The sequence below is a fragment of the Rhipicephalus microplus genome, chromosome 7 (assembly GCF_043290135.1).
Source record: "Rhipicephalus microplus isolate Deutch F79 chromosome 7, USDA_Rmic, whole genome shotgun sequence".
Taxonomy (NCBI): Eukaryota; Metazoa; Arthropoda; class Arachnida; order Ixodida; family Ixodidae; genus Rhipicephalus; species Rhipicephalus microplus.
In genome coordinates, this window is record NC_134706.1 from 6,280,235 (window position 1) to 6,402,130 (window position 121,896).

General features: G+C 45.0%; 1 protein-coding gene across 4 annotated transcripts; it reads right to left on the minus strand.

Moving 5' to 3' along the window:
* Window positions 1-48,267: 48,267 nt before the first annotated feature.
* LOC119184697 (4-pyridoxate dehydrogenase) lies at window positions 48,268-121,505 on the minus strand. 4 transcript variants are annotated; one of them, XM_037434011.2, is made up of 11 exons: window positions 121,102-121,504; window positions 118,243-118,445; window positions 117,179-117,374; window positions 100,735-100,872; window positions 97,266-97,393; window positions 93,825-93,995; window positions 90,200-90,344; window positions 88,217-88,380; window positions 76,320-76,497; window positions 48,609-48,688; window positions 48,268-48,541 (listed from the first exon to the last, which is right to left on the minus strand). In XM_037434011.2, the coding sequence occupies exons 1-11, from the start codon at window positions 121,280-121,282 to the stop codon at window positions 48,509-48,511; spliced, it is 1,617 nt and encodes a 538-aa protein (XP_037289908.1). In that variant the 5' UTR covers window positions 121,283-121,504; the 3' UTR covers window positions 48,268-48,508. The 4 variants fall into 4 exon arrangements, with proteins under 4 accessions (XP_037289908.1, XP_037289906.1, XP_037289907.1 ...); XM_037434009.2 differs by having other exon boundaries at window positions 48,609-48,825; XM_037434010.2 differs by lacking the exon at window positions 93,825-93,995 and having other exon boundaries at window positions 48,609-48,825; window positions 121,102-121,505.
* Window positions 121,506-121,896: the final 391 nt, after the last annotated feature.

Consider the following 121,896-nt stretch of genomic DNA (forward strand, 5'->3'; position numbering starts at 1 on the left):
CAAACTCCGTCACTATTCCGCCCCGCCGCGGTGGTCTAGTGGCTAAGGTACTCGGCTCCTGACCCGCAGGTCGCAGCATCAAATCCCCACGGTGGCGCCTGCATTGCCGATGGAGGCGGAAATATTGTAGGCCCATGTACTCAGATTTGGGTGCACGTTAAATAATCTTAGGTGTTCGAAATTTCTGGAGCCCTCCACTACGGCGTCTCTCATAATTATAAGGTGGTTTAGGGACGTTAAACCCCACAATTTACTCAATCAAATCAATCAATCCGTCACAATCTGGCTTTCACAAAAGTAAATTTCGGGAACGTAAGCCGGTTGCTTAGTTGAACGTGGGGCACCTGGCGTAGATGAATGAACACTATAGTCTGGGCACCGATTCATTACATACCTTGCATTCACGTCACTGTGGTTGCTATCTTGGCTACCAGCTCGTTCAGTTACTGATTAAAAGTTTGCTCAAACGCATGCAGCTAGCAATAGTGACCTATCTTTTTTTTTTTCAGGCAAAACTCGCTCATTTTGTCCTAAGGGGCAAAACGTGTTACATTGACATGTGTTTGAAATGGTTCAAAGTCAGAACTCTTCTAGACTTTTTTTTCTCTCGACGCTTTGTTTTTGTTTTAAGTCATTCCTGTTGTTTTCTTGCATTGTAAAATGTGATATCTGAGCTTGTGCGAATATTCGAATGTTCAAACGAATAGTTGAGTTTTCGAGTTTGCTTCGATTTTAATTGAAAATTTGGAATATTTTTGAAGTATTCTCAATGAACGAATCGATAAATATTAATCCACATGTTACAGCTTGTAAAGGTGTTTTCACGGCAACATGCAGTGCTCAATCGTGAAGACAACTTTACAGGGTAAACACACTTTGCCGTGAAGCCTCGCTTCAAATATAAACGGGCCCTCAACATTTATTGAACACGGTCAGAAAACGCTGTCGTTCCATGGTCGACGCTACCGAGAACACGCGAGGCAAATATCATAGCGCAGCACATAGCCTGTAATTCGGAATTATTTTCAAAGCTAAAATTGCTTTATTCTCTCGGAAAACGACACTACAAGCTCAAAAATCACTTGTCACAGCCAAGAATGAATATATGGCTCTGGTCACAGCCAATGGCTGATTTGAGCATGGCACGCTCGTGGTTACCGAGGTCATCGCGGAATGCCGCCATTTGTCCATGAGTACGTGGGCGATCGCACTAAGAAGCCGCGTAATTAAAAAAAAAATAAAACTTCACCGTGCCATTACTCTCTGCTTAACATGCAGCTATTTCGTCGGGACGAGAAAAAAAATGCAATTGCAGTGTGCGACAAATGTTTGGAACACCGCTCGTACTGGACTGATTCTGGAAACTTTGCGGCGGTAAATTTTTCAGACAACAAGCATGTTTAGTGGCTCCATGGCTACTTGAAGAAGTGTTTCAAGGCCCCTTTAAAAGAATGTGTAACCCTAAAATCAATTCTGCATTTTATTAAGCTTGTTATAACGGCTTATATACTCCAAGTATAATAAGTTTTAAAGTGTTTAGTATATTGTTACGGTGCATCATCGACAGGAGCAAGCGCGGCAGTTTGTGAAGATGAAGAAGACGCCTGTGCGTTAGGCGCTTGCGCGAGAGGCAACTCGGTGGACGCTATCCTATAAGCCTAGAGCTCGCCCCGTCACCTCCACCAAATGTGACGGGGCAAGGTCTAGGCTTATAGGATAGCGTCAAACTGGCCACGGTTCACGGTGGGCCACGAAAATCACTACACGATTTTGCGGGTGAATTGAAATATCTGCAACATTGTACCGCGACCTGGTAATCCCATGATGAAACTATAAAACGGTGCTTAGAGACAGCAAGAAAGTGATACACAGAACTTGGTCAATCTGCCTGTCTTGTTGGTACTTCCGCACCATTTTTGCGTATCGCGAGATACTGTGCACGCTAAAAACCTGTCTTATGATTGAGCCAATGCGGTTACTAACCGTTATATATCTAGTTGCGATGCAATTGCCACATGTAAAGGTGCACGTTTAGGTGTGGCGAGTGGTAGCCTTGCAAGAACATTTGTCCCCGTAGCACGGTCAACACACTACGTTACTCCAGTAACACATTAATGTTAAAATGGAAGCGTAAAACCTAAGAGCCCATTTTCGTAGATGCAGGTGAAAATAATTCTTGATAGAAATTTCAATCATGATATGTGTTGTCAATAAAGTTGATCACACATGGTTGATAATCAGTTGTGCTGACGTGTTAAACACGAGAATCACAACCTCTTTATAAACTGTCTTAGATCTCTTTGTTACCAGTTGTGTTACTTAACGTGTTAAAACCACTGTTTTAGGTTTCCCAGTATCTGATAACAATTTAACGTACATTTTTTATCAACCGCCGTACAATAACAGTGCTGCAAATGCAGATACTGCAAATAAGTTGGGAAGCCATGTTTGAAGAAAAGACCGCTGAGAAAGCTTCCAAGATTGTTTAGTAAAATATTTATTGATGCGTACATAAAACACCACTCCCTAAAACTAAACAAACCAGAAGCAGGCCGGAAGCTACAATTTCCGAGAAAAGCTAGAACAAAAAATCAATAAATATCACAAAGTATACATGCAAGGTTCACAAAAGTTCGTCAGAATTCTCTCAAAGAATAAGAAGTTTAGATGAATACCTTAAACAAGTAAACATGATAATCCACAATTCAACTACTATCTGTAGTCATGCTTGCCGTCTCAAAGAAGCTTTGTAAAACTGTAAAAGAACATTGATAATATGATGAGGCGAAGGAATGTTTCAGATCTTATTGATAATAGTTGAGCTAGGAAATCGTAATTATCCAAAATGACTATGGTACATGCGTTGAACGAATACTGTTTGCACCGGAAAACGTGATCACAAAGTAGCCCGGAAATGTCTCTGCCTTTGCCTTGGAACCCAAACAAATTTTCATGGACGAAACACCTCAGAGAACGCACTTGTGCATCTCTTTCGTGTCCATGCGCGCGTCACGCTACAGTGTAAAGTGTAAGCAAATTGCTAATACACAGTGAAAACACCAACATTTATGCACCCATCAATTGAAACATATGTCAAAAAACTAGGAATACACTATGCAGATTCCAGCAACTGTATAAAATTGACATTTTTAGGGAAGAAGAACATACTGGCCAAAATATTAATTGAGTAGGCCCGAACACATTGTATCGGTTAAAGTGCATACAGTTTTTTTTAATGCCATGTATAGTCTCTGTTCCAGAGGTCGGCGTTTTGATGAGCAGCGGAACGGGTGATGCAGGTCTTGCATTCCGGCAGAGGGCGATTCAGAAGCGGGATGACCACTGGGAACTCAAGTGCGTTGACGTAGACGAACACATCCAGGTGGCGTCGTGGCAAAGTCATTGGCATCATCAGAAGCACCCGTTGCAATCACACTATCAATGCATTCGTATCAGCCGTTGACGGCGGTAGGACTTGAAGGGGACGCGAGCACCGTTTTCGCCCGCCGCCGGCTCCCGCTGGGTTCCCAGCTTTCTCTCTTTCGTTGCGGATTGGACAGCTCGATGACAGTAGCGCATGTTGCGTCGAAGCACTTCACTTATTTCAAAGGTAATCTCCTCAACAACCGGCTTCTCGAAGAAGTGGTAAAGGGCGGAAATGTTCAGAGTTCTGAGGACTGGGTTGGACCGCAGCTGGTAAGCTAGGAATTGAAGTTCACACGGCCGTACTGTGAAGTTGCCGAAATGGAGGAGCGTTGAATTTCTTTTCAACATGTCCACAATCGCTCGTGTGCCGGAAAAGCTCTGGACTCCAAGCCCAAGATTCATGTCCAACACTGACTCGTTCTCAGCTAACGCATTCATGACTATTTGCAGAGCGACGAGGTTCATATAGCAATGGCTAATCTGGACATGCTCCAATTCTCTTGTCTGAAACAGCAGCTCGGCGAAGTTTTCTGCGGCGCACCTGTTGAAGCTGGTCTCGCATTCCAGATTCAAGCTCTTCAGGAACGGGATGGCGGCCAGTGACAGGAACAGTGTCTTGGTGCAAGAGGTGTTGACATGGACGGAAGCGTCCAAGTGTAGCGTCCTGATAAGGTGGGTGTTCGCAAGGACGCCCTTCGCGAGCTGAAAGACACTTTCGATGCTATCGTGGCTGACTAGCACCCGGCCGTGGGCGCGGTTGCGACTTAAAGCGGACGCTAGAGGCCTCTCCTTCTCGTCGTCTGAAACGCCCCACAGAGCGAGCTCCTTTAGGACACCGTTGCTCGCGAGCGCCTCGACCAGAGGCACAGCTCCACGATAGGTGACCGAGTTCTTTGAGAGGTCAAGCTTCTGTAGGCTCCTGTTGAACTTCAACATTCGGGCAATGTCGTTAGCTCCAATGTCGTCGATATTGTTGCCACTCAGGTCTAGTGCCAGGAGCCTGGTGTTGAACTTTAAAAAGACCGCAAAGTACTTGGTATCTACTTCCGCAAGGGAACAACCGGTTACCGTCAAATACTTCAGAGATGAGTGTCTTGTGAGCGTTTCTGCGAAGCTCCCTATTGAACCTGGATCAACGTGTAGTCCTTCAATCTTCAGTATCTGTAGTCCATGGTTATTCTTGAGCCCTTCCGCTATGGACACCACTTGCTCTTGGCCAAACTTCTTCAAGGACGCCAACGATAGCTCTCGCAGCTTAGAAGGTGTGGCAAGGTAGTCTCCCAATGCACGTGCTCCACTTCTTCCCATGGCTACATGAGACAGCGAAATGGTTTCAAGGTTGTTGTTTTTGCACATTCCCCTCATCAGCTCCTTCCCTGCCCCGGGTGGCATGTCGTTCTTCACGAACTTGACACTGCGCAAACTCTTCATTTTTTCCATCATGGCGCCAAGCCGTTCGACAGTGACTGATCCGAGATAAAGGCCCGTGATGCACAGGCTCTCCAGGGAAGAAGGCATCTCGCAAATGGAGTCCATCAGCGGGTGCCCCGGTGCGTACAACCGGCTGCACAGACCTTCCGTTGTCACATGCTTGATGCTTGTGTTCGAAGCCAGCGAGACGGAGAGTATCTGCGCCGACCACGTGTCCACGATTTGGGGGCGCAGGCGCAATTCGTGTATGCATCTGTGACCCTTGAAGAGCGAGTCAAGTAGTATGCAGGCCTTGAGAGTCGTGCTTCCGTTGAATTCTGAGTGGCGTGCGTCAAGATCGGTGTTTCGGACCAAGAGTCTGCGTGGCTCCATTTCCAATATCTCTATGTTGGCTCGCACCAGGCTCTGGTTGAGCATGCGTAAATTATTTACCACCCAACAGGGCTCAGTGTCCGTCATCGTGCATGGCATTTGCATATCGACGTGCGCATTTTCTAATTCTGCCAGTAATTCATCGATGTGCTCCATGATTAGCGTCGCTGGTGGCAGGATTGGACAGATCTGGTGCAAAGTGTGCGCATAAGAATAGCATTCGGTGGCAGTCATCCTTCTGGGTCTTGGGGTAGCATCCCTTCTAGGTTGCGCTGTTATGCCTTGCTCCTCGGTGGTCCCATTTCGGTTGCTATTGATAGCCACGGTGCTATCTGACTTCTGGGTTAAACCAATTGACCTGGACAAACAAAAAAAAGACAAATTTTAGACATGACTCGCATTACCACAGCAACACTAATAAATCTTGAGGATGACATTCATGCTCCCAACAAGAGAGACACAATATGCGAGATTCTACCCCCAAAAATTCCAATGGGGGACGTTATGACATGATCGGTTACCCAACGTGGATGTTGCGGAAGTTCATCCTCAAAACATTATGTATAGAAAAGAAAATGGCTCTGAGTGGGAGCAAGGTACCTGGTATTATTGTCAGCCAGGAATTTATTTCGAATTTATTTGTGCACCCTCTCCCACCGTGAACATCATATTGCCGCCAGCACGTAGTGGGTTGACAGCAAGAGCGGCTCAAAATCTAGAGGAAAAAAGAAGATCGCGTTCTTCTTTGCTCGAGAGCCAGCCACGACTGACGCATCGTCCTAGTGCTAGCTACCTGGTGGTTTAATAAATCCCCCAGTACTTGTGACTCATCGTGACAACTGGTGGAAGTGCTGGGTAGTCTCACGGATGCTGCAGACCCCCCCAGGAAGCCGCGATACGAGTCCAGTGCCAGTCAATACTCCCGTGCATCGGACCAGCCGCCGAATCAGGGGATTGCCTCCGGAAGCCGACGATACTGCTCCCACCACGTCGACAAACATGACCAGCGCTTCGGTGCAAACCTCGGCGACCGGCACGGGAAGCACGACGTCGAACCGCTACACGTTGGAAAGCCCACGCGCACCGGCGACGTTCCATGGCTCGGAGCACGAAGACGTTGAGGACTGGTTGGCGGATTTCGAGCGCGTAGCCGCCTTGAATCAGTGGGACGACGCGGCGAAACTGGGTCGTGTCTACTTCTATCTCGAAGACGGGGCACGTACGTGGTATCAAAACCGAGAGGAACAGCTGACGACGTGGCCCGAATTCTCTCGTAGACTTCTGCAGACGTATGCCAGTGCTGATCGCCAAGAACGAGCTGAACGAGCTATTCTGGCCCGCGTCCAGCTGCCAAACGAAACTGTGACCACGTTCGTCGAAGACATGACGCGCCTCTTCCGACGGGCCGATTCAAGAATGACGGAGGACAAGAAGTTGCGTCACTTGATGCGCGGTGTCAAGGACCAGCTTTTTGCCGGCCTCGTGCGCAGCCCTCCGAAGACGGTCGCGGAGTTCTTGTCCGAGGCCGTGACAATGGAAAAAATGCTGCAGCAGCGATCCAACCAATACAACAGTCAAGTCAATGGCATGTCTACTGCCGACATTTTCACCGCCACTAGAACCAACAACGACTATCTACGTGAACTCATCCGTGGTATAATACGTGAAGAGTTACAAAAGGCTGGTGTAACACCTCATCCTACAGTAAACTCTATTACAACTGTGATCAAGGATGAGCTGCACCAGGCTCTCCGGGACACCTTGCCTCATGATACAGCTGTGCCAGCTCCTGCTGAATACCGCCGTGAGACAACCTACGCAGAAGCTTTGAAACACCCTGCTGCATCGCCGCCATTATTCGTCCATCCTGTTCCTGCTGTTTCACTACAGTCAGCGCAGCACATGCCATACTACGAAGGCACGTACACGCCACCACCGTTGGTCTTTGTCCCTGGTGCTTCTGTCGCCCATCGTTCAGTGCAACCAATTCAGTACATCGACGATCGGCGCACGTCTCCTCGAAAGTCTGATGTTTGGCGCACACCTGATCGCCGGCCTCTGTGCTGTCACTGTGGAGAAGCTGATCACTTGTACCGCCAGTGCCCATATCGCCGTCTTGGACTTCGTGGCTTCTCTGCGTACTCACCGCCACCCCGTTACGGCCAGAGACCGCGCGACATCGAAAACTACCTCTCCCAGCAGCATGCACCACCATCTGCCGGGCGCCAGTCGCGCTCGCCATCACCGAGGCGATTTTCATCAACGCCCCAGCGGTATTCTACCACACGGTCTCCCAGCCCCCGTCGGGAAAACTAGACCAAGCGACCTCTGGGGGCGGGGTCGCTGAACGTCGAAGCGCTGAAGACCTCCCATTGACGCAGAACTGTACAGAAACCGGTCCGACATCACATACTGCTGCAAAGGATGGCCGACTTTCATTGGACATAGCAGTGACAATTGATGGTTGTGCAGTTAATGCCTTAGTGGACACCGGCGCAGACTATTCCATACTGAGCGGGAAACTGACAACGCAGCTGAAGAAAGTCATCACGCCGTGGCATAACTCGCAGATTCGGACAGCTGGTGGCCACGTCGTTACCCCACTGGTGCCTGCACAACTAGAGTACAGATTCAAGGGTACACATTCGTAGCAAGCTGCCTTGTTCTACGCGAATGTTCCCGTGACGTCATTCTGGGAATTGACTTTCTACAAGAAAATGGAGCTATCATTGATCTGAAAGAGCGCCGCGTCACGTTCTCAGCCCAGCGAGCAATCAACGTGCAAGATGGTGGAAGGCGTGTCGACGTACTCCGTATTTCTGAACAGAGTGTGACGCTTCCTCCACGAACAAGTATTCTAGTCGACGTAACATGCTGTGGTTTGGGCGATGGCGATGTGGTGGCTGAGACAAATTTAGAACACCTCCTGCAGCAAGGCATTTGTGTAGCTAGAAGTGTAATACACCTTCGTGATGGTCGATCTGAATTGCTCGTAACCAACTTTAGCAACGAGCATCGACATCTTTTCCGTGGCACTTCGATAGCGTTTGCCCACGAAGTAGCAAACGTCACCAACTGTTTCACGTCCGAAATAGTGGATACCGCCGACACGTCAATGAGTAATATTGACATCAATCCTGATCTGCCCACCGTTAACCAGACTGCACTACGAGCGCTTTTGTTCGAGTTCAGGTCTTGCTTCGCAACTTGCTCAAAGATCCGCCAGACGTCCATCACTCAACACAGGATCATCACGTACGAAGACGCACGTCCGATACACCAGAACCCCTACCGCGTGTCGGCCAAAGAACGTGAAGCAATACGTACGCAAGTCACCGAGATGCTTGACGATGGCGTTATTGAACCATCGAACAGCCCGTGGTCATCTCCAGTCGTACTTGTCAAAAAGAAGGACGGGTCGCTACGCTTCTGCGTCGACTACCGGAAGCTTAACAACGTGACGAAAAAGGATGTGTATCCGCTGCCACGTATCGACGATTCGCTGGATAGACTTCGTCGTGCCCATTATTTCACTTCTCTCGATCTCAAAAGCGCATATTGGCAAATCGAAGTAGATCAGCGAGACCGTGAGAAAACAGCCTTTGTGACTCCAGACGGCCTATACCAATTTCGAGTGCTCCCTTTTGGCTTGTGTTCAGCGCCGGCGACTTTCCAGCGAATGATGGACACTGTCCTCACAGGGCTCAAGTGGCAGACTTGTCTTGTCTACCTTGATGATGTGGTGGTCTTCTCTACCACGTTTGAGCAGCACCTTCACCGCCTGCGCAGCGTGCTGGAGGCTATCCGATCGGCGGACCTCACACTAAAGCCACAGAAGTGCCACTTCGGCTATAAAGAACTAAAATTTCTTGGACATGTAGTTAGCGCCGAAGGAATCCGTCCCGATCCGGACAAGCTTGCCGCTGTTGCCGAATTACCAACTCCTGTCGATAAGAAAGCCGTCCGGCGCTTCCTTGGTTTGTGCGCCTACTATCGCCGATTCATTCATGGCTTTTCACAGATAGCAGAACCTCTGACTCGTCTCACAAGGGACGACACGCCGTTTGTCTGGGAAAACGAGCAACAAGCAGCTTTTGATGAGCTGCGACAGCGCATGCAATCAGCGCCCGTTCTCGCTCATTTCGACGATGATGCTGACACGGAGGTCCATACTGACGCTAGTAACATTGGGCTCGGTGCAGTGCTCGTTCAGCGTCAAGAGGACATCGAAAGAGTGATAGCCTACGCCAGCCGCTCTCTATCCCGTGCCGAGGCGAATTATTCCACTACGGAGAAAGAGTGCCTCGCAGTCGTGTGGGCAATCACCAAGTTCCGCCCGTACCTTTATGGTCGTCCCTTCAAGATAGTGACGGACCATCACGCGCTCTGTTGGTTGGCAAGCCTGCGTGACCCTTCAGGTCGGCTAGCACGGTGGAGTCTGCGGCTGCAGGAATTTGATGTCACCATCGTCCATAAGTCCGGCCGTAAGCATGAGGACGCTGACACACTGTCACGCGCACCCCTTCATGTCGTCAGTCAGGAAGCAGAGGAAGACGAAGGCTTTCTGGGCGCTGTTAGTACATCAGACTTGAGCAAACGACAGCGAGATGATGCAGAGATTCGTCCAATCATTGATCATTTAGAGGGCCAGGGCGCAATTATACCACGTCATTTATCCCGCTCGTTGACGTCGTTCTGCCTACGAGACGGTGTGCTGTACAAGAGGAACGCTCGTTCGAACAATCGTGCTTACCTCCTGGTGGTTCCTCGAGACATGCGAGACGACGTCCTCTTCGCTTGCCATGACGAACCCACATCCGGTCATCTGGGCTACTCAAGGACACTTGCCAGAGTGAGCGAGAGGTACTATTGGCCAGGACTTTCAGCAAGCGTAAAGAAGTACGCAAAGAGCTGTCGGGAATGTCAGCGCCGAAAGCAACCATCTGTTAAGCCAGCTGGTTTGCTTCAGCCCATTGAAGCACCCTGCACGCCATTCGACCAAGTCGGCATGGACATTCTCGGGCCTTTTCCTATGTCTGCGGACAGCAACAAATGGGTGATCGTCGCGACCGACTATTTGACACGCTACGCTGAAACCCAGGCGATCCCACGAGCCACGGCTTCTGAGGTAGCACAATTTTTCATGCGCCACATCGTGTTACGACACGGTGCTCCTTCCAGTGTAATAACGGACAGAGGGACGGCATTCACGGCGCAGCTTACGGACGAAGTTTTCAAACTGAGCAAGACCAGACACCGAAGGACAACTGCGTACCACCCGCAAACCAACGGACTTACTGAACGACTGAATAAGACCCTCGCAGACATGATCTCAATGTACATCGACGTACAGCACAAAACATGGGACCGGATCTTGCCTTACGTGACCTTCGCGTATAATACCGCCGTGCAAGAGACCACGCGATTCACGCCATTTCGGCTTCTCTACGGCCGCGAAGTGCAGACCATGCTAGATTCAATGCTACCGTGTCAGGACGAAAACGAGTTGGCAACAGACGCCGAAGAATTCGCAGAGCGTGCCGAGGAAGCCCGGCAGCTCGCGCGACTGCACATCGGCCAGCAACAGCAGGCAGACGCACGACGCTATAATACCCGCCACAGAGAAGTGTTTTACAGCCCCGGAGATCAAGTTTGGGTGTGGACGCCCGTCCGCCGCCGTGGCCTTAGTGAAAAGTTGCTGAGCCGGTACTTTGGCCCATATAAAGTGTTACGCCGCGTCAGTGACGTGAACTACGAAGTGGTTCCGGACTCAACACCCCATGCACGGATCAGGACACGGCTGAGGCCGGACGTCGTTCATGTGTTGCGCATGAAGCCATTTATTGCGCGTTGTTCGTAACTTTTCCTTTACCGTACAGCGTTCTTTGTGTTTTTTGTTCATTTTGTGAACTTACTTTCTCGTTCATTGACGTTTCCTATGTTGACACGCTCTTTAATTTTTACTTTCACTTCATCCGAATTTCCATTTTTTTTTCACGTGCCTATGTAGTAGCATCGTGGTACTGCTATGTACTTTCCTTTCCTCTTTTTGGTACTTGTTTTTTTTCTTTTCGGAAGGGGGGATAATGCCGCCAGCACGTAGTGGGTTGACAGCAAGAGCGGCTCAAAATCTAGAGGAAAAAAGAAGATCGCGTTCTTCTTTGCTCGAGAGCCAGCCACGACTGACGCATCGTCCTAGTGCTAGCTACCTGGTGGTTTAATAAATCCCCCAGTACTTGTGACTCATCGTGACAATATTCAGACAACAAAACCGTATCCACCATAGGTGTGCTTACGGGGGAAAAGGGGGTGTGGCTAATCCTCCATGTGACCAAAGCGCTAATTCAGCCTACACAATGATATAATAGAGATATAATAGAAAGAAGCTCCAACCAGGGGGCGGGGGATGCTGAGTCAGCAGCAAATTTCAACATGATAGCGAGGGTGGGTTATTTCGAGGACATTTCGCCCTCTCCCCTCCTCTAGTATTGGGCAACATCACTCTATTAACCCCCTTTCTCAAGGCGGCAATTGTGACTAAGAACGTGCGTCATGCAAAAGCACACCAGGTTGCATGTGGGATGAAAAAACAAAATACATATTAGAACGCACGTATCTTAAACTCCTGAACAGTATAATGCATTCAGCCCTAGCATGTCTTTGGCAGCGCAGTAAGTTCTTTTTTGAAGTGTGTAGCTTCACTGGAATGACGGGAAACGCACATATAGCGAGTTTCTCTCCAATATAAAAATATTACTACGCAGAATGTACATGAATTCGCATTGTCTTCCTAATACATTAAAGTTTAGTGACATCAGTGCTGTGTGACACGGGCAATCCAAATATTATTAGCTTTATAAGAAAAAAACATTTTATTTGGCACTGTAGCAAAATTCACGCTGAAATACCTATTGTTTGGACAGGCCAAGCGCCTCACCGAGTTCAGGGCTTAGAATTCATTATGCTATAGCCAAAGTTGCTGTGACGAGTTTCATTTGTGTTAAATACAGGGAATCTCTCAAGTTCATGCCGCTGTAGGGTACGCTGAATTCTACATCTCGCTAGTCTTAAAAGCAGAATAAAGGTGTTAAATGTGTTCATTCTTTATTATTACCCTTGAATTCTTCGTTTAAAAGGTAGTTATTGACATCTAGTCATGTACCTTTAAATTGTAATTGCAATTTTACAAAAAATGTAATTCACATACTGAGTATCTTAACTTGCAGGTATCACACATTTTCTCAGATCGTCACTTATGACCACTAGCTCCCGTTTATGGCTTAACGTGATTGCAGTTGCGGCTATGCTCGATTGCGAAAGTGATTTTTAACGAAAGCCTACGAATAAGTTTGATCAAGAATACAATGCAGGCAGAGGTGGGTGACTAAAACTTGAAAAAAAAATAAAAATGTATAAAAAAACAGTATTCCTTGCAGTAGTAAATTACGGTTTCCAAATTCAGAGGTAACCCGAATTTCCGTGAGGCAACAAGCGCTAAGACAGGAAAAACCAAATCAGGGTGGGACGCCACCATTAAGTTGACAAACCAAACTTCACGACGCCATACATTTTGACGCTTCCTACTATGTCCTGCGTAGTTGTTACGCAGTTAAGATGAAGTGTCGATTGAGAGGGCCGATAAGTGAGCATGGAAGCTTTCATGAAAGCCATTTTTGCCAAAATACAAAACGACACTCTTAAACTTGTGACGTCACGTGGAGAGATATTGGCGAAAGCTTTCAAAGATGAAGCTTCCACCTTGAACATTATTTAATTAGAATGATGAAGTAGAAGAGGTTGGTGCCGTAATTGTGGCACCGGGTACTTATTTTCTCTTAGTAGATGAGATGTGCCGTAAGATAAGCAATAAGGGCACAAAATGCAAGACAATACAACATGCGATGTGAAAGTACACACTGGCCAAACGTCACAGGTCAGTTCAGATACGGCAGTAGACTCATATGTAAACAAGTTCCACCGACAAGGTCACATCACGCTGAGACAAATGATTACACATATGAAACACACTTTCTAAATATTACACATTTCATTTAGCATGAACTGTGCGCACGGCCTCATCAAGTGTGTGGCCCATGGGACGGCTTTATGCTCTCCTATTATAGGGTACGTATTGTACTAAAAAATTGTTAGTTATTTTTTTTTTCTAAACACAGGCGAAATCGCATACGATAGGTAAATATTTAGATAAAGAGTTTGATTCTTCAGAAAGCTTTTGAAGGCGAGAAGCACTCTTTTTCTGAACACCTCCAGTTGGCCATGGACATAGTATTTACGTCACTGTTAAAAACCTCCTAACTAGAAGTTGCAAACTTGCTCGATGTAATCTTGTTTGTGTCTCATATTTCGGGCACTCGAAGAGCCGAGGACGTACATTTTCGTCAGGGTGGTCGCAGGAACACTCCGTACCAGGCGCACGTTTTCTCCTATGTAGGAAGTCTCGCGTAAATGCTGTATACAGAGCCGTAAGTGGTGGAACAATGTTTTCTCTCTACTTTCTCTTAACTCTAATGAAATGCTTAGTTTTATACAATTAAGGGTTCATTATATATAAGTCTGAACTTCTAGACATTTCGTTGAACCATTTGCCTTTCGTGACGCTGCAGGTTATCTGTCTGAGAAGTAGACGTATTTTAGTGCGTGCAATTTGCAGAATTATTCCCCCTTTGTCATTATGGGCACTATTTGCCGCGGGGACCGCTGCAGTGATTCTTGGAATACTGCCGTGACATGGTATTCATTGATATGCAATCACGTGGTTTATTTTCTTCCCTTTGCCTGTTCTTTAAAGGTCTCATGTAACAAGTAAGCGTTTAGAAAGTTTTCTATGGCTTTGCAGGGATGCTAGAGACGCCTGCCAATTTCTAAAATGACCCATATCTGTGCTTCTTTTCTAGATGTTATAAAGCATAGTGCAGATAGAAGTGCAAACAGTTCCGAAAAATAGAAGACGTCACTCGATATAACTTAAGTGTCTGCTTTATGGCCAAGTATGAAATCAGGAAAGCTGAAGAGGACAAATTTGTATACCGAGAACCGCCTGAATTAGTATCTGAAATAGTATCAAATCTGAAATAGTGCTAGTTGCTGCACAACTGTCGTGAACATGACCCTATTAGATATTGTTCCCTCGAACGACAACTGTATTTTTAGTCTCGACAGCATCCAAGGAGGGAAATAATTATCAATGCTGTTTATCTCATACGTCGTCATTATTTCCTTAAGTTCCTGAACAATGTTGTGTAGCTTCCATTTATTTATTTCTGTAACTTCGAGATTCAATGAATGTATCTCGTGCTGATAAGAAATACGGAAAACATGACGACAGGCCCCGACCGTTCGTGTTAAGGAGAATGTCGGCGATTACGTGAGAAATTGATGTAGCCTATGGTAGTCCCATGCACACCCCTATCCCTTTTGCCAGTAATCTCTGAAAACGCTTTGAGTTTGCATTAAATCCTAGAAAATCGGTGCCGAATAAGTAGTCTTTTGCTTTATTAGGGCGTCTTTGTTATTATAATGCTATATGACTGTGAAATAATGACATTAGAGTTCTTGGAGCACAATCAATCGATTACCCTAGATTGGTCTATAGTTTCACTGTAGTTAAAATTCAAGGCCCTGCGCCCTTGTTTGAAAAAAAAAAGTTCATTTCATCGTGGTGCGACAGCTCGATTAGAAAAACCTTTTTTTTTTTTTTTTGTCGGGGAAGGTAGCTCGAAGGTTGCATCGCACGTTTTTCTTCCAAACTTAGCTCCACAAAATGGTTGGTCTCATTCATCATGTTTCCGAGTTATATGCCAGTTCGTCTGGCATATAACTTGTTTTTTATGAGGGACGCAATATTATGGATTATATTCAAACCACAGAGCACATCACAACCAAAGACAAGGAATAAGGAATACATGCGTCACGCAAGTAAAAAAACGGTCCCCATGTGCAAAAAAAAAAACAATTTCTTACAGAACAGTAAAATGAAATTAATCAGCTAGGTAGCAAGCAATAGTGATGGAGGCTGTAAAAGTTTCAGGTGAACTCAAGGAGCATATTCGCAAAAATAATAGATGATTATGATATGGCACATATTGTCAACCAGCCTGTTTTTGCAAAACGGCCTTTATTGTTCCTGGTTTAGTTATGAAAAACCGACTGACACAGCTTTGCTCCAGGATTCACTGCATGGTATATTTCAGCCAGAGAGAGTTGCAGGGAAAGACGCCAGGTTCAGTGAAAGCGCTTGATCCTGCGCGCTGACAAGCCTCCGTAGATGAACTGGGTCGTTTGCAAAGCGCATTGTGATGAACGACTTAACTTTTGGTTGTAAGAACATACGGTGAACGGCTGGCACGTAGCCAGAAATATATTTTTAGGGGCAGGGAGAAGGGGGGGGGGCACCACCTTGATTTCGGGAGGGGTGCCCCCTTAAAATGGTCATGTTCTGCTTTCTATGCCAAGGCGAAAACAATTTCGGGGGGGGGGGGGGGGCGAACTTGCCCTGTTTGCCACTCTGCGGCTACGTCCCTGGCCAACGGTGAAATGGTGGCGCCCACAAAAGCGCAGAAATTACGACTCCGTATTCGCTGTTACTGCAGTCAGCCAAGTATCCTTTGCGACCGTTCAAGCAAACTTATGACTGTTCGTGCGTGTTGAAAAATTGAAAATTACCGTGGGGGTTGAACTACCCTTGTTACGCCTTTGTCTAGCACACGAAAAAGAAGGTGGATGTACGGTTTTTACCTCTGAGATAGTGAAATTTTTGTTTAGTAGAAGTGTAACTGCGTGATACGCTCTCTCAGTAACATTTGAAATGTCAGGCAGATAGCTTGATAACACAGCGATAGGGTCCAGTATTTTGCAGCTGAGGCAATCAGTCGTGCGCGTTTTGCATCTCCAACGCATTTCCATGAAGAGAGCTATGCCCCAGCCGTATCCTGATGGTTTCTCATAACTCCCTCTCACAAGCGCTGTTTCTCAAAACAGCGACAGTTGGAAAGGGTTGAGAAGAGGGTTCCTAGTTGTACTTCAACAGGCCCTGATGGCATCCCAATTATGCTGATAAAGGCATTGGGTTCCACGTCTAAACAGACTTTCAGAGAGGCAGTGAGCTAAACAATAATCGATGATGAAATCCCGATGGAGGGAAACTTAGTGGGATAAGCATAATCTATAAGGGAAACGGGGACAAAGCCGACTTAAACAACTACCATCCTACAACAGTGACATTATAAAGGAAAGACTGCAGGCATTGATAGAGGATGAGTGGATGCTGGGGGAACTGCAGAATGGGTTTTGAAAACAAAGGAAGTTGAAAGACAATCTGTTTTCACTGACGCAGTGCATCAAAATAGCAAGAAAGGAACACAGGCCCCCGTGACTAACATTTCTGGTTATCAAGGGAGCAGCGTGGTTAAATAGGGCTTGTGCGGAATACGGGACAGACTAGGTCTGCAAGATGGAATCACTAATTTTTTAAAGGATATCTATAAAAATAGCAAGGTAGTTATAGGATCACAGAAACAGGTATCCAAGCCCACAAAGATAAAACAAGGGCTGAGGCATGGGGTCACCCTGTCACCCGTGTTATTCATAATGTACCTACAAGGATTAGAGGATAAATTAGAGCGGAGTGGACTTGGCTTCAGCCTTTCTGTGAAACAAGGAAAGTTCATTGAAGAGGCACTACCAGCATATGTACGCAAATGACATTGTGCTAATGGCCGACAACAAGGAAGATTTGAAGAGATTGATAGACATCTGCGCTCATGAGGGAGATAGGTTAGATTTGAGATTCATTAAGGAAAAATCAGCAGTGATCATTTTCAATGATAATGAAGGTAGTGAGCTTAGAATGCAGGAGGTCACTGTAAAGATAACGGACCAATTCATATATCTAGGCGTAGGGATAAGCAATGGGTCCGAGTACCTAAGGGAACACGAAAGATACGTAGCGACTAAAGATAACAGGAATGAGCGGTGATGAAAAACAGGGCAGTGCGAAATTACCATAGGTAACATATTGTGAGAGGAGTTTCAAAAGAAGTCATGGTTCCTTGTCTGACGTTAAGCAATGTGGTCTTCTCCATGAGAACAGATGTTCAAGCAAAATTACAAATTAAGCAACGTGGAATAGGTAGGCTTGCTTTAGGAGCTCACAGGAATACATCAAATCAGGGAAAACAAGGTGATATGGGATGAACATCATTCGAGAACTGGGAAGCCAGCAGCAGGATAAAATTTGAGAAGCTATCAAGAGAAATGGGGAAGAGCGTTGTGCTAGGAAGGGTTTCAACTAAACTTGTAAATGAAGAATTGTCGATACAAAATGGAGGAAGGGAACCAGAACACTGACGGGTAAAATACAGCAGGCAGCCAAACCAAAAGGAACTATCGGTTAAGAAGAAGGTGAAGGAAACGGAGACAGACATATGGAAAATTGACATGATTAAGAAGTCCACACTAGAGGTTTATCGAACTTTTGAACAGGAAAGTGCCAAGGAAAGGATATATAATATTACTAGGGGTAGTGCTCTACTGTTTGAGGCCAGGACGGGAGTATTGCGAACCAATACTTATTAGCCCAAATACGAAGAGGTAGACACGGTATGCAGTGCATGTGGCGAGAAGAGGAAACAGCCGAACACTTGATAATGTTCTGTAAAGGGCTTCAGTCGGCAGTTCAGAATGATGGCGCAGAGTTTTTTAAAGCACTGGAATTTAGGGACAGGGAGGACAAAAAAAGACTTTAAGCGGGTAGAAATAACTAGGAGGTTAGCTGATTGGTGGCTGTAATCAAGGTACGAGTGAAAGCTCAATCCTTTACCGCCAGGTACCAGTCCCTAACTTAATATTTAAAGGAAAAAAATAAATCTATTCTTTGGTTCCTGAGCATTATGAGTATGTGGCGTTATCCGCCGCCCGATCTAAAGGGTACAGCCATATCAATTCATCCACCCATCCCAATCAAGCAAAAAAAAATAATAAAACGCAAGCTCACTAATCGAAGCGAAGACGTAGATTGATTGTGAATGAGTAAGTTTGAAAACTTTAACTAGAGTATTATTTTGCATAATGGAAAAATATCCGTGGAAGCATGCAGTGTAAAAACACATATGCGAGGTCTGCCTTCCCAACAGGATAATGTGTGGTGCTGGATTTTTTTTTTCGATTCACAGACTTTCTTAGCATCAACAAAAAGGTAAAGAAATTCGTGACCGAAGCGAACAGGTGATGCAAAATGAAATTAGCACCGATGTACACCCCAACCAGCCGTCCAGACAATAGAGAAGTAGAACAGCTATACGACATACGAATACGAAACAGGATAAGAGCCTGATTAAAAAAAAAAGGCTACTCATAAATTTTCTCGTGACATTTTTTTTTACGTTCGCAACTAATGTACTGAATTTGTGTATATTGTCCAGACTTGTGTTAATGGTCCTTTAGGTGTCAGCTTGGATAAAAATTAGCATAAACATATAGACAAAGACGTTGTCTTCTATTCTCCCTGCTTTGTGTATAATTTTCCGCTGTTGTTTTATCCAAGCATAAACCACGAGCTAGCCCAAATTTGGCTTCTTGTGCTTTAGGAATTAGTACAATTTCTATTTTTTTTATTTAACAAAGCATGCATGTTCATAGGCAAATAACTTCGGTTACGCAGCGGCATTACGAACACTAACAGTGTCATCAGTATACAATATAAAGCGAAGGGCCTAACGAACTGCCTCATGGTACACGAGTTGGGTCCGGAACGTTACCCCTTCTGTTGAACAATACATTGCATTTGTTAATTTTAAAGCACAATATATTTCTTGAATAAAGTTGGTCGAAGATGGGAAGCGAGTTTCCTTGGAATGACTTTATCAACACCTTTGCAGAGATTGGAGAATATTATACCTATCTTACAGTGTGTGTGAGAGTAATGCAAAACAATGAAACATAACTACGGTTATGCAAAAAGCTTACTCTCATCAATGCTGTCATTGCCACTGAAATAAATAACTAAAGGTGGAACAAAAATAAACGATACATACTGTTGACGCGACGACACTGAATATTACTTTTAGTTAACGCGGCGTCCTAAACAGCTGAAATCCGAAATTGAAAGCAACGGTGGCTGCAGTGCACTTATTTATATGGCCACTTTAAAAAAACTGTGTTTAATGAAAAGTTGCGATACTACCCACCTGAAAGTATTTCGAAGCATTGAAGTGTGATAACCTGAAAAAGCGAAGACCACCGGCTTGGCTATTTCATCAGTATCCATGAAGTTGAGCTTGATCAGTTCGATTAAATATCTCTAGTAGCGTAATGAAAGGCCAAACTTACCTAGCATGCTCAAGGACATCGTCGCGTCCGCCAAGCTCAGCCGATCTCGTTGACGGTGAATCCATGTCGACGACGCACGGATATTAGATGTCCACGGCGTCAAGGGTTGCAGAGGAGTGAAAGACGAGCCGCTGCTTCGTTCACTCGATAGACAAGAATGCTTAGATACGACACCGAGACGTTTTTTTATCCCTCACCCTCTGGAGCAAGTCGGGGCTCATGCACCTCCTCATTGGTCAGTCAAGGGGCAAAATAACCTCCTCCAAAGAACGAGGCCCCAGGTTCGCTTTCTTGAAAACAACGTCCATCGACTTGTTTTTATTACTTTTTTTTTCAAGCACAAACTTGTACACTGACTTCCTCTAGACACCACCTGGGCTCAGTCATTGTCCTCACTGGGCTGCCCAAAACATGAAGGACCCCCCTCTCCCCCCCCCCCCCAAAAAAATGCTGTTCTGAGTCAGTATTCTTTGTACTCGGGCACACAGCCTAGTCTGGCGTCTTTTTTCTTTCCTGTTTTTCTCGCCACGACAGAACAAACCGAGTGAAATATGCACGTGCAGATATGCCTAACACCTTCATCTACAGAAATACGGAACTAGAGGAATATGCGTCCCTCTTCTGTTGTTTTCTTTATTTTTTTCCCTCCCCATGCACATTCCAGAACGCCCTGAACACGGCTTCTTGATCTCCTCGGTTTAGTGCGTTGAAGATGCCAAGTTCCCTTCTCAGAAATCATCAGGCAGTGGACCGGTTCTTCTTAAATAGAAGAACCGGTGATGGGGAAAGCTATTGGTAGCATGCCGAACCTAATTATGCATACTCGAACCTAATCCTAAAATACCCTCAGAGGTGTCGCTTGACTGAATCGCATTCGCTCGCTTTGTGGGGTTTCGGAGAACTAGTTTCGAGACATGTGGTCGCACTAAAGCAAGAGAATCAAGTTATCGGTGGTCGTTTAGAAGCTATCGGAACACTAAGACCAAACAATAAATCGTTTTCATTGACAAACTGTTCTCTAAAAGCTCGAAGGTCGTAGTTTTCACCATTGTAGGAATATTACAGAGGAGAAAATCAAGGTGAAAGTTTTATGTTTAAATACTACGCTGGAATCAGCGCCCGGGACTACACAGGTCTTAGACAGAATTTTTCATATTTTCATGACATTGGCTTTGCGAATATAATTGAAATTTAGAAATATAACTCACTTTATTCGTCAGGAGACAACGAATTACATTTTCGCTGATTAGGATCTACGTATACCTAATTGAATTACAGATTTTTGATGCTGTGAAAGTCGATAGGGTTGGTGCGATTTGGGCGGAATGTCATTATGACGTCATTGCACACACTTTGTTCTCGTACGTTTTTTTTTTCGCTTAAATAAGCGTACTGTTGTGTGGAGAAAATTCGCTATGGTTTCTTTGATGGTGACTTAATTCAAAACAGCTAGTTCAGACAAAGCATTTTTTTCAATATTCAGATATACTGACCAACAATAAGCGCAATAAACGCAGGTGAGTATCATATGTGGCTTGGTCGTTTTCATACCACAGTTACAACAATAAGCTATTATTGCCGATTAACAACTTTCTGGTTTGTTTTTTAAACAAGGTTATACTTATATATACAAATGTGCTATCTAGAAGGTAGTGCGTATGTATGGCTGTGGCTTGTTCGGTTCTCTTGCATCATTTGCGAAATATTGTTCTTCATAACACTATTGAATTGTGAAATAGACAAGAACAATTATTTATTGCTCCTAAACTAATCTCACTCATCAACAACAAGAATTTTTTTGAGTACGTATTCAACATGTAGCCATTAAAGACAGAGCAGGATACGCTTATGCAGCGCTGTGGAGGATATCTTAAATTCAATTATTCAATTCTCTGAAGGATGGCAAGACGCTTTCGTAAATGTTCTGGCGTACATCGCGCACTTTGGTCATTTCAGAGTCTCGTTGAACGACTTTTTGAGCTCTCACATATAGAAAACGTGCCGGCGATATTTTTATTTGGAACACAACACAAAAATCATCCCCTTTGCTGACCTGCCGAGATTAAAACTGCAGCACACAATCGTGCAGATATAGTGCTATGCGAAAATTTACCACAGAAAAACTGACCAGTGGGCACAATGGATTCTTCATGGCGACTCGACATGCCGAAAATTAGCATTTGGGTTCCAGCATTTATTTGAAGATTTCATGGCTCATCACTGCAAGAAAGTTTTCGCAGCCCACTTGAGCTTGCTGATCTCATTAACGACAATACTGATGGGTCGTATAGGAAACAATGTTCGACACCAGCTTTCTATAAACCCGTATACTAAGAAAGGAAATATTTTCGGCTCTGCCACATTACATTATACACAACTCCTCAGCTATTCGCCGTATGCCTCATTTGTAGACAGTCGGGAGGGAATTCTTTTCCAGGCAAACTTACGTGATTCACCAGCTTCATTAGTATGTATAAAAGACATCAATCGACTTTGCTACAAACAAAAGATTGCTTGCGCAAATGCTCCCACTAAAAAGAGGAAAGCAAGGGAAGTTCCTGGGGGTGAAACGCAGTCATCTCTGGGTGCAAAAAAAAAAACTGAAAACAGTCGAGTTCACGTCATCGCCAGCATGTAGGAATTCTCAGTAATAGTAGAATAGTCACCATTGTACCAAAGTGATACTAACTAAAAAAAAGAAAAATGGCAGACAAAGATTATGTGGTGATCAAAAAACTAGGTGCATTGCTTTCCACGAAAAAGAACTGCGTTTCATTTCTTAGTTTTAACACAGAATCACGAAATAAGAAAGACCAAATAACCGCGCTTAATTCAAGTGCTGAACCTCATGTTCTTATACATGATAACGGAAACATGCTACGAGAACGAATATAGGGTAATGAGATCACCTGGCTTTGCAACCTTCTTTCTGAAAGTGTTTCAATGATGGCTGAAAATTCAGCAGAATTCCGGCTGGTTGAAGAGTTTTCGCTTGTCCCTTATAAATATGAAATATTCAGTTTCAAAAGAAATGGTTTGTTTCTGTTGTGTTACCGCCCTCCTAGTGGTATCAATTCAAACTTTTTAGCAATCTTTGATACATACTTATGTTGGACCGGAAACACTGGTAGTATGCTACCTCTTGCAGGTGACTTCAGTATAGATGGTGTGAAACCATTAGAAAGTCCGTTTGAACTCTGTCAAGGTATTCAATCAAATCGGTTTTCTAATGCTATCATTATCCCAACCGAGGTTGACAAAAACTGTGCGACATTAGCAAGCATGTTCATCACTAACATAACTGCTACAACATGTTATTTCAGCGTACTAAGCGCGCCCATGAGTGGCCTTCTTTCTATTTTTATTTTGATTAAGGAAGCCGTAAATTGTTAACCCTCTTAGCTCAGAGAGCCAGTAGTTACGCGACGTATTCATTTATATGCATTGGCTATATTTCGCAGAGAGATATTGTTAACCGATCGTTCAAGCGTGTATCAATCAGAAGTCACCTATATTATTTTCCATGGCTATAGCTGATTAGGATTCACAGGAAATGCTTTCTATACCAACAGCTGAAGCATGCGCGCAAACCCCCAAAAAACCGTGGCTTACTAAAGCTTTTTTAGGGAAATAAACGTAAAAGTAAATTGTTCTAAAACTTTCTGAAAAACACGAACGACGAAATGCTTATACGTTTCGAAACCTAGCGAAATAAAATAAGCAGTCTATTGGCTTACGAATAGAGAAATATACTTGAACAACTTCATTAAAAGAGATGTAAGGAGTAACAAAATTTAGCTCGGTTAAGGCTGAACAAATTTCTTGGCCGTAACGGTAATACTTCAGGCCTACTGAGCTTGTGATCGGCGGTGACGCTATTTGTAACAATTCTTTAGCGAATTTATTCAATATTATTTTCTATCTCAAGGAAAGGAACAGCACAATTCTGCTTAATTGTACCACCTATTGAATCATACCTAATATATCGGCAGCAGGAGGTAGTCAACAGCAAATGTACCTCCAACATGCTAAATATTTCAGGGGGCTTACAACAAACTAGCATAGAACCTTCGCTTTTTTTATACCTAAATACTATTTTATGATTGAGACGTTTGAAAAATGTATTACATTCTGTAATGTATTTTTTTCTCGCCCCCCTGCAATAATGCCCATTTGGGCGATGTAGGTTGCACTAATGACTAAATAAATCAATAAATAAATAAATAAATGAATAAAACAATAAATAAATAAATAAATAAATAAATAAATAAATAAATAAATAAATAAATAAATAAATATACGCAGACGGCCCCGCCGCCGTGGTCTAGTGGCTAAGGTACTCGGCTGCTGACCCGCAGGTCGCGGGATCGAATCCCGGCTGAGGCGGCTGCATTTCCGATTGAGGCGGAAATGTTGTAGGCCCGTGGGCTCAGATTTGGTGCACGTTAAGGAACCCCAGGTAGACAAAATTTCTGAAGCCCTCCACAATAGCGTCTCTCATAATCATATGGTGGTTTTGGGACGTTAAACCCTACAAATCTAAATGTGCGCTGGTGATACAACCTTGCTTCTTTCAGCTGCAAATTATAGAAAGTAAATGACGCAAATGAGGTACAGGCAAGGTTGGCCACGTATGCAAGCATAAAATATATAAATATAATGCATCAGAAACAACAGATGAATATTTCATGCCAAAAAATAAACAAACATTTTATCAAGACCCGTTAAAACTTGGCAGTTCAGAACTTTGAATAATACAGCATATTAGGTGTCCGATAATAATTTGCAATGAATACACTTCTTGGAACACACATACTGATAAGCTATCTGGCGCTATATTAAGAGGTTCGGGCATATTATTGCGGGTGCGTTTCTCACAACCTAAAGTAGTGCAAACATCAGATTTCGGTGCTCGTTAAAGAACCCCAGGTGGCCGAAATTTCCGGAGCCCTTCGCTTCAGCGTCTCTCATATTCATATGGTAGTTTTGGGATGTTAAGTAACAATTATCAATGTCAAGGTAGTGAAACTGTTCACCTATTTATCTAGTGATAACTACTGTCATCTGTTTTGGGGTACGACAACGTTCACAAATATTCGCAAATTACACGTCAAATAGAAAAGGGCCAGTCGTGTCTTCGTAAATGTTCTTTTTTTTTTATCGCAGTCACACCAGTCCCATATTCTGCGGCGTAAACATACTAACTACCAAAATACTACTGCCCAATGCTTGTGAAATCCTACCACACAGGATAAAAAGGCGACATACTTTTAGGAACCATTGCCGTCCTGAACCACCGCAAGGTATTTCACAACAGCCTTTTTAATCACACGTGGTTTATCCCCCGCACAAGCACTAAATACGGCAACCAGATGCCTTGCTTTCTCTATGAGTTTCACTGAAGTGCCATATCTTCCATCTGAGTAAAATTACACATACGTATTTTTTCCCTCCAAGTTTCTTTTTTTCTTATCTCTTGGGTATACGTGCACAACCTGACTTTAGTGCCAATCTCGTATTTCTAGTATCGTTACACTCTATTATTCCATTCGTATGTATAAGATTGGTTAAGATATTACTCGTACTTTTCTTTCAATTCCACCGTTTCAGTTAATTGTTTTCAGTTTTTATGCTTTATTCTGCTTGCATAAACTGTCACTAAAAACTCCTTGCCCAATTTGTACATTTTCAGAGCAATAAAATACTTGTCTGTGCGACCCATGTGGAAGAAGTCGTGGTCCCAGTCAAGTTCATTAGAAGTCTTTTCGCCACGGCCCTCAGCATCTTGAATGTTAAGATAACGTTTCAAGTTTCAGGGATTGCACCAGTAGAATAAAAAAGCTTGTGCGTTTGAACGAACGTTTCGCGTAACGATATAGATTCGAGTAGATTTTAGTTCATCGTTAGATCATGGGAAATTTCATTGCTCATCATGGAACCCATACAGTGCATTGATAAAACGATTTATTTCTGCCACCTCTTGACGTTCATTAAACAAACTATGCTGTCGATTTTACAGATACTTTGTTCGCGAATTACATGCAAAACTCTCAATTGGATGAAGTTCATCCAGCGATATAATTTAATATTCCTAATAAAATAACCCGCATTGCCGAAACAATAATTTGAGGGCCAAATTTCGACACTCGAGAGACCTGTTTTGTTTCGTAGCCCTGCATGCGAAGCCCCCTCTGATCGATCCTTAGTGGCGAGCGCAGTTCAGTGATATTTTAGTTTCTTTTAGAGTAAGGGTGCGTGCTCTTCCGAGTATTCAGGTGCAATAGACATATTCTGTGGTTCAACGTGAAGCGGGTTTTCCCTTGTGCCGTTGCAGAGGTCGACATTTGCGGGGCACGCATGATACCCCAACTGGCCCCCGGCGAGGACTATTGTTCGTCACCCCTCTCGCTCTGTTGTCCGGCTGCTCCCAAGGTGGTTTAGTCGGCTTACGCCAGGAACGCTTTTTTTTTTTTTGCTGTGGGCGACACGCCTAAAAATCCACATCGTTTTAATTTTCACGCCACGCTGATCTTCCTTTTGGAAAACAGCGCGTTTCAGCGTCCCCAAGGCTTTAGCGCACTCAGTCTCGGTCCCTGCTTCGCTGTGGAGCGCTGGTTTGTTTTGGTTTTTAGGCGGACGTTTCGAAGTGATGCAAGGTCATTCTCAGTTACCACAACTAGCAATATTTATACGATGTGTTAGGCCATTTACGATATAAAATTGCCATTACCAGATGCAAAGCTGCAAATTACTGTAAAAAACTCGCAAACAAAACTTTCGCTGTTATGGGTCCTTTAAGAACAGTGCGGCTTTATGTGACTACGCGTGCTCGGTTGGCCCTGTTGGGAAGTCGACGAAGTCAAATGCTGATCACGTGGTCAGCTAGGACCAGAGTTCACGGTAAAGGGTCACAGGTAACAGTATAACGCGTCACGTGTTTTGGGGTCTCAGTACCGTACTCGTTACAATTTCGGACGGTAACTGGTCACGTACTTACGTTACCATTTTTAGGTAAATTGTCGAGTCGCGTTATCTGATACTTTTTCATCCTGCATGCCATTTTCCTAAACCCGCCACTGACGAATTATTTGACGCTACTTTGGACAGCTGTTGGCCAGCCAGGGATGAACAAAAAATCCTCTGGTGGAATTGTTTTTTTTTTCCTTTGAAATCACAAGCCCATTTTTTTAAGCACAGACTCCTTCTGCGGAGGGTTCGACCATCGCCATGCAAAAGTTAAAAAACATCTGGAATGCACAGTAAAAAATTGTATGGACACCCTTTCAGAGAACTGGATCGAAGCAGTTGGCTTTTTAGCACCTGCGCATTTGCGTGCACAAAAAACATGCTGGCGGGAGGGAAAGGGCACGAGCAAGTTCACTCCATGACACGTGCTGACTGTGACTCTTTGTTCATGGCGAAAGCAACAAGCTTCTTCAAGAGCCTAAGGCGACATAAAAACGGTAGCTGGAAGTTACCGTGAAACGAAGGGCACTCCCTGAGCACTGCGTTCTGAAGGACCACCACATTGAATCGGACAAGTCCTGCAAGGTCGACTTTGAGGCCAATCCTGTAAGCGGCTTTTTGCGAAATCCGGACTGATTTAGGAGACAGCCGGGAACGTGAGCAGGTCTACACGTGCACTGCCGATCGAGAGCCTGCGTCTGCCGCAACGGAATTTCGCACATCGTGGAGCGTAGGCGTACCCATATAGGGCGAAAAAAAAAAACACCCTAGAAAAAAGGAAGTGGCACGTAGAAGTCGAATGTTGTTTTTTTTTTTTTTTGCAGCGCGAACGAACACACAGTATTTTCTTTTATCATTACTTTCTATTACTGGCGCCCTCTGTTTTAACTAGAGCGCTATAATAACGCGGTCAGATGATCCTATACTGAACCACGGTTAAAGTAGCTACAGGAAGACCATGGCTATCGCGAAAGGATGATTCCATGAGGCAATTCATGGATTCTAAAATAACTATTTAATGTATTTGTTTTTTATATTTTGAACAAAATGTTCGTTTCAAGTGCCTAATTTAAGAGGTGGACATGTTCAACTCGCAGGGACAAATGTCATTACTTGTCATTTTCGAAAGTTCGTGACTCTGTAACTCACAAATATTACCGTTACAAAGAAGAAGTATCGTGTGTGAAATGTATGCGTAATGAATGCCCTGCTGCGGTGGTCTATAGTGGCTAAGGCATTCGGCTGCTGACCCACAGGTCGCGGGATCGAATCGCAGCGTCGGTGGATGTAGGCCCTTGTGCTCTGATTTGGGTGTACGATAAAGGTCCCCAAGCGGTCTTTGGGATCCCTCTACTACGGCGTCTTTTTTATTCGTAAGTGGTGCTTTTGAGACATTAAACTCCACATATTATTATCAAATGCATGAGGAAGAAAAGGGTAAGTAACAGCTTCTGAAACTTGTAAAAATATGAATACTTTTTTAAAAATGTATAAATATGCGACTTTTGTACAATAGGTGCTGTCCAACAGTTGATAGAACTTATCTCACTTATAGTCTCGAAAACGAATTCTGCTTCTCTCTCTCTCTGCAAGGGCAGCCACCTTTCTGGTTATTGAACTCCTGGGCAAAGGTAGGCAACACATATGGAGCTTATGAAATATATCTTGCGTTTTGGACTGCCTCTGACTCACACTCACCAAAACGTTTCTGAGGCGGACTCACTCAGGAAATTTATCTTCTATCGAACCCACTCGGGCTCGAACTTACCGAAACATTAGTCGCAAGGACCCCCTCAGACTCGCTGTGAATCTGGCTGAGCCCGGCTGAGTCGACTCATAAGTCCGTAGCCTGTAATTACCTTTTTCAGTCATAAGGTAAATGCCCCATGACACCAATACCTCATGAAATTGGTTCTCTTCTTGGCGCCTTCATCAGCATCATCATTTATTAAACCCTAAAGGCCTATACAACGCATTGTATAAGGGGCGACAATATCAAAGGCACGTAATGACACAAATGCCTTTTAGGATATAGTACCTTCGAATACGAGCTATGAGTGCTCGTGAACTAATAATGTCCCTTTTCTTGAAAAAGATGACAACATGATATGTATTTTGCTAAAACTGCTGCTTGGCCATGGTTCATGGTTATGATAGACTTAACAGCGCAAAAAGACGATACACTTAAGAACACTGTTTGTGTGTGTTTCTGGGAAGTTTCGTCTTATTGCACTGTGAAGTCTATCTGAATAAGATAAATTTATTAAGAAGTCCCTTGGAACGTTGGGGGGGGGGGGAGGAGAGAGGAAGTCATAGAGGTACTCCCCTGAGGTATTCACACCTCTGATCAACAAATATTAAAATGCTACCTCACATCTGCCCTGGAAGCAGTCCGAAACCGTGCTGCTAGATTCATTCATTCCGCTTATCATTACCGAGCTAGCGTATCATCATTGAAAGCGGAATCCAGTTTGCCTAATCTCTGTGTTCGTCGTTGTATTGCCACGCTAAATTTATTCCGCAAATTTTATTACAGTGATTTCTGTCACCCACCTTACATCGTTCACCTCACGCGCATACCTCATCGCCGCGGGCATGAACTGCAAGTGTCACGCCCACGTGCTCACACCCTCACATTTTTCTCTTCATTTTCCCCCCTAACAGCAACATATTGTAATGGCATTTCCCACACAATTGGAGCCATTACTAATCCATCAGACTTCTTGGATAATGTGACAAACTCTCTTACCGAGTGAATTCACCTATATAGCTACACTGTATACCCACCCCTTATGTAATACCCCCTTACGGGGTCTTTAAGGAAACAAAGTGATATAATATGATTTGTGTGCAGGCAGGAGTAGAAACGCGAGTTCAGGTAAGACTGGTAGTAACGCTAGACATGAGTATGGATAGAGCGAGCATCATTTTAGTTGACAGACATGACATAAAAGCTAGAAATCCTTTTTTTATCGGTAATATACTTTGTAAAGTCAACAAAAAATGCACAGCTATTTTCTCCGTGAATTGGCCGTTAAATCGGTTCTCGCGTATTTGCGCACGTATTCTGCTAGTACAAGTGTGCCGTGAAATGGGCCTTTCCCGCGTGTAGTCTGCGCATGTGCATAATTTTTATTAGCCGAAATGCGACGGCCCCATCAAAAAGAAAAAAAAATTATCCAGGCCTCCACGGTTGCCTACAAGAGCGCGGTGGGCGATTTCGGAGGCCAAGGACCACAAATTTTGATTTCGACAATCTCCACTTGAGGTGTAATTCGGACCCGGAAAATGCTGATTACTGTGTGTTTATTGAGTTGTTCAATGCTTTATTTTCGGACAGCGCGAATACTGGAAACTCGTGTCCTGTTATTGTCACGCTGAGAAAAATGACATGATCATGTGTCACAGAGTCAGATGCCGTCGTATGTATACCTCTACAGACATTTTTAAGCTAAAGCAACATTTCTATAAAGACCGGTAAAATAAAATATGTTATAACATTCTCATTTTTCTGGCATTTTGGGTAGTGTGACACTTCGTGCCACTGCACTGCCTTTACGAACATGTTCGCATTTGCCTGGCGTTTCTGCCTGAAAGAAACGATTAAACAGGCAACTCTTAATCATGCATACCACTATGAAGCACTTGCCCTAGAAACAGAATGCACGATGTTTCTGCAATGACAATTTTGCACACACATAATCAAAAAGGGAGGCTTGAAGCTATGAGACCAGTGTTGTACGCGTTACCGCAAAACGTAACTAAAGGAGTACTTGTTGCGGTGAATAGAGTGCACTGAAAGGCATCGAAAGTGTATTGGTGCACTTTTACGGACGGTGAAGCTGAGAACATTGTGTGGTGTGAACAGTCTGATTAACGATGCGTCATGTTTGCGAAAACATGAGCACTCGTCGCGGGCTGGCGGCAGTGACAAGTTGTCGATGGAATTTCACGATTCGACATTGTGGTAAAGGTAAAAATCGCATTTGACGCGATTATCTGTGAGTTCGTATACATCTCAGTGTTCGCGCTATATATGTATACATTTGGAACGAAAAAACATGCATCTCTGGGTGGAAAGATCCGACTTCGCATAGGCTACCAGCATTATGCAGTATTGAAGAATCGTATTATCGAGTAATATTAGATAAAAACTCATATTTTCGGTAACCTTGGACTTTTATTGGAAAGAGCAGAGATTCTTGTTTCTCATATATTTCGTACCTTTACAGCCCGATCTCTATCAGGTAACAATGCGCACTACAAGATTGCGTATACCACACCTACAGCAGCAACGCAACGACTGCATCGAGGTAACTGTGCAAGATATATATATATATATGTATTGTACAGAAGCCGCCGAACACTGAAGTGGGTCGAACTCTTATGTGCTTTCTAGTGGGTCTGCCCAAAGAGAACGCCGCTCGCGCGGAGACCCCGTGTTTTTGGCCGTTACTGTCGCCATTGTGTAGACTCGCTGTGTGCCGGCTAATAAACGCCATAACAAATTGGTGGAGAGTGCTACGATCCCCGTCGATGCCCTTGGAACTACGCTCACGTACGCTGCAATCTACCATGTCCCACGACGCCTCTCAGCAAACGCCTCCTCCCATGCCACCCCCATGTCCCGGTGTCCCCAGGATCCGCGATCCACCCATCTTCACGGGCGCCGATGGCACAGACGTGGAGGACTGGCTCGCCATTTACGAGCGCGTGAGCGTCCCCAACAAATGGGACGAGGACGGCAAGTTGACAAACTTGGTGTTCTACCTTGCGGGCGTTGCAAGTTTGTGGTACACCAACCACGTGTCCGAGTTTGCAACCTGGTCCGGTTTCAAGACTGCTTACCACCCGCAGACGAATGGTCTGACCGAACGCTTTAACCGCACCCTCGGCGACATGCTGTCGATGTACGTCGCCGCCAACCACACGAATTGGGATACCATACTGCCCTTCGTCACTTACGCCTACAACACCGCCCCTCAGAGCACGACTGGTTTTTCACCTTTCTTTTTGCTGTACGGAAGGCACCCGTCACACACCATCGACACGATACTCCCGTACACGCCGGATCCATCTGAGTGTACACCTATTTCCGAGACCGCCAGGCTTGCTGAAGAGTGTCGCGAGCTTGCCAAGACTTTTACGACGCATGAGCAAGAGCGGCAGAAGAGTATTCGTGATGGCTCCGCCACTTCTGAGCCCACCTTCCTTCCTGGTTCCCTTGTATGGCTCTCAATCCCGACCTCTGTAGCTGGCCTTTCTTCCAAACTACTCCCGAAATATGAAGGTCCCTACCGTGTGATCGAGCGCACATCTCCGGTCAACTATCTTATCGAGCCAATTGAACAATCTTCGGACATGCGCCGCCGCGGGCGCGACATAGTCAACGTGGAGCGCCTGAAGGCTTACTATGACCCGCTCGTAGTGACAAGCTGTTAGGTCGCCAGGCGGCTCCCTCTTCGACCCCGGGGTAATTGTACAGAAGCCGCCGAACACTGAAGTGGGTCGAACTCTTATGTGCTTTCTAGTGGGTCGGCCCAAAGAGAACGCCGCTCGCGCGGAGACCCCGTGTTTTGTTGGCCGTTACTGTCGCCATTGTGTAGACTCGCTGTGTGCCGGCTAATAAACGCCATAACAGTATATATATATATATATATATATATATATATATATATATATATATATATATATATATATATATATATATATATATATATATATATGTGTGTGTGTGTGTGTGTGACGTATGAAGTGGTGGTTGGTAGAAGCTGAAGAGGAAGAAGTGCAGAAAAGAATAAACATGGAGTATGAGCCGGGCCACGTCACCCAGTCATCATAGCGTCACACGAGTCGGCAGGATGAAGACCTCCCAGCCACTTCATCAGTGTCTCATCATCGACGCAGTTCTCCACAAGACGCCCTGACCATACATCGACTACGGAATCATCTCCTGGCCGCACACAGCGACCAGCACCATGGCAGAATCATCGACTGACCTTCCCATCCCTAAGTACACCGGAGCAGCGGACGATGGACCTGTACAGGACTGGTTCGACCTGTTCGAGCTCCACGCAACCGCTGCATCATGGTCGGAACGGGAGACGGTCATCAACTTTACTGACTACATCTCAGGTGAGGCATTCAAATTTTACCTCACCCACATCTTCGAGAACTATGAGTCTTGGCAAAAAATCAAAGAAGAGATGATTACCCGTTTTAATGACTATGACCAAGACTTACTCATTGCCCACCATCTAGAGACAACTGCACACTATCGTCAATTTCCTAAGCAGTACTCAAGCATTCGAAAGTCCAGCGCGAATCGACAAGTGCCTCAAGACGAAGTGGCACATGCGTTTACTTACAGAAGGCCATGCATACATTGGGGAAAACGCAACCGTCAAGCGCGTCTCCCTTGTACACGAAAGTCGGCATTTCCGAAGTCATCGCTTCAGCATATTACACGAGACGTTGCTGAACCACCTGATGCCCTGCACTCTTCGTCTCGCATACGGGGTCCACCAGCTGGGTTTTCGTCACGTGGTATTTCAAGCGCTCCTATCGCTCACTATTCGCCTCATAAAGACGCCACAACCTCGGTAGACGACCTAACGCTTCACGAAAATACCCTGTCAAGCCATGCTCTTTCCGGACATGTTCATTCGTCACCGTGCGGTGCACACACACTGGACAGTCGAAGCAAAGCAGAAGGCTCAGACGCATCGAGTGTCGCACGCTACCAGGTGCAAAAACTACTCGCAGTGAACAGCGAAAAAGAAGTCCCTGAAGAGCTTCGTGTCATTTCTACGGCACCGCAGGTTTGCCAAATTCTGCAGTTCAAACCTAGTAATGCCATGTCACCTGTGGTGCCCACATGCAGAGCTCACCAATTTATGAATCAAACAAATTCAGAAGTGCAAGATACATCAAACCTCGTACACAGTTGTCTTTCGGAAGCGCCCTTAATGAACCCCGTCACCGAAGCCTCTGAAGAGCATGCTAGCAACGATGCCGCATTGCCAACTATGCCCGACAAGCAAGACACCAGTTCACCATTCATCAGCTGTCTACAGGACGCGTCAAACACCGAACGAAATGAATGCCCCATTCCGGAACGGGTGCCACTACAGCCATCTCCTGAGCAGCACAAGCAAAGCAAGCATAACGAAGTTCACAAACTGAGAAAACAACGAGAGAGACTGCAACGAGGGCATCGAAAAACGCAACACTCAACAGAAGTGCACTCACCAGTTGAAGAACATCAGAAAATAAGATCTCGAAACCAAAGACCAATTCAGAACGTCAGAAACTTTCGAACAAAGAAAAGTCACCAGAGACACTCCCTGCCTCAGCTACTACACCGACTGCACCACCACAGAAAACGCCGAGAAAGACGCGGAAGCACTGCTTGCACACCGCAAGCACTCAGGCACTTCATCACAGTCTGTCAAAAAGCACGAAAGCAACAAGCACCGGGATTGCACCATTCGCGACGAAAAATACCATCCCGACGACATCCGAGCTGCCGATGCAACAATGCGTTCCATCCTTGCTCAGTCCCCAGAGGAGTTCAAGCAGTATTGTCAGTATCCATGTGTAGCCCGCTCTGTCCGGAACGCAACAGTCAAGCTCGTCCACCAGAGTCGTCATAAAAATCACCGGACTGCTCCCTCGGCCTTGAAGATTTAGTGAGATTGTGGAACTCCGTCGGGACGTGAAACTGCGAATTTGGCCATTATTTTGTTTTTTTTTGTTTTCAATTTGTTGTAGTTTGTAACCGGTGCCAGCTTTCGGGGGAGGGGGAATCGTGTGACGTATGAAGTGATGGTTGGTAGAAGCTGAAGAGGAAGAAGTGCAGAAAAGAATAAACATGGAGTATGAGCCGGGCCACGTCACCCAGTTATCATAGCGTCATATATATATATATATATATATATATATATATATATATATATATATATATATATATATATATATGTGTGTGTGTGTGTGTGTGTGTGTGAGGTATGAAGCGATTGTTGGTAGAAGCAGAGAAGGAGAAGGAAGAAGTCAGAGAATTGAATAAACATGGCGTATGAGCCAGTACACGTCTCCCATTCATCGTAGCGTCACACGAGTCGACAGGATGAAGACCTCGCAACCACTTCATCGCCCGGCCATCATCATCGAAGACCTCAGCGAGACGCAGTGACCGAACACGGACCACAGAAGAACGCGGACCACCAAGACCACCAAGCATCATGACAGCAGCATCAGATGACCTTCCCATCCCCAAGTACACCGGAGCAGCGGACGATGGACTTGTACAGGACTCGTTCTACCTGTTCGAGCTCCACGCTACCGCTGCATCGTGGTGGGAACAGGGGATGGTTACGAACTTCAGTGACTACGTCACTGGTGAGGCATTTAAATTCTACCTTTTTTTAATATTCGAGAATGAAGAGTCATGGCAAAAGATCAAAGAGGAGATGATTACCCGTTTTAATGACTATGACCAAGACTTACTCATTGCCAACCATCTAGAGTCAGCGGCACACTATCGTCAATTTCCTAAGCAGTTCTCAAGCATTCGAAAGCCCAGCGCGAATCGACAAGTGGCTCAAGACGAAGTGGCACATGCGTTTACTTACAGAAGGCCATGCATACATTGGGGAAAACGCAACCGTCAAGCGCGTCTCCCTTGTACACGAAAGTCGGCATTTCCGAAGTCATCGCTTCAGCATATGACCCGAGACGTTGCTCAACCACCTGATGCCCTTCACTCTTCGTCTCGCATACGTGGTCTACCACCTAGGTTTTCGTAACGCGGTTTTTCAAGCACTCCTATCGCTCACCATTCGCCTCATAAGGACGCCGCGACCTCGGTAGACGACCTAACGCTTCACGAAAATACCCTGTCAAGCCATGCTCTTTCCGGACATGTTCATTCATCAACGTGCGGTGCACACACACTGGACATTCGAAGCAAAGCAGAAGGCTCAGACGCATCGAACGTCGCAAGCTACCAGGCGCAAAAACCACTCGCAGTGAACTGCGAAGAAGCCCCTGAAGAGCTTCGTGTCATTTCTGCGGCACCACAGACTTGCCAAAATACGCAGTTAAAACCTAGTAATGCCACGTCACCTGTGGTATCTTCATACAGTTCTTACAGCTCCAAGAACCGAAAAAATGCAGAAGTAATACATACACCAAACCTCGCACTCAGCTGTCTGTCCGAAGCGTCCATACTGGAACACCTTACCGAAGTCTTTGAAGAGCATAATGATGGCACATTACCAAATATGCCCGATAAGCAAGACACCAGCTCACCATGCATCAGCTGTCTACAGTACGCGTCAAACCTCGAAGGAAATGAATGCCCGATTCCATAAGAGGCACCACTACAGCCATCTCCTGAGCAGCACTAGCAAAGCAAGCAAAACGAAGTGCACAAACTGAGAAAACAACGATAGAGACTGCAACGAGGGCATCGGCGAACGCCAAATTCAATGAAAGCGCGTTCACCAGTTGAAGGACATCGAAAAATAGGATCTCCAAACCAACAAGACGTCAGACATTTTCGGACAAAGAAAAGTCGCCAGAAACGCTCCTAGCGCCTCTTGTTCCGCCGACTGCAACACCACAGAAAGTGCCGAGATAGACGCGGAAGCACTGCTTGCAAACCGCAAGCACTCAGGCACTCCATCACAGTCTGTCGAGAAGCACGCAAGCAAGAAGCATCAGGATTGCACCATTCACGGCGAAAAATACAAGCCCGACGACATCCGAGCTACCGATGCAACAAGGCGCTCCAACCTCGGTCAGCCCGAACAAGAGTTCTAGCAGTACTGTCAGTATCCACGTGTATCCCGCTCTCTCCGGAACGCAACAGTCAGCCTCGCCCACCAGAGTTGTAATAGAGTTCACCGGACTGCTCCCTCGAGCTTGAAGATTTAAAGAGACTGTGGAACTCCATCGGAACGTGATACTGGGAATTCGGACATTATCTGTTTATTGGCTTCTTCAATTTTTTGTAGGTTATAAACGGTGCCATCTTTCGGGGGGAGGGGGAATCATGTGAGGTATGAAGCGATGGTTGGTAGAAGCAGAGAAAGAAGAAGTCAGAGAATTGAATAAACATGGCGTATGAGCCAGCAGTCCACGTCTCCCATTCTTCGTAGCATCATATGTATATATATATTATTCACACCAATCAATCTAAGAACTCAATTTTCACCAAAAACCAAAAACATTTACAGTAAAAAAAAGGTGGGCGGGTACAAAACTGTCCAACGACACCTTGACCTAGGGCCAGCCACCCACGACATTACAACGGCAGAGTACGACACTTGACCTCAGCAGAAAAAAATATCAGCAGAAAATGACAATATAAACTTTATACAAACAGTTACACATTCAATGTATATTATTAGGCTATCGGCTTAAAATTCGCACAAACTTTCAATGAGTTTTGAGGGGTGCCATGTGAGAACGTGCCTTTAATTTTCACGACGATTTGTTAACCTTTGTCTATTGCTAGGTTTTCTTGTTTGGTTTTCATTGATGTCGGATCAAAATTTTGCGCAATCGGTGAGTATCGTATCTCTAACCTCATGCACAGCAGCTCAAAACAATGCTACCGTCCCTCGTTTGAAATTGCATTGCACATGCCGCACGCTTACATTCACGTCGTACAAATAATTTTCAAAACGCTAGTAAGTTTGAACGTGCAGAACGTTTGCTTTCAAAATAAATGTGGTTTTTTATGACGGACGACGAGCAAAGTTTCAAATGTGAACCTGCCTAATAGAAGCGTGCGCCATACGCAGCTACCTTTCTTTTTTACAACCTGTGAATTTATAGAACAGAAATGGGGAAACTTCTATCGAAGGAATGCAGACACACGCTGTGCTATTGTGCAGAAAAATCCCTTCGGTGGAAGTATCTCGCCAACCAGCAGCTGCTCCGAGAGAAGGTGGTACGCGGGGGGCTCGTAGTCACGTCGCACTGTTTGCAAACAGAAAGAGGTCTATCACAAGAAACGATATGACTGAAAATGAGCAATATTGGTTGTGAAAAGGATAGATGGATGAATGGATGGATTGATTCATATGGCTGTACCCTTTAGATCGGGTGGCGGCGAACGCCACCGAGCCGTAATACTTAGTCAACCAAAAACTAGATGTATCTTTTTTTTATTTGAAGAGTGAAGTTGACGACTGGTACTTTGCAGTAGAAGGATTAATTTTCATTCTTGCCTTGATTTTAGCCACCAATCAGATAACCTCCTTCCTGTTATTTCTACCCGCTTAAAGTCTTTTTTGTCCTCCCTGTCCCTAAACACTACTCCTTCGAAAAACTCTGCGCCATCATCCCGAACTATAGGGTGAATCCCTTTACAAAACATTATCATGTGTTCGGAAGTTCCCTTCTCATGTCCACATGCACTGCATACCGTGTCTACCCCTTCGTATTTGGCCCGAGAAGTGTTGGTTCGCAATACTTCGGTCCTGCCTTCAAACAGTAGAGAACTGCCCGAGTATTATCATAGATTCTTTCCTTAGCAATTTACTGCTTAAAAGTTCGGTAGATCTCTTGTGCAGACTTCTGAATCATGTCAATTCTCCACATATTGGTATCCATGCTTTTCACCTTCTTCTTAACCGCTAGTTCTCTTTGGTTTGGCCCCCTGCTCTTTTCTAAGTATTTAGCCGTCATTTTTCTGGTTCGCTTCCTTCATTTTGTATCAACATTCTTCATGTAAAAGTAGCTGAAAACCTTCCTAGCCCAACATTCCTCCCCAATTTCTTTCAATCGCTTCTAAAATTTTATCTTGCTGCTAGCTTCCCTGCTCTCGAATGGTGTCCATCCTAGATCACTTTGCACTCCCTGATTTGCTTTCGTCCCATGAGTTCCTTAAGCAAGCCTACCTCTTTCTCTTTGCTTAATTTCTAATCTTGCTTGAACTTCTGATCTCATGCACAAGACTGCATTGCTGAACGTGAGACCAGGAATCTTGACTTCTTTCCAAACTCCTCTCACAATATCATACCTATTGTAATTCTACACTGCCCTGTTTTTCCTCCCCGCTGCATTCCTGTTACCTTTAGTCGTTACGTATCTTTTGTGTTCCTTCAGGTACTCGGCCACATTGCTTATCCATACGCCCAGATATTTGCATTTATCTGTTATCTCTACCGTGACCTTCTATATCGTAAGCTTACTACCTTCATTATCATTAAAATCATCATTGCTGATTTTTCATTACTGAATCTCAAACCTAACCTATCTCCCTCATTACCACAGATGTCCATCAATATCGGCAAATCTTTCTTGTTGTCGGCAGTTAGCCCTACGTCATCTGCATACACCAATGCTGTTAGTGCCTGTTCAATGAGTTTTCCTTGTTTGACGAAAGAGAGGTCGAAGCCACGTCCGCTCCCCTCTAATTTGACCTTAATTCTTGTCGGTACACCATGGATAACAAGGGTGACATAGGACACCCCTGCCTAAGCCCTCGTTTTATCTCTATGGGCACAGATACCTGTTTTTCCCATTTTATAATTACCTTGCAAGTTTTATAGATATCTTTTAAGAACTCAGTGACTCCATCCTCCACACTTAGTCACTGTGAATAGATTGTGATATAGTGAGCGCCTCCTTGCGTACGCTTGAAAAACATACGTAAAATGGCTTTTCTGCAGTAATGTTTTCCGATCAGAAGCTTCGTTCGCAGTCTACTTTTCTAGCTCCGATGACATTGACACCTCCACATTTCAGTAAAGGTGCCGAAGAACCACAAAATATTCAATGTCCACTGCAGAAATGTCACGCCTCATTGTACGCTAGCACCATGCAGCAAGAGAATGGGAGAAACAAACTAAAGAAAAGGCAGTGGTTAATGGCGAGGAAAAAACTAAGTTCTTTGTTAGTCTGTGCTCGAGGCTATCTGGTGGAAAACAAACTTGCTCGTGCATGTGCATAGCATTTTGCAAACTGTGCAAGGGACAGTTTACAGAACCTGCCAAGCAAAAAAAAGTGCTAAATTGACTTTTTTCTGGTATGTTTTGTAACAAACATTTTAACCTTCTCTTCATAGAATCCTCAAGAAACGTTTACTACTTGAACAGTCGAGATTTCAGAGTTCAAGCATGAATAGGTTTGCCCCTAAGGTGGTAATGCCAAATGAAGTAAAGCCATAAATTGCTGAATCGTAGTAGTAACATTTCATCACCTGCTCATAAGGAAAAAGCAACTTCGCGTAAACCACGAGGGTCAATCTTGGGAGCAGCATGCGTCATGCCATGCACATGACGGTCTTCGTCTAGGGGCAGCACCAGGATTTAAAATTGTTTACCGGGGATGAGGCACGGACACCCACGAGTAGCATGTTCCTTCTTGGGGCAGGAAAGGTGGGTGGTGGTGGTGGTGAAAAAACTTTATTCGTCAGAAGGCCAAAATTAAAATATTATTTAAAAATTAAAAAGCAGCGTTGTGAGTGGCGTTCAGGCTGCCGGTTGTGGCGTCCAGGCAGTGCCTAGCCGCGACGTCTTCCGCCCAAGTCACCAGCCAAAGTTGCACGTGTGTTGCTTTTTGACTGCGCTCGCTGTAAGGGGGGGGGGGGAGATGCAAAGGGTGCGCCGCAGGAAGTCTTCCCCCATACCCCTGTTATCGACACCACTATTTTCGTCCCATTTTGTTTCCCTCATTAAGGTTTTTCATGAGCTGCATGTGCGTTATTGGCCGCAGTCATTTTTTTTTTTCGCAAATGCGTTATTGGCCCCAATCATTTCTACAGCATGGTGACCATTTAGTCACCATGCTGTAGAGCACAACTGTGGAACAATAAAAAAAACATAGCTAGTCAACAACGTTAATGATCAGTGGGTGATGCAGTGGGATCGTCCGGTTATACCGTAGATCACCCGTCACAGTATCTACTCATGCATGTAAAGTAGTGCCACACGGTGTACAGATATATTGACTGTTTAATGATGATAACTGTTATGTTGTGTGGAGCCGTGAGTTTCGTTTTACCTTCATTACCACTTCTTGGTGGTAACGGATCTAACCATGTAGGCAAAGGCAAAGTCTGGGCACATTCTCCTGGTGGTTGTTTCATGCGAAATTTCATGCGAAATTCATCATAAAGTATCTCAAAACTTGTATACGGCACAAGCCTATGGTTATCCGTGATCATCATTGTCATCATCTTCATCGTCAACGGGGGCATTGTCATAGCGTATATTGGATATTTTGCATGTGTTGCGCCGTGATTACATAAAGAGAATGTTGGTTGGTTGGTTGTTCCTGCAGAGTCCTGGCGCAACCCACCACGGGGGATCGGTCATGAAACGAACAGTGCCTCATTTGTGAGGTGGAGTTGTTTTAACAGCCGGATTATTTAGATAACGATGTTTAAACAAAAAGCCAATTTGTAAACGATACATTAGAAATATTTTAAAGGTAATAAAAAGAACGAATAGGCTAATATAATTTGAAATAAAGTTAATTTATGCCTCAGCTTAGCATTCTAATCGTTCTGTTGCCTTTAGAAATTCGCAGACGACCTCGCAAAGATTCCTGTGGCTAAATCTCTTTTCAGTTGCTCCAAAAGAAAGGACCACCAGAAGGGATAAATTTAGAGCTAATCTACGGAGAGGTTTTTCTAACAGTCTCTTGTTTTGGTTTGTATATAACCTGCATGTTAAGAGGAAATGATGAAGTGATTCACTCCCATTGCAGTGGAGGCATAGGGGAGACTGTGCCAGACCATATCTGTGTAGATAAATGTTCAGTGGGGGGGGGGGGATCGGCATCTTAGTCTCATAATTGATATCTGCACCATTCTAGAGGAGCACCATCAATTTTTTTCAATGGTACTTAAGATAAGAAAGACCCGATGTTGCCAAGCGAGATTTTTCAAACTGATCTGACATGACAAATTTTTCAAGGCGTGCCACGGCGACAAATGCTAGCGTCGGCAATATATAAATTATGAGATAATTATGTGAGGCAACTGCGAGTGCATCTGCATATTCATTGAGAGTTAAACCTTTATGCCCTGGTATTCACACCAAGCGAATGAGTCGTAAATGTCTTGAGCAAGGTCGTAAAATACTTTTAAAGCATTGGACACATAGGCACAGTTATTGAATTACACACAGACAAGGAATCTGATAGAATAATAGCATCTGTTACTGATTGAGGTAATTTTCGTAACGCTTAGAGAATTGCCAGTAATTCCACCTGATAAATAGGTATGAAATCAGGTAAACGAATCGAAAAAGACCAATCCAACACTGAAGATGAAATTCTGACTCCTGCCTTCTCTTCACGAACTGAAGCATCAGTTGCTATTTCAATCTTTGTGTCTAATCTTGCCAGGTGGTCTTTCAAAATGGTATTTATATATCTACTGGGAAGAGTTTTGCAATTATTAAGAAAAATATTGCCGAATTCTATTTTCACTGTTTGAATAGGTGTTATTAGTACCCGTACTTCACGAAGGTTTACATGTAATGTTTCCAAGAGCTTATGCACGACGATGACTTGTGGACACTTTAATCTAGACCACTGTAGCTTAAAAAAGGACGTCGGCTCATTAATAAAAACATATTGCAACCTCCTATGAGGGAATGCGTATATTTTTAGAAAGGTACGCACTGCTAGTATTTGGAACCTAGCACGAAGAGAAGGCTGCCGCGCTTCCTTATATAAAATATAATTGCGACAAATTTTGGGAGCCCAAGACATAACCGTATAGCGCTTCGCGTTCTAGTAGTACCAGTGGTCTAATTTTGTAAGTGGGTGCTCCAGAAAACAAGACAAAGCCAAGTTCCAATATTGGGCGAATATACATACAATATATCAAGACCAGCACATCACGACGTAAACCACAACGTTTATTGCTGAGTATACGAAGCATTCCAAGCGTCCATGCTCCTTTAGCTGCCATATTTTATATATACAGACTCCAATTCAGGTTATCAGTATAAGTCACTCCCAAATAATTAATCGATTTCACCTGCGGGATAAAGTCCTGTCTGTAAAGTACGGAAATCTGCACTGAAACACTTATAGGAATAACTACGATTACACTTTTCCTGATGTTTAATGATTGATTAGTGTCGTCTAACCATGTGTCCAGAGCGTTCATAGAAAACTGTAGCATCTGATATAATGTATGTATATCTGTAGCTGTAGCAAAAAATGCGATGTCATCAGCGTATACATACACCTGTACATCATGTTGTACTGGAATTGTGCACAATAGAATATTAAATAATAATGGTGAAAGTACCGAACCTTGGGGGAGACCACTAGTTTGTTTATACTTTGAATACGACATGCCAGATTGAGAGCAATATAATTTTCTATCTTTTAGAAAGGAGTAAACCCATGCCACGAAGTAATTTGGTAACCCGATGTGCGTTAGCGAATTTATTAGTTTAATGTGTTCCACACTGTCATAAGCTTTTGCAATATCTGAAGTGACTAATGTGGAAACCTTTTTGTTAGAACGAGCTAGTTGTATCCTGCTTTCCAGATCAACATGGGCACACCAAATGGAGCAGCCACGCCTGAATCCGATTAGGCATGGGCTTAAAATTGCATTTTCGTCCAACCAGTTGTCTATCCTAATGTGTAGAAGTTTTTTGATTAGTTTTACCAGATTAGATGTGAGCTAAATAGGCCTAATGTTATCCAAAGTAAACCCAGCTCCATTTTTCTTTAATAAGGGAACTATTTTCGCGATTCTCCACTCAGGGGGAATCCACGAATGTCTAATGGAGTGGTTAACTATTGCAAGTAAATCTTGAGGTGATACTTTATGGATTATTTTTATTACCGATACAGTTATTCCATCGGACCTGGAGCGGAATAGGTAATATTTAATATAGGTAATGTAACTAACGCAAACGACCAAATCAAAATTAATCGCTGTCTGCAAGCCTTGCATAATTGGTGCACCCAGTGGGGGATGGAAATTAACTTTTCAAAGACTACGTTCACCCATATAACTAAGAAAAAATCCGTACTCGCATATGATTATAAAATCTAAAATTGCCTTCTGACCAGAACACACAGCTTTAAATACATGGGGGTGACTATTACCAGCGATTTGGGGTGGCACACTCATGTTGAGGAGGTGTGTTCAAAGGCCTACAGGAAGTTGTTTTACATGAGAAAAAAACTCGAACATGCCCCTAGAGATGTCAAATTACTTTCATATAAGACATTTCTTCGCCCTATTTTGGAGTATGCGTCTTCTGTATGGAGTCCTCATCAGCAGTCACTGAGAGATAAAATAGAAAAAATTCAAAGGCTAGCAGTGCGCTTCATTTGCTCGCGGTACCGGAGGACAGAATCCGTCACAAATTTGTTAAAATCATGTGCGCTAGAACCCCTGCAAGTGCGCCGCGAAAAGCAAAGGTTAAAACTCCTGTTTCAAATTATAAGAGGCGAAATCAAAATAAATAAATACACATACATACAACCTGCACCCAAACGAGGAGCTCGGTTGAACCATAGTCACCCAATAAAGCCTTTTGGGGCGCGTCTGGATGGCTTTAAATATTCTTTTTTTCCGTATAGTATAGAAGTGTGGAATAGACTTCCAGAGTACGCTGTTACTAGCGCAAATGTCGAAGAGTTTGAGTGTTCGCTAGAATTGTACTACCGGCAACATGAAACGTAATGTCTGTTTTGTCATTGTGTATAGTTTTTGTTTTGTGTTTATATTTCTCCCTGTAATGACCCTCAAGTGAGGGTTACAGTATTAATAAATAAATAAATAAATTAATTAATTTTTCACTACTTGTGCTATTTCTGACGCTGTAACCTCTTTAAACTCATCGCTGTTAACAGGGCACGGCGAGTGGTAAAAGTTAGCAGCCGTGAGGCGGCTTTCCAGCCCTTGAGCAATATTTTCCGGAATTGTAGGCAACTCACGTGGCGTTGAAACTATCGATTCGAGGTTTCGTGATGGTGGGATTACTTTTTGGGCTAAGGAAGTTGAAAAGTGATTTCCTGTGGCCAGGCTTTGAAAGGAACTCAGAACGTTGGCTATCATAGTTATCCTTCGCAGCGGCAACTGTTCGCTTAAAAATTGCAGCCGTGTATTTGTATTCGCTCCAGTTTCTAGGGCACTGATTATAGAGCAGTTTTCGCCACGCTTCTTTTCTTAGCCAGTAATGACGTGAACAGTCAGTGTTCCACCAATGATTCAAAGGGCGTTGTTTAGAGACCTGAACTGTGAATTTAGCTTTATTTAAAGATTGTTTTATAACATCATTAAGGTTGATAACATTTCACTCTTTACTTACCTCAGTTCGTCTTGACAAACCACACGTAGTGTCTGTTCAAATGTATTAAAATTGATGTGAAAAGTGGGCCGCCAGACTATTGAAGTCACGGGACATACAAGCTCGAACAATATAGGAAAATTATCGCTATTTGTACCCCAGTTTGAAGTGAATGTGTTGTCCGGAACGCACTTGTTCTTTATCGCCATAAGAATAATCGTCAGAGGTGGCTACGGCGCACAACGCCATAGGACAAACCTTGACCTTAGAGAGCATCGCCCCTACAACTCGACATACCAGAATCGACGTCCAGGAGTGTCTAGAACATATAATGTTTTAAAGCATCTACAGAAAATCACCTTTGCATCAAAGTTCTGCTTTTTTTATTCTGGGAGCACAGCACAACAGTGTCTTTTTTTAATTTTTATTCAAACTACAACTATCTCACATTGCTGCTGCCGTTGTCCTCCGAACGCTGGACAGCACTTTTTTTTGCTGACCCATAAGAGCCATCCTGTCCAAATGATATGTGTAGTTTCACAACAGGTAAAAAATACGAATATTCTATCGGTTTGATTTTCTGATGCTGGTACATTTACATATTCAGTTAAACAGCTAGAACAGGGGACATTGACATGCGGAAAATGAACAAGTGGTGTAGTCACAGTTTACAAAACGCGTCATTTATTTTTCACATGGTCCAATAAAATATTCTGCATGTTGTTTCGGCGTTCTGTCTGTTCAATGTTTTAATTTTTTTTACATTTTGGTTTCTCGGCATTTCTGTCTGTCTGTCCGTCTGTCTGTCTGTCTGTCTGTCTGTCTGTCTGTCTGTCTGTCTGTCTGTCTGTCTGTCTGTCTGTCTGTCTGTCTGTCTGTCTGTCTGTACATTTGTTTGTTTGTCCACTCTGAACTGCACCGGGTACTTCAAATGACCTACCCCATCCGCAGCACCCACCAATGTTGCTCAAGATTCAGCGTTCATATTTGTGCAATTGTCAATTAAACAGCAATTACTGCGTATGTCTGAAGCACCATAAGAACACGTATATATTCTGCATGTGCGTCCTCTACTAGAAAAGGCATATATAAGTAATGTTAAGCACCGTAGCTTTTCTTGCGCAGAACGTCAAATAAACGCTTTGTTCACTCTCTCCACACGCAAGACTATCGTCTTTCAACGACATTTGCAGATTAAAATGCAGATACGGTTTCAATTTTTCTCTCTTGCGCACCATCACTAGGCTTCCACGTTCGGCACGCACTTCGTGCCTCACCTTTACTCAAGACACAACCCCCCTTAAATATGCTTCAGGCAAAATTTTTCATCCATCGTCTTCAGCCACAGAATGAAGAACTGCACGAAATTTTTTGCAAGTGTGAAGCGGGTAGCACGCTTCTCCGAAGAATGACAGAAGATGACATAGTGAATGCCTGCCTACTACACAAAAAAATTTTTTGATTATATATAGCATAGTGGGTACTCCGCAAGTGTACTTGTAGCAGTTACCGAAAAAAAAGAAAACAAAAGGCTTTCTCCGCTGCCGCTGTGACTGTTACGCATTCTGCTCAGACCTGGCGTTTTTTTTTTTTTTGTGCAAGCATTCTCCAGTCACAACGTATGTTTCGCCTGTTGCAACCTCTCAGTGCAGTGGGTGCCGGAGTATTCTGGATCTTTCGCGCACGACGCGAGTAGCTCAGTTTATTCTGGAGCTATAGCACCACCAGGGTTGGTGCTGGAATGTATGATGACGCATCACAAAAGACAGGCTTTTTACTAACCAACAGATTATAGACAACTGAGGACTGTGGTCGTCCCTGTCACAGTACTGTAAATGTTACTTCCTTGCACTGCGATTGTGCCGTTCTCTGACGGCAGCTTCACCGCAGTAAGCAAATCGACGTTTACCTATTTGACTAATTTGGCATTCCCAACGTCACAACCACTGAGCAGTAAAGTGTTTATACTTCACAAATTCTCAAATATTAACTTACGAATGTTAACTTTAAATTAGTTTTCATTTTAAAGAAAATGCGAGGGTATATCTATAATTGTTCTATTGTGTCCAATTCAAATGCATCAACTGCACGCCTTCAAATTTTTTTTCTTGGATGGATGGATGGATGGATGGATGGATGGATGGATGGATGGATGGATGGATGGATGGATGGATGGATGGATGGATGGATGGATGGATGGATGGATGGATGGACGGACGGACGGACGGGCGGGCGGGCGGACGGACGGACGGACGGACGGATGGATGGATGGATGGATGGATGGATGGATGGATGGATGGATGGATGGATGGATGGATGGATGGATGGATGGATGGATGGATGGATTGAATGAATGAATTTCATTCGGGCCTTGATTGTAGCTACAGATCAGTTAACCTCCTCCTGCTTATTTCTACCGATTTAAAGCCTGCTTTGCCTTCACTGGCCCTAAACACCAATGTTTCGAAAAATTCCACGCCATTATCCCTTTACAGAACATTATTAAATGTTCAGCCGTTTCCTCCCCCTCTCCACACGCACTACATAACGTGTCAGGGCCTTCGTATTTGGCTGGGTACGTCTTGGTCCGCAATACTCTTGTTCTGACCTCGAGAAGCAGGGAAGTACCCCAAGAAGAATCGTATATTTTTTTGCAATTTCCTGCTTCAATGTTCGGTATCTCGAGTGATAATTTCGTCAGCATTCCGAAATTCCACCTGTTCCTCTCTGTTTCCTTCACCTTCATCTGAACCGATGTTTACTTTAGGCTTAGTATTCTGCTGTTTAAATACTTGTTTGACTATTTTCGAGTTCGCGTCCTCCATTTTGTATCAACATACTTCATTTAAAAGTAGCTGAAAACTTTTCTAGCCCCGTGTTCAAAAACGTCCAGGGCGTCTCCTAACTGCGAGCTTTCTTTCTTCCTTCCTTTACGAGCATTCCATGCAACGTGCAGCTTTCCTATCTGTTTCTCTTTCGTTCTTTCACTCTTGAAGTGCACTTCATGCACCTCCTCTACTTTCGACTCTCTGGTTGACAGAATAAAGTAGACGTTGTAACTGCAAAATGGGGTTCATCTCGTACAACCTGGCTATACAGAACATTGGTGAACTACGCCCTTTCAGCTACACGTGATTAATTTAGTCCCAGAAAGAGGGCACGAGTTGTTCCTTGAATGATATGTTCTGAGTGAACACAGAACAAGTAAACGTTGCCCACACCAAATTGTGCGATTACCAAGGAACGAGCTCACACTAAACATATAAACTAACAGGGCTAGGGCTTGGAAAAGGCTCAGAAACTTGGTCAAGATATATTATTTGTTCTCTCCTTAACAACACGCTAAATACAATGAATTTCCCGAGTTCTCATAGGCCATACACTACTTTTATATGGAACCTTGAGAACACACAATATATTGAACCAAAAATCAAGATGGCTGATGTGAACATTTATTCGTGCTGCTAAGGTTGAATTAAGCAGCGACTCTAATGTAAGAGGAGCCCTTAAATGATGTAAATAACATTCTTCATTATTAAATCGCTGCTTCTTTTTTTACCCGAATAGCTTCTATAGTATGATTGTGGTCTTCAATTATCATCTTCGCTCCTCTGTCGCCGATCATCAATACTGCAGCATTGATGTTGCCGGATGTGATTTGGGGCATCACTGAAGCGTCAATGACTCTCACATTTTGTAATCCTCTGACCCTGTGTTTGAAATGGAGAAAGACATTCAATTTGCTATCATTAATGATCAAAACAAATATTTACTTACTTGAGTCTTGAATCGACAACTGAGCGGTTGTGCTCTCCCATAGCGCAAGTGCAGCAGACATGTTGTCCAGGGAAAGCAGCCTGTCGGACAAAACAGTCTATGTACTCCTTGGACCAGATGGTGTAATTCTTGCAGTAAGGGTAAAAGCCATCCCATATTTTCGCGCCAATGGCTTGCATGGCCGATGTATTAAAGAGTTTCATTATTTTAATCGTACCTGTAAAATATTTTTTTCAGCGATAAATTCACAAGAGCAGTTGAGCGATTTTAGTTGGCATAAATGGGCTCGAAGTTTTGACGAAATGAAAACTATATAGGAACCCACAGGAAAGAAAACTTCGGTTCTTAATGGAAAGATGTTTTTCATGCATGCTTGCTGAGTCTTTCTCTCCTTTATGCTCGAAAAAATAGATTGACCAGGAAGAAATATTGCATGTTTTTTTTTTGGGGGGGGGGGGGGGGGATTTGAGCAGTTAGTACCGCAGAAATTCACTGGTTGTCTCGAAAATATGGCACTCGAACTTGAGATATTCTTCTCTATTTCTTGCATGGCTGGCGAACCAACTTGTTAATAGCAACTGGGTTTCTGCTTTTTTTTTGCATTGGCTAATTAAAACCGGGCTGTATAACGAGGCTTAGATTCTGTGGCTTTCATACTGAACGTCAGTTTGTAACTTTTAGGTTTAGTTTCTATAACCGTAAATACAGCGTTTATTAAACCACCAAGCAACTTCTCTTAGGCAATCGGTTGCAACTTCTGTTAAGTACGAGATTATCCCCAAAAAGACGTTTCTAGATTTAAATTGACGATAGTTTGAAGTGGCTCTGCAACAGTTTTTGAACATGAAGACAAGCGAGAATTCAAGGTCGCTTTAGTTGCACCCTTTAAAGGGGCTTTGCAACCCTTTTTGAGTATATAAGTAAACACTGCCAATCGGTAGTTGAGAGACCTGAGAATGCGCGTGCCAAATATTATAGCGACGAACGTGGCCCAGAATTTAAATAAGATCTCAAAGTCAGCTAGAAATGACTTTCTCTTCACTCGACAAACATGACGCTACAGGCTCATAATCGCTACGTCCAAGGCCTAGAATGAGACATTGGTTGATTCCAGCACGGTGCGCTTGGTCGTTACTGGAGCCATCGCGAAAGGCCGCAATTAGTCCACGTCGGTCCGCGCGATTGCACTGAGAAGCAGCGCATTCGAAAGAGAGAGAGAGAGAGTGCTCTAAGACACGAGGCAAGCGTGACGTATTTCGCCGATGCATTATTCCCTGCTCAGCTTCTAGAGCTTTCGTCGGGACTAAAGAGAATGCAATTTTGTAACTCCGCTCGTACTGGAGGAATTGTGAAAATTTATCAGCGGTGAACTTGTGAGACAATAAACTTTTTTAGTGAATCCATTCCATCATGCCTACTTAGAAAAGTGTTGCAGGACCCGTTTAACCAAAAATAGCAGGATTTATATAGGGGCGTTCGCTCACGTGCCTATATGTTCGCTGCAGTCCGTGAATTAGCGAATGAATGAATGAATGAATGAACTTTATTTATATTCTTGCAGTGCACTTCATAAATATTAACTGAATAATTGATTGATGGAGCGATAGATAGATAGATAGATAGATAGATAGATAGATAGATAGATAGATAGATAGATAGATAGATAGATAGATAGATAGATAGATAGATAGATAGATAGATAGATAGATAGATAGATAGATAGATAGATAGATAGATAGATAGATAGATAGATAGATAGATAGATAGATAGATAGATAGATAGATAGATAGATAGATAGATAGATAGATAGATAGATAGATAGATAGATAGATAGATAGATAGATAGATAGATAGATAGATAGATAGATAGATAGATAGATAGATAGATAGATAGATAGATAGATAGATAGATAGATAGATAGATAGATAGATAGATAGATAGATAGATAGATAGATAGATAGATAGATAGATAGATAGATAGATAGATAGATAGATAGATAGATAGATAGATAGATAGATAGATAGATAGATAGATAGATAGATAGATAGATTTAAATGTTGGGGATAACGTCCTAAAACCACCATATGATTATTAGCCGCGATTCGATACCGCGACCTGCGGGTCAGCAGCCGAGTACCCTTAGCCACTAGGCCACCGTGGCGGGGCTACTAACTGAAGAAAGCAGATGCAGTTATTGTTATATTGACACGGACTACAAGTGTAGCAGGGTAGCAGCTAGGAGGCCGTCATGAGTCAATTTCAATTTTAAATTTGTTTATCTGAGACATGTACTTACTGACACACTTACACAACATAAACACTTACATGAAAAATACTTACATAACACACAAACATAAAGCTACAAACATTTTGCACCACTTTAACAATTGATTTTAGCCTTAGTACTTCTACCACTACCCATGTGCCCCTAACCACCATTGTAAATTATGCATTCTCTGTACTTTTTTTCAGGGGCGGAGCTACTTAGAGCGGCTATTCCTCCCTCGTAGTAGTCATAGTCGTAGTCACAGTGTGTAACCAGTCTTACGTTTTCACCTGCAAGGTGGTGCCACTGGGAGATTTCTCCTGTGCGTTGTTGAACAATAGAAAATTCGCAGCGTGCGCATGAACTAAAAGCTGAATTCTCCTGTCTCTGATTCCCCATTAGAAGTCATTGGCATGTACATTGAGCACTATCTGACAAGAAAGGCTTGCTACGTTATATAAGCTGGGCGTAACCTCCTCGGTTTTAGAAAGGTTTAGCGAGCGTTGAGCTGCAGTGTATTGAATACAGTGAACTAGTATATACCAAGAACTCGAGGTGGTTAAAGGTGGAAAGTAGACACAAAATGCAAGCTGTAAGAAACTGTGCGTGTGCCACCTTTCGTTTAGTCCTTGGAATGTCCGCTGGATGACGGTGCTTCTATATGGGGAGCATGCGCCCGTCCGTCCATCTAGCGAATACTCCGAGTACCGCTATCTCGCTTTTTTATCATATATTCATCATATACAAGTAGCGCCATCCTGCGGACAATCCAAGGACTAAACGAGAGTATGTACCACATTTCTGCTGCTGGGGAGACGCTTCTCGACCGACGAGTTGGAAGGTTGTCACGGCGCGCTGCTGCAACGAGCGCTTCTGGCGTCTGTCAGTGGTTCTCTTGTTCCGCTCATCACGTAGGCGGCTCCCCTTGTAGGGGAGCCCACCTAAGAAAGGAGATGATCGCACAGTCAAGATTCTAACCCCTCAGCCAACTGGATGATGCTTCTAACAGCCAGCCAGCGGACCCCACCATCCAATGATCATCCCAGTCAGGGCTACCGAGCAACACACCATCATACGGTTCCACCACCGCAGGGAAGCAAGTAAGCCCGCATCTTTTTGCTGAGCGCAATCCGGCATCCGAGCATACAGCTATGGACGACCAGGAAAGCTGGACTGTAGTTTAGAACCGAAAACTCCCGTGACCCAAGCCACAGACCTTATTTGAGACCATAATGTTGTGGCCTAAAGCATTTAACGTCACCCAGATTCCACCATACCAGTTTGCGTATAGACTTCGCCTAAGTCTTTCCCAAATTAAGGGGTCGGACATTCACTGCAGACTCCTCACCAAGTCTAACCTAGCAGTAGTTTATTGCTACATAAAGCAAGCTGCACATCTACTGCTGAATCTGGAGCACCTGATCATTGACGATCAAATCGTGCAGTTTAATACGTATGTTGTGCTCCATGAAGGGCGCATAAGAAGCGTCATTCACAGAATCAAGGAATTACCTGAAGAGCAGTTAATGCAAGGCCTTGCAAGTTCAACTCACGAAATCGTGTCAGCACGGTTCCTCACGTTGTCTATACAGCACTAATCATGTTCAATGATTAAAACCTGCCAGATTACGTGGCTTTCGAATCAGTACGTTTCCCTGTGCACAAATACAGACCCAATATAATGTCATGCTTGAACTGCTTAGGTATAGGACACAGAGCTGACGTTTGCACGACCCCGAAAAAGAACCCAGGAGTTTGCACAAAGTGCCATACGAAACATGCAGAGGTTTTTATTTCTAATCCGAAATGCATACACTGCAGTGGACTCCACGACTCTCACTCGCCCCACTGTCCAAAGGTAGCAGCAGCCACTGCTGCTCTTTGTAAGCGAGTGACCAAACCACACAAGCCAGCGTCACCCTATTCCTCACGAAACCGCTGCGCATCAGGCAAAAAGACCAGACGCAACAGTCAGGGGAACAAAACTTTCCGTCTCTTGCAACCGATCAACTAACCACAGACGCGCCCGCAGTCGGCAACACAACCTCCGACGCAGCTAGCGTCCCCCGCCACATATGCAGCTAAGGTGCATAACGCGCAGTCTTCACCTAATGCCTCCCCTGCACCACAGACGCACCCAATCGTTCTGAAAGAACTAGTGGAACTACAAGACACTCGAAAGAAGTATCTGCAAATTATCAGTGACCAACAGAAAACTGTTGATGAACTTAACACTGTTATTATCATATTGAAAGAACAAAACGCTGCCAGAGACGCTCCGACCTTGAGTCAAGGGCAACTCCCACCCGAGCATGAGCAGTACGAGCGTCGCTTTGAGCAATTCGCTGCACATCTACAACACATGCAACACATTATTGAGACGCTCAAACCAAAAACGTCGGTTAAAACGCATCAAGTTTATTGCCAGTGCAGATCAAGAAGAAACCATAGATTCAGAAACATGCCTCTGATAATTCAGTAGAACGCGAGAAGCCTTCCTAAAAAAGTTGATGACTTCCTTTACATCATAAATTCTCAACAAAACTTCCTATATCAATTGCGTGCAGAAGCTGGGTAAATATTGCCCCATTCTAGGCTATGCTGGCGTTTCATCTGGCCGATGAGTTACGTATACAAAGAAGAACCTTCCGGTGGTCCAATACCTTCTTTCTTCAGTTTCATTCTCGGGCATTCAGACTCGTACCGAAATAGAGGGCAAGACATACGAAATATTAAACTGCTACAGCCCTCCAAAATCAAGTTATGTGGAGCTCCCCCTCAGTAAAATAGACACTAATGGCCTAGCCTTAATTCTTGGAGACTTTCATGCACCATGCGTCTTCTGGGGATACTCTCGAGATTCTCCCAAAAAGAAGCAACTAAAAAAAAAGCTTTGGAAGACGGCGGCATTACCCTCCTCAACACGTCAGGCCAATACACAAGAATTGGTAAGGCGAATAAGAATAATACATCACCAGACATCACCTGGGTCAGGCACCTACCAAAAGGTACGCACTGGGACATATGACCCGACAATATTTGCAGCGACCACTTACCAATTGCGATTGCCTGCATGGGGCGAAATTTTTACTATGTCAATGAAGTGTTCCTTCATTGACCGGGAAAAGTATCGGTCTTATATGGATGGATGCCCTGAAACAGTCACCCTTGATGAATTCACAAAGCATATACGAGAACGACAATGAAACCAAGCAAAACTATACAAAAAGATTCCTCAAAAGCCTGAGCCCAATAGGCACCTCTTTAACTTGTGGGAGGCACGCATAGCTGCTTTACATACATACAGGACTGAAAAATTAGCTCGCAATCATGTGAAGCTTAAGCTTCTTACGAGACAAGCATCAAAGTACGCATGCCAGCTACGTAGGCAACAGTGGCAGCATTGCTGCAACCACCTGCACGGTCGGATAAATAGTCAAAGGCTATGAAACATTGTCAAATCATTGGAAGGCCGGGACAAAACTCGAACAGCCGCTGAAAAACTCTGTTTGGCTTCCCATTCATCCGCAACAGCCACCGCTGATACATGCGCCAACACATTTTTTTCCACAACCAGCAAGGCATCCGCGGTATCCAAAGTGGCCAGAGAAAAAACAAAGCAACGACAGAATGGATGCTCCCTTCACAATTCAAGAACTTATACTAGCGCTAAAGGAGTCAAATTGTAAAACACCTTCGGGCCTTGATATGATTACCAACAAACAATTACAGCAACTGACAGAGAACCAACTGACCCCTCTTCTTTCCATCATCAATCAAGTATGGGAAGATGGCAATCTCCCTAAAGAGTGGAAACATTCAAATGCTATACCACTGCCTCAACCAAACAAACCTCCGACGACTGTAAGTAACCTTCGGCCAATTTCGTTAGCTTCAATAGTCAGAAAGGTGATGGAGCGAATGCTAAACAAGCACCTACCATGAATGCTAGAAAACGGGGAGCACTATCACTGGAACCAAACTGGCTTTAGACCCCACCTGTCAGCTCAAGACACACCCCGGCACCTATACGAGGACGTACTAAAGAACCCCTCACCTTATTGGCCGAGCACTATTGTAGGTAATGACGTAAGGAAGGCTTTCGATTCGGTACCGCATGATACTATACTATGAGAGCTGTCAGAACTGCCTATTGGTAGAAGGCTGTATAATTATGTCCGGAGTTTTCTCCCGAACAGGACCTTTTCTATAAGAATAGGCTCTTTAACCAGTCAATCATACTCCAATAAAATCGGAGTTCCGCAGGGAGCCGTTATCTCTCCAGCACTGTTTAACACAACAATGCGCCCACTTGTCTTTCTTCTAAGTGAAGTCCAGTTTATCTCCGAGGGAATATATGGCGACGACGTTACAATTTGGTGTAACACGTGAGACATCTCTACGCAACAGCAGCAAGATCTAGAAGGCAATTGCCCCGCCGCAGTGGTCTAGTGGCTAAGGTACTCGGCTGCTGACCCGCAGGGCGCGGGTTCGAATCCCGGCTGCGGCGGCTGCATTTCCGATGGAGGCGGAAATGTTGTAGGCCCGTGTGCTCAGATTTGGGTGCACGTCAAAGAACCCCAGGTGGTCTAAATTTCCGGAGCCCTCCACTACGGCGTCTCTCTTAATCATATAGTGGTTTTGGGGCGTTAAACCCCACATATCAATCAATCAATCTAGAAGGCAATTGATGTTATCACCACTTTCCTTGACAGGCAAGGTCTCCAAGTTTCACCGGAAAAGACAGTATTTATAGTTGTTCTAGAGCCTACAAACCACAGCAAGCAGCAATTTATTCGAGATAGAATCCAACTTACTGCATGCAACACAAGCATACAGTGCAAAGAGCACATTAACGTGCTTGGCATAATATATCAACAAAACGCCAAGTCCACTCAATAGATAGAAAAAGCGCTGTGCACTACGAAACAGAAAACAAGAGCGCTGAGAAAGTTGACAACTTGCGCCTGGGGCCTACCGAAGGTCAAATTAAAAGGCTCGCACAAATGCTCGTCCACTCAAGACTCCTATATGGACTACCCTTCCTGCCAATGACGGTGACCCAGCTTGAAAAACTTGAATGCATCAACAAAACATGCATTTGCATCGCCACAGGGCTAACGAAATACACCAAAGTCGAAGACCTGTACGGAACAGGTCTACTTCTTCCATTACGTGACTATGTCGAGCCTGCACTGCAAGCTCAAAATGAGCGCATCAAGCTAACCCGCCCCGGAAGAACCATCAGAAACGAACTAGGTCTGAGTAACCAAGACCTGCCTCAAATTCTACCCACCATTTTGCCATGGGAAGATATTACCATGACACACAATCGGCCGCTTTCAAAACATATGAGCCAAGCCTCGAACAACCAGCGAAGGTCAAACTACGGTCTGCGGCATAAAAAAACCTTAAAAGTATACCTAACGAAGAAGATATAATCTACACGGATGCCTCATGCACTCTAGAAGCCTTCAACACAGGGACATTTTTCAACCTGAGAACAGGGGAACATTCTTATTCTTTATTACTCAATCCTGCTTACTGCCCGAAGAAGCTTAAAGGTACGCTATTTCGGAAGCTCTAGCCCAATACAATCAAACAGGATCATCACCAAAAGCTATTTACATCTTCACGGATACGCAGCAAGTGCTTGAAACACTCCAAACTAGAAGAAAGCTACCAGCGTACGCGAGGCACATCCTGCACTATGCCGTCCAACTTCAAGAACGATCAGTCCGGGTACAAGTTCATTGGATTCCTGGACACACAAATATACCGGGACATGAGCTAGTTCGTCAACGAGCCTTGCAGCATCATAGCAAGGAAGGACTCGGGGATGTGAGCTAGAAGCAGGCCGCAACGATGAACCAAGGTGAGACCCATGAAAGTACCGAGCAAAAGATCAACAACAGCGGCAATCAAGGGCTAAATTAGAAGAAGCTACAAAACGCGATGCCCTGCCCCCAAGGTCCACCCCTCTCTACGAGGTCACACTCAGAAGATTGCAAACATGAAGTTTCATGACAATCCCGGTCCTTCACAAGATACACCCGACACAGTACTCCGACCACAACTGTGACTACTGCCACGAGCCAGCAACGATGGAGTATATCCTCTGAGAATGCCCCGTTCACGAACCAAGCCGAGCTGCTTTTATAAAAAAAATGGCAGCATATCCACGAAGTGAATGATGGAGAGTAAGGCGAAGCATTCGTCCGTCCATGCGTCCGTCTGTGTGACCGTCCATGCGTCTGTTCGTGCGCCCGTCCCTGCGTTCGTTCATGCATCCGCCCCTGCGTCCGTTCATGCGTCCATCCATGCATCTGTCTGTGTGTCCGTTCGTCCATCTATTCAACACTCCAAGTCCCACCATCTCGCATCTTTTTATCATATATTCCCCATATAGAAGCACCACCATTCAGTGGACATTCCAAGGACTAAACGAGAGGTGGCACACGCACACTTTCTTACGGCTTGCGCTTCGGGTCTACTTCCCACCTTCAACCACCTTGAGTTCATGGTATATACTAGTTCACTGTATTCATGGCACTGAGGCCCAATGCTCGCTAAACCTTTCTAAAACCGAGGAGGTTACGCCCAGCGAGTATAACGTAGCAACCTTTTCCTGTCAGATAGTGATCAATGTACATGCCAGTGGCTGCTAATGTGAAATGAGAAACAGGAGGATTCAGCTTTTAATTTCTTACGGCTTGCGCTTCGTATCTGTTCCACCCTTTAACCACCTCGAATTCATTCATGGTATATGCTAGTTCATTGTATTCATGGCCCTGCGGCTCAACGCTCGCTAAACCTTTCTAAAGCTAAGTAGGTTACACCCAGCGAGTATAATGTAGCAACCCTTTCTTGTCCGATAGTGCTCAATGTACATGCCAATGGCTGCTAATGAAGATCGCAGCGTGCGCGTTGACTAAAAGCCAAATGCTCCTGTCTCTCATTCCCCATTAGCAGCCATTGGCATGCACATTGAGCACTATTTTTTATTGTTAAAAAACGCACAGAAGAAATCTCTCACCGGCACCACCTTGGAGGTCAAATGTTATACCCGTTTCGGGTATGTGCCACTGGTGGTTACGTACTACGAGGGACGCACAAGTCACGCCATAAGGAGCTTTGCCCCTAAAAATGGCAACATATCCACGGAGTGAATTATGGAGAGAGGGGCGAAGCATCCGTCCGTCCATTCGTTCTTGCTTCCGTCCTTCCATGCGTCCATCTGTGAGACCGTCCGTGCGTCCATCCGCTCGTCCGTGCGCGCGTCTGTTCGTGTGTCCGCACGTCCACTTGTGCGTCCGTCCCTGCGTTCGTCCATGCGCCTGCCCCTGCGTCCATCCATGCGTCCATCCGTCCGTGCAGCCATCCGTGCGTCCGTCTATGCATCTGTCTGTGTGTTCGTTCGTCCATCTATTCAACACTCCGAGTACCATCATCTCGCATCTTTTCATCATATATTGGATAGATGGATGGATATTGCTGTACCCTTTAGATCGGGCGGTGGCTAGCGCCACCAAGCCGTAATACTTATTGAACCAAAAACTTGATTTATTTTAGATGCGAAGCATCTTATACTCGCGCCTTGTAGTGCGCCGTCCGCACCGCTTCTCGAACATTCGACAGCTGACGCGCGCGCATGCGCCGTCGCGCCGTCGCCCACCATCTGTGCCGCGCGCTCGCTGAAACGCGCAACGCACGACGACTGCAAACACCACCAGCCGACCACCATTCGCGGAACCTGCATCGACCACGTCTTTGCAAATTTCGACCTACGACCGATGCAACCCGATCCACTCACTCTTTACTTTACCGACCACAAAGCCATCGTCCTCAAAGTTCGTCGCAATAAATAAAACACCGCCCTTTCGCATACGTGCCGTACGTGTTCACTCATTTAACACCCCATTTCACAACCACGTTAACCAATTTAGCCATCGACCCAAGTAAGTCGCAATTTAACACCCGTTAACCAATTACATGCTTCCGCATCCTCCTCAGTGTTCCCCCGAGGGAAGCTGCGGGCAATTTTTTTTCTTCCTTTTGAAAAGTGAGGTTGATGATTCGTACTTTGCAGTGAATGGTTTATGTTCACTTGTGCCTTGACTTTAGCCACCAGTCAAATAACCTCCTTCTAGTTAATTCTACCCGCTTAAAGTCTATTTTGCCCTCCCTGTCCCTAAACCCAACTGCTTTGAAAAACTCTGCGCCATCATCCTGAACTATAGGGCGAAGCCGTTTACAGAACATTATCAAGTGTTCGGCAGTTTCGTCTTCCTCTCCACACGCACTGCATACCGTGTCTACCCCTTCGTGTTTGGCCCGATATGTCTTGGTTCGTAATACTCCCATTCTGGCATCAAACAGTAGAGAACTACCTTGAGTATTATCATAGACCCTTTCCTTGGAAATTTCCTGCTTAAAAGTTCGATATACCTCTAGTGCGGACTTTTTAATCATGCCAATTCTCCACATATTGGTCTCAGCTTCCTTCACCTTCTTCTTAACCGATAATTCTTGTTGGTTTGGCTCCAGCTGTTTTCTAAGTATTCACCAGTCAATTTTCTGGTTCGCTTCCTCCATTTTGTATCGACATTCTTCATGTACAAGTAGCTGAATACCTTCCTAGCCCAACGGACCTGTGTAAGCCCCCTTCCTAGCCCAAAAGGGGGCTTAGACAGTGGACACCCCTGCCTAAGCCCCCTTTTTACCTCTGCAGGCTTGGATACCTGTTTTTCTCACTTTATAACTGCCTTGTTACCTTTATAGATATCCTTTAAAAGATTAGTGACTACATGTTCCACGCCTAGTGTGTCCAGTATTCCCCACAATTCCTCTTGAACCACGCTATCGTGCGCTCCCTTGATATCCAAAAATGCTAGCCACAAGGACCTGTGTTTCTTTTCTGCTATTTAGATGCACTGCGTCAGTGAGAACAGATTGTCTTCCAACCTCCTGTGTTTCCGAAACTCATTCTGCAGTTCGCTCAGCACCCCCTCATCCTCTATCCATGCCTGAAGTCTTTTTTTATAATCTGCATCGCCAGCCTGTAGACCACTGATGTCACTGTTATAGGATGGTAGTTGTTTATGTCAGCTTTGCTCCCTTTCCTTTATAGATCATGCTCATCCTGCTAAGTTTCCATCCATCGGGAACGTCACCATCGATTAATAGTTTGCTCACTGCCTCTCTCAAAGCCTGCTTAGACTTCGGACCTAATGTCTTTATCAGCATAATTGGAATGCCATCTGGGCCTGTTGATGTACTACTGAACCCTCTTCTAAGCCCTTTCCCACTCTCGTTGTGAAAATGGAGCCATTGCGCCACTTGATTCATCCTTGTCTATTGTGGTGCATAAAGCACTTCTTTGTTGAAAATTTTCTGTCACCCTTGTTCTTATATGTTCAACAGCTTCGTCCCATTCTAGCCTAGCACCTTGGGCTGTAGTTATAAACCTCTGCTCTAGACTCGTCCCATTTTTTAGGGAGTTTAGATGGTTCCGAAATTTCGCAGCCACCTTTCTATCTTTTTTATGTACTTATTCCAGCCACTGAGCTCCCTTTCTATTAATCTTTTCATTGATCAAAAGGGATGCATCCCTTCTACAGCTTATAAAGGTTTCCCCATTTTCTTTCAACATCATCTGTCGGTTCACCCCGCTGCTTAGCATGTCTGTGTTCCCTAGAGGCTTCCTGACGTTTTGCTATGGCTCTCCTAACATCCTCATCTCACCAAATTTTGGGTTTGTGTCTTCTTTTCCGGGGTGACTTGTCACGCGTCTTAGCAACCTATAGCTGAAACAGTCTAATTAGATTCGTGTATGTCCACACGGTTTTATTATCCTCCGTGATTACTATCACAATTTGTTAGTGGCTATTTCAATTCGCCTTTCTGGATAAAACTTTTTCTGTAGTTGCTCATCTTGTCTCCTTCCGACTTTCACTGCTCTTCCAAAACTTAGCTTGATACGTTTGTGATCAATACCCAGACTTCTGGAGCCACCTTTATCTATGTGCATTCCCCTGAGCTTATCATACATCCTATGTGACATCAGTGCATAATCTATCGTCGACTGCAGTCTTCCTATACCTCCCATGTTATTTGCCCTTCACACTTCTCGGTACTGTTGCCAATGATCAAATCAAGCCTTTCACCCATATTATTACCCATATAGAAGTACTGCCATCCAGCAGACATTCCAAGGACTAAACGAGAGGTGGCACACGCACACTTTCTTACGGCGTGCGCTTCGTGTCCACTTCCCACCTTTAACCACCCCGAGTTTATGGTATAAACTAGTTCACTGTATTCATGGCACTGCGGCCAAAAGCTCGCTAAACCTTTCTAAAACCAAGGAGGTTACGCCCAGCGAGTATATTGTAGCAACCCTTTCCTGTCAGATAATGCTCAATGTACATGCCAATGACTGCTAATGGGGAATGAGAGACAGGAGAATTGGGCTTTCAGTAAATGCGCACGCTGCGAATTTTTTAGTGTTCAACAACGCACCGGAGAAATCTCCCAACGGCACCAGCTTGCAGGTCAAAACGTAAGACTGGTTACACACTACGACCACAGAACACCTACCAGTTTACGACTACGACTACGACTACTACAAGGGACAAACGGGTGCCGCTTTAAGGAGCCTCGCCCCTAAAAAAGCCCAACGTACCTTGCCTCAGCTACAGCAAGACATGGAAGGGACTACCCACTGGATACTTGAAGACACACTCATCAGAGCCATGGGTTGAACCTGTGGTGTGCTGCCTTGCGCACGATTGCCATACCCTGCCCAGCAGTAACAAGCTGACCAGTCTGAGGTCACCCAAGTTTCCTTTTTTTTCCATGGTGCTGATGCCAACAAGCGAAAGCACATTGTAAATTGTCCAATAAAGTTTTCAATCAGTCAATCACTCAAAACATCACATTTCAGCTGTTAGCGCTTTGTTAATGCCGAGAGCATGATAACGACGCCATGCTACGTTTTTCGTAACAAATGCGAATATGTTCCCGAGGGCGGGTATGTACCACTCGTATACGGGTATGTACCACATGTTACGTACTACGACAACGGGTTAGGGCTAACGGACAGTTTGTCTCGTTTAGAACAAAATGGTTCGACGGGAAGTGGAGCTTCCCTGATCTCAAGCCACGCCATAAGGAGCTTCACCGCTAAAAAAAAAGTGCGTGTGATATAAGCGATTCCATTTTGCTGTTGAGGCGAAGACAGCTTTTCTGATATTTGGGCCAAACCAACTACAGGCACTAAATTATGTTCGTCAGCAAGTCCCCTGGAAACATCAACGAGACAACGTATGGCGCATGATACATTGTTTAGCGATAAACAACTATCAGCGGCGAGACCACTGCGAAATGCGAGTAAAGCTTGCGTGTGGTGCCTGAATGCTGTCGATCCTTCAAGCGCCGCTTTAGAATATTGCAAGCGCAAAAAGCGCCTCGTAGCGCATACAGAGAGAGCTACCAAAGAAGAGCGAAGGAGGAAATCTGACATACGTGCTATATAGAGGAGGGAAACAGCTTTTACCGCGTCACCAGGCAACGACAGGGAATGAAATTTGCTGAGACACGTTGCTGGACTAGTTGGTTGGGGTTCATCATTTATAAGGGTATAGCGCACCACGACAAGGACACAAGAAAGAGAGACGCGCACACAAACGCACACACACACAGCGCTAACTTGCAACTATTGTGTTATTTGCAATCACACATGCTATTTATACAGTAACAGTAGACCGATAAAACCTGTAACATATTGTCACGTTCATATTGTCACGTTCTCAGACTCAGCGGTACAGCTCACCGGAGAACAACTGCATACCATCCGCAGAAAACGGACTGACGGAGCGCCTCAATAGGACCCTCACAGACATGATCAGCATGTACGTTGAGACGGAACATAAAAACTGGGATCAGATATTGCCGTACGTGACCTTTGCCTATAATACCACTCGACAAGAAACCATTGGAATGACACTGCTCAGTCTGATCTATGGTCGCGAAGTCACGACAACGCTGGACGCCATGTTGCCGCATGAGTGTGACGACATTCATGTAGACGCCGAAGAGTTCACTCAGTGCGCCGAGCAAGCCAGACAGCTCGCGCGTGTGCGAATCTGTCATACACAGCATCAAGATGCCCAGCGGTACGACCCCGACACAAGTTCATTAGCTACACACCAGGCGACAAGGTCTGGGTGTGGATTCCGATACGTCGACGTGGACTGTCTGAAAAACTGCTAAGACGGTACTTTGGCCCATACAGCGTCACGCGACGCTTGAACGATGTGGACTACGAAGTTGTTCCAGACACTGACTGTAGTTCTAAGCGCCAAAAGCATTTACCCGAAGTCATGCACGTCATGCGTATAAAACCGTATTTATCGAGTTAATTAGCTCCCGGTTACCGTGTTGACGCGACCACTTCATACACCTGGTAAAGCACCTAAGTTACGCATCGGGACGATGCCTCTTTCTGAGGGAGGCAAATGTCACGTGCTTGCTCAAGAAAGACCATGGCAGTTGTGCATGTGCCATGAGGGACTATGAAATGGACCAAAAAGAAGAATTCACTTGCGCGTGCTATTAAGAAGACCGATCTGATTCTGGTGTCTCAATCTCTGCGGCAAGACCTCTGTTTTGACGTCGTGACAATTTAACGGAATGGTTATATTGTCACGCGAGAACGTGGATGAAAACACTACTATGTCATCGAGATAGCACAGACACGTTTTCCATTTCAAAGCACGCAATACGCCGTCTATCACGCGTTCGAAGGTGGCGAGGACATTACAGAGTCCAAAAGGCATCACATGAAACTCGTACATCCATCTGGCGTTGAAAAGGCGGTTTTCTCTTTATCAGGCTCCGACATTGGTATCTGCCAGTAGCCTGACCTAAGGTCGATGGTAGAAAAATTCTCTGCGCCCTGTAATGAATCCAGTGCATCGTCGATCCGAGGGAGAGGATAAACATCCTTGAGCGATATTTTGTTTAGCGCACTGTAATTGACGCAGAAACGCACTGTACCATCTTTCTTTTGAACGAGAACAACTGGGGATGACCAGGGACTCGAGGAAGGACGTATGATGTTGCGTCGTAGCATGTCCGAGACGTTTTTCTCAATGATCTTGCGTTCTGCCGGAGACACGCGATATGGACGCCGATGTACAATACGAGAGCCGTCAGTCGGGATGCCGTGAGTAGCGGTGGTAGTCATGCTGATGGTGGGCGAGTTCACGTCAAATAGAGAACAGTGTCTATTCAACAGGGCGAGCAAATCCTCAGTTTGATCAGGTGTCAAGTCAGTGCTTATGGTTGCCGACACAGGTGTGGAAGAGGCATTGAAAGGCAGTGATTGTGACTTTGGGACATCGTTGTGGTTGTTGTTCGGAAGAGAAACAATCGCAACAGGCTCACTGTCGACCGCGCAAGATACTGTTGAGCCACAGGGGAGCAGTACACACTCGGGCGTTTGATTATGGCGGTTAGGTAGGTAGACTCATCGAAGAAGCGAATAAGCCCTGGTGTGATCACAATGCCCCTACGTAGGCTATGGCCGTAAAGGAGAATTAGTACGTCACCATCCACAATGTCGGTGCGACACTTATAATTTCTTCGATGTACGGCAAAAGTACATAGTCTGACTTGGTGACAAGGCGGGTGCGTTCATCTTGTTCAAGCGGCGAAGAGTCAGTGGCATTTAGAAGCAGGAGGCGCTGATGACATGATATGAAAGCGGACGCAGAAGACAAGAAATCCCACCCAAGAATGAGAGCGTGGGTGCACTCACGAAATACCACGAAAACGATGTGATCACGAACTCCTTCTATGCAGACACGAACGGTACACTGTGCAAGCGGGCGAATGAGAGCGTTGGTCGCCGCACGTAGAGGTGGTCCACCGTAAGGCGTGGTGACTTTTCGAAGGCGGGAACAAAAATCTGCACGAATAATCGAAACGACAGCGCCAGTGTCTACAAGAGCCTCAACGCGTACACCTTCTACAAACACTACTATCAAATTCGATGGCTGCTCTGGAAGAATTGTTAGCTGTCCGGTAGATGCAGTTTCCCCTCCTAAAACTGCATTGGGGAGTTTTCAGCGTGGGCGTTCGTGTAATGGGAGGCGGGCCGCGGAAGCGACACTGAACGGCGACCTGGTGAAGGCGACCTGCGGGGAGAAGTGCGGGAATTCCCAAGCATGTCAGTATATGGTAGGTAGGAGACAGTGAACGGTAATAAGACGATCAAGAGGGTGGTCGTAGGTAGTTCATGGTCGGACGGAAGCTTCGATGTTCTTCAGGAACGTAGCCGTGTTGCTCGTCTTGTTGGCGCCTTCGACGAAACCGAGCGATATGTTCTCGATAGCCGTAGTAGCAACAGATTGGTCGAGGTGAGCGCTGAGGTGCGTAGTAAGGTGGTGCACGCACTGGCGGTGACAGTGAAGCCACAGGCGTATGGTCTGCTTGTGTAGGCACAGAAACGGTGGGTGCGGCAGAGAGCGCGGCAACTTCGGCGTACGTGCGCGTCTGGCGCACGCAGGGACCATTGGAACACGTCGGACGTGATGCGGAGGCGATCTCTTGTTTAATCAGGTCTCGCAAGCTATCTTTTTCAGAAGGGAGAGTAACTTCCACAGCACAGGACGAGCAGCGCCCGTGAAGCTCTTCACGAACGATGTCGCGAATAAGCGCACGCAAGTCGAGGGGTGCAGGCAAACGAATGTCGGTGGCATCGTAGCAAAAGCGAAGAAACTGAAGCTCGTCAAGTCGCTGACACATGGTTATCACGTCTTGGGTGGTGGCACGATTTTGCGTGGCGATGGCGCTAAAGGCGACGGTGTTAATGCCTTTAATAATGTGGCGTATTTGGTCGTTCTGAGACATGCCGTTGTTAACGCGCTTGCACAGTGCAAGGACATCCTCAATATAAGAGGTGTAAGATTCACTCGGCAGTTGTGTGCGTTCAGCAAGCTTCTTCTTTGCTGCCTCAGTGCAAACTGCAGGGGCACCAAATATCTGACGAATTTGCTGCTCGAAAGTGTCCCAGTCGGGAAGATCCGGGTGGTGGTTCCAGAACCAAGTTTTCGCAACATCGGACAAGTAAAATGGGACGCTGCGCAACTTCTGTGGATTGTGCCACCTGTTCAAATCGCTGACGAGGTCGTAGTTCTTGATCCAGTCTTCGACATCATCGCCTCGGAGACCGGAAAACACAGGTGGATCACGCAGGCGAATGTTGTTGGCCGGAGCGGGTGGTGGTGGCTGCAGTAAGACGGCGACGTTGGATTGGCCAGGGTTTTTCTTGGCCGTTCTGGCTGGGGGTTGCATGCGATGACCCGGGCGGTGCTCCAGCGAGAACGGGCGAGAGGACTTGATGGAACAAAAAGCACTGTCCACCACTTGTGAGGAACCGGTTTATTCAGTCAGGCTCAAGCTAAATCACACTGGTGATGATATTTACAGATGAAGAAGATGTACAGGTGATGATGATATCAAAGAGAATAAAGAGTCATTCGCTTGTCGCACTCACACTATATATATATCAATTACTCATACTCTGAAATACTTGTACTCGCTTACCCTCGGTATTTCTTCGCCCTGTATTGAGACCACCTGGTCTTTGTGATCATTAAATACCATCAATCCACAATTTTTTTTGCACTAAATCCTTTTCCTAGAGCATTTTCGATGGAGGCGGAAATGTTGTAGGCCCGTGTGCCCAGATTTAGGTGCACGTTAAAGAACCCCAAGTGGTCGAAATTTTAGGAGCCCTCCTCTACGGCATCTCTCATAATCATTTAGTGGTTTTGGGACGTTACACCCCATATATCAATCAATCAATCCTTTTCCTAGAGCCTCACTTTCGCTTCCACATATATCAGCCACTGTAAATCGTCTTGACTGTCCACCAATACGATCATATCGTCTGCACAAAATATACCGGGAAGCTTCTTTTCAACCATCACGCCATCCTGTTTGTGTGACATATTAAAAACAATGTTGCTACCTTCCAGCGCTTTTTCCATCCTTACCATGTACATGATGAATAACAGCGGGGATAAAGGACATCGCTGTCTCAGCCCCTTGTTAATTTAAATGCTGTTATTACTAATTCCTTCCCATTCTATGCAAAGTGTATTTTCTTTGTATATTTCTCTCAAAAGCTGTACAGTCATCACCTATGCCCACTTCTTTCAAAATGTCTCACAAAATTTTTTGATGCCCTAGTGATGAGCTACGTAAGAGAGCCTGTTTTTTTTATTTTAGATATTTCTATACACTGAATAAGAACAAACATGTTATCGTCTAACCGTCTGTCGATTCGGAATCCAATATGATGAAGTTTTCCCAAAATATTATTTTGCTCTGCCCACGTTCCTATTTTACAGCGAAAGCTGTTATGAGATCACAATTGCGGTCTCGCGCAGCGCCGTAGTGGTCTACCGCCACCGCCGCTGTCCGTAATTACATCGCGCGAAAAAAAAAGTACTAGTCCACTGGGTGCCAGCCCAGTATTCTACCACTAATTCACGCCGGTTTTCTCCTTTTTTCTTTATCACTTACCTTTGTACATTACACAATAATACTACAGTGCATAAACAGCACATACAGAGGATACGAACGAAACGGTAACAGATTGACTAGAATTCCTTTATTCGGATTAGTGGCTCATGATGTTCGAGCCACTCTGGAATCGGGTCTTTAGTTTCACACTCTTCATTAAACTTCGTGATCATTTGGCGGAAATATTCACGAATGGGCAGTGTATTGATGTCGGCATAGTGGACTGCCATGTACTTTTTTTGAATACTGTGAAGGTCGAGCAACATAACAGTATCATAAGGGGCCCCATCGTCTTTTTAATTAACTGGTAAAAATCTGATCCCATAGGCATCAATCGGTAAATCTTTTTTTTTTATAGTTCTCAGCAGAATGTCCCAGAAGACAACCCCTTCTCAACAATCCAAAAAGACATGTTCGGTGGTTTCAGGTTTACGACAGAGAAAACAGTGCGTTCCCCACGATATAAAAAAAACGGACTTCTTCCTTGCATCCATATTTTAACTTCTAGAGTGCCTGTATGGAGCTTAAAGAAAAATGATTTTGAACTAGATGGGACAGCCATTTTTTTACTTGAGTCAGTACATTTTGGCCACGTCCAACAGGATACAAATTCCTGTAAAGTGGTACCGGTAAAACAATGTCAAGATGGTCTCTATTCAACTTTTTTTGTTCTACTCCCGCTAAATATTCGCTGGAGAAACGTGCCAATAAAAAATTGCATGCTCCAACTACTTCTTTTGGGTAACCATAAAGCGCCCCATGCACATAGTCCGAGGAGACAACGAGTGAAGGTAAAACACTTCCAAGACTCAGCTGGATAACTGCACGTAGAAACGGGCCTCTTGTGTCTCGCAGAAACATAAAACAACTAACAACCTGCCTTAAAAACAATTGTGACAGACTGATACCCGAACCGAACACAATGAAAAAGATCAGTGTGACTAGACCATTCTCACATTGATCCCCACATAAATACTGTAAACACACGGGGCAGCTCCTGCTCGTTTATACGCGAGCAATGTAAAACCTGTAATGTGTACCAGAGTTTAGAGACAAAGAAAAGATTACATATGGTGGCCCACGTGAAAATTGAAAAGTCCCATCCTCTAACATTATTCACTTTTTGACGCATTTCAGTGGCTTCCCGCCGCCAGTACGGCTCACTGTCACGATAAAATTCTAGTGGTACACCCAAATATTTCGCAGGTTGATTCACCCATTGCATGTTGACAAAAACGTCTGGAGTGGAAGGTCAATCCCCATGCCAATATCCCAAGCATTTTTCCCAGTTTACCGCACTCCCGCTGGACGTACAAAAACGTTTCGCAATATGAACTACTTCTTTAACACTGTCGCGATTCGAACAGAAAACTGCCACATCATCAGAACATGCAAGTAATCACACTTAATTCTCATACAGTTTGAATCCACAGATGGCACTGCTGTTCATCACACTCACACAGAAAGGCTCTAAAAACAAACTGAACAGCAATATTGAAATAGGGCAGCCCTGACGCACTGAGCGTAGCAGGTTAATGGGCGCCCCTACCACCTTATTAACAATGAGTAGTGTTGTATAGCCTTTATATGCCATAGCCGCTCTCTCTTTGATAATGCAGCCTACGTTCACAAAATCCAAGACCCTTATCAGAACATCATGTGACACAAGATCAAAAGCTTTCTATAAATCCCAGTGAAACATTGCTGCACATGTCTAAGTCGCATCGCAGAACTCCAGAACAGCTCTGGCCTTATGTATATTGGTCACAATTGTGCATCCTTTGATTTCACACGTCTGGTGTGGACCTACTATTTTCTTTATTACACCCTGCAATCGCTTAGCTAATATTTTGAAGATTTTGTAATCTACATTTGTTAAGCTAATGGGGCGATACAGTTTTATAAGGCAGAGTTTAGTTTTATCCTCTGTTTTGGGGGTTAGAATAGTGTGCGCCGTCCAAAAGCTGGGAGGCGGCATCTTATAATTGTAAGCTTCATTGAAAAGACAAGTCAAAATTGGGTAAAAATTGAACTTGACCTTGTTATAAAAGGCCGCGCTCAACTCATCTGGTCCAGGTGACTTTCCTTGGTTTAGCCGTTCTATAGCTCTTTCAACTTCCAAATTTGAAATGGGCAGTTCCAACCCTACAAAAAGACTTTCTAGCATTTTTGACAACAAAGATAAGAATTTCTCCCTAAACATTCCTATGTCAACCTCCGATCGCTGAAACAGATCACGATAGTAACTACAAAAAAAAACGTTTTCCATTCTCTTATTAGCTGTGTTAACGATACCATTGTGATGTATTTCTGCTATGGTATTTTTGCGGGCATATCTCTTCTCTTCACCCAGTGACCGTTTTGTTGGTGCTTCGGCAACCAACAATTTTTACACGAGCTCGAATTAGAGCCCCCCTATAACGCTCAATGTCAAAAACTTCCAACCTATGCCTAGCCTAGCGAATATCCTGGCGATTTTGCTCTTTCTTCTGGCAATGCAGAAAAATATGTTTTAGCAATTCTTCCTCCTTTCTCTTCTCTCGTATAGTTGCTCATGCTCTTTCTATTGTTATAATCTTATTATCCCTTTTAAAGTATACCCACTGAGCACCGATTGTTATTTCGCTGCTATAGTTAATTTTTTCTCACGTGTTCTGGTACCGTCTCCAAAGGTCCCATGAAAGCTTACTCTGTCTAGCGCCGCCACAACAGATATCAAAGTTGATTAGGCAGTGATCAGTAAAAAAAAAAAACTGGTTCGACCATGTATTTTTAACACATTGGTACTATATTCGTCGTTACATAAGTTGTATCCAGACGAGCGTGACTAGAATCCTGAAAGTGCGTGAAATGAATGTTTTGCCGCGCATCCAGACATTCCGCCACATCTTCAAGGCTACATCGGTCTATAATATTGTTAAGGGCTGCCGTACTCGGATCCCTACACGGCGCACTGCTGCTCTCGTCATGCGCAGAAAGCACACAGTTAAAGTCTCCCATGATTACAGCCTGCCTGGCGGTATCGCAATATCCAATAGGGATTCCAATTCCAATAGGGATTGGAAGAAATCGCATCTTCCAGATTGCAAATTAGGTGCATACATAGTAATGACGTGCCATTAGAAGAAAAGTGCCTGAAATCACATACTACTAACCTCCACGATAAACTAGATGTAACAGATTCAACGACCAGTCCCTGTACCTGGTGGACAAATAAAACAACAAAAACCGCAATTTTAAATTTTGCGCGAAGAAGTCCATGAGACCACTTTCGGCATACTCAGCCCCCCCCCCCCTAATTATCCGGCCCGCCATGTGGAGCTGATCTGGGTGCCTGCTCACTCTGGAAATCCCGGCAACGAAGCCGCCAGTGACCACGCCCGAAGTCTCATTAACCGGGCGGCGGTGGACTCCGAGCCGAGCTCTTCCAGGGAGCGCATGCATTCTTTCATAGAGATGATTGAAGCATACCGTGCGGAAGGTCAGCTATACCATGCACCCCACCGATCCCTGGACAATTTTCACCAGATATTATGGCATTGCCTCCAGACCCGCACACTTCCCTCCTCCCATTTCTTTTTCCGCATATACCCAGGAGCATACTCCCCATGCTATGCTCAATGCGCTCACCCCCACGCTTTCCTTACCCGCATTCTCCTCGAATGCCCGGCGGACCCTCCCCCGCGGGGCCCGCAGCCGCTGACCACATGGGAGGAATGGGAGACCCTGCTGCGCTCGACGGACCCGGCCAAGCAGACGACCGCCACTGACCGGGCTGCGACATCATGCAACTGCATCAACTCATGAACGCATAGAGCAGTGGGGGTCGTGCGGGACCCTGGGCCATACGTGCCCGAATCCCTTGGTCAAATAATGCTTTTACCACCAACAACAATCGGCTGTACAGGAGTACAGCTACTCCTGTACAGCTGTACTCCTGTACAGTGTTATAGCTGTACAGGAGTACAGCTATAACACCGAGATCTCTCTTTACAACTAGTTTTTCTTCCTGCTAGCGAGACCTCGCACGTTCAGTGAAGCAAAACGGAAAAAGCCTTCCATAGCCATAGTATGCGGTCGACTGAGATTGGGAGCACGATGCTCACCTCCGTCACTCAGTGCAGCTAAGCCTGCCAGCCGCATGCCTCGTTACCAATCCGTAGACGAGGCCTCGATGCTACGAAGACAACGACGCCGCCGGACGCCTGTCCAGTGGGATAGCAAGCTGTGGGCGCAACGCCGATCGACGCGGTGGTAGTGCTTTGGATGGTGGTTCTTCGACGCCAGCGTCTCCTGCAACGCTGCTGTCTCCCACTTCTTCTCATGCCCGTTTGCCTGTTGTGCCACTGGAAGCTTCCATCACCAATTCACCCACTTGCAAGTTCTCTCCGGTCACGTCCTCCATCACCTTACTTACTGTCGGCGCCGCTGTCACTAGCGCCAGGGTTTCCACAATGTCCATTACCATATGCTCTTTTTCTGCTTGGGAAGTAAGGGAGACGCTAGCCGCACGTCCCTCTGTGTTTGGGATGTAAGAACAGCGCAAAAATTATAGACAAGGATGAAAGAAGCGACGACACCGCGCTCTCGTCTCTTCTTTCGTCCTTGTCTATCATTTTTGCACTGTTTTTACATCCTAAGAATTAACCACCAACTAGCCGAACTTTCGCTATTATCCCTCTGTGTCTGTTTTGTTTGCAGGCCTCAGCGTGCTGCCAGCGACTTCCTTGGCATCGGCTTCGTCCATGATGTGTTCTGCAGTGTCTTCACTCGCCGTTGTCCCCGCAGGTGCCGTAACACTGGTATACGTAGGCACAGTGGAACTCTACCCGGGGTGACCACTAGGGCTTTTTAGATGCGGAAGCATTTTATACTCGCGCCTTGTAGTGCGCCGTCCGCGCCGTCCGCGCCGCTTCTCGAACATTCGACAGCTGACGCGCGCGCATGCGCCGTCGTGCCGTCGCCCACTCTTCCACCATCTGTGCATCCCTTCCTCCTCTACACACCGCGCGTGCTTCACTCCTCCACCATCTGTGCACCCTTCCTCCTCTACACACCGCGTTCGACATCTACAATTCTCCTGATTCTCCAGTGGACGCGCATGTGGCGTCGCGCTTCGAGAACATTCAACAGCTGACAGTGCATGCGCCGTCGTGCTGTATATATACTCAAGGTCGGCGCTCGCTCGCTCAGTTGCCGCTCGTCGGTTGGTTTGTACGGCGCGTCGACGTCCAAGGTCGCGGTGAAATGAATTCCAACGAATCCACAAACACAATGATCGACGTCCCTTCGACCAGCGCCGCCCTTTCGCATACGTGTGTACGTGTTCACTCATTTAACACCCCCTCCTACAACCACGTTAACCAATTTAGCCATCGACCCAAGTAAGTCGCAATTTAACACCCCATTTCACAACCACGTTAACCAATTTAGCCATCGACCCAAGTAAGTCGCGCTTTAACACCCCGTTAACCAATTATATGCTCCGCATCCTCCTCAGTGTTCCCCCGAGGGAAGCTGCGGGCAATTTTTTTCCCCAGCAACGCGCAATCGATGGGGAATATCCTCGATGTTAATGTCACTTATAAGCTTCAGAGTAACGGTTCTCGTTGTTGACCCTTTATCCGTACCTCCATTCACACGCCATCGCTCACGAGTGATGTCTGTGACACAGCCGTAGGGTAGCAACGCCGCCCTCACGTCATCATCAGCTGTGTTGAACAGGAGCCAGTGGACTTGGATACGGAGATCGTTACTTGTCGAGTCAATGACGATACAACGTCAACCTTTCACTTTGATGCCACTGCTTGCAAGAAGTCTGCAAGCAGTCATGGGCCCGGCCGGACCGGGCTCGGGCCCATGAGCTTCGGGCTTGGGTCGCGGCTGGGCCTGAGTCAGGCCCGCAATAGGCCCAGGTCTGGAATACAGGGTGTTTCAAGAAATAAGTCCAATATTTATGAAAAACTACAAAAAAGAGGCATCTGCATTCTAGCTGCCGTGTTCCCTTTACTTTGGCAGAAGGCTTCTTTGAATGTGTACAAATAAAAACTACGGCAGTAATTAGAGAAATTGAAACAAATAACTTCACAAAAAATTAACAAAAATTTAACAAAAAATTAAAACAGCCCCGTCGTGGTGGTCTAGTGGCTTAGGTACTCGGCTGCTCACCCGCAGGTTGCGGGATCGAATCCCGGCTGCGTTGGCTGCATGTTCGATGGAGGCGAAAATGCCATTGGCCAGTGTGCTCAGATTTCAGCGCACGTTGATGAAGCCCAGGTGGTCGAAATTTTCGTATTCCTTCACTATGGCGTCTCTCAAAAAGATATGGCGATTTTGGGACGTAAAACCCCACATATCAATTATTCAATGAACAAAATTTAAAACAATCAACTTTTCATTGAGGGTGTTTTCGAAGTGAATGGTATATGCGCTGTTTGGTGCGTCGGTTTTGGTTTCGCCAGCTAAATTAGCATGATTTCTTTGCTCAGTGGTGATTGCCACTTGCCGTGTTTTCGAAATTTCAAGATGGCTATGGACTATTAGAAAGTACTTGCATTCGCCCATTTGGCCAGACTAGCTATCTCGACCGGTTAAAAGTTGATTGTTTTAATTTTCACATTTGCTGCCGTAATTATTGTTTTGACACATCTGAAGATTCATTCTTCCAAAGTAAAAGGAATGGTGCAGGTAGATCGCGGATGTCTCCTTTTTGTAGTTTTCAAATCATTGAACCCATTTATTGAAAAAACCTGAGCACCATTATCAATATAATGGCGTGTATACGCTGTTTGGCTTTGTTTTTTTTTTTTTGTGAGGTTAACCATTTTGAAGCGGCCCAGGTTATAATACGTAGGATTTCGCAAACCAGATGTGCGTCTGGTTAACCTCCCTGCCTTTATTTGCATCTTTATCTCTATCTCTCTCTCTCTCTCTCTCTCTCTCTCTCGTAGCTGAATACTTCGGGTAATTAGACTAGCTGGAGTGCTTTAGTATGTACTCAAATCGGAAAATACATGGCATCTGCCATTTGGCTCCATCGGTACGCTACACGTTTTTTTTTTTTTCAAGAAACGTGCACATAATGTATTTTGTCACTATTATTTGTCCACCATAAGGAAAGATTTGCCAGGTGGTACTGCTACAACAGCAATGGTGCACTACTGATGTATATAATATGTGCGCGCTGCTAACTAGGAAAAATATTCGAGTATGCAGACACACTCGCAAGCTCGCCAAGCCTTTCTCCGCCTGCGCACTCTGTGGACTCTTTAACGCGCCTTGTGAGTCATGAACAATTCAGGAGCTGTTGTTGGAGCACGTTAACTGCGAGATGCGAAGTGACTCTTATGACAGGCGTGCCAATCGATAAAAATGTTGCATTTTTTTCTGCTACCAAGGCAGTTGCAAATATTTAGCACACATTAATTGCCCCAAAACGTTAAGGATTTAACTGGATTGTCCATTATATGGAACAAGTTTTTGCTTATTTTTACGCACATCATGTTTTTCGTATTTCGACAGTAATTCATAAGCGTCCTCATTTGTCTAAGCGCAGGTGTTCTCATGGCGCTCAAAAACATGCAAGCACTCCCACGGGGGGAAGTAAGAGTTTTATATAAGGAAGCTCATGATTATAATTTTGATTTGCTGCTGTACACCTTGAAACAGGGAACAGGGGGGGGGGGGGGTAGGCAGACGTGCATTGGCACTTTTTACTGGATAAATGGGCGACGACTCCTGCGGTACCCGGATCTCAATAAATTTGCATCCTTTCAAACTTTTTCCCCCAATTTCTGCCGTCTTTTGGCTATTAACGGATAAGTAAAACACATCAGAGCTGGAAACACTAGGTCAGTCGTAAATTAAATCTCCTTTATCGATCGACATTTTCACACTAAGTGTGCCAGTTTTTTTTATATATATATACAAACAAGCAATAAAAGTTCATTTTATTTGGGCCAAACGTGTTTCGTCTTACTGAGAAATCAGTCAGCTTAACTTTCGCCTCTTCAGAAAGCATGAACTAAATTTAAAGAAATATATTAACAAAATTTTATAGCCACATTGGCCAAGCAGCCAGCGGATCTCAAAAAAAGGCACGAGCGCATTGCGCATGCATGCGAAGTGGAAAAGTGGTGCTTACGCTGCAACCCTTCTCCTCTCAATGCTTCCTCTTTTCCCTCCATTCAGGGACCTCATTAGTAACGTCATGAAAGAAATTTTTTGTTCATAATTTGATTCGAGTAGGATGCCCAGCAACGCGACTATGCTTAGCTAAAGGTAGCATATACAGGAACTCTAGACGGCCGTAGCAATGGTGCGCCGCCGGCCAATCTCGGAGGCCGTGGCCCACAAGAAGTAGCTTTGGGTTCACACTATAGATGACGCAACAAAAGAGCGGTACACATGTATTCATTCGTGTGCCTATATTATGGGCATCGTTTATGTTAACTTGACACCGAGAAAAAAATTACTGAGGAAAGAAGATGTAGTTAGTATCATGTCGGCACTGCTAGCAATAATAGAATATGCAGTCATAAATTGGGCATAATAAGCGTGCAGCACCACTAATTATAGTGGCTCGTGATAATTACCACAACTGCTCACTAAGAAGACTTCCTGTTTTTTTTTTTTACTTTATAGCTTATTTGGAACGCCCACGACAATCCTTTCGACTGTCAGCTCAACGCCGTCAGTAGTGATATAACGTACTTCGCGAAGAAGAGTAATTTCGGAATTTGTACATCCAATGCACATGTCACTCACTTTGTTGCTGTTAACAGAAAAGAATGGCGAAGCTTCGAAATTAGACAAGAAACATTTGAGCTATCGCTCAAGGTTCTTACCGTTTACTATTCTTTCCACATCCTCATCTTCAGACAAAAATTGAGGGTCGATTAGCGGCATTTCGTTCGGGTGTGTGAAGTTTAGCTTGACGGTGCCACGAGACTTTGGTCGCACCATGGCTACAGCTGGCATGAAGCCAGTGTGGTTGAACATGGGCATATAGTATTCACAAAAGGTCTGAAAGTGAAAAAAAAATATTTGCTTGGTGATCATGGCTTTTCAAAGAAGAAACTTGCTCAAGTTCAGCATGCACACTTGACGCGGACACAACGTCAAGAAATGTTTTTGGTAAAGCATTGTAATCAAGTTTTTCAAATGGGAACCCAGGGTGTGATGTCGACGAGGTATTTACAATTTTTGTTAGGGCAATCTACATTCACAACATATGGGAGTGCCCAGGGCCCTTCATTTATGCAGACCAGGCCTCACCACCAGCCTCCCTTCCTTTCTTTCCTTCTCGTTCATAAAGTGCGAAAGGAAACTAGCTCCGCAATGGATGCCAAAAAAAAAAAAATCAAGGAAAGGAGTACTTCTCATGACGCCTGCCATTGGTTTCCGTCTTTTTGGGATAACGGTAAAAAAACAAGGAAAAATGGTTCACTTACGAAGTGAATGATGATGAGTGGGCGAAGCAGTGGGATCGTTCGGTGTTACGATAAATCACCCCAGATATTTACCACTCATGCATGTGAGGGACGAAGTGTTGCAGGGCTATATACAATGTTTATTGGTCATTATTGGTATGTTGTGTAGAGTTATGAATTGTGTTTTGCCTTCATTATTACTACTTTGTGGTATCGTATCTAGTCTGAAGTTGGCAAAGAGGAAGCCTGGGCATGTTGACGTATTGGCTAGGGGTTGTTTCCGATAATATGAAATTCATCGTAGAGCATATTGAGACGTCATATACGGCACAAGCCAGTCATTGTCTGTGATCGTCATTTTCATGACGTTTAGTAGGTACCTTGCATGTGTTGTGCCCTAATGGCACAAAGAGAATGTGAGGTGTGAAACGCGCTTGTTCTTCATCGTCATCAGCACCATCATCGTGGTCAGCGGTTGCTATGGTGCCCAACGCCAACGCCAAAGGACAAGCCTTTACCAAAAGGAGCTTCACCCCTAAAACACCGCCAAGCACTTCATACAGATGGTTAATCCGCGAAGCTGAAAAGTGCAGTCATAGGCGATTGCAGACGTCTCAGCCGAAGCAAACCGCTTCAGAATCGGCCACCGTCAGTCCCGGCCAAAGCCTGTCGGGACGGGTGAACGCTTTCTCGACATTGCCACGCTGACGCTGCTCTGCCTCCAATGACACTTCCTCGGCTTTCCGTTGTCGCTTGCATTCGGCTCGGAAGGCACCGGATTCTCGGTGCGCAGTTGTTGCGCTTTGCCACGTGGGCTTGTTCTTGTGACAGTACTGCTGCATTGGTTTGCCGAACAGGAATTCTCTCACGGATCAGCTGTCGAGTGCAGTTCTTGGAAAGTTTTTTTTTTATTTAATATACCTCAAAGGCCACCCAACAGGAGGCTTTACATGAGGGTGTGGGCAAACAATATAGGGTTAATAAAACAATGATTCTATGGCATTTTTAAATCTATCCGTGTTGCTATGATGGATGACACTTGGAGGAAGATCGTTCCAGTCCCTGGCTGCTTGAGCGAAGAAGGAGTGATGGTGGGCTGTGGTACATGCAGGAGGTGGGTACACGGCCTTGTGGTGGCTTGTGCGGGCTGAAGTACGATGAGCTGATTGAATGGGACAGTTGTAATGAAACGTATGATACATTTTGTGATACAAGGATAGTCTGGAAACCTTACGGCGTAGGTCAAGGTTAGGTAGATCTGCTATTCTTTTAAGGGTGGTAACACTGGTATGATACGAGTAATCTGAGTAGATGAATCTAACTGCTCGGTTTTGAATTAGTTCGATGGACTTACTTAGGTTAATTTGGAATGGGTCCCAAATGGCGGATGCGTACTCTAGTTTTGGGCGAATTAGTGTTTTGTAGGCTAGTAATTTGACTGATGGAGGGGCAAGATGCAAGTTACGACGAAGGTAACCGAGAGCTCTGTTAGCATTGTTAACTATTTTACTTACGTGAAAAGACCAGTTTAGATTCTGTGAAATGTTAACACCGAGATATTTAATGGAACTTAGGGAAGAAACTATGGAGCCATTAATATTATAGTTAGTGGTGGGTAAGTTTTGGCGTCTGTGAAATGAAATAAGTGCAGTTTTATTAGTATTTAATACCATGAGCCATTTGCGACACCACTCGTCCAGCTTTAGTAGGTCCTGCTGGAGAGTAATTGTATCTGAAACGTTAGTAATAGGTCGGTAGATTACACAGTCGTCGGCAAAGAGGCGGATGTTAGATGAAATGTTATCGGGTAAATCATTGATGTAAATTAAGAAGAGGAGGGGTCCTAGAACTGTACCTTGTGGCACACCGGAGATTACGTTGGAAAGGGAAGAGGGCGTATCGTTAGCTTCAACAAATTGCTGACGGTTAGTGAGGAAGTCCTGAATCCAATTGTAGACAAGTTGGTTAAGGCTTAATTGGGAGAGTTTTAGTAGTAGGCGGTTGTGGGGAACTTTGTCAAAGGCTTTCTCAAAGTCAATAAAAAGGGCGTCAACTGGTATGTTAAGGTCTACACTAGCGCTTAAGTCATGGATGAATAGTGCAAGCTGAGTATCGCATGAGAGTCCCCTTTGGAATCCATGTTGGTTAGGGTGAAAAAATTTAACTGAGGTAAGGAAGTTAGCGATTTGTGAATGAATTATATGTTCCATTATTTTTGAACAGACGCTGGTTAAGGAAATTGGCCGGTAACTAGATGAACCAGGCTTAGGAACCGGAACGATCTTACCCACTTTCCAGTCGTGAGGAACGATGCCGGATGAGAGTGATTGCTGAAAAATATAGGAAAGAATGACACTGGTGATTTCTTTGGTGTTTTTGAGCACCTTAGCATTTATACCATCGATGCCGCAGGATGATGTAAGTTTTAATGACTCGATAATTTTCTGGATGCCCTGAGGTGAAAAAATGACGTCCGGCATGGTAGGGTAGTTGTGGGGGGAGACATCAGGGAGGTTTTCAATCGGTTCTCTGGTGAAAACGGAAGAAAAGGTATGGTTTAGTTCTTCTGCTACTGCATTATTCGCGATAGGCTGTCCAGTTGGATCCATTATTGATATGCATTTGTTTTCGTTTCGCGGGTTAATCACTCTCCAAAATTGTTTTGGGTTAGTGCGGAGTAAGTTGGGCAAGGTGGTATTATTAAACAGCCGCTTCGCTTTATCGATGGCAGAGCAGAATAGTTTCGTGGTAGTCTGGTATTTTTGCCACGCCACAGGATTGTTGCTGTTTTTTGCGGCGCGAAATTGTCGTTTCTTTTTGTTTTTGAGCCTCTTGAGTTCAGGATTAAACCAGCGGGATGTGCTACGTTCGCCAATCGTAATTGTTGGAATGTAAGTACTAATAAGCTCATGCATTTTAGATTTAAACATTAACCAATTTTCAGTGACAGATCGTTTGTTAAAATCTTTAACTACAAACTGACAGAATTTTGTTAGTTCTTTATTGAAATTATTATAATCACCCTTATCGTATAAGGTAAGCTTTTTCCTTGTTTTGTCTGGGCGCTTCAGCCTACAATGGAATGTGCCATGAATGACCTTATGGTCGCTGATTTCGTCGAGGTACGAAAGCGAAGTGATTCTATCAGGAAGGGTTGTTAGTACTAGATCAAGTATATTGGCTGAGTGTTTAGATTGCCTCGTTGCTGCATTAACAATTTGAGTTAAAGCGAATGTTAAACATGTATCGACGAAGTTGTTTTCAATGTTTTGTTTCGATGTGACAAGGACGAGGTCAGACCAATCTATGTTCGGAAAATTAAAGTCGCCGAATAGGACAACTGGTGCATTAGGGAAATGAATCTTTAGTGATTGTAGCGCGTCATGAAACATTGGTATAAATGTACTGTCGGAATCAGGTGGGCGATAGCATGCACCTAAGACTACGTGGGGTTGAATGGCTTTACAGCACACAAACACCATTTCGAGTGAGGTTGGTATATTGATACGATAGCAGCCAAGGTCACGGTGAGTAGCAATGAGCACGCCACCACCACGCCTGCCATCTCGGTCGGTACGAAAAATATTGAAATCTGGATAAGAAGGGAATATTTCACCGCTGATGACAGACGAGTTTAACCACGTTTCGGTTAGCACTATAACGTTGGAATCTGAAGAGTCAATTAAACAGGACAAGATATCCCGCTTTGGTAGTACGCTCCTGATATTAGTAAAAAGAAACGATAAATAGTCCTTGGGACCGTAAGGGCAACCACTAGCTAACTGCTACGGCGTGCGAAGAACGACTTGTTGATTAACCGGGTCATACACGTAGGTGTTCTTCCCTGCTACAAGTTTGTTATGACGAAGGCTGCTGGGAAAAGTTTGAGTTTTTTTGAACTCGACCAGTTTTTTACGGGCTAGGCGTGTGGCTGGTGAAAAATCTTGCACAATGTTAACATTGGGATGCTTGTGATCTCTACTAGCAGTTAGTACCTTTTCCTTATCTTTGAAATGGGTGAATTTTACTAGAACTGGTCTAGTTTTATTCGGCGAAAAGGTACCGAGTCTGTGTGCGCGTTCTATGTCTTTCGGAGCAATAGTTAATTTGAGGTGCTCACTTGAAAACCTGATAATCTTTTCCTCAGATTTTGTCCAACTTTCGTTAGACTCATCATCTATCCCGTAGAACACTAAGTTATTTCGCCGCGCTCTATCTTCGGCGTCATCAGTGCGTGCAGTCAGCTGCTCAATCTGATGCGCGTTTGCCTCTGCGAGTGCATGCACACTCTTCACGTCAGCTTTGATCGCCGTCAGCGATTGGCACTCCCCTTCAATTTTCGTAAGTCTCTCTTTTATGTCTTTCAGCATTTTATCGTTATCAGCCTGTTTATCTCGGATACCTTTGATTTCGCTAAGTAGTGCTGATTGGCCTGTTTTTAGTTCGCGCAAGGCTGCTAACACATCTGAATGGTCGTCACCGGCAGAGGCACGAGTGGCAGGCCCTGGGTTTAGTTCGACATCGCCAGACAGTTGCAGGAGACTCATGATGATATTCACACAGTCGCAAAGAATGGCAAACGCTGCATGTGGGCCCGGCAGCACTAAAAGACCACGGTAACGCGTGGGTTTAGTGAATAAGGAAAAGCGGTTTGTTACCTGCACAAAGGATAGAGGCGTGTGGTGAGTTGGTCTCATCGCGATCGTGCCGCCGGACCCACTGAAAGCAGCGATGATGTCACGGCGATTTATATAGGTGCAGTCACGTGTGGGAATGGCGAGAGCGCGTGGTCCCGGACGAAGCATGCGCAGCACCGTGGGGGGCCGCACAGGCAAGGCAGCGGGAGCCAGGCACCATTGTTGATGCACGGCGTCAGATGCAAGGCTGTGCCCTGCGGACGTGGTCATTGGGTGGCATAGCCGCTCACCAGCATAGTCGTCGAGCAGAGGCCGGGGGCCGGATGGAGGGTTCCAAGGACGAACACGCATGGAATCGCCGACAAGACGTGCCGACGAAGCCTTCCAGAAGGACGACGATGGACCAGCCATGGTGTTGCCGAAGCGGTGAGCTCGGGTAGCAGTCATTGCCGCGGAAGCGTTGGTGATAGCACCGCAGGAGCAGCAGGCCATGACTAATAGCTGCACAAAGGATAGAGGCGTGTGGTGAGTTGGTGTCATCGCGATCGTGCCGCCGGACCCACTGAAAAGTTTTGTGCTGTTCGGGTGTTCTCACGATCCATGCCCTCTCCATGTGGAAGTTGGAAGTTGAAACTGCTATGCGTGGGTTTGGGGGCACAGCTGCGAATGGAGGAACGACCGCACTGACAACGGCGCAGCCAATGGAGACCGTTATCGTTTCTCATAGCGAACACATTTTCATTTAGCCAAATATAGATTTCGCTGTGAGGCAAGCGCAGCCATAACGCTGGACTTTAAACACGACGCAAAAAGGTCAGACTGAGCAAAGGTGGGGGACAGAATTAGCATTCCCTTTTAGATGACGAGGGGAATACTGCCCCGCGTGGCCCTTAATTACTCCCTTCCCCTGTGCGCACGCTTACGCCAGAAATCCTCAGAAAAGCAAATAACGACAGTACAAGCTGGCGTTCGCATCGATCTTCAAGCGCGGCTCGAAAACAATAAAATCGTCTCCCTTGCTGAAGAAAAACAAATTACGAAGGAGTGCCATATTGCACAGCTAACCTTCACAAGCCAACACACTTTGAATATACATAACGCTTTTGTGCACGTTTCTTCTCGGGAAAAGCTTGGGGTGCAATCGTTGCTAGAATATTCCAATGAAGATGTTTTGAGGGCTCTGTGCCATCGGCATCAATAACGGGGGCTAAGAAAAGCCATGTGACCAGGGTAGAGAGGAGGGGACCTGATCAGAAGAGGAGAGGGAAAGAGGTAATGCGTTGAGCTTACCTAATACGGGTGATTCAATAATAATAATAATAATAATAATAATAATAATAATAATAATAATAATAATAATAATAATAATAATAATAATAATAATAACTAACAATAAAACCATGGCATAATTGTAAAGCACGCAGTAGGGGAAACTCCCAAAATTTTGACAATTTGGTATTCTTTAACTTGCCCTGACATCACACCTTACAAAGTCCTCTAAGAATTCCTCCCCCCCCCCCTTCTTAATGAAATAGTCAATAAAGCTTTTCCACGATTCCCCCCCCCCCTCAAAAGTGACCGCTGCTGCCGGTCGGCAGCCGAGCATCGTAACCGCTACACCACCACTGCAGATGACAGGTGATTCAAAGACTGGACCAAAAAATAGGGGGTAACGTAATGGAGCCTGCGTAAAGCGTGTGACTGAAACGATAAAGTGATAGGGTGAGAGAAATGTACAAACGAATAACTGGATTGAGGAGGGAGCTGTGTCCTCCGAAATGGCAGGATGTATACCAAGGACGACAAGCAAAGACTTTGCAGAAAAAGAGAAAAAGTCAGGGATAACCCATGCCTAACAAAGTCGTCGAATGGAACTAAAGATTGCACTGTGCTCAAACAGAAAACAAGAAAACACTGAAATGACCCTAAGTCGGCTAAAAATTTGAGCTCGATCAGACAACTCAAGAAATATGTCGAGCTCTGAGGGCTCTCTCGAACTCAGACTCGCCAAAGGTTTCCTCGATTAGACTCACTCGCGCTCAAAATCGTCAACATATTACTTAGCCGGACTCGATCAGACTCCGACTCATGGCGCCACCTGAGTCTGCAGGAGGCTGAGCGAGTCGATTCATGAGTACGTTAGCCTGAAAGCTTCTTTTTCGAACATGATATTGCTTATTAGCGCCAGTAATTCAAATAATCGGGGCTGGACGATACGATTTTTGTTTCTGTATATTCAAATACGTTTCATGAGTGGTTTCAATTAAGAAAGGACATTTTTATCTAATGCAAGGCTCACGCGAAACATTTTTTATGAATTACTTTTCATGAAAGAGTTTTGTGGTAGAAATCGTGACGCCCACTGGCCTCCCCTCTCCTTATCTCACACGTTTGATCAATAAATATAAAACTGGCGTGCTGAGATAGTGTGAATATACTTCAGTATAACCGTAAGTTGGTATAAGGTTCATAGTAATTTTAAAGATAAGTATGTAGGTCCATAGGCTGACAGTAAGAGGCTGAGCGCACTGAAGAACTATATTTTGCACTGAGAGCTCAGTCTGACTCAGACTCACTGCCTGAACTGAGTCCACTCATGAGCATACGTCAGCGGCAAAAAAAATTGTAATAAGGTGTATATATATATATTGAAAAAGGGTTTATTGGCGACTGTTGCGACGGCGGTCCTACGATAAAACACGATCGTGAATGAGCAACGGTCAAGCAGATGCCGGCGATGATCAGCACGAGCCGAGCAAGCCAAGCCCAGGACCCAGTACCCAAGCGAAGGCGATGTTGCTTGCCAACGATGCGTTTTCTTCTGCACTATATATATATATATATATATATATATATATATATATATATATATATATATATATATATATATATATATATATATATATATATATATATATATATATATTGCGCTTAGGGCTTACTCTGATTCAGAGTCTAAGACTCTACAATATTCTTTTTTTTTAACGGGACTCATTTGAACGCATACTCTTTGCAATGTTTCTCAACGGAAGTTAGACCCAAGGTCACTGACATATTACTCACTCACTCCCAGACTTAAGTCCCGACATTAGTCTGAGTGAGCCTGAGTGAGTCGACTTATGAGTGAGTTTGCCGATCAATGCTCACGAGTGAGTTTGTCGTCTTAGAAGTAAGTGGGGAAACAGAAGAGACTTGAAGTGACCGTACGAAAGGGGCTTTCTGTCCTACGGCTGTAACGACATGTAACTGGCTAACTCTTTTTGTAAGACTGTTCGATTCGCAGCTACCTTTAACGGCAGCCGTGAAGGCGTCCATGGACTGAGGGAAGTAGTAGGCAAGAGCATGGCCTCGCACAAGCAGCCTTATCAAGTCTCGTGTTAGTGAAACAGTGCGTCAGATAATGATACAGAAAGAACAGACAGGACCAAGCGCTTATCAAGCCAAACGTCTCTGTCATCTTCCGGAGCCACGAGGACCCGCAGCTGGGCCCTCCTGGTCACTGAGCCGTTTAAAAAGTTGTTTGGCACAAGCGGCAGCTGCATAATGGCGATGTGACTAAGTCAGCTGCTTTGTATCTAGAGTACCGTCGTTCTACCATAATTCGTCCCAGCCTAATACGAAGGTACTGCTATTTAAGTTACGTTTGAATCATGGTGCTTCGACATTTTAGCAAGCTCGGCACTACTTCAGATTCAGTTCAGTTCAGTTTATTAACCTTATGGGCTTCCCGAAGGAAGCATTACATAAGGGGTGGGTTACAACTTCTCACATAGACATTTCATATTGATTAGTTATATGCTGCTGAAACAATGATGGACAGGTGATGGCGGCAATGTCAGCAGGAAGGCCGTTCCAGTCTTTGGCACCAAGTTCGGGGGATGAACGAGGCGGAGAAGTAAGCAGTTCGGGCACGTGGGCGCGCGACCTGCTGCGGATGACTGGTGCGGTGAGAAATGCGTGCAGCGGGTACGATGTATGGCACTTGACTGAGGGTGCCGTGAAAAATCTTGTGAAAGAGCATGAGACTGGAAGTACGTCGACGATCACAAAGCTTAATTAAACCGGAATCTGCCTTAAGTGCTGAAATGCTGATATTGTACGACTATTTTGAGTGAATGAATCGGGTAGCGCGATTTGAACAGCTTCAAGTAGGTCGATAAGATATGATTGATGTGGGTTCCAGATGGCCGATGCATACTCCAGTTTTGGTCTCACGAGGGATTGGTAAGCGAGCAATTTGACATGTTTTGGGGCCTGACGGAGATTACGCCTCGGGAAACCTAGCGTCCGGTTTGCTGATGATATGATATTAGAAATATGAGCGTGCCAGGACAGGTCGTTAGAAAGAGTGATTCCGAGATATTTATAAGAATGGACATTCTCGAGAAGCGTGTTTTTGATTTTATAAGAAGGTGCTATGGGATGACTGCTGCGAGAAAATTACATAGATTTGCACTTATTTGTATTTAGGGTCATGAGCCAATCGTTACATCAAGTAGTTATGTTGTCTAGGTCTTTCTGGAGAGCAGTTTGATTGTGGCTGTCATAAATGGTACGGTAAATGACACAGTCGTCCGCGAACATTTTAATGTTAGAAGAGACATGCGAAGGTAAGTCATTAATATATATTAAGAAAAAGAGGGGGCCAAGGACAGATCCTTGAAGAACGCCAGATGTTGCTAGTACTGGGTTAGACAAGTGATTATTGACAGCTACGGACTGGGAGCGGTTACTAAGAAATTCAGTAATCCATTTGAAGACATCTGGGTGTAAGTTAAGTTTTTTTAACTTGAATAATAGGCGCTGGTGAGGAACCTTATCAAAGGCCTTGCAGAAGTCCAGGAAAATGACGTCAGTTTGCACATTGATATCGAGATTAGTATGAATGTCATGCAGAAAAATGGCAAGCTGCGTTTCACAAGGTAAACCCTTGCGAAACTCATATTGAGCGGGATGAAAAAAGTCGTTCGAGTCAAGAAACTTTATGATAAGAGAATAGATGACATGTTCCATGATTTTACAAGGAATGCTCGTTAATGAGATGGGATGGTAGTTTAGCGGGGAGTTTTTGTTACCTGATTTATGGACTGGAACGACCTTCCCAACCCTCCAGTCATCTGGAATAAGACCTAAAGAAAGAGACTGGGTGAACAGCAAGGATAAATAGGCTGGGACAATGCACTTCGTGTTTTTCAAAATTTTCGCATTAATTTCATCTATACCAGAGGAGGATGTCCACTTCATTTTGTCAATGATAGCGCTAATTCCGCTTACATTGAAAGTGATGGCTGGCATTTCAGAACTTATACAAAACGATAGTGAAGCGGGATGTGCGTTTGACCCGTGAGTAAAGACGCTTGCAAAAGCGGAGTTGAACACGTTGGCGCAATCGGCATCCTTAAGAATTTCGTTGGATTCGTTCGTTATTTGAATGGCCTAATTGTCACTAGGGTTTACAACTTTCCAAAATTGCCTTGGATTTGGAACCTATAGGTTTGGTAGGTTGGTATTGTAAAATGTGTGTTTAGCTTGACGTAATGCGTGCAGGTAGTCCGTTTCTGCTTCATAACATTTATCCCATGCACAAGTCCCATGCACAATATTTATCCCATGCACAAGATGTAGTACAATCCAAGTTTAGAGGTGTACCATGGTTAAGAAAACAGCAAATTTCACCGCAAGGGCGAAGCCACAAACGGCACATCAAGAACTTGTAAGGCTATTCGAATTAATCCTAGCAGCCAATTCGTTTAGCATCTTCAATGGCTTGACTCAACGAAACACTGGCATCAGGAAAAGCTATCGTTGCTGTGAGCGCAGTGATCTTAGCATCATGTGAAGCTTCAGGGTAAGCTGCACAACACGTGTAAGCGTGAGTGAGCTGTCCGCTGATACCTGTCAAGCTAAGCCGTTTGGTGCGGCACTCGGTGGTGGTGGTTGTGGTTAGGGGAAGCAAAAGACGCCTAATTTCTGCAGCCCTTGGGGGAGCACGGCGCAGCGTCTTGTAGGGAGAAGGGGGAAGGGGAATGAAGAGCAGGAAAGTAGAAGACGGGGGATAGGAGCACTCAGTCATCACAAGGGGGCAACTGCCGCGGCAGCAACAGTAGCCAGTAGTTGCCAAGAGTGCCATGCAGCGTCTCGATGGTATAGCGGGGCACATGTGCCCCAGCAGCAGGGCTCTTAGATCAGTGTTACAGCCGAAGCCATCAGCCACCTGCCCCCCCCCCCCCCTCGAGAACTGATCGCACCCTTTCAGAGGCATTTACATCGCAGTTAGGACGTGTCGCACGATGTTACAAATTTTGACTTAAAATGGCACCTCACAGCGACGACGAAAAGACGTCAGAATCGAGTGTACATCTAATTGCTGTTACAATGAAGTAAAAAAAAATCTTCGTTACTTTTAAAAACTGCAGACTGTGTGCGGGACTGCAAAATGTGACCGACGTGTCCATGAAATGTGTTTTGGCTTGAAGTGTGAGGACGGAAGATTCAGTACGCTTCATAAAATTTCGCGTTTCGACTACACGGCAATCCTGAACTACGGAGTATCACATAAAAGCCTCTCTTATAGTGCATTAGTATGCAGGAAATTATCAGTGAATGAAAAGTTATAACCAATCACCCTGCTTGATATTTTCTATTATCGCATGCGAAATATTAGCGTTGGTTTACCTCGTGCGAAACATAAGGTGACTTCTCGATATCTGGTCTAGGAAATAAGTCCGTAAGTTCCACTTCTATGTCAGCCCAGTCTGTTTCCTTTTCCTTTTCTATTGTTTCATTGTAGCTAGAGGTGAAAAGCAATGCTTCAAAAGCTCCCGGTATGGTGAGAAGCCCTATGAAAGGGGTACAGAATAGAGATAAGTTGATGAGCATATGGTTGTCAGGAATATATTGAGAGACAGATGGCAAAAAGACGAGTTGTGATACTTCCATGAAACAACAATGACAAGAAAATAAGTTTACGTCTTGGCAAAAGTCTTATATTTTAATATAACCCGCAGTGAGGACTTCCTCATGCGGAACACAATCGGTATCATTCACACATGAACTAAGCGTAATCCTTGATCGTTCTGCATTAATACACCATGTATATTTTTTTTTAATTTTCAGACGTGGTTTGTAAAAATTCAACAGGAACTGAATTGTAGTGCTTTTCCTTAAATGCTGAGAGTAATTCAGCAGCTTCTCTTCAGTGTTTTAATTAACCTTTTCCAGTGTGTTCGAAATGGCAGCTCTGACTGTGAGGAAAGTCGTGCTATATTTAGTGTACAGCTAGGCTCCCGTTATACTTTATCTTCTTCTCCTTTCATATTTACATTACCAGTTCAGCGAATGTTGTTGCGGGATATGAGAGTATGCTATAGCTTGTAATTAAGCAATGCTCTTGAAACAACAGTTTTAAATCTCATAAATATTCCATAGAATAGATAAACGATTCTATTTCGGTCAGATGGCGCAAGAGATGGCATACAGACATTCCTCCTTCAGGCACTTCAAGCTTCGAATTTCAAAAAGGTCGAAACGTGAGTTTATTGGTATGACCTAATTAAACTGAAGATCTACAGAAATATTGGAACCACAAAAAAAAAGCGTCTCAAGTGCTTCTCTTTTAAATTTCCTTTGATTTTTTCTCTCGTTGTGAAGAACGCTAGATTTATAAGTGGTGTAGACTTCTCGGAGCGCATCTCTTTTAACGAGTAATGACCATGAGCCGAGCGATTTCGCTAGGAAAATTTTGCGTTCCAAGTAGCGTATTTCGAAAATGAACTTACCGATCATTATATTGCCAAGCGTGTTTATTGCTTTACTTCGGTGCATTCGGGTTTCACCCTCAAAAACTATTAGCAACGCTCGGCGCAGGCCACGCTGCAATGTTTGAGAAACTTCGCGATTGTTTGTGATCATTTTGTTAGATATACACACAGAACCCAAATAGTCATGTTTATTCGAGAGCTCATGCAAGCACGAGTGATAGCGCTGGAAGATTTGATGACTCGTGTATAAATAACATGCGTTCTAACCATAATCACATTACCGATGGCCTACGCTCGGTCAACCGCTATCGTGATACCTGGCATTTTACGTACCAAAACATCCATGTGATCAAAAGAGACGCTGCGGTGGAGGGCTTCGGGAATTCAAACCAACTGTTGTTCTTTGACATGTACTCACATTGCACAGCAGACAGGTTTCTGGCATTTCGCCGACCCACTACCTTCAAATATGATCGCCACCATCAGCGTACATGGGTTGCTTGTACGCCGACTTTTCATTTCCCGAGCACAAGTTCGCTTAAGTTAGGACCAAGTGTCGTCTTCTTCAGGGACACAACCACGTGAAAATATTAAAGACAGCTACTGCCTTACGGCAGCGCATTTGGTGATCCTGAAGGTTTTCTTCTTCTCTAGGTGCATAGCCGAGATGCAACCGTCAATGTTGCAGTGAATACTGCATGTCCACTACTTATCTTTCTAGAAAACTGTACAGTAAGGTCTTATTGATACATTGGTCAATTCTTTTTGTTTTGTTGTTTCATTCAATTAAGCATCTTCATACAGTGCCCTAAGCATCTTAGGCAAATCTTTGGCCGTTCGCATGTGTTAACGTCAGATAGGTGAAGTGTGCCTGGGCATGACACAAATCAGGCATTACCTGTCTGATTGTACTCGTACTGTTTGATACTATCATTTATTTTCAGTATTCCCACTTCATCCTGGTTCGTAGTTACTACGAGGCCTAGAAAAATGGCGTGATCCATGAGCCCTTCGCCAACTGGCAGGTCCAACACACACGGGATCTGCAAAACAAGCGCATGCATTTACTTCAACGTTACTTCTAGTTAATTTTACTAAGCAGACTGGCAACCAGCTTTGCTGAATCACCAAGGGCTAGTACGGCATGAGGAGAATGAAAGCCAATGTGCGATGAGTATGCAGTTCTGTGGGCATAGCAACGCATCACTTTGTCGAATATTTGTTATTTTTGATTCATGTGACCTTATGCAAGTGACATCACTAAATATTCCGAAATAGTTCACCCAAGATGATGCTGCGACTTACAGCATACTAGGGAAACGTGCTCTTGAATATAACCATTACAGGCTACTTGCGCAAGCATACTTCCAAGCGATTACGACCTACAGCATGCTCTCCGGTGCTATTCATTGGGCGATGTAGCACACAAGAGTGAAACGAAACAGAGTGCCCACTTCTGCATAGAAAGGAGCTGTTTATGCCGTAAAGCGCATAGAATGGTGAGAATATTAAATGTCCTGCGAATCTGCGCACTTGATTGCACGCTATTGTAATTTTGAATCTGGCACTCTTCATGCTTTCCAATATTGATAAACAAATTTGTTTGTGAGACCCCATTTTCCCCCCATTTTCCATTCTGTTTCGGCGAGGCGATGAGCCTGCTACCGAGAAAGTCATGTACCTGTCCTGTAATCTTAGGAGTAAGGCAAGGTAACCCATGTCAATATTTTACTTTTGAACAATGCAACTAAAACTATCATTCTTCCGTTAAAAATGTTTTAACAGCGTAGGTGATCGAGCCTGCCTGAATCTGTCCTACGCGAACAACAAAAAAAAAGTCACGCCGCTATGACGTCATGACGTGTTGCCTAGCAACCACTTGCAAAATTGTACGCCTACTTTGTGGTACACTGCTCCGCCACCAGCTCGCCTGTCTGGACACAACGTGCAACCACTCAGACGCGTCAAACGTGACGTCATGACAAACTGCGGATGCGCACGTAGCGCCAGACGCGAATACGGGGAGAACAAATAAATCTACGTGTAAGTGATTCTCAAAAGAGAGAAAAGAAGAGAAAAGTGAGCCCTGTAACTGTCTGCATCAAAGTGCGACACCTCAACAGCGGCTCACAATGGATGGGGGTGGGGAGGGATTAAAAGTGATAGGGAGAATTAAAAGGGATAGTGATAGAGGTAGGGACAGAGAGACCCACATACAGAAGTAAAGAGGGAATAGAGAAAGATGGACACGGTTGAAGGAGTTCGAGGACGGGGCACCGCTCAGCGAGAGCTTCACGGCGTCATGAGATGGCGTAGGAACAACCCAGTCGGCCAGAGCTGCGCTGTCGTCGGATATCGCGAGGGCACAACCGGTCGGCACACAATCCAGCGAGCGAGTCCCAAAGAATAGGGTTCGCACTACCGATGTGAATGCTGCCTACCGGTCATCGCAGCACGTTAATTGCCAAGATAAATTGACTCTTTAAAGTAGTCCACGTCATAGTAAAACTGAGACAGCGAAGGGCAGTGTTGACAGATGAAAAAACAACAACAGATATTCATCACAAAAGAAGCCCAAAAGAAAAAGAAACATAATGTATTTTCACATTCCTGAAAATATTCAAATTATAATTTTATCATGTCACTCAAATACGAACAAGAGTTTTGATAATCACCTCATTGTTTTGTACGGTGAAAATATGCGCAACCATGAATGAACACATGTAGCTATTTCTTAACGTTGTCTCCAAGGTAGTTCCTCCATTTGGTTAAAGGCACGTTTTCCAGTGCATGGTTAGTGTTACTGGTAATATCTCCACCATTTGTTTTGCTGAATGTTTACTTCAATTTCTCTTGACGTACGTTTGAACACTCTACCATAGGCGTGCGCTCGGGGTGCCGCGCTCCTCCCCCCCCTCCCCCCCCGCTCTTTGTCGCCCAGAATAGAGAGGGAGAGGTGCAAAATATGCCGCATACATTGACATGATAGGATGGGGGGCGAGGCGCTTCAGTGGACCTTAGCCGTCCTTGATAGAAAACCCTTGCGCACGCCTATGCACCCAACTTATCGGTCATTGACAAAGACGCTATTAGTGAACGACAAGCGTGCAGTGGTGAACGAGATGATCACTAAAATTACGCTATTTTCACGAAATGTGCAAATATCCCCTCCATCCAATAAAAAACGCGTCAATTAACTGGAAAATTCTACAAGTGACTCTACGACAAAATAAGCTTCAATCCGCTTGCTACAGGCGGAACTGGCAACTCTGCCGAAGGGTGGCAGTGCTGTACTCTACAGGGACTTGGCATCACTCGGCGTTACTTCTTATGACTCGGTATCACATCGTATGGCCACGACCAGCTACGAACTGATGAGCCCTGTTGTGTCTTTGGCCTTACGGCACCGGTGCAAGCTGCACCCAGCATTTTTTAGCTTGATATAGGGTTAAAACGTTCGTTTCCCAAAACTCGGTGTTGGTTTCAGCGTCGTTTTATGTAGGCGAAAAATTAGCGCGGTCCATGTAAAAAGAACATCAATATGCAAATGAAACAAAAACGAAAAAAAAACCGTTTGGTTCAATTGAGCATCATACCGAGGTATCCCGTATGCCAAGTACAAAGGCCCGCTATCGCTTCTAACTGCTTCTAAAAAAAAATAATTATGTCAATGCATGTGATAAGAGGAGTGTGCGTAACGCATAATATATTGCGTGGTGAAGCTCTGTAATAGCACTAAGTGTCAAAGCACGTGAATTGTGCAAGAAGCGGGTGTTCTAAAGGCCAACCCATTGAAAAGCACTCAGACATGTTTATTCAACATCATCAGTAAAAGCATCAACAGAGTGAGCAGCTCTGTAGATCTGCGTGTTACTTTGCGGACGTGTATCGTACAATTCGCAAAAGAAAGAATTACGCCGCAGTGGTCCCTTTACAACTGCACTTCCAGTAGCACAATCAAAGAAAGTTTCAAACAGCCAATGTTACGCGCACTGCAGACGTTGATTTCCTTATGGCATGGTTGAGGAATCCACAAGTACTGCTGACTGGGTGAGTAGGTGCATCATAAAATGAAATTGCTTCAGCGCAGCTCAGTTTGAGCGTGAAGGAAAGACACTATGCAGTCAAGAAGAGGAAAAACAGACGACAGTGTGAGCGCTATAACACTGTCCAGCGTGATATATGTATTATGCCCTAGTAAAAGCGCGTGACAACTGGGGACGAGCCTGGCGCTCACACTGTCGTCTGTTCTTTCCCCTTCTTGACTGTACAGTATATTTCCTTCACGCTCAAACTGAGCTGCGCTAAAGCAATATCATTTCGGGGAATCTACTAAGAATTGAAAACCAAATTAGCAGTCGAAAAGGGGATGTGCTCGGGGCCAGATTACGCTGATGCGTTCTAATCTTGAAGGTCAAGTTCAACTGTTCTGCACGTTCTTGCATTCGTTTTTGAATATTTTTATGTGATGAGACTACGCGAAGATCTCGTAGCGCGGATTTAGTTTGTATCGACACACTCACATTGCTTGCATTCAGATCCTTTTTGGGCCCGACTCCCGATACCATGAGCAGCTTTGGAGAGTTGATGGCTCCCGCGGAGAGGATTAGTTCGTATCCGATAGTCACGTTCATTTCTTCACCGTCTTTGGTAAAGATGACATGAGTGGCTCTTTTATTCTCGTCGAAAATTATCTGTGTGCACCAAAAGAAAGAAAGAAAAGACCGCCTAATATAAGTGATTATGTGCGTCTATCGATGTGTCGCTAAAGGGGAACTCATCCTGGTGCTTGTGTTACCTCGATCCTGCTGTTTTACCGAACACACACGAGCTTATCTCCTCGACTGTAATAGTACAGCCGTCAGCATAGTTAGGGGAAAGCTCCACTGCATGGCCTCGACCAGCATCAACAGCCGCCAGTGTTGTAGAATGCATGTTTGCAGCAGTTGTTAAATAGAGCGTGGGAATATTTTAGTGGTAAATTTATATTTACCCACTGAATGACCGGTGGGTTGAATATACTTAGCAGGTCGCTTTTCGTCACATTTCCTGTGTGGCTTTGTTTTCACGTGCGTCCACTAAGCTCGTTGCCGTATGTTTATCTCGACAATGAACCATTGTGTGTGACAGCTCGTGGGCCTTTCAAGTTCAAAGTCATAGCTGGCGCACGAAAGAATTGATATATTGTAAAACAAGGCAAACACAGGTTCATGACTATGCCGGAGTCACTCAATAAAGAAAGCCTAAATGTGGTAGTGAAGTTCATCTTCCAGTTTATTTATTTTCAAACAGCACGATACATACAATAGTTTCCGTTCGAGCGTAAACTGTGCTTTCACACTCAAAGGGTGCGTGAGTCGTCGTACCCAGCAATTCATTCACAAGATAAGCATACGGCAAACAAAAAAAAATTTCATGTGCACACATGTGAACGCAGCGCAAGCGAAACACGGCGAAATGGACATGCAAGGTGAGTGCATTCGACCCGCCAGTCAGACAGACGTTAAACAGAAATTCGCGACTAAAAATGACCCTTGCTCCATTGATCCCTGTCTGGACCAAAACACACATTGTCGAAGGCTTGGCCACGCTGGCGTCAATCGAAGACGATCGGAGCCATGTGGTGTAGTGATGGAGTAACGGCTGTACCTGTCGGGGAACGGGGGAGGGGGGCATGTGAGGCTTTTAGTTTAGATGGTTTTATATAAAATCGCACCTAGCCAGGTGTCATTGCAGATTTATATTACTCATCATAAATTGTAATGTATCGTCTGGGGAGCATTTTACTGAAAGTACCTTTCTTGTTTGAATCTCGGAATGTAAGAAGAAAGTGAACTGTGAATTAATTATGCCTTTGGCCAGCTTAACTACCGGAGCTCACGCTCTCCATCTGTCTTTGCTAAGACTGGCGTTCCCACACAGCATACCTACCATACGTTTTGCCAAGAGTCGGAGGAGAGAGATAACGTCATGGGGACGTGACAATTCCGGCTTTTTTTTTTTATTGCGATAGAATTATAAGTACACTCTCAGTAGGTTTTCACCATCGCTGTCATGTTGCGTATAAAGTAGATATCAATAACACTGTCCTACGCAACGTGTCCACTACGCCCTAGTACATCACGCGAGAACTGGGGACGAGCCTGGCGTAAGCATGAACGAAAACAGCCGGTCCTCTCCCTCACACCAAGAAAGATAGCAACATCCCCCCCCCCCTCTCCGCATGCGATACCTGGCGTCGATGATTTCTCAAGGCGAGAGGAAACGTCCCTCCCGTCTTTCATCGCGAAGAAGCACGACGGGAAGCCGGTCGAGTGAGGATTGGCTGCGTTGCTTAAGCAGCAATTCAGAACATTCATCAACAAGGTTTGGTCGTTATTTCGATTGGCATCCCTAGACGGTGCGTATACGTAGTGTGTCCTTAGCGCTTACTGTGTGCTGAGGTGACACACACCACCTCTGCCCTCTTTCCAACCGCCATTTTCTGACCCTGGTGCAAAGCAGCAAATCACTTACTAGTGGTATACCAGGTTTTCCTACCTGCATTTTCTTTTCATCTTTTTCTCTTGTATTTCTCTCTTTCTTAGGTTACGCTAGATGGGATCCAAAAGATTTATATGGCCAACTTCGTTGTGTATAACAGTCCACTTTGTTCATCTGGCATAATTCATTCGCCCTTTCAACGAAAGTCTTCTAAAGCTGAAAGTCTGAAATACTTCATTGAGCGACCCTTCAGAGATCCGCGGCTGCGTATACAACGGTAAAAAAATCAATGTGACTTACGTCACCAAAGACTTCATGTTGAAACATGAACATATGACGAAATAATGATGTCGTAGATCGCATAAATGTGTGACGTCAAAACTTCGAGTGATTGTGGCCTCATGACAAAGCATCGACACTTTGTCAAAAGCGGGGGGTGGGAGGTGCGGAAGTTAGTTCAACCGCATGAACTGAGAAAGCTTTAGGAGGGAGGAATCGTAGAGTTTACACTAAACACGGTAGAGGGAACTTTGGCGCTAGCGTCTACGGAAGCTGCAACACATGGTGCTTCAGCCATCATGAGAATTATGGTACATGGATTTGTCTAAGCTTCGTTCTTTCGGCCCCGTTTATTTCCGCAGGGCTTCGAGCTGCTTTATCGCGACATGAAGTTCAGAAAAAGTGCAGTGGTTTTAGTTCACCACCTTAAACATTTAGGCTCACCGATTCTAATCGGCTGCCAAAGTTCACAATCATACACTCTTCTTTATAAAATAAATTTGAAAACACAAGAATGAACGAAACCACAAGTTTATTCAAAGCATAAAGTACGAATGTTGTCTGTGTACTACCCATCATTCCCATGGTGGCTGAACGATCGCAATGCCATCTATTTAATGTTGAGAAACTCTATGGGAGGAACAATGGAATAGACTGAGCTCATCGAAGTAGTTTAATCTGTGTCTCTCACACCACCGCACGTTATGTCTTGCAAGAAGACTGGTCCACGATTGCATTACTGCATTCCGAAATGCGAAGCATGATTTCGCCTTCAAGTATTGCAGAGGGAGTAACATGCCTATTTTTCCCCTTTTTCTTCCCCCATCGCTGTGCATGTGTGGCCTACCAAATCAGTGAACCTCACTCCGATATATCTGTTTTCTTTTTATTAATAAACATCTTTCTTAGTACAAAGATGAGTATCAGCAATGTTATGGGGCTCATGTGAGAGACAACAGGACGACCGTTCAGTACTGGCTCTAAGTTGATACTGTCATTTTTAATACAGTCAGCCTGAAGTGGCATGGTTCGCAAGCTGGAGATCCGCCTACAATTCGTGGTACGCTTTTGTCGCTCTTGTTTTCAATGGTCGTGTCGATTATGCTGTCGTTCTATAAGTGACAGCGCGGGCCAGTGGTCCCATTCATTTGTTTATTTTTTGGTGTATTAAATATCTACCCTACTGTACATGCAGTACTCACCTTAGTGACAGTGCTATTGATCGATATGTGAAGATTTTCTGTACGATTTTTTTGTACACTTAGTAGGAAGCATTTGTTTGCACTCATTCTGCTTCCATTGGCCGTGTTTGATTGCACCCTTGAGTAACCTGAGTGAAGCAATTTGCACAATACACATGAGTGAACAAGGCGGAACGCAACGGTAACGATTCAGTAATAATATTTGCAGCATCCATAGTCCATAGAGAGCATGGCAATTAAGCCAGCATGGCGGCCCCAGAGGAGGATAGCGAGCCAGTAGGAGGACACGGAAGAGTTTGAACACCATGTTTTGACAAATGTGCGACACCATTGTGCGACACTATGATGTATATTGAAACAGAACTGCAATCGTGTGCCTAATCAGAAGCAAGTGAGTACAAATTTCTAGCACAGATTTAGTGTGGACCCAACGATGACGAAACTTGCTCACTTGGAGTCGCGAGCTTGTTAGGCGCTTCTTTAATTATTCTGCCACCCGGTTCCTGGACCCTTTGTGACTGAGCGCCATCCATATGAAGTTACCACCATCATCGGAAGACGCTTCTTCGTTGTCCGCTGCATTGGCCCAAACCTTTACACAGACATCATATCGGCTTCCTCGCAAATAAATATGGCAGCGAGGGGGTCTGAATATTATCAATGTTGCTTCACCAGTATACCAATATTCCCCAAAGGAAGGAACGTAACTACTGTGTGCTACCTAAGCTTACCTACGCGGCAGGAACTTGCAGGCTTACGATGAGGAGTCTGCTTCGACGACGCCACAAGCCATGAAAATTGAAAACGGTAGGTTTCCCAATAACGTACGAGAATAGAGTGATCAGAATGTGAACTTGCGTTACTGATATCTCCATCGAAGTAAAAACAAACAGGAAATCACCATGCAACACGCCACGTATGGGAACGCAAAATAACACATGGCAGACAGACTACATTATGAGAGAAGACAAGCACGGTGGGGTAGAGGCAGAAAGTTTGTTGGCCAGATGAAATATAGAATTCCCAGTTAATATCGAGTACCAGTCTTATAGGAGAAGCTTGGTCGAGGTCATTCATGTGCAGTGGGGGAAGTCCAGCTTATGGTCACGACGGTGAGATAGTGTTGTTCGCACAACGTCTTTTCCCGTTGCTTAGCGTGAAGCAGGTGATTATTGTCTAAGTAATGGTTTCTCGGAGTAGTTTCCAAGGAAGCTAGTGGTTCCGCAAACTCCTCCTCGATGTTCCACGAGGCTCTGGTAAGCTCAAGTCACTTAGATGGCGAACCCGAGATGCGATATATTTAAGAAACCTCCATTACTTCCACCCTAGTCTCAATGAGCAAATCTGAGTGGGTAACAGAAACGTGCGAGCTGTTCAATAAATCCCGCCAGCACCTTGAAACCAGCAATATACTTCAAGAACAGGGCTCTTAGTCAAGCTTGTGCGCTTGAATCTCGGAGGCCTTATATTGCCAAGGGGTCATGACATTGACGCAGGGAGCAGTCACCGTGTCCAAAATGAAACTTCTCATTTGCGCAACTTGTCGTCGGAAAACTGAAAGGCAAATTATATGCAGGGTCTTTCAAAAATCTGTCCAGTGTTTTTTTTATCTGCGTGCTACTTGCGGCGTTGCCTTCCTGTGGCAGAAGGCATCTTGAGATGGCTACAAACATTAATTACGACAGTAATCATAGAAATAAAAAATAAGCTTTTTAACCAGTGGTAATAGCCGGTCGAGCCAAATGGGTGAATTTGAGCCCTTCGTATACGAATAGTCCGTAGCCACTTTGAAATTTCGGAAAAGTGTCCACTGGTAATCATTGGCGAGCGATGCAATCTCGCCTATTTAGCTGGCGAAACCGAAGCCGACGCACCAAACAGCGCATCTATTATTCATTTCGACAACACCTTCAATGACCCTGTTTCCCTCGCATTGTGGTAAAGAATATGCGAGCGTCGATAAGCGGCCTCGAAGCGAAGTGTCTAAATTGACGGTTGATCACGACGGGAATCATGACGGGAATCATGAGTGTGGCATGTAGTCATGTTGTTATATAACACGATTTCACGATTTTCATGTTAAAGTTTGTCACTTGTGTTCGCCATGCAGGCATGTCATACCATACCAGTTTCGCAACATGTCATGTGAAAGAAACCACCGCAAGAGCAGCATGATCATGAAATGTAAATCATGACATTCATAGCATAAATGTCATGACTTTCATGTTATGCATAGTCAGTAATGAACGTTATGCAGTCATGTCATACCAAGTTTGGTATCGATACCATTATCCATACTGCCAGGAAAGCTAAATGTTGTAAGCGGGTAGATAGATAGATAGATAGATAGATAGATAGATAGATAGATAGATAGATAGATAGATAGATAGATAGATAGATAGATAGATAGATAGATTGATAGATTGATAGATAGATAGATTGATAGATTGATAGATTGATAGATTGATAGATAGACAGACAGACAGATAGATAGATAGATAGATAGATAGATAGATAGATAGATAGATAGATAGATAGATAGATAGATAGATAGATAGATAGATAGATAGATAGACAGACAGACAGACAGACAGACAGACAGACAGACAGACAGACAGACAGACAGACAGACAGACAGACAGACAGACAGACAGATAGATAGATAGATAGATAGATAGATAGATAGATAGATAGATAGATAGATAGATAGATAGACAGACAGACAGACAGACAGACAGACAGACAGACAGACAGACAGACAGACAGACAGACAGATAGATAGATAGATAGATAGATAGATAGATAGATAGATAGATAGATAGATAGATAGATAGATAGATAGATAGATAGATAGATAGATAGATAGATAGATAGATAGATAGATAGATAGATAGATAGATAGATAGATAGCTAGATAGATAGCTAGATAGATAGATAGATAGATAGATAGATAGATAGATAGATAGATAGATAGACAGACAGACAGACAGACAGACAGACAGACAGACAGACAGACAGACAGACAGACAGATAGATAGATAGATAGATAGATAGATAGATAGATAGATAGATAGATAGATAGATAGATAGATAGATAGATAGATAGATAGATAGATAGATAGATAGATAGATAGATAGATAGATAGATAGATAGATAGATAGATAGATAGATAGATAGATAGATAGATAGATAGATAGATAGATAGATCAAAGTCGCCGAATTTCGCCAAGAAATGCTTTGCATTAAAAAAAATTTGAAATGGGGGGGGGGGGTGAGCCCTTGACACATAATGGAGTTTAGCAGGGTTCCCTAAGACCAACACGCTTAGGAACATCTGTTTAAAGGGACTTTTTCGTATGCAGGATATATTGTAGTACTTTTTAAGAAAACGTAAAGCCGAAAAATGTTTTTTTTTTTTTTTTTGCTTGAAAGAACACTACGGCATGCATGAGAGAGCCATATTTTTACCTGTATGGTTTGCGCCATTGTAATCGATGTAGTCGTAGCCAGAATCTCGGCATGCATTAAGAAATGCGTAGCTCAGTGACGTGTTGTACGCTGGATAGTTAATGGGTGTCTCTCCTGTCTTGCCGTGATATTCGTTTCCTGCAAACAATTAAAGAGCATGGTTTTCAGGAAAATGTGAAAAATGATTGTCGGTGTTCTAAGCGGAGCACTTCAGGGGCCTGGCTTGTCATCCATGGATTATGCTCACAGTAAAGCGCTTGATATTATTAGCAAAACCAGGTTAAAGTGAGCGAACGAGGCCTTAAATGATGTAATTAACAAAAATAGTCAAGAATTAATGATAATAATTGTTTTAAAATTGTTCAGGACGTTCCGCAAATCTGCACCTGACTCCCGCGCCGCGCAAGAGATGATACCACAGCCTCGCCAAACGAACGATTGCTTAAGCCGCCGGCGTTCTCTGACGCACTTCAAACGCGAAGCATTTTTCAGTGAACTTCGACGACTTTTAGCGTATCTATCTATCTATCTATCTATCTATCTATCCATCTATCTATCTATCTATCTATCTATCTATCTATCTATCTATCTATCTATCTATCCGCTTACGTTTGGGTGCTCTAGTGGTCACACCCTTAACTTGGCGTAAACTACGTCCCGCCAGGCAGTGGCACATACCCACGGGTGATTATGTGCCACTGGTATGTGGGTATGTGCCACACGTGATTGACACTTAGTATCTACCCAGGAACGACGAGAATACACATAGACAATTTTAACGTGCGAGCGTTAATAAATATCTGGCAACGGTAGCGTCGAACCACCGAATGCAAAGAATAAATGGCAGGGTCCCAGCTGGAATCGAACCCTAGCATTCTGCGTGGCAATGAAACATTCCACCACAGAGATACTCCAGGTCTCGGAAGTACTTTTCAAATAGATGCTAATCTTCGTGAAAGGTCAATAATGGTTGTAGTGCTGCCTACCCAATTTTATAAACATTACATACCTACTTCTTTCATAGAGCCGTCACTTCAGGTTAACGTCAATTGTGGTCAGTTTCCATGCGCTGAAGTTGATTTATGTAGCAGCACCCAGGGCCAGCATCCTCGCGAACATCAGCGCCTAATATCAGCTGCTGGTGTTGCTAATGCGCATTTTCCTGTTGGCATTGCTGCGCAAGTGCAAACAACTGGTTATGTAAACATCTCCAACTCTTCCACATATGTCTGTGGGTGCAACATTTGTACATACATTTAACGTCATTTCTTGACGTGTCACTAAATAAAAAAATTGCTACACGGTCACCTTCCTTCCCTATGCTTCGCATAACGTCGATTCCCAGGTACGTAGGATCTGCCGAATTTTTAAATAAAATATTCTGAATAATCGTTCATTTACCATGGCCGGTGGCCAACATTATCCAATGGAAAAGGCCAATGTTGACCGATCATCCATATGCCACGACTTTATTTACGTGATGAACTTCTTTCTGGGAACTGCAGTTAATGATGTTACGGGAGAATAACTTCACTTTATAAAACGAGGAATAAACTCGGTGGTGGACAAGATGGCGCCCAGTTGGCTCACAGATCTGACAACATCGTCCTCCTCTTTGTCTTCTTCGTCGTTCTCATCCTACCGTTACATGATTTCCCCGGCGGCTGGAGCACCGACCCGGTGCTAATCAGGAGGCACTGGAGTAATACGGTTTGAGTCGCGTAACATGCACTACGTCAGTGTGAGGGTGAAGGATGGCGGGGTCCGTAGGGGTGATTTCGTATGTGACGTCAGTTACTTGGCGTAAGATACGGTAGGGACCTGAATAGCGTGGGAGTAACTTCTCCGAAAGTCCAACGCGGCGCGAGGGGAACCATAACAGAACGAGATCTCCGGGTGTGAAGTGGACGTCACGATGGCGGGCGTCGTATACGCTCTTCTGATTGTCCTGGGAGTCCAGTAAGCGTCGTCGAGCAACTTGGCGTGCCGCTTGCGCCTTCATTATTGCATCACGAGCGTACTGAGACTTGTCATTTAGTCCGGCCGGCAGGAGGGTGTCGAAAGGTAGCGCAGGGTCACGGCCGAACAACAGAAAAAAAGGAGAGAACCCAGCGGTGTCGTGTCTGGAAGAATTGTACGCGAATGTTACAAACGGTAACGTAGTGTCCCAGTCGCGGTGATCGGCGGAGACATACATGGAGAGCATGTCGGTGAGAGTGCGATTGAGGCGCTCCGTTAGACCATTTGTTTGTGGATGGTAAGCAGTCGAGAGCTTGTGTTTAGTGGCGCAGGAGCGGAGGAGGTCATCAACAACTTTGGAAAGGAAGTAGCTGCCTCGGTCGGTAAGGAGTTGTCGAGGGGCGCCATGATGTAAGATGACGTCCTCCAAAAGGAAATCGGCCACGTCAGTTGCACAGCTGGTTGGAAGGGCCCGTGTGATCGCGTATCGGGTAGCATAATCGGTTGCTACTGCAATCCACCGATTACCCGCAGCTGACGTAGGAAAAGGGCCAAGCAGGTCCACGCCAACACGGTAGAATGGGTCTTGTGGGATGTGCAGTGGCTGAAGACGTCCGGCCGGAGGGGCATTTGGTTTTTTCCGTCGTTGACAAGGGTCGCAGGCTGCAATATAACGGCAGACGTCGCGGTACATGCCAGGCCAGAAGAAGCGCCGGCGAACTCTGTCGTAGGTCCGTGACACGCCGAGGTGACCCGCTGTAGGTGCATCATGAAGCTGGGCGAGAACAGTGTGACGCAATTGAATGGGAACGACGAGTAGTCTTTCGGGGCCGTCAGGACGCATATTGCAACGGTACAATACACCATCATGTATTTCAAACATTCGAATGGAAGGGTCGGGCCTCACCGATGTGAGCCTTCGGATAATACCGTCCAAGAAAGTATCTCGTCGCTGCTCGATTCCAATGTCATGAAACGCGGATAGAGAGAAAACGTCGATAGGAAGGGTGGTTTTAGAGGAGTCGCCGTCTGGAGGGTCGACAGGATACCGGGACAAGCAGTCCGCATCTTGATGCAGGCGGCCGGTTTTATACAGGACTGAGTAATCAAATTCTTGAAGGCGCAGCGCCCAACGGCCAAGACGGCCTGAAGGGTCTTTAAGGGACGAAAGCCAGCACAAGGCGTGGTGATCTGTGATTACTGTGAATGGCCGGCCGTACAAATAGGGACGAAATTTACCGACTGCCCAAACAAGTGCCAAACATTCCCGTTCGGTTATTGAATATTTTCTTTCAGCAGGCGAAAGAAGGCGGCTGGCATAAGCAACAACACGGTCTCGTCCTTGTTGTTTCTGGGCGAGGACTGCACCGATGCCATAGCCACTTGCGTCTGTACGAACTTCTGTTGGAGATGAAATATCAAAGTGGGCGAGGATAGGCGGAGACGTAAGCAGACACACTAGATTTTGAAACGCATCTGCTTGCTCAGGGCCCCAGATGAAGCCAGCGTCTTTTTTGAGAAGTTGAGTGAGAGGGCGTGCTACGTCGGCGAAGTTTTTAACAAAGCGGCGGAAGTAAGAACAGAGGCCAACGAAACTGCGAACGTCTTTGGTACAGGTTGGTACAGGGAAATCTCTTACTGCGCGTATTTTATCTTGATCAGGGCGAACCCCCACGGAATCAACGAGGTGTCCGAGGACAGAAATTTCACGACGGCCGAAGTGGCACTTTGCCGAATTGAGTTGCAGGCCCGCCTTACGAAAGACAGATAAGATTTTCGATAGCCTTTCAAGGTGCGTCGCAAAAGAAGGCGAAAAAACGATAACGTCGTCCAGGTAGCACAGGCAGATGGACCACTTGAAGCCGTGCAACAGAGCGTCCATCATACGTTCGAATGTGGCGGGCGCATTACATAAACCGAATGGCATCACTTTAAACTCGTAAAGGCCGTCGGGAGTGATAAACGCCGTCTTCTCACGGTCCATGTCATCAACGGCAATCTGCCAGTACCCAGAGCGGAGGTCAATGGAGGAAAAATATTTTGCGCCGTGAAGGCAATCCAGGGCATCGTCTATGCGTGGTAAAGGGTAGACGTCCTTCTTCGTTATTTTGTTTAAATGGCGATAATCAACGCAAAATCTCCAGCTGTTGTCCTTCTTCTTTACAAGTACAACAGGGGACGCCCAGGGACTGCATGAAGGCTCGATGATATTCCGAGAAAGCATTTTGTCGACCTCCTGTTGGATGATGCGCCGCTCTGCATGGGAAACACGGTAGGGTCTCCGATGGATGGGACTCGTATCGCCTGTATCAATCCGGTGCTTAACAACGGACGTCTGGCCGAGTGGGCGGTCGCCAAGGTCGAAGATGTCCCAAAAAGATGCAAGCAGGGAACGCAGGTCGTTAGCTTGTTCTTTCGGCAAGTCGGGGGCAATCATCTTGGTTAACACACTTTGGTCTGATGGAGGAGTAGACGAAGTTTTTTCGGCACTCGGGATGCTGTCATAACTTAGAGTGCAAATATGGCACTCTGCCGCCGGTACGATCTCGGCTAGAGATATACCACGAGGGAGGACTTGTGTACATAGTGAAAAATTCACTAAGGGTAGGCAGGATGCATTGGCCGTAATAGTGATGACGGTGTGAGGAAACGCAACGTTGTGCGAAAGCAGGACGTCAACATTGGGGGACACAATATAAACACCGTCTGGGACAGGTGGAACAGGGGAGACGCCTATGTAAGCTACTGTTCGTTGAGGGAGACGCAGGTGTTCTGTAGAACAAAGCCGACTTGGAGGGCAACTTGGAGGATCAACAACATTAGGTAGAGCGAGTTGCACTATACCGGCAGAGCAGTCTATCAAGGCCGAATGTTCAGACAAAAAGTCTTGGCCCAAAATTATGTCATTAGGGCAGTGTTCTAAAACATAAAACAGAACTGATGTGTGGTGTCCGGCGACGCTGACGCGAGCTGAGCACACACCAATTACGGCGACTTTTCCACCATCGGCCGTTCGGACCACAGGAGTTGGGCCAGGAGTAAGGACTTTCTTCAGCCGTGCTCTAAGGTCAGCGTTCATGATAGACACGTGTGCGCCAGTGTCAATGAGGGCTGTAGTAGGTACACCGTCGACGTCAACATTGATAAGGTTCTGATGTGCGGGCAAGGTCAGTAGAGGATTTTGGGATCGGGTCGGTATTGCAGCATCACCTCCAAGAGCTGCTCCCGTCAGTTTTCCGGAGGTGAACGCCGGAACGAGCTTGGGGACGGCGATCGGCGAGATGGGGGCGAGCGGGAGAAACGGCGTTGTGGCGAAGGGGAGCGGCTGGATCGGGGGCGCGAGGAATTCTCAGGCGTTAGCGGCTCTGTTTTCGGTGATGAGCGTGAATTCCAGACAGGTGGGCGATGGGGCGGAGGGTGAGGCCACGGAGCAGAGCTGGACCAAGCACGGCAGTGACGCGAAATGTGGCCTATACGACCGCAATTGAAGCATATCGGCCGGTCGTCTGGGGTGCGCCATACCGCCGGGTCGCGATAATGTGGGCTGGCAGAAAAACGTCGGTTGGGCGGAACAGTCACGGGTGGATTTGGTGTGGCGTAGTCTGGACGATGAATGGAGCAGACGTTTAAGCCGGCGTTGGCCAGTTCTTGCCTCACGACGGTCTGTATGAGAGAGACGGTGGCGTGATAGCTTTCGGAGTTGGGGGAGGCTGACACGAGTGGAGCTGCGGCTTCTATTTCCCGACGGACAATACGGACAACGTCACCGGGACTTTCCGTAGAAGGCAGGCGAGGGTCTTCGCATGTGGATGTTGCAGCCGTGTTTGGAAGCCGGGCAAACTGGTGGAGAACACGGCGGCTCTTCGCTTCTTCAAAGCGCCGGCATTCAGAAATAATGTCGTGGACCGTAGATGAATTCTTGAACACAAGAAGGTGAAAGGCGTCATCTGCTATGCCCTTAATAATATGGCCAACCTTATCGGCTTCGGACATCTGCGAGTCTACCTTGCGGCACAAAGCGAGCACGTCCTGAATGTACGTGAGGTATGATTCGGTGCACGTCTGAACTCGACGTGCGAGCTCGTTTTGGGCGGCGCGTTGACTTCCCACAGGCCTGCCAAATAGCTCCCGGAGCTTTTGCTTGCATAACTCCCAGCTAGTCAGTTCTTCCTCGTGCGTCTCGTACCAGACCTTTGCGGTACCTCTGAGATAAAAAATCACGTTGGCCAGCATGAGCGTTGGATCCCATCGCATACGTACACCCACTCGTTCGTATGACTTCAGCCAGGCTTCTACGTCAATGCCATCAGTGCCAGAAAAGGTACCTGGATCTCTCGGGGGCTCCAAGATGAGGGTTGACGGTCCAGTTGGAGAAAGCACGGACGTAGTTGGAGAAGGCACGGTAGTCGGGGAAGGGTCGGCATTGTTGACTGCAGTCGCCATGGGGGAGACCACTAGGCGCCCGCTACGAAGCTCCGTTTTGCGTGAAGTGAGTACCCCGCACCTCCCACCAATGATGTTACGGGAGAATAACTTTACTTTATAAAACGAGGAATAAACTCGGTGGTGGACAAGATGGCGCCCAGTTGGCTCACAGATCTGACAACATCGTCCTCCTCTTTGTCTTCTTCGTCGTTCTCATCCTACCGTTACAATATGCGCCTAATTGTGAATCGTAAACGCGTTATGATTCACGCCCTACCCTAATTTCTATATATAGGGTAAGTGCCTCACCAGTTGTATTGTGGTGTAATCATTGACGGCTCTCTCAAGGCGGCTTGTGGGCTAGTTTTATTAAGGCGGAAGCCTTAGATGCCCAGAAACGCAAACATTAACCGGCATGTTCTAGAAATCTTCATCAGGTGAACACGTCTGTATGTGACGTCACAACGTGATGATGACGTCATGGTGACACCACATCATGACTTCGCGGATTATCAGAATGTGTGACGTCATCATTCAGCCACTCTGACGCCACAGCGCGAGACGTCATATGATGACGTCTTCACACGACATCATAGTTTGGTCATCATCACTATAATCGTCCTGCTCAACCTGTTTAATTTCACTGCAAAACGAAGGCCTCTCTCAATGGCATCAAATTTTCCTGTTCAAGCTGATTCTATTTTGTCCCTGCCAACCTCATCTCGTCACTTTATCTAACTCTCTCTTTCATCTAACTCACTTCATCTAACACTGCCTATGTCAGGTTTTTCTTAACACTGACATTTATTCTATGCCTTCGTTGGATTGACGCTACCGATGTCGGGAATTGCTTAACGCTCGCGCGTTAAAATTGCCCATGTGTGTTCTCGTCGTTCCTGGGTAGATACTAAGTGTCAATCCCCTGTGGCACATACCCGCATACCAGCAGACCATACCCGCCCGTGGGTCTGGCGGGAAGTGTTTGACGACGTATGCGACAGGATTGTGACGTTATTCATGTATTGACCAGCGCTTCATTTTTTTAAGATCATTTAACAGAAGCAGGACTGATAGTTGGACTAGTTGGTGATACATTATGGGCAGTACCAGCGCACGAACTCACGGGACGAAGAGAAGAGACAAACAAGACCCAGCCTTCTTGGCGGCAAGAATAGCCACGTGCGACAGCGCCTTTTGTGTCTCTTCTATTCATCCCGTGAGTTTGATTGATTGATTGATATGTGGGGTTTAACGTCCCAAAACCACTATATGATTATGAGAGACGCCGTAGTGGAGGGCTCCGGAAATTTAGACCACCTGGGGTTCTTTAACGTGCACCCAAATCTGAGCACACGGGCCTACAACATTTCCGCCTCCATCGGAAATGCAGCCGCCGCAGCCGGGATTCGAACCCGCGCCCTGCGGGTCAGCAGCCGAGTACCTTAGCCACTAGACCACCGCGGCGGGGCATCCCGTGAGTTTGTGCGCTGGTACTGCCCATAATAATCATTTAACCCTCCCATGCTAATTTTGGTTCAGGCCAAGTTAAGGGAGTGACCACAAGAGCAACAGAATGTAAGTGGCTGGCTAGCTAGCTAGCTAGCTAGCTAGCTAGCTAGCTAGCTAGCTAGCTAGATAGATAGATAGATAGATAGATAGATAGATAGATAGATAGATAGATAGATAGATAGATAGATAGATAGATAGATAGATAGATAGATAGATAGATAGATAGATAGATAGATAGATAGATAGATAGATAGATAGATAGATAGATAGATAGATAGATAGATAGATAGATAGATAGATAGATAGATAGATAGATAGATAGATAGATATGCTCAAACTCGCAGAAGTTCACTAAGAAATGCTTCGCATTTAATATATTATTATTATTATTATTATCATTATTATTATTATTATTATTATTATTATTATTATTATTATTATTATTATTATTATTATTATTATTATTATTATTATTATTGTTGTTGTTGTTGTTGTTGTTGTTGTCGTGGTTGTTGTCGTGGTTGTTGTCGTGGTTGTTGTTGTTGTGTTCACCGTAATTCATTGTTAGACCTACTTTTTACTTTCTCGGTTGCTTGAATCCTGAATCATTTTTGGCAGTTCGTTGTTATCGTCACTAAGGAGCACTGTGTTATCTCCGAATTGTAGGCTGCTGAGCCATTTTCCATTAACCTTGGTAATTGTATCCTCCCAGTCTAGCTGTCTGAACATTTCCTTCAAGCACGCAATGAACATTATTCAGAATATCATACATTTTAGATGCGGAGCATCTTATACTCGCGCCTTGTAGTGCGCCGTCCGCGCCGTCCGCGCCGTCCGCACCGCTTCTCGAACATTCGACAGCTGACGCGCGCGCATGCGCCGTCGCGCCGTCGCCCACTCTTCCACCATCTGTGCATCCCTTCCTCCTCTACACACCGCGCGCGCTTCACTCCTCCACCATCTGTGCACCCTTCCTCCTCTACACACCGCGTTCGACATCTACAATTCTCCTGATTCTCCAGTGGACGCGCATGTGGCGTCGCGCTTCGAGAACATTCAACAGCTGACAGTGCATGTGCCGTCGTGCTGTATATATACTCAAGGTCGGCGCTCGCTCGCTCAGTTGCCGCTCGTCGGTTGGTTTGTACGGCGCGTCGACGTCCAAGGTCGCGGTGAAATGAATTCCAACGAATCCACAAACACAATGATCGACGTCCCTTCGACCAGCGCCGCCCTTTCGCATACGTGTGTACGTGTTCACTCATTTAACACCCCCTCCTACAACCACGTTAACCAATTTAGCCATCGACCCAAGTAAGTCGCAATTTAACACCCCATTTCACAACCACGTTAACCAATTTAGCCATCGACCCAAGTAAGTCGCACTTTAACACCCCGTTAACCAATTATATGGTCCGCATCCTCCTCAGTGTTCCCCCGAGGGAAGCTGCGGGCAATTTTTTTTGCCTCACTTCTTTCTCGATTTCCATTTTCTTGCTTATCTGGTGAAAATATAAGGTAGCTGTGGGATGTCTCTGCATGTCACCTAAGGTATTCACACGGGGTTTAGGTTATATTTCAGGCGACTTTCAGACATCTGTGCCGATCACGGGGTCAATGCAAGGCCAGGTGAAGTGCACTAAGTTTGCGATGCTTAACCTCCCTGCCTTCTCTCTCGTTCTTGTCCTCCTACAACCCTGAAGGCATTGCAAAAACACGTTAAGTGCAAGAAGCTTTCACTGGTAGCTGGGCAGGATCAATACATTGACTCAACAGAAAATGGTTTTCACCTTCCAGTCATCTACGGAGAATGCATAAGAGACCATGTGATTTTTTTCTCATTGCTCATTTTCTATAGTTCATACCGATGTCGGACAAGGAATATCTTGTCGTCTTCTATACTTACGGCACCGATCTTGTTAGCCTGTCTACTCGCGTGCTGATCAATCAACAACCAAGAAACTCGTCATTCTCTGTGAACTACATAACGCTGACGACATCGGGATGACTTCCTGAGACGCATATACTATGTTTGGCAAATAAACCGGCTGCGATAAAGCAGCCACTACGACGGAATGCTTATTATCTCTTCATTCTCCTTCTTCCCTCCATCGTCTAGTAGCAAACCTGAAAGAAGTCAATTTTTCCTCTCCTAGATACTCTTGGTTATTGTGCTTACGTACACACACACACACACACACACACACACACACACACATATATATATATATATATATATATATATATATATATATATATATATATATATATATATATATATATATATATATATATATATATATATATATATATATATTGACCCGTGTCTACATGTAAACGAAAACGACGAATTGGGGGATTTGGCGGACAGGCTTGATTCGAAAACGAAGAGGACAATCTTGCGGCTCAGCTGTTCAGAAGACGCTGCTTTCGCTGTCTCAATGCGTACCTGTGCTTTGTTCGCGTTGTACCGCGACACTGGTGGAGGTGCTGGATCGCAACCCTGTCTCATGCTCCACACTCCCGCTGGGAGCCGTTCCTCCAGTTTAAACGCATTGTTACCAACTGCAACTCCTGTGCATCGTTTCAGTCGACGGTTGCGAGGCCTCGCACCAGAGCAGACTCTCTCGCCGGAACCTCCCAGGCACCGCTCACCTCGACCAATGGCCAACGCAAGCCCCCAACAGCTGCCCCAAGGCAGCTTTCCGATGCACCCATCTCAGGTGACCACCTATCAACCACTCGTTCCTGATCGCTTTAGTGGCGGCGCCCATGAAGACGCTGACGACTGGCTTAACCACTACGAGCGTGTTGCCAAGATAAATCATTGGCCGGAACAGGGAAAGCTTTCTCGAGCCTATTTCTACCTTGAAGATGGTGCCCGTACTTGGTATGAGAATAGAGAAACCAATCTATCAACTTGGCCCGACTTTCGACGGCAGTTCGTCGATACCTTCGCCAATGTCGATCGACGCGACCGTGCACAGCAGTTATTGGAGCTACGGCTTCAAAAACCCAATGAAACCGTTGCAATGTTTGCCGAAGACATGACTCGTCTCTTTCGTGGAGCTAACCCGCTCATGACGGAATATACTAAGTTGAGTTACCTCATGCGCGGTGTCAAGGAACAGCTTTTCACCGGCCTACTGCGCAACCCTCCAAGTACCGTGGTTGACTTTATTAAGGAAGCTACGGCTATCGAGCGGGCCCTTCATCAACGCTGCAGGCAATATGACTGCATGTCGAGCAATGTCCAAAGTAATACTATCGCTATGACGTCTGAGAGTCAGAGCTCTTTGAGAGACTTGATTAGGGAGATAGTTCTTGAAGAACTGCAGAAGTTCCGGACTCCGGTTGCTGAAACGCCCATTGCTTCGGTCGTTGAAGCCGTGCGTGACGAAATCCGCCAAGCGTTGTCTACGGCTGGTCTTGATGCTGAGCAGTGTCCCATGAGCTACACTGCCGCTCTCCAACGTCCACCGCCCGCTACGCTGACGCCGTACCGCCAGACACCAATGGCCCTTTGGTCACCGCCGCAAGAGCAGACACTACAGCAACCACCCATGCCACAGCCATACAACCAGCCATCCACAGCCACGCCATGGGCATCGACGCCAGAGGAGACACTCAGACGTCCACCGACACGAAGAACAGATGCATGGACCACAGTCGACAGGCGTCCACTTTGCTTTCACTGCGGAGGTGCAGGCCATATTGCCCGTCATTGCTTGCATCGAGGCGATTTATTCCGTCCTGTTCGACCTTGGTTTTACGGTCGACGTGCCAACGACGAATACACTCGACGCCGTGACGACACTTCCTTCTACGAAGCCCGTTCTCACTTTGAGGACGGCCGTACCACTGCAGAGGAAGCAATGCCTACTAACCCACCTGGTCTGGGACGCCAATCCCCCTCTCCATCTCCCGCGCGTTCTCCTTTGTCGCACTACCGCAGCTATGTGGACCTTAATAAAAAAAAGTTCACCTAGCCCACGCCGGGGAAACTGGGGGCGGTGACCTCCGGGGGCAAGGTTGCAGGCCATGAGGATGACGAAAAAAGCCCCCACTGCATGACGTCGTACAGCCGATAAGCCGTGAAAGCGATGAAATCGTGACTGCCGACCTAAGTATTCTTCTTGACCGCCAGCAAGTGACAGCTTTAGTCGACACCGGTGCCGACTTCTCTATTATCAGTCAGGACGTCGCCGACAGCCTCAGAAAAGTGAAGACGCCGTGGACGGGCCCTCATATAAGAACGGCAGGGGGCCAGTTATTGATGCCCTCTGGAAGATGTACAGCAAGAATTGACATCAGAGGTTCTCCTTTCACTGCGTCGTTCGTCGTTATTGCCGCATGCTGCAGAGATATAATCCTTGGCATGGATTTTTTACGAGAATATGGCGCCGTCATTGACATCCCAAAGAGTTTGATTACTTTCTGCAGCAGTACTTGCTTACCCGATTTTCCAGAGGCGCGAGCAAACCAACTGCGTCTTATTGATGACGACGTGGTCCTCCCTCCTAGGTCATGCACGCTTGTTTGTGTGGCCGCCACTGTCCAGTTTGACGCCAAAGGAGTTGCAGACCAAATAAGCTCGCTTCTCTTCACCCACGGTATTTTTGTCGCACGAGCTATTGTAAGAGTTGCTGCTGGACGCGCGGACCTACTGCTAACCAATTTTAGCGCTGAGCGCAGGCACCTTCCAAAAGGCACGGCTGCCGCTTACTTCGACAATGTCATAGATACCGAAGGCTGCTTGGCGGTAGTCGACGAGGCGCTAAAATTCGATTCAGCGCGTGTTCTAGACCTTAGCATTACTTTGCCGGAAGACGAGCGACGCAGACTCCTTGAGCTATTGGCCGAATACCAAGATTGCTTTTCGACAACATCAAGAGTTGGCCGCACGCCTCTAACCAAGCATCGAATAATTACCGAGGAAATGGCGTGACCTATTCATCAGAACCCTTATCGTGTGGCTCCAAAAGAACGCGAAGCGATACAACAGCAGGTAGACAGAATGCTTGAAGATGACGTCATTCAGCCTTCACAGAGCCCCTGGGCGTCGCCTGTGGTCCTCGTGAATAAAAAGGACGGAAGTCTGCGCTTCTGTGTGGATTACCGGAAGCTAAATCAGGTGACCAAGAAAGACGTATATCCACTACCTCGTATAGATGACTCTCTCGACAGACTTCGACATGCTCGATACTTCTCTTCAATGGACTTGCGCAGTGGATATTGGCAAATCGAGGTGGACCCGAAAGACTGCGAGAAGACCGCTTTTGTAACAACAGATGGGTTATATGAATTTAAGGTCTTGCCATTCGGTTTCTGTTCAGCGCCTTCTACCTTTCAAAGACTCATGGATACCGTGCTTTCCGGGTTGAAGTGGAAAACCTGCTTAGTATATCTGGACGATGTCATAGTGTTCTCCGCAACGTTTGACGAGCACCTTGAAAGGCTTGAAGGGGTCTCACGAGCCACACGGTCCGCGGGCTTGATGTTGAATCCTGAGAAGTGCCACTTTTGCAACGAAGAGCTGCAATTTCTTGGTTACGTCGTCAGTCATGCAGGTGTTCGTCTCGATCCTGAGAAAATCGTAGCCGTTGCACAGTTCTTTGTGCCAACCGATAAAAAGGCTGTCAGACGTTTCTTCGCCTCTGTGCATATTATCGACGATTTATCGCGGACTTCGCACGCAAAGCATCACCATTAACTCGCCTCACGAGAGAAGACGTTACTTTTGAGGGGAAGAACGAAGAGGAAGCGGCTTTTGACGATCTTTGTCAGCGACTACAAACACCTCCAGTCCTTGCCCACTTTAACGAGAGAGCCCCTACGATGCTCCATACCGATGCTAGCAATGTCGGTCTGGGAGCTGTGCTTGTGCAGCAGCAAGAGGGCGCAGAAAGGGTAATCGCTTACGCAAGCAGAACGTTAACACGTGCTGAGGCTAATTACTCCGAAACCGAGAAGGAATGTCTTACCGTGGTGTGGGTGGTTACAAAATTTCGCCCGTATTTATATAGCCACCCCTTTAAAGTAATTAGCGACCACCACTCACTGTGTTGGTTAACAAGCCTTAAAGACCCTACAGGGCAATTAGCACGTTGGAGTCTCAGGCTGCAAGAGTTCGATATGGTAGTAATACATAAGTCAGGCAAGCGACATATGGATGCTGACTGTCTGTCCCATTCACCCATTGAGTCGGCAACCCTACCCGAGGATGAGGAAATGGCATTTGTCGGTGTCCTCGACACGACCACAATTGCGCAGCAACAACGGGACGACGCTGAATTGCTTGGCATAGTTAACTACTTGGATGGCAGATCTCAGAAGGCACCGAGAGTTTTCGCAAGAGTGCTGTCATCGTTTTGTTTACGGAATGGAGTACTCTACAAAAGAAACTTTTTGTCGACGGGATCCGCCTATCTGCTCGTCATCCCTGCAGCCCTTCGCACCGAAGTACTCAAAGCATGCCACAATGAGGTGACCTCTGGCCATTTGGGTTACACGAGGACGTTGGTCAGGGACGTTGGCCAGAGTACAGCAAAGGTATTACTGGCCGAGACTAACCACAGCCGTGAAGCACCACGTTTGTACCTGTCTCGCTTGCCAGCGCCGCAAGTCACCACCGAATAAACCAGCTGGCCTCCTGCAAACCGTGCAGGTTCCAGCAGCCCCATTCTACTAGATCGGCATGGAAATTTTAGGCCCACTACCTACTTCTACTGCAGGGAACCACTGGGTTATCTTCGCGACAGATTATCTGACCCGTTATGCCGAGACAAAGGCTATCCAGAGAAGTACAGCAGCGGAGGTGGGAAGATTTTTCACCGAGAATATTGTACTAAGGCATGGTGCACCAACCGTTGTGATCACAGACAGAGGAACCGAATTTATGGCAGCTCTTTTGGATCACGTCCTGATGCTGAGTGGAACAACTCATCGTAAGACCACCGCCTACCACCCACAAACAAACGGGCTGACAGAGCGTCTAAACAAAACCATTGAAGGCATGCTTTCGATGTACGTAGACGTTGAGCACAAAAATTGGGGTGCAATCTTGCCATACATAACGTTTGCGTACAACACGGCCAAACAAGAAACGACCCGCATGACCCCATTCAGCCTCGTTCATGGGCAAGAAGTACGAACTATGTTCGATGCGATGCTATGTACCACATGAAGGTGACGACATCGACCCAGACGCCGACACGTTTACGGAACACGCGGAAGAAGCTAGGCAATTGCACGTTTACGGATCCGCCACAGCAAGAGTACGATGCAGACCGCTACAATGCTCACCGCAGAACAGTTGTCTATCAAAGTGGCGACAAAGTCTGGGTTTGGACACCCGTACGGAAACGAGGACTTTCCGAAAAGCTCTTAAGAAGATACTTTGGGCCGTACCGAGTGCTGTGACCACTGAGTGACGTCACTTACAAAGTTGTTCCCGACAGTTAGTGTAGTACGAAGCGTCGTCAGCACCATCCTGAACTCGTTCACGTAGTGCGCATGAAGCCTTACGTCAGCGAGTGATTGCGTGAGACTTTTCTTTACAAAAAAAAAACTGCATTATTGACCTCACATCGGGTCGATGCTCTTTGAGAGGGGGGCAAATGACCCGTGTCTACATGTAAACTAAAACGACGATGGGGGGATTTGGCGGACACTAGTTAGTGGGCCGGCTCGATTCTAAAACGAAGAGGACAATCTTGCGGCTCAGCTGTTCAGAACACGCTGCTTTCGCTGTCTCAAGGCGTACCTGTGCTTTGTTCACGTTGTACCGTGACAATATATATATATATATATATATATATATATATATATATATATATATATATATATATATATATATATATATATATATATATATATATATATATATATTATATATATATATGGAATAGCCGCCATAGTACCTCAATTGATAAGACATCGAATGCGTAATTCGAAGGTCGCAGGTTTGGTTCCTATTCATGGAAAATTATATTTTCACCCACTTTTTGTTCATGCCATTTATATTACAATTCGGTCTAATAACTTTCCCTACACTTGCCTTGGCATTATAGACTGTTTGCAACGTTTCGCCCACTTTCGCCACCATGCATATATATATATATATATATATATATATATATATATATATATATATATATATATATATATATATATATATATATATATATATATATATATATATAGTTATAATAAAAACTCACAGTTGGTATTGTCGTATATATACACGCTGAAGTTTTTTTTTCCTAAATTCAAGCGCACTCACATTACACGCTCATTACGCACCACGCCAACAATGCGTGATTGTGTGTGTGTGATTGTTTGTGGTGAGGGGGTTGAGGGGTTGGGGGGGGATGCTGTTGCCATAAGCCTACAAAAGCAGTCTACTGGTTCAATAAGCGTAAAATTACCAAACATGCCCAAATAAAAGAAATGCTAACTCGACAAGGAGGGCAATGCTTCGAAACATGGCCCTCCATGTGAGATCTTATTTCTAATTATCCAACTGGTATTCACAGGCAGATACACTCACTCTCTGCTTCCGGTACGGTGCTTATGTTGAAGTTCTCGATGGCCTTGAAGTTCTCCAGCACACTCGTGTAGTTCCAGCCCGTGGCGTTATAGTGTGTTTCCCACATGTTAAAATCATGCTTATTCCCGCGTACAAAGTTCATTGAGTTGATGGAGCTGGTGCCGCCCATAATTTTGCCTAGAGTCATCACAGCCACCTGTTCCATTGATGAAGTAAAATTAACTGCGATGTGAATGACTCGAGAAATATTACCTTTTTAATTAGACAGCGATGTCAGGAGAAAATTTTTTATTCTTACGATTACGACACAAGGATCAGATACGCAATGCCTATTGGTAGTAGTCACGCTAACGAGTGATTCATGTCTTTTTCCCACCTTGAAAGCGACTTTAGAGATGTACTGGGTCTTTTTCCCTGAGCATTTTCATGAAATTTAAGTTCAATGTTTTCGATGGAGGCGAAAATACTGTAGGCCCGTGTGCTCAAATTTGGGCGCATGTTAAATAACCTCAAGTGGTCGAAATTTCCGGAGCCTTTCACTACGGCATCTCTCATGATCGTATAGTGGTTTTGGGACGTTTAACTTCTCATATCAATATCGAATAAACTCAAAAATAAGCGTTCACATTTGTTATAAACAACACAAATACAAGAAGACAATAACGAATAGTGGGACCACGAGGTTCATATGAGGACGAATTCCCAGCAAGGCTGTATTTATATTTCGGCTCTAGACGCTTTCTCCCTCTTTATATATATATATATATATATATATATATATATATATATATATATATATATATATATATATATATATATATATATATATATATATTGTTGCTCTTTGCGTATTTATTCGGTCCCTTGCCAAAGGCCGGTCTGCCAGGCACTGGCCTGTCATGTGCAATAAAGTAACATTTAGGAATTGAAAAAAATATTGCCATGAAGTTAATAGGGTATTATTATAATAAAATAGAGACTCATATTCTGTATTTTAAACAAAACATTCTGGATTTAATAAATCAAAAGTAACAGGAAATAGTCGGATGACAACTCAAACTTACCTGCCCAGGGAAAGAGAGACATGACTTATTTTGTGGTACAGTGACGTACATCCAGCTGTTGTTCTCGTTGGCGGCAAGAAAAGAAAAGAAAGGAGTGGCCAAGTCTAGTGTCTCGATGCCTCCAGCCTCGAGGAGCAGTACATTAAATGTTCCGTTCGCAGACAGTCGGTTGGCCACAACGCTCCCCGCTGAACCGGCACCCACTGCAATGCCCACAACAGATGAACAATGTTACCGGAGAAAGGAAACATTCGACCTTTTTAGCCCACGTAGAGTCATAAAGTTATTGTTCTAATGGTATTTTGTGTAGTCTTGGATTAAATGATATCGTCTAAATTATTCACTGTGCACTAGATTCCATAAATTGCCTGGTATGTGAAAAACTTCTGCACTCTTCGTTACAATTCTGTTATTTTCGTTTTGTTTGATTTCAACTCGACCACACCATCGTCCCAGTGACCGCTCCCTCCGCAATGACAACTGTACTACGGTCATGCATGCACCAGCATAATAACGGTGGTATACTGATTTATATACGCCGCGCGCCGCTAGCGGTAAGTGGTGGTATACGCAGATATCTGAAGAGCTTGAACGTATTTTATATAACGCAACGTTCCTGCATTGTGTTTTACGTGCAAAAAAAATGGCTACTTTCTGTACCCACTCACGATGTAAGAAGATAAAAATTTTGGCCCCGTATCTGCATGTTTCACTGCGAATGCCGTCGAAAGATGATAGTCTTGCGTCTGAAGAGTGATCAAAACGTTTATTTGATGTTCAGCGCGAGAAAATTGGTGAATTGTTTTCTGGAAGCACTGCGTTAGAGTACCTCGTTCCTTGCAGAAAAAGCGAACAAGCGCATCAAAGCACCTGCGACACGAGCGCTATCTGGCAGTTATCTTCGAAAACAAAGGAAGGCGTGCACGCCTGTCTCGGGGGCGATAAGTTGTAGAACGCAAAGCGATAGGAGTGTATCACCACCGTGTCGTCTTAGCAAAGCATTGCAAACACTTGCCTTTTTGCGCGCAGCATTGCATTGTCAGCGCAGCGTGATAAACGATATGGTCCTTGGAATTACTTATCTATGCTTTCTCTAGTATAAAGACACACACACAGAATACTGACGTGTAGTTATTGTGCCTCAGATATGCACAATAATTTCTTTGCGATTGACAATTGCCAAGTATGAACGCTGAAACTTCAGCAATTTGTGTGCGCTGCGGATAGGGTTGGATTAAGCTCGTTCGGAGTATTGTTTCGGTGGGCACACAGACAAATCGACAGACAAACAAACACACCAAAATTTTCGAGTCGAAGTACCCCAAGAAAGACTGTCGCCTTTAAAAATGAACGCCAGACAAACCTTGCCTCAGACGCCACTGCATAGCATGCAGGGTACGCAGAGGAGCCCTGCACGTGCCGAAATATCTAAGAGCATTGGGTTTTGCGTTGTCAGCACTTGCAGCACGCTACACAAATACGTAACAACTGTGGCAGCTGTTAGTTCGCATTCGCCATGTATATATCTGTGTGTTCTTTTCAAGCTTCCTTCTATAAGCTTCAGCGGCGCGCCGAAAGTTTTGAGCTTCTTGCCGTCGTTCTTCGGGTGACAATCCAGTTTCTTGCTATCGCATTGATTGCTGCGCCCTTGTGGTGACACTGATTATTTTTATGTGCAGTACAGAGTGTTCTCACGCACTGTCACTATGTCATTTGAGTTGTTAATATTAATAAAATTGACTATATTGAATAGCACACATATGAAGTTTTATTCTAGCTGCCGTAAAACTGTTGGTTTGTTTGACTGCTGCGCCTGCCTTTTTGCCACCATAGTTCCACGGATTAGAAGCCCCGCCATGGTGGTCTAAGGTACTCACTCGGCTGCTGACCCGCAGGTCACGACACGACATCGAATCCCGGCTGCAGCGGCTGCATTTCCGGTGGAGGCGGAAATGTTGTAGGTCCGTATGCTCTGATTTGGGTGCACGTCAAAGAACCCCAGGTGGTCGAAATTTCCGGAGCCGTCCACTATATATACGGCGTCTCTCATAATCATACGGTGGTTTTGGGACGTTAAATACCACATATCAATCAATCCACGGATCAGAATGTTTACTTTTGCTGATCAGCTAAAGAACAACGTATATTAAAGGTATACAATCATGAATCAGATAATAATTTCCTGTTTCACAATTTGGCTATGGAGGCACCAATGTACTGTTCTAAATGTGTATATTGGTGAGGATTAGAAAAACAATTGCGGCAATGTATTGTTGCGACTGTCTCGCTTTATGTAATCATCTCCCGAAAAGGCGTATGTAAACTCCAACCTACGTATTTCGTTTCATATGCATGGCATTTATTTCTTCACGTGGAAAATTTTCATGCTACTCTCGCTGCAGTGTTTCCTTAATTAACCCTTCTTCTATCTTGTTCCACCCTTTTTTTATAATCATCACATTTCTATTTATATTGAAAAAGAAATAGTAATCCGGAGACCGAACAATCACAAACAAAAATGAGTACATGGTTATATCTGACCAAAGGCCCTGCTCGAATGCTTCGACCAGGACAGTCAGAAGGCCCTCGTCACGTGCGGCGGAGTAGCGGCTATGCTGCAGATAGACTCCTGTAGGGAGAAGCCCTACTGGCTGTTCGTCTCCTCCGGGAACTCGAAAGTGAAGATGATCTCCGCGGAGCCACTTCATATCTACTTGAAATAGTTTATTCTGCTATTCTTCCGGAACGACAGATTTTCGTAAACAATAACACATCAATTGTGTATTCAAAACCAGAAGGGTGTCCTTGTTATTGGCGCACATTTGTTTTGCCATATCGACAAAAAGCAAAGCAACTTACCCACTACAAAATCATAGCATGACGAAATATTCTCCTTTGTCACATATAAGCTCATTACGTATTCCATATATTGTCGCATCTTTTCCATTTGCTGAGCATCTTGACTATCCGTATCGTTAGAAGCAGCACAAACAATTAATAATGCAATTACCACAGTTAACCGTGCCATTATTATTCCCATGACGACTGAGCAGCAGTCGAAATGCAGTAGTCTGAAGCTCTGAACCAGCACGGTGCTCAAATCAAATCTTGACCCTCTACTATCTCACTAATGCAAGGCATAGTAGTATACGTCTTGTGACCGGTGACATCCACAAAGGCTTACAGCTAGCCACGGGGAATGTATGAGCGCAGGCTCTCGATGCTACGTAGGAAGTTGCCTCATACGAAGAAACCAATGACAATATCAAAAAGAGAGGGAGGAGGCATCATCAATTTTCATTTACAGGCGATATTTTATATGTTCAGGAGTTCTACGTTAACAATGGACACTACGTTTTCGCCCCGCCATGTTTTGAAATATGCTTTCAACCGTTAGAAGGGCGTTACCAAAAATTTTAGCATTATTGAGTTCAGGTGTGAAAACCTGTCCTTCAATTCTTTAGTTTGTTTGTCAGTTTTGTTCGTTTGTTAGTGCTGCCCATCTCACAAATGAAAACAGCTGGAGCTCCAGCAGTTCACTTTAAAATAATCCCGCAAGTTCTTTATCACTTCACTGAATTCTTCATTATTGTTCATATATATATATATATATATATATATATATATATATATATATATATATATATATATATA

Excerpts from the sequence above, each read along its gene's own strand:
- LOC119184697 (XM_037434009.2), bottom strand. The coding sequence starts at position 121,282 with ATGGGAATAATAATGGCACGGTTAACTGTGGTAATTGCATTATTAATT. Across the intron at positions 76,498-88,216 it reads CACCTTATGTTTCGCACGAG|ACCTTTTGTGAATACTATAT; the intron begins GTAAACCAACGC and ends TTTCACTTTCAG. Across the intron at positions 48,542-48,608 it reads GTTGTCGATTCAAGACTCAA|GGTCAGAGGATTACAAAATG; the intron begins GTAAGTAAATAT and ends TTTCAAACACAG.